This window comes from Moschus berezovskii, chromosome 3 (genome assembly GCF_049115385.1).
Source record: "Moschus berezovskii isolate FMDL1 chromosome 3, NW_MosBer_1.0, whole genome shotgun sequence".
In the NCBI taxonomy this organism is placed as follows: domain Eukaryota; kingdom Metazoa; phylum Chordata; class Mammalia; order Artiodactyla; family Moschidae; genus Moschus; species Moschus berezovskii.
Genome location: NC_142462.1, coordinates 70,095,528 through 70,239,706, shown reverse-complemented (window position 1 = coordinate 70,239,706; position 144,179 = coordinate 70,095,528). Strand labels below are relative to the sequence as shown.

At 37.6% G+C, this 144,179-nt stretch overlaps 1 protein-coding gene and 1 pseudogene across 2 annotated transcripts; one reads left to right on the top strand and one right to left on the bottom strand.

The window, feature by feature from the left end:
• Positions 1-58,495: 58,495 nt before the first annotated feature.
• On the bottom strand, positions 58,496-58,829 carry LOC148778347 (large ribosomal subunit protein eL33 pseudogene; annotated as a pseudogene).
• Positions 58,830-86,593: 27,764 nt separating this feature from the next.
• On the top strand, positions 86,594-143,977 carry SEPTIN7 (septin 7). 2 transcript variants are annotated; one of them, XM_055420883.2, is made up of 13 exons: positions 86,594-86,612; positions 88,244-88,346; positions 100,879-100,985; positions 113,224-113,324; positions 114,137-114,271; positions 122,684-122,801; positions 126,093-126,185; positions 127,207-127,303; positions 128,543-128,594; positions 132,894-133,019; positions 137,490-137,625; positions 141,775-141,914; positions 142,912-143,977. In XM_055420883.2, exons 2-13 carry the CDS (start codon positions 88,337-88,339, stop codon positions 142,949-142,951), a joined length of 1,155 nt encoding a protein of 384 aa, XP_055276858.1. In that variant the 5' UTR covers positions 86,594-86,612; positions 88,244-88,336; the 3' UTR covers positions 142,952-143,977. The 2 variants fall into 2 exon arrangements, with proteins under 2 accessions (XP_055276858.1, XP_055276857.1); XM_055420882.1 differs by lacking the exon at positions 86,594-86,612 and adding an exon at positions 87,142-87,180.
• Positions 143,978-144,179: the final 202 nt, after the last annotated feature.

The following is a 144,179-nucleotide window of genomic DNA, read 5'->3' as shown; positions in this document are numbered from 1 at the left end:
CATTTTGGCATTCTGAGATTGGCATGGGTCTTATAGTCAATGGCATGTCATTTTTTAAATTTCTTAATACTATGTAAAATAATATTGTTTCTTAAAATCAATGGCATGTTACATTTAATAAGACAGAATTATCCAGTTCTTCGTGGTTCAAAGTATTTTCATCCTATTCAATTCTTACAACATCATATTTTGGTGAGATGAGTAGTTATCCCTATTCCAAATATAGACATTGAAATTCAGAGCATTTAAATGACTTCTCTAAGGTCCTCTGCTAGTTGTAATAAAGCCATAACACTAATCTGAATTCTCTAAATTTGAAATGTCCTGCTTTCTCCCAATATTACACAAAATATTTAGAGAATGAAATCTCCATGGAAACAGGAATTTTGTTTTATTCGCTACTTTAGCACCAGAGCAGAGAACATTACTTGGCACATAGCAGATAGTCAAATGTTTATTTAATGAATTAGTATTACAGAAGGGAATGAGAGGTCAGAACGGAAAGAACCTGTGGACTGTGGTGAGCTGGGAAGTTTCCACAGAGGGTAGCTATCCTGCCATTTTTTCTCTGCTTTGATGAACTTATCATTCATCACGCAAATAGCACCTACTTCATGGTGCCTTCCACAGGTTAGGTTAAATATATTCATTCCCTAATAACTGGAGAGGCAACCTAGTACATAGTGCAAAGCATCCTGATTTTTGCATGAGTAGATTTTTGCATGATTTTAAATTCCTTCTGATTTTAACTACCTATTAGCAAAAAACTTTGGGAGAAATTACTTAGTTTCAGTTTTCTTACCCACAAAATTAGAAATAATAGAACCTACCGGATTGCATCATTGTGAAACTTAAATGAGACCAGAATGTGAATGTACCTGAAACATAGTAGGAGCTCAATAATAATACTGTAATTCTTTTCTCTTTCTTGCATGTACATGCTCCTCTTGAACTTGATAAATACTTCCATTTTTTAACTTCACATTTTTCCCCGTGACTGTGTGTTTCTAAAAGAACTGCACCTCTCCAGAACCCAGGAGAGTGCCAGACTCATTCTAAATGCTCTTAAGTATTTTCAGAGTTTATTCATTCACTTATTTAATTCATAAATATTTATCATATTCCTATTATGTGCCAGGTTCTTTTCTAGTTGCTGACACTCCACCAATGGACAGAACTAATGAAAATCTTTGTCCCCTTGGAGGCAGATAAACAATATAGGAATAAATAACATGGTGATAAGTCCTGTGGAGAAAAATAAATAAAGCAGAAAGGATAGGGATAGGAAGTGTGGGAGATGGTCAGGGGTGAGTTTTTGTAATATTAATATTAGTATTAAAGAGTGTTAAAGAAAAGCCTTACTCATGTGGTGACATTTGAGCAGAGACTTCAAGGAAATGAGGGGAATGCTATGCAGTAATCTGGGTTAAATTAGAAGAGCAACATGAATATTTGTAGAAAAAAATAAATAGAAAAGAATAGAACATTCCAGAATGTGAGAACATTTGACCAAAAACCTGATAGACTTAAGTAGATGGCTTGCTTGAGCAATATAAAATGAACCAGTCCAACTGGAGTATCAGGACTTTGAATACCAGGAAAAGAATCTGTATTTTATCTTATAGACAATAGTGAACCACTGGAGCCTTTTATCCTAGAGGATGTGACAGAAACCAAATAGTACTCTAGGAAGCTTAACCTGGTAGAGCAACCCCTGCTGAAACATTAAAGGGAAAGGATAGCAGCTCCCCTAGGGACATCTTGAGTTTGACGCCACCGTGGGTTTTCTAGAAGATCATGCTCAGAAACCAGTCGGAAATGCAGGCCTGGAGGTAAGAGAGAGAGTTGAGGGCTTGAGATTTGAGGGGCTGTAGATTTGAGGGGCTGTAGCCCATCTAAGCCAGAAGAAGGCAATGGCAACCCACTCCAGTACTCTTGCCTGGAAAACCCCATGGACGGAGGAGCCTGGTAGGCTGTAGTCCATGGGGTCGCGAAGAATCGGACACGACTGAGCTACTTCACTTTCACTTTTCACTTTCATGCACTGGAGAAGGAAATGGCAACCTACTCCAGTATTCTTGCCTGGAGAATCCCAGGGATGGCGGAGCCTAGTGGGCTGCCGTCTATGGGGTCGCACAGAGTCGGACACGACTGAAGTAACTTAGCAGCAGCAGCAGCAGTAGCAGCCCATCTAAATCCTGACAGCTGATTGTAATCATCTTCCAAGAGTCACCGACTCTGTGTCTCTTGTTAGAATTCTACTTCTGGCCTAATAACTGGTAGGACATTACTCTTTGGAATTTTCCAAACTTATGCCAAGACTACAGATTCGAAGTCAGCAGTAATGAGAATGATATGCAGGACCTGACAGGGAGACATGCCAGAAAATTAAGTAGGAGAAAAACCTGAAAGGTGGGGCACAATGTGCCTTGGGAAGCTCAGACTCTTAAAATCTGGAAGAACATATATCATGCCAGATGCTTCAGCCTTATGGGAGGGCTTTTGTTCAAAAGTGTGCTATATGGAATGATTTAGACACCCTTCAAAAAGCAGCATGCCAGTGATTCATCCTGTCTTAAAAAACATACAGCGCCTCACATTTGACTTTTCAATCTCACCACTGATTGGAAATAACAAAAGTGATCTCTTTGCTATTTGGAGTAATTTCTCTTTCACCCACCAACAAGCAGGATGGGGAAAGGGGTGTCTCTGAAAACTGAGGAGTGGGGTTTATACAGTTTGGGGAGAAAAGTTGCAAGAGGCAATTGTACCCTTATGTAAGATCCTTGTATAAAGACCACTCTTGTGCCTGTGGCTATGTGACAGTGGAATCTGTCACTATGGTTTTTAAATTGAGAAAAAAAAGGGGGAAAATTACTTTATTGAAGTAAACTTGATTCCTATCCACAAAAGCAAAGGGCTGCCATTAGTCTGGAATCCTAATCAGGTGTCTTGTGTGCCTATGATTAGCCACTGGCTCCTAGAAAGGAAAAAAAGCAGGGCCTCCTTTACTTGAAGTGTATTTTCTTAGCCCAGGAATCCTTAAATATGTTGCTTACATAACCCCCAAAAGAATTTTTAAGACTATGTAACTCCTTACATATTTTAAGTTGTCATTGAAAATTTTTCATCAGAGGATAAGATGATGATAAATTGTAATTAAGATAAATATTTCATGACACTATTTGGTAAAATAGGTTATAACTTTCCAAAGAATAAAATACCTCAAATCTTAAGGAGGTCATGTAAAAATTTTATAAACCAGTTCTATCCAAATCCAAAAAACTTGCTTGTCTTGCAAGACATTCCAGTTAACTTTAAGAGAATCAGCATCACTTACACTGTTCAGCTGTTCCAAATCTAGAGCTTCCCCACAGAGGTTCCCCAGTTATTCTACTTCTAATGCCAACTTCACTCATAACAGAAATACTAGTAAGACAGGCAAAGGAGGGAGGCTCCGTGCATGTAAGGAAGCTTGATTAACAACAAACAAACATGTCATTACAAACCAATATTTGTTTCTTGATTTTTATTTCTATATGTATCTACAAAAAATGAATGTTTTCCTACACAGCCAAAATAGCACTGTAGCACTTAACAAAAATAGCCTGTCCATGTTAAAATTTCTCACATGTCCCCCAAATGCCCTTTATGGGATGGTTTATACAATCCAGGATTCAATCCTGGATGTGTATTGCATCTGGTTGCTATATCCCTTAAGTCTCTTTTAATCTAGAACATACATTCTACACAGGGGTGATGTTGTCCACAAGGGGGTGAACACTGGTTCTTAAGAGATGAAAAAACTGTTACTCTTTTTATGTAGAAAGCACAGTACATATAGTCATAAACATATACACAGTATGACTGTAATATTGGATGGTGGGGAGATAGGAAAAAATGTCTAAAAAGGCCTTAGGGGGTAAAGGGATGAACAATAATGAAAAAAAGGTTGAGAAATACTGATCTAGAATGATCCCTCTTTCATGATACCAATGGATTGATGAATTGGTATCTAAATCAGTATTTCAGTGTATTCCCTCCTTGGTCCTAAAAGGTTTTCATAGCCCAGGGCAATACCCTATTGTAAGATTTGGATTGAGTAAAGTGGCAGACATGGAAATGTGCTGCTCAGATATCCCTCCAAGAAAAAACTTGCTGCCCAACTGGGGGGAATGTGTCTAGCTGAGATTCCTCAGTTTCTCAGTGGAGGTCATACTCTCTGGGGATGACCCCCATCAATGAGCGAGGCTGCTGCACAGGGGCCTGGCTATTTCCACCCTACAGGAATACTTCGAAGGGGCAGTCTTGTCTCTGGAGCTCCCCACTTACCTGGCAGAGATGTTGTGGGATCCTTATTATAGTCTGGCGACTCCAGCTGCCCAATCCTGCTTTCTCCTTTTTTTCTTTCATGAGTGCTACTTCCCTGTAGAACATTTGCACTCTGAACTCTCAGCATCTTCTTCCTGGAGAACCAAACTAGCTTATTCTTAGCAGATCATATTTATGAAAGAATTAGGAGGTTGACGATTTGGAAATTGATTCCCTTAAAACTGTATCCTCGAATTCTTCCCCTATCCCAGATGTAAGGAACTAATCAAGGTTCAATTAGAAAAGCAGAACATTAGGAAATATATATATTTAATATGGGATTTATTATAGGGATGTAATATCACACAACTGGGGGACCTGGTTACACAGCTTATGTGAGCCTTTTGGTCCTGTGTTTGGTGCTGAAGCCTGAAATCCTCAGAGAAAGCATTTGGGAAAGAAAACTGTGAAGTGAGGAAAGCAAGGGCCTCTGAACCACCAGTTTTCATAATGTGGTAATCTCTAGGAGAAGCTGGTGTCCTTCATCAGGGAGCTAAACATGTATCTGATCCAGGAGTTGGGGAGGCTGGAGAAGCTGGAGGCCTGGCCTCTCTTCCATCCCGACACAAGCCAGAAGGTCAGCCACATGAATCAACGACAACAGCACCTGTGCCTACAGCAGCCTTCCATGTGCAAAACAAATCAAGCTGCTGCTCCACTGCGTCACATCCCAGTTCATGTAACATGTCTCTTAAAGCCCATGCTAACCTGGGGCTATGTAGGCGAGAGAGTGCTGGGTGCCCTAGTTATAGTTTAGCTGAGTTGGTACAAAAGTTCACCCAGTAGGGGGTCTCCAAATCCAGTTTGAGGACCGCTGAGTAAACCAATGGCAAAGTGTCAGAGAGCCTTTCTAAAAGTTGTGCTTGGGAGTTTAGGATTAAATTTCTAGCTTTGTTGTGTATCCCAAAAGTGAATGTGCTAAACCTAAAACTCTATCAGCAAGGGAAGCTATTAGTCATTTACTCTGGGACTAGAGTATGTGGAGGGGTAAGGGGAAGTTTTCAGTCTTACAGGCCTGGGTGTGGCACTGTTAACTGTTAGCTTCTTTGAATTTCAGTTTCTTCCTCCATTAAAGGGGCTAATAATCCCTACTTTCGGAGAAGGCAATGGCAAACCACTCCAGTACTCTTGCCTAGAAAATCCCATGGATGGAGGAACCTGGTAGGCTGCAGTCCGTGGGGTTGCTAAGGGTCGGACACGACTTAGCGACTTCACTTTCACTTTTCACTTTCACACATTGGAGAAGGAAATGGCAACCCACTCCAGTGTTCTTGCCTGGAGAATCCCAGGGACGGGGGAGCCTGGTGGGCTTCCGTCTATGGGGTCACATAGAGTCGGACACGACTGAAGTGACTTAGCAGTAGCAGCAGCAATCCCTACTTTGATGGATTCGATGAGGATTACATTACAGTAGCCTACAGGAAACCCAAGTGTACATTGACTGCATATAGTAAATGCTTAGTAAATGTCAACTATTCTTTCAAGTATGTCAAACCTTCCAGATTAATAAAAGCATGTTGAGATCTTAGATCTGCTAACTCTCTAGAGGATCACACAAGTCAAAGTCTGCTTAAGTCATGGTTAGAACTCACAGAACCATCAGTTTGTGCCCCATAAAACCAGAGTTCTCGATGTCCCTGAGTTTCAAGAGCAGGAAGGAAAACTCAGAGGGTCCGATTGGTTAGCTTTCTACTGATGAAGGCCATCAGTAGCTGCAGGCAAAGACAGCAGTCAATAGGAAACCAGGCTTCATGCTGCTATTGCAGTTCAATATTTCCTGAAGGCAGGGGCCTCCTTCATGCCTCAGAGAGTTGAAATTGACCTGAGAATAATGGAGGCAAATAAAGTTATGAAGGATGAAAGAAGGTTGTGCCTGTCCTCTCATAATTCAATTCTCTTCACCCCCTGCTCTCTTATACCAATATACAACTAAGGGCCACAAACATCCTTCATGGTCAGAATGCACTTGATCCTGAATTAGTCAACAGTCTGGTTGCAAGAAACAGAAACCCAGGCTTCCCTGGTGACTCAGTGGTAAAGAATCTGCCTGCCAGTCCAGGAGACACTGGTTTGATCCCTGATCCAGGAAGATCCCACATGCCATGGAGCAACTAAATCTGGGCGCCACAACTACTGAGCCTGTGCTCTAGAACCTGGGTGGGGCCCGCATGCCCTAAACCCAGGGCTCCCCAGCAAGAGAGACCACCACAATGAGAAACCTGCAAGAGCTGGAGAGTAGTCCTCACTCTCTGCAGCTAGAGAGAGCCCACGCAGTAAAACAAGACCCAGCACAGCCAAAAAGAAAGAAAGAAAGAAAGAAAAAAATTTTTTTTTAAAGTAACAGAAACCCAAGTCAAACCAGCTATAAACAAACAAGTAAGTAAACAGGATGAAAGGAAAAAGGAAAGATGGAAGGAAGGAGTAAGACTGCCATTTATCAGTTTATTTTTATTTGGTTCATACGATGGGAAGTCCAGGAGGAGTGGACCTCAGAGGATTACAGAGACTTAGCAACGCAGTTATGTCTCTGTCTGTGCTCCTCTCTCTTTCTCTGTCCACTCACTTCACCTCTCTGTTCTATTTACGTTATCTCTTTCTGCAGATGGGCTTGCCCTACCTTGCTGTGGGGAAGAAGAGGAGCATGATTCAGACCATTACTGGTTGTATCATCTCGGTCTAGTGATAACAACCTCCTTTCCCCAAGCCTGATATAAAGTCCCAGGGAAAGACCCTAACTGGCTCGGCTTGATGTACAAACACATTTCTAGCCAATCCATGTGGCCAAGTAGATGGAACTATGTTGGTCAAGTCTGGATCTCAGGTTCACCAGGCTGAAGACTGGTTTGGCAACACATTAAAGCTACAAGAAGGGGTGGATCATTTCTTCCAAATGAAATAATATATAGTACTGGAAGAAGATAGGGGAGGAGATGCTGAATAGACACAATTGACGGGTATCCATTAAAGATCCTTTGTGTTTCAAGGTTTTGTTTTCAAATAAGTATTTCTTTTACAGACAGAGACTTTTACAGTTGCAAAGAAAAAAACTCTTTGTTGGTAGAAAGAGGAGAAAATGTGCAGGAGGGAGGAGCTAGGGGAATAAGGTTGTTATTAAAACTCTTTGGGAAAGTATATCATCTCTTTGACTTCAGGTATTTATCTGTGGGAGTATGACTCTCATATTTTCTTCTAGAGCCTTTAATCCCAGTATCTAAGCCTCAGGGGATAAGAGTAGCACCTACCTTATAGTCCTTCTATGAGAAATAGATGAATGAATGCAAGTAAAATATGTAGTGTAATACCTAATACACGGAAAGCTATTTTTACAAAGAGAAGTATAATTTCTGTTTATGTAGCACCGATTTCCCCACTACACACTGATGGTTCTTGGTTGCAAATAGTTGCAACTCTCTGCTTAGGATTCTTTTGCTGGCCCAAAGAGACTCATTTGGAGAGCGATCAACTCTCAACTGACAGGAGTTAGCGGATAAATACTCTAGCTTCCTCATTCCTCAGTAAAACAACTCTGAGTTCCCCAGCATGACTGCACTCCAACTGATTCATCTGAGAACATACCCCTTTTTTGGCTTCTTTTCCTTCCGTCTTACTGCTTTCACTCCCCTAATGGTGTTTTCTGGAATCACCTCCTAAATAAACTACTTGCACTTGAATTCTAATATCAGGATCTGCCTCTGGGGAATCTAAACTTTGAAAAAAAAAAGTTTTTGAAAGAAAATGCACCACAATGTTCTGCATCATTATTCTGTGACTAGTGGGATTATAAAATATAAATTATAAATCCTTTTGTCATCTATATCTAAAACATTTTTTCACAAATATGAACATGGATAGCAACTAAGTGATTATTGAAACAGTCTAAAACATTACATTTACTTTTAATTTCTTCAGAACCTGAACACCTTTTCCTTCTGTTAATAATTCTAATTCTATTTAACTAATAAATATTTTTTTACACTCACTTTTTACACTAAGTCCATGCCCAACCCTATGCCTTTACTCATACTTTATCTAGCTTTTTCTATTACCTCTTCAACAAGCCCCCACTCCCAATTCATTCCAGCCCATAAGTCATTTTGTGTCCATTTATGCTACGTATTACTTAATTGACGTTATTAGTTCTTCCCTTACTTTGCATCATTTTAAAGAGATACATGTAAAATACTGCTTTGCCATAAGCCTCTCAACTTTCTAGAATATTTGGATCAGCAATAGAACTACTTTCAACACAAAAATGGTGTTAGACCAATTTGAGATAAAATACTCCCTCCCCAATTATTTACGATAATATCTGAGCTGCATCTGCTGTTTCAGTCTTTAACAAAGGAGCTGTTTTACAGAACCACAGCAATGGGGGAAGAGAAGGAAAGAACAGAAGCTGGCTCTGATGCACTCATTCCACCATCCATAAATGATCTTTTCATGAGGACACAGCCGATAAGGAGAGAAAGAAAGACAAAAAGCATTCTTGACTGTGGAATGGAATAGCAGCTCCCCCTCTGTGTCTGATTCAGTTGCTCAGAATGGCTTTCTTATGGCTGCGCCTCTTGTGAATTATGAGTCTCTCTCCCTTTCTCTTCCCCCCAGGCTTCATATTAAAGACAAGACGCAGCTGCCAGGGCCTCCAGAGATTTCCCAGCAGTCTACTATGGTGAAATAAAATACCATGTTATGCTGGAAAGCTAGCCAGTCCTTTTTTCACATGGGCTGTGCTATCTCATGGCCTGGATAAAGGATTCCAGGCCTGGACACTTATTACTTTTTCTGAGATTTGTGGGATGACCTTCTAGATGACAATACTCAATCTTTTTGTGTTTCAGCTTCCTAGCGTGATATTTATAATTACCTCCTAAAGAAACTATATACATTTGTATACCGTTGGAGCAACTATTTTACTTCCAAGGAGGGAGAGGTTCTGTGGCCCTGTTGCCACAGATGATCTGGGACTTTGATAGGCTTGCGATCTTCTTTATTTGCATCTTTTGTGTCATTACTACCAGAAGGATTGCATTATATAAATGGGCTGAGGTTTATACATAATGATTGGTTGAACTGCTTCTGATATTTCAATCTTAACTTTATCTGCCCAGAGGAAAATGGATCCAGCTAAAATAGCCTTGTAACCTTACATGGAGATTTGGCGGAGAAGGCAATGGTACCCCATCCAGTACTCTTGCCTGGAAAATCCCATGGGTGGAGGAGCCTGGTAGGCTGCAGTCCATGGGATCGCTAAGAGTCAGACACGACTGAGCGAATTCACTTTCACTTTTCACTTTCATGCATTGGAGAAGGAAATGGCCACCCACTCCAGTGTTCTTGCCTGGAGAATCCCAGGGACGGGGGAGCCTGGTGGGCTGCCATCTATGGGGTTGCACAGAGTTGGACACAACTGAAGCAACTTAGCAGCAGCAGCAGCAGTGAGATGTTGGAGTATGCTGGTAAAATCAAACTGGAGACTATCTTTAGTTAAACAGTTAAAACCCTATCACAGACTGAGGCTGAAAGTAAACATGATGCCCCATGTTTTTCTCATATCCTGATTTCAATCTTTAAATAATAGAATAGACTTCAAATCCCAGCGAAGGCTGGGGTAAGCCTATAGACAAGGAGAAGGAAGAATGTGAGAAGTTACTGAGTTGTTGTTGATGACTGCTGCTGCTAAGTCACTTCAGTCGTGTCCGACTCTGTGTGACCCCATAGACGGCAGTCCACCAGGCTCCCCCGTCCCTGGGATTCTCCAGGCAAGAACACTGGAGTGGGTTGCCATTTCCTTCTCCAATGTGTGAAAGTGAAAAGTGAAAGTGAAGTCGCTCAGTCGTGTCCGACCCTTAGCGACCCCACGGACTGCAGCCTACCAGGCTCCTCCGTCCATGGGATTTTCTAGGCAAGAGTACTGGAGTGGCTTGCCATTGCCTTCTCCAGTTGTTGATGACAGTAGCTCTCCAAGTGTGGACCGACAGTCCTCCATGCACATTCCTTTCTCCCTCTTCTGTTTCACCCTGCTTATTAGATAGCAAACAGAATCAATAAACACCCTTCCTCTTGTATATACTTTGTTTTCAGAAGGCTTTAATAGATTAAAATCATCAGGTGCTAAGTACTGAATTTGTTTCTAACCTCTTTGTGGGGTGCACATGGAAGAATAGGTAAGGATGCAATTAGTCATACGAAGGTTAATTTTCAATATGCAATTGGATAAATAGGTCCCTTTGGGAGTACCCAAGTAAAATCAGAAAGTAGTTCAATTTACCAACTGAGGGGCAAAGATGGAATCTTAATTATTTTTCTATCTTTTTGTAATGCATGTTTGGTCCCTTTAGTCCTGTCCGACTCTGCAACCACACGGATTGTAGTCCACCAGTCTACTCTGTCCATGAAATTTTCCTGGCAAGAGTACTGGAGTGGGTTGCCATTTTCTTCTCCAGGGGATCTTCCTGACTCAGGGATTTTGTAATTAGCGTTCAATAAATATAGTTGGGTTGAATTTTTTTAGTTTTTAAAAAGTATTTGTTCCCCTGTGCTCAGGTCTTTTAGTTGTGCCATATGAGAACTAGTTTCCTGACCAGGGATTCAACCTGGGCCCCTAGCATTGGGAGTGCAGAGTCTTAGCCACTAGATCGCCAAGGAAGTCCCTGGGTTGAATTATTAAATTGAAATTATCCATGCCTATCTTGAAGAACATCATCTGCAAGGAAATATTTTATTAAATGCAATGAATATATAAACTATACCTTGAACTTTTCTCCTTTTCAGTTGTGAGGTTAAAATGCTTTCCAAGTATAACTTATTAACTTTTCAAGTTGTAACTATCTCTAAGGAAGGAAATTAACATCATTCCATTTTACAGATGTGAGAACTGAAGTGTAAGGTGCTCTGGCCAGCATGAGTCAGTGAGTCAGAGTCAGAATAGAATGATGTGAAAATGGGAACAGAGGGAGCTGAAATGATCCTATCATCTACTTTGAGGTTCCTTTCTCTCTCTTTCCCCTCTGACTGTATAACAACTTGGGAAGGCCTAGCATTGCCTTCTGGTATAATGGGAGAAACTCTCCTGCCCATCAGAGGGGTAGGGCAAGGAGGAAAATCTTTGGACTCAGTCAGGACAGAGCCTTTGTTTAGTTCCCCACTATAGACCCCCATCCACCCCATACATTCTGAGGCCTACCTAACTTGACACTTGACTTGGCCCTAGTGAACCCTGGTCGAGTGAAAGAATGCATGAATAGAAGCCTTGTGACTCCAATTTAGGCATTTGAACCGTTGAATCCGTATTTTAAAAAATGGCACAGTCATCCCCTTTAAAAGCCCCCTAGCATCATTTATTTTCAACTGTCCCTGCAAAAACAGCAATGAGAATCTCTCCAGATGTTATATAGGACCATATACATTAGATTCTAGTGATACCCATTTTTAATAAACAGATACCTAAGTAAATAAATAAACACAAATACCATATATGAGGAAGAGTCTTCAACACAGTATGAAGTTAGAAAGTTTCAAAGCAGTCCATTCACTGGGCTACATGCTTTTAAATGCATTATCTCATTTGATCCTCACAAAAATCTGAGATGGGTGTTCTTTTTTTGCTCCTTTTTATAGAGACAGAAACTAAGACGGTAAAGTTAAGTAGCTTGCCCAGAATCACACAGCTTGAAAATGAAGATTTAAAACCAAATCTGTTTGAATCTAGAGCCTGGCATCTTACTGCCTCTCTCTGGTTCTTACCCCCATGCTGGCTTTTTGAATCCTCTCTTCCTTCTCTTCTGTCCCTTTTTTCTCAATTTCTGTATCTGTCTGTTTGTTCTCTCTCTTTCCTCTCTCTTTTCTCTCCTGCCACATATGATAAATAGCTTTCTTCACATTCTCCAAAGGGTCCATGATTTAGAAAAGTTTCATTGCTAGAGAGTGTTGCCAGGTCCAGATTCACAGGCCCGGCAGGGTGTCTACAATTCCAGCCATCAGGTCATTGTCTCAGGTCACTGCCCAGCTGCTGAGCACACCCCAGACTCACAGAGGCTGCCTGGGCTGGAGCTGTTCATGCATTTTGCCACTGGGATTTGAAAATGGCAATTATTAACTTTAGAAGCAGTGTTTAGAAATGGCTGCCACTTAGATTTTGTCAACTAGTTTGTATGAACATGGGTTATCAATATAAATAATTTGCATCAGAGATTTGCTTGGGTTCTCCTGTAGAGACCCTCTTCATGCTCCAGAAATTATGAACATCAAAAGATTATCCGAGCAGCAGTGGCATATCTTGAAGAGAACTCTGCAATACAGGTATGCCTTGGGTCACATCCTCGTGTCTCAACCCTTCTGCTCTCAGTGGCAGGGTCTAGACTGTCCTTGACAGAGATGAAAACAGCCCAGCATGAAACTTGGAACCCAGTAGCAAAGATTTTTTAAATGTTCACAAGGATAACAATAAAGGATAGAAAGCAACCTAATATTACCCTCTCAGGGCAATGGATAAGGAGTAGTAATGATTTCTTCAAAGAGAGAAAATCATTAAGTTGTGTGTGATGTTCTATTTTTTTTATAAGAGGTTGGAGGAAAGAGGAAACCATAGAGCATACTCTGAGATGGGCAGCCTTCCAAACATCACAATTACTTCTGTGGAAAAGCAGAGCTAAGACTGAGAGGGTAAAAGTCCAGAAAGTCAGTGACCAGGCTGGATTTGAAACTTGTTTTGTGCATCTGGAGATAAAGAAGTCAAGGGGCCAAGGAAAGAATAGAGTTAATGACCCACATGGTAGTGAACGAGTGGTACTGGAGGGGTGGCTGCTACTGTGGGAAGAGTACAGAGGCTGAGAATTGGAGAATTAACCACCAACACTAATGGGTCCTTGGACTGAGACCTTTCCATGGTTTATTTTGTTTTACTGTAAATCATTTACTTACTACATTGTAGTTCTTAGGATAGTACACTCTGTATTAATTTATGGCCATTATAGAGTTGAAAGAGAAAACACAGAGTTTGTATATGAAAGAAAATATGTCTCAAATTGTTTTTTTTAGATCCAGGACTGAATGTAGGAAATCAATGCCAAGACTCATTATTTAAGGGTTGCCTAAAATTCTAAAGGAGATCAATCCTGGGTGTTCATTGGAAGGACTGATGCTAAAGCTGAAACTCCAATACTTTGGCCACCTCATGCGATGAGTTGACTCACTGGAAAAGAGTCTGATGCTAGGAAGGATTGGGGGTGGGAGGAGATGGGGACGACAGAGAATGAGATGGCTGGATGGCATCACCGACTCAAAGGACATGAATTTGAGTGAACTCCGGGAGTTGGTGATGGACAGGGAGGCCTGGCATGCTGCGATTCATGGGGTCTCAGAGTTGGACACGACTGAGTGACTGAACTGAACTGAACTGAAACTCTAACAGTTTTTGAATGATCTTAAACCCCAGTCAAATTGGCAATGGAGTAGTTTGCCCCCCTCAATAAAAACCATCCTACTTTTTGTAAATGTCTATCCATTCTAACATCGAAATATTCTCAAATGTTTTGGAAGAACACAGAGCTAGGGAGTTCAGTAGCTTGGTGAGAGAGTTGTAAGAACTTGACCCTCTTCAATACATGTTTATCAAAAACTCAGTTTTTTCAGTAGAACATTTATTCAGAGAACATTTATTCTTCTAATTCATTTTCTACTTGCAATCTTATCTCTTAGATGGGATGTTTCAAGGAATGATTAAAAAAAAAAAAGAAGAAAGCTATAATGCAACCATTTCTCTGAAAAAGAAGTTTGTACTACATTTGCCCTTTATCTGATTGCAATTATCTTTCTCCAAAAAAATCTTGCTAGAACTTGCAAAGTTCTACAGAAATTCGTATGGAGCAGTCAGGCAATGGCAAGTACAAGAGTGAAAGAAAACAGCAAGTTCTGACTTCGAAAAGTATTTACATACATTCCAGTGCATTCCAAACACATAAAGAATAAACTTAGTAGGGAAAGGCATTCCATGCCCAAAGCTGAATCTTTGAAACTGGGATCTGAGAAAAAGAAACACTTCATGTTACTGCTAAGCACAGAGAAACAGAGCAGAAATTATAGACCCAATGAAGTGTTCCTGGAAGATTCGTGAGAGAAAAGGGCAAACATCCACCAAGTAGATACTTCTCATAAGGACATGCTTTGCAATTGGAGCATTTTTGAACTTGCAATGGAATTTTAAAGCCATCCAGAAACAACAGATGTTTGAAAGCAAATGATCCAATGTCTTGATGCCAAAATTAGGGCTCTGATGAGGAACGATAGAATTGTAACATATGAAGAACTACTTCAGGAACTCTTCTCCAAGGGAACAGTTGAAAGAGATTTATTCTGTGACTTGCTGACCCATCCTTAATCTGTGCCCATTTATACTCTAAGTGATAAGCATTTCTGTCAAATGGAAACAAATTAAAATGCAAGTCTCCAGAGAGATGGGATGGGGAGGGAGGTGGGAGGGGGGTTCAAGATGGGAAACACAAGTTCCCCCAGGGCAGATTCATGTCAATGCATGGCAAAACCAATACAATAATGTAAAGTAAAAAAAAAAAAAAAAAAAGCTAGATTATCTTTATCTTAAATATTAATAAAATAACAATGTTTAAAATTTTTTAAAAAATTCAAATCTCTTTTCTAGGTCTAACTTCAATCTCCTCTCTCTCCCCTTTGAGCACCCAATCTCTAAAGTGAATTATTAAACTAAGAGGAGGACTCGTCTAAACTTTTACATATGAAGACCAATAATAGGATATGGTTGAACATACACAGCACAGAATTATCTAGCTAATTTAGTAGTTGTAAGCAGCAAGTCAGATATTTCAAACAAGCCAACAAAAACTGGTCAATATCAACTCCCACCAACAATAAATAAGCAGACTTCACTTTGCAAGGTACTTTTTTCTCCCAGATTAACTAAGTAACAGATAAATGCCAAATCTCTGCTTTTATTTAGTTTTAAGGATATATTGAGGTTTTTGTATAATTCTAAAGCAAAATAGTTGTTTTCTCATTAGCTTGTCAGATCAACTTTTCCCCCACCTCTCTCTGTTAAACAAGTAAATGCAACTTAGACATCAAATCCCCTTATTCAATTTTCAAAGAAACTTTTTATGCATCTCACTTATCAACTCAACTTCCCAACAAGGTAGCAAGATTTATTGGTTTCCAGAAGGATGTTAGCATATTTCTTATTTCAGCCACATACATACTCTAAAATAGCTCCTGTGAGGAGAAAGTGGCGGTATGGTCATGGTTCTAAAAGGGAGCCAAGAGCTCAAAATGAAACTGCATTTTAAAAATAGCATAACAGCTATGATTATAATTTAGCTCCACAGCATGTAAGCGTGGTATGAACAGGAAACAGGAATACATCTTCTGAGCCTGATAAGATTCTCTAATGTAAGACATATGCTCTGCTTCTTAGCCGGAGAACTAGACCTAGCCAGAAAGAAGAAAAACATGTATGTTTATCTTTAACACAAAGATTAAACCTATCAACCTTGAAAAACTTTTTGAATTACTGTTGAATTAAGATATGAAGTCAAGAATTGTGCAGCATAGATTTCAAATGCAAAAAAGAAAAAAAAATCTTACTAGAAAATTGAAGATTTGAAGTAACTTCCAGAGGAAAATTAATTAAGTGAGCTATGCGTCCCAAGACTGTGTTATCTCAGTGTAGCCTCCACAGGGCAGAGACACTCCTTAGAGAAATTAGTGCTAATCAAGGGGACACTCCTGACAAAAGAATCTCTATTGTTTATAAAAGGCCGAAGTTGAATTCACTAAGGAGCGCGTGTTTTAAAAACATTCTACAATATCAATTATTCCTAATTCTACTTATGACAAATAGAACCATGACAAAATGCCCTTGAGATTGCTCTTCCATTCTAGGAAGGAACTGATGGTTTCAACATATATTTCCAGGTTAGCATTGTAGAGAAAATATAAGATAAAGAAAGCAACATTACTCAGCAGTTGATACATGACAGTACATCAAAGTATATATGGACTTACTATATCACCCAAGCTTATAGTCAACATTAGGAACAGTGAAAAGGAGCTGACACCAATGTCTATCATCAAAATACACATTTTGATTTATTACCCTTTGATGCAAATTGTAGTAAAGAAAACCTATAACAGCTGGGAAAGAAACAAACAAAAAAGTAGTTTCTAGGCTCTATTACTTTACGAACAGAAGGCTAGGGAGATTTGTCTGGTTATTCAGAATAAGTATGAATTTGCTCATTCAACAAAAATTTATCAAGTGCTTCCTTTGCATGAGGCACTGTTGTAGTTGCCAGGGATCTAGCAGTAAGAAAGATAGAGAAGGAGCTTACATTCCAGTAGAAGTCATTCAATAAATATATAAACAAGAGACTGTGAAGGCTAATGAGTGCTGTTAAGGGAATGAAAGGGTGATGTGTAGAGAAAAGCTAAATAGGTGGGGACTATTTTAAGTAGGATGGTCAAACAAAGATTTGCTTGAGCGGAGACTTGAATAAAGAGAAGCCAAATGGGTAAATATACAGAATGTTCTAAGGGTAGAGGCAAAGCTAGTGCCAAAGGTCCTGAGGTCAGAACAAAGTTTGACTTCTTCAAGGAAACATATTTAGTGAGGTCAAAATGTGGTGCTTGATAGGGAGATGGGAAGAGAGGTGGTTGGGAAGGCAGTAAGGGGCCAGATTGTACAGGATCTGTTGTTGTACCTTGGTAAGAGGTTAGAATTTCATTTAAAGAACAGTGAAAAGTCATTGGAGAATTTTATGTGACCTTGATTTATTTTTAATTATAAAATATTTCAGGTTTCCGAGAATGTATGGTAACAAGAGAATGCATATCTCAAGAAATTAGACTCTGGTGAAATCCACCCCCTTTTGAACCTAATCCCCTCTCTCTTTAAAGGTAACTGCTATTCTGAATTTTATGTTTACAATTCTCATGCATGTTTTTTGCTTTTACCACACACACACACTCATACATATCCATAGACAATATGTATAACACTGCCTTGGTTTTTAAAAAACTTAATGTGTAATTGGCTTTGCATGTTTTCAAACTTTATGTGAATGGTACCATACTGTATCAATTCTATGACTTGCTCTTTTTCCCCCTGTTATATTTTTCTGAGATTTGCTCATTCACATAGAGTTCTTCTTATTCGTTTATTTTTAACAATTGTTTAGTATTCTCTTATACTAAAATACTGCAATTTATTCATCCTTTGGCTGATGGGCATTTATGTTGTCTTTAATGTTTCTATTCATATCTCCCTGAGCAGCTAATGGAATATAGCTGCTCAGGAAACACGTAAACCAGTTGAAAGACTCTTCAGAGGGCAGCAGAAAGTCAGCGGTGGCTGCAGTTAAGGTAACAGCAACTGAAATGGAGAGACATGGAGAAATTTGGTATATATTTTGGAAATGCAGCTGATTGGACTTTTGCATAGATTTATTAGGAAGGTGGAGTTGCAGAGAGAAGGTAAGAAATCAAGGAATAATCCCAACTTTTGGTCTTAAGCTATTTTTGAGGCATCTAAAGACCCAAGTCTTAGAACTTCATACGGTAACATGTGATGTGATACCTTCCTTCTCTAGAGCCTTGAAAGGTACACAATTTTGTTGAATGAATAAATAATGGAGTTTATAATTGGTTCTCTATGGTACATTGAGATTATATTGAGATTTACTTACACGGCAATCTAGAATATTTTCAGGTAAAATGAAATGAATTGGGGTTTTGTTAAAATAATCAAAGGGGGGCTATTTGTGTTTGAGGGTTTTTAGTAAAACAAGATTGACTCTATACTAAACTTTTTTTTAAGCTGAGTGATGGGTATATAGGAGTTACGCTTTTGTAAATGTTTGAAAATTATCATGATAAAATGTTTAAGAACAGGTAAGAAAAAAATTCTGTTTTCTCATCAAGATGAGAGTTGTCTCAATATGGCTCTTCAAATAAACATCCAAATACATAATAACCACTCTTCTTAAGAATGTTGTCCAAGAATTCAGGAAGTCAAGGCAAAGTTCGTAACCTTTTGGTATTTATGAACTCCTTAGAGAATTTGATAAAATATGTGAACACTTTTCCCAGGGAAAAAAACCACAGATATACAATTTTGCATAAATATATCAGGTTGTTCTTTAATTTTTTTTTAAAGCTCTTGTCATAAACCAGGTTAAGAAATCCAAATAGATTCAGGAAAAAACCTCACTAAACTTCTGACTTTAGGACTACAAGTTCTCAGGTAATTTGTTAATGTGGAATTTTGTCCTATTAGTTTTTCTAATGTTCTACTTTCCACACTTGGTGCTTACATTCCTACCTAGGGTTTGCGGTTGGATGATTGAAGTTTGAGTCTTGTCTTTGTCACTTTCAAGCTACATGATCCTGGAAAAATCACTTAACCTTTCTAAGTTTCAGCTTCTCTGAAATACACCAAGTATTATTGGTGATAAAAATGAGCTAATATAATTGAAAGTCCTTTGCAAGATTTAAAGAGCACTATAAATTGGTGGTAAAAATTTATGCTTCTTGTGTGTCAAGAACTCTTCTAAACATTTTAAGTACCATTATTTACCTCATTTTTACACATGAAGAAACTGAGACACACAGAAATTAAGTAACATGCTTCATGTCATATGGCTCGTCAGGGATTGCGTTAAAATTTGAGCCCAGCCAATCTGACTCCAGAGTGTACATTCTTAATCTTTAAACTGTGGATTTTAGTATTGCTCACCCTGCATATAACACCCCTCCATTGCTCCATGATATTATATTGTGCTCATCAGATGAATACTATCAACCTAGGACTGAGAGAGAAACTATAATTCAAGTAGCAGCCAAATTCCAAGGGGAAAAAATGCCATCTTGTCTTATTTTTTAATTTAAAAAAATTAAAGTTTTTAGTTAAAATTAAATTTTTATGTTTTTAATTTTCTTCTGTTTAATATTTATACTGTAAGATTTGATTTAAGTTATTTTTCTGGAGAAGTTGTTAACTCCAGAGTTGGGGCAGAGAAAATAAAAGGTGAGTCTGGAGCATCTTGTGATGACAAAAACAGTAAGAAAGTACTCAAAACCCAGTGGCAGCATATAAAAAAGACATAGGGTCCAACCAGAAAGGACTCCCAATAACTAAAGATGAAACAATCTGAGCAAGAAATAAAATAGCAATAGAATTGGATTATGAGCCACAGAATAAAATATTCATGAATCTTACTAATATTAACAAATGAATTTTAAAATAAGTGGGGGTGAAAAGACTGTCTATCTTACAAAAAAAAAAATAAAAGGAAAATAGAAGTGAGGAAATGGAAAACTGAACAGAGAATGTCACAGTAATATTTGTTTCAGGCAAGGTCCTTCAATGGATACTAAAATCAGTGGAATAGAAACAGGATATTTTCATAATCTCAAAGTGTCTCCCCCAAATATTTATTAATTATAAAGGTAAAACTAGTAATTTTATAGTGGAGAAACTTGGCAAATAGCTCCTTAATCAAGTGATGGGACTTAACATCACTGGCATAAGATACCAACTTTGTGAAGTCCTGGATTATGATGTCCTGAGAAGGGTACATCACTTCAGTGAACGCTGATAAAAAATGCATGAAACTCAATTTAATCAAGAGAAAATAGCAAACGTAGCAAATTGTACAAAAAACTGACCATATTCTTCAAAAGTGTCAAAGTCAGGAAAGACAAGGAGAGGCTGAGGAATGTCCACATAGGTGGAGACTAAGCAGAGGTGACAAATGCAAGGCATTTGGGAAAGGCATCATGGGAAAGGACCATTGGGTAAGCAGGGTATCCCAAAGGAAGTCTGCAGATTCGTTATTTGTTATTATTATGTATGATAACAATGCTAATTTCTTAATTTTGATTATTATGCTAGGGGGTCACATAAACTGTTGAACTCTTATGGGAAACTGGATCAAAGGTACATAGGAACTCTGTTCTATGTTTGTAACTTTTCTATAAGTCAAATTGTTTCAAAACAAGAAGTTACAAACAAAACATAAGCCCTGATCTTGCATTGTTTTAAACAGTTGTTTGAACTGTCTATTCCAGTTTCTCCAGATTCAGTCATTTGAGTACCAATCTCAGGATTCTTACCAATATCCCCAACATTTAATGATTTCTCACAGTATTTTACAGGGGGAGGAAACTGAGGCACAGTGAAGTGACTCAGCATCACAGAACAAACAGCTCATTGATCAGGATTCACTTTTAAGTAGCTTAACACAGTCTATGTTAACTTCTTTGGACTACCTTCCAATACTGCTATCACCTCTGTCATTATTTACTTGGTAGCTTCTTTGGAACTGACCCAGTTTATTTCAAACTTTAAAAACAATAATTAAACAAAATGGTAAGCTATGTTATAAGGTCCTCAGGATAGAAAATTTTGTTTTCTCCACTGATGTACCACAAGTTCATTGAATAGTGCTTGGCACATTAAAGATACTCAATAAAAATGAATGAATGGATTAAAACTTTATATCAGAACTGTAAATGGAAAGTCAGCATCATTTTACAGAAATAGAAAGTAATCTTCAAAATAAAGATTCAAAATACAATGAGAATAATACAGTGTTATTAAATGCTGTTGCTTCCTGATTGCTCTGGACCTGAGGCTTGGTATTTCTATCAAAAAATGGGCCAAAGAACTAAACAGACATTTCTCCAAAGAAGACATACAGATGGCTAACAAACACATGAAAAAATGCTCAAATCCCTCATAATCAGAGAAATGCAAATCAAAACCACAATGAGATACCAATTCACACCAGTCAGAATGGCTGCTATCCAAAAGTCTACATGCAATAAATGCTGGAGAGGGTGTGGAGAAAAGGGAACCCTCTTACACTGTTGGTGGGAATGCAAACTAGTACAGCCACTATGGAGAACAGTGTGGAGACTCCTCAAAAAACTGGAAATAGAACAGCCATATGATCCAGCAATCGCACTCCTGGGCATACACACCGAGGAAACCAGAATTGAAAGAGACACATGTATGCCAATGTTCATTGCAGCACTGTTTATAATAGCCAGGACATGGAAGCAACCTAGATGTCTATCTGCAGACGAATGGATAAGAAAGCTTTGGTACATATACACAATGGAGTATTTTTCAGCCGTCGAAAAGAATGCATTTGAATCAGTTTTAATGAGGCGGATGAAACTGGAGCCTATTATACAGAGTGAAGTCAGCCAGAAAGAGAAACATCAATACAGTATACTAACGCATATATATGGAATTTAGAAAGATGGTAATCTTAACCCTGTATACGAGACAGCAAAAGAGACATAGGTGTATAGAACAGTCTTTGGGACTCTGTGGGAGAGGGTGAAGGTGGGATGATGTGGGAGAATGGCATTGAAGCATGTATATCATCATATGTGAAACGAATCACCAGTCCAGGTTCGACGCATGATACAGGATGCTCGGGGCTGGTGCACTGGGATGACCTGGAGGGAGGATTTGGGGAGGAGGGAGGTGGGAGGGGGGGTTCAAGAAGGGGAACACATGTGCACCTGGGGCAGATTCATGTCAATGTATGGCAAAACCAACCAATATATTATTGTAAAGTAATTAGCCTCCAATAAAAAAAAAAGAAAGAAAGAAAAAAAATGTTTTTAATTAAAAAAAATAAAAAAATAAATAAATAAAAAGTAGTGCAAGGGAGGGCTTCCCTGATGGTTCAGTAGTAAAGAATCTGCCCGCCAATGCAGGAGACACGGGTTCTACCCCTGATCTGGGAAGATTTCACAGGCCTCAGAGCAGCTAAGCCAGTGTGCCACAGCTACTGAGCCTGTCCTCTAGAGCTCAGGAGCCACAACTACTGAGCCCACGCACCATAACTACCTTTGTGCCCTAGTGCCTGCACTTCACAACAAGAGAAGCCACCACAATGAGAAGCCCACACTCTGCAACTAGAGAGTAGCCCCTGCTCCCCACAACTGGAGAAAAGACCACACGGCAACGAAGACCCAGCACAGTCAATAAATAAATAAATATATAAAAACTTTATATGATAACTGTAAATGGAAAGGCAGCATCACTTTCTAGAAACAGAGAGTAATCTTCAAAATAAATACAATGAGAATAATACAGTGTTATTAAATGTCGCTGCTTCCTGATTGCTCTGGACTTGAGGCCCAATATTTCTATATTTAAAAAGTAATGCAAAGGGGAAAAAAAGTAACTCAAATATTAGTGTTAGTGTTAGTCACTCAGTCCTGACCAACCCCTTGCGACCCCATGGACTGTAGCTTACCAGGCTCTATTCAGTTCAGTTCAGTCGCTCAGTCGTGTCCAGCTCTTTGCGACCCCATGAATCGCAGCACGCCAGTCTTTCCTGTCCATCACCAACTCTCAGAGTTTACCCAAACTCATGTCCATCGAGTTAGAAGGTATTAATTAGGATACCAGTTATAGACTTCCTCCTTGATTTAATCAGAAAGTTTCAATGAGAATGACAAAGAGAATACTTTTCTGAGTAAATTGGCTTTGGAAATGGCAACCCACTCCAGTGTTCTTGCCTGGAGAATCCCAGGGACGGGGGAGACTGGTGGGCTGCCGTGTATGGGGTCGCACAGAGTCGGACACGATTGAAGCGACTTAGCAGCAGCAGCAGCAAAGTTGTATCAATTTGCACACGACCAACGTTAAGGGACCATTCTTTTGGGAAGATTGTTCTGTTCTAAAGGGACCAATCGAGTGAGGGTTCAGTGTGAGATTAGACAACTCAGTCTCTCTTGACCATCTTCATGCCTTAAATGTCACCTCTTCTCTTCTGTAGTCTCCTTCTATCTCTAAACCCCTATAGAATTATTTTTAGTTCTTTTAACACTCCTTAGTGCATACTTCTTTAATAGCATTTAAAATATAAATTCATCATTATTTTTTCCAAGTCTATCAACTTCACTTAAATTATAATTATGTAGGACATCAGGGAGTGTGTAATATTTACATCTACAGAGCTCTTACCAGTATCTAACAAGATAGTAGACCCACAACAACTTGTTGAATTATTAAATTAAGAAAATCACAGAAATTAGAGGGGAAGAAAAGAACTGTGTGATTTTCTGTCATCCTTGAAGCTGTGATTTTGTCCTCACTTGTGTTTGAAAAGCTTGTTATTTGGATCTTTTATAACATCTTCCCAGATGCACACACGGGTCCTTCATGAAAAGTAAATAGCAATCGTTTCCTTCAAAACCAAAGGTGGTATTCTTGCCACCTCTTCTTAGAATTAATTTGCTTCCTTGAACAATTATAATATATCACTGTTCCTTTGCAGAATATTTGCTAAAACCTGATGGATGCCTCCCTTGTAGACATTACTGATGTATTTTTGTCACTGACAGGAAGGCAAGAGTAGGCTCTTCAAAAGTTTGGAGCTCAGAGCCATGGTCTTCTCATCCTAGTCTAAGGATGATGCTACTTAGTAATCAGTCATCAGACAAGGGGATAGAGAGTAAAGTTTTCATTCTTCTGGGTCTTTTTGAATATCGTTTAGCAATGGAGCTTTTTGATGGTTTGATTTTGTTTGATTTTGATTACTATTTAGTGCAGTTTTTACACAGTGTGTGATTTCAAAGGTAATGTCTAGAGAGGAGGGTGGGAAGGTAAGGAGAAAGGAGGAGACTTTTACCCTTCAGTTAGTACCATTCTTAAATGTTGGATTTTAAATGTTTATTTATTTTAAAAGTCTTTATTGAATTTGTTACAATACTGCTTCTGTTTTGTTTTGGTCCTTTGGCTACAAGGCATGTGGGATCTTAGGTCTCCATCAGGGATCAAACCTACACTCCCTGCATTGGAAGATGAAATCGTAACCACTGGACTGCCAGGGAAGTCCCTGTTGGATTTTTTATTTTTAACATGTAGATATATTGCATTTACATTAAAACAACAACAAAAAGATTTAAAGATCTTCTAATAGTCCCTGAAACAAATTTAGAAGTTTGAGTGCTAAATTTAATTATCATCTATACTTTTTTTGGTTTCCAGATGAAGCATTGCCAACACAACATATTAGGTAATGTGATAAATACAGAAGTTCTATTTTTTCTTAATGGCAACATTCACATTTGAAGCAAGCTGTCAGTAGCAAACAGCTTTGCTTGAGTAGCTTGGTTTAGCAGATGTCTTTGTTAAGAATGTGACAATTATCACCATTATTTATTTCACTGAATATCAAGTGATGCAGAGGGAAGCCAAGTCTTCATCAATAGTGCACGTGGTTAATTACATCATTCTGTCTCCTCACATGTCTTAATCTTTGTTACTTGCTCTCAAAATAATCATAAAAGGACATATCTTACTGACTTAAAACCAAATGCAAATTTACTATCAACTGTCACACAAAACTATGTAGACTACATGGAGAAAAGGAAATTATTTTTTTCCAGCCACTTATTACTTGGTATTTAATAGTATTAGGTAACATTTACTGAGTGCTTAGTCTATACCAGAGAATGAGTAAGCATTTTACATGCATTATCTTTTTTAATTATAGTCAATCTCCCCTAACATTTACATATATTCCTTCACCTACACTGTGCTATCCTTTTAACATGTTATTATTGGTTACACTAGTCCATGACTAGTTTTGATATTATGAATATAATGAATTTTTAATCCATTAAATATTTCCAGCTATAGAAGTTCTATTATGAATGGAAATTTTATATTACAATAAAAACCAAATCAATGAATAACAAAACAAAAATCTTCTTCATCAAAATAAGCTAAATTTTATTCTGTAAATTAAGTCAAAGCACTCTTGCTATAGAATTCAACAATTCAAAAAATAATAAAACACCCACTGTAGGAGCACTTTGTATTCATTATGTTGGATACAGAAATGAATTAGTCTGTCCCTTTCTAAGTGCATAGTCTAACGGAGAAGAGAAATAAACAACTGGATACTAAAACTGACTGTAGTAAATCCTGTGTTCCAAATAAAACCAAGTACTTAATAATGTGAGATGAGTGCAACTGTGCGGTAGTTTGAGCATTCTTTGGCATTGCCTTTCTTTGGGATTGGAATGAAAACTGACCTTTTCCAGTCCTGTGGCCACTGCTGAGTTTTCCAAATTTGCTGGCATATTGAGTGCAGCACTTTCACAGCATCGTCTTTCAGGATTAGAAATAGATCAACTAAAATTCCATCACCTCCTCTAGCTTTGTTCGTAGTGATGCTTCCTAAGGACCACTTGACTTCACATTCCAGGATGTCTGGCTCTAGGTGAGTGATCACACCATCATGATTATCTGGGTTATGAAGATCTTTTTTGTCTAGTTCTTCTGTGTATTCTTGCCACCTCTTCTTAATATCTTCTGTTTCTGTTAGGTCCATACCATTTCTGTCCTTTATTGAGCCCATCTTTGCATGAAATGTTCCCTTGGTATCTCTAATTTTCTTGAAGAGATCTCTGGTCTTTCCCATTCTATTGTTTTCCTCTATTTCTTTTCATTGATCGTTGAGGAAGGCTTTCTTATCATGTCTCCTTGTTATTCTTTTGGACTCTGCATTCAAATGGGTATATCTTTCCTTTTCTCCTTTGCTTTTCTCTTCCCTTCTTTTCACAGCTATTTGTAAGGCCTCCTCAGACAGCCATTTTGCTTTTTCGCATTTCTTTTTCTTGGGGATGGCCTTGATTCCTGTCTCCTGTACAATGTCACGTACCTCCATCCACAGTTCATCAGGCACTCTGTCAATCAGATCTAGTCCCTTAAATCTATTTCTCACTTCCACTGTATAGTCATAAAGGATTTGATTTAGGTCATACCTGAATGATCTAGTGGTTTTCTCCACTTTCTTCAATTTTAGTCTGAATTTGGCAATAAGGAGTTCATGATCTGAGCCACAGTCAGCTCCCAGTCTTGTTTTTGCTAACTGTATAGAGCTTCTCCATCTTTGGCTGCGAAGAATATAATCAATCTGATTTTGTTGTTGACCATCTGGTGATGTCCATCTGTAGAGTCTTCTCTTGTGTTGTTGGAAGAGGGTGTTTGCTATGACCAGTGCGTTCTCTTGGCAGAACTCTATTAGCCTTTGCCCTGCTTCATTCTGTACTGCAAGGCCAAATTTGCCTGTTACTCCAGGTGTTTCTTGACTTCCTACTTTTGCATTCCAGTCCCCTATAATGAAAAGGACATCTTTTTTGGGTGTTAGTTCTAGAATGTCTTGTAGGTCTTCATAGAACTGTTCAACTTCAGCTTCTTCAGCGTTACTGGTCTGGGTATAGACTTGGATTACTGTGATATTGAATGGTTTGCCTTGAAAACAAACAAGAGATCATCCTGTTGTTTTTGAGATTGCATTCAAGTACTGCATTTCGGACTCTTTTGTTGACTATGACGGCTACTCCATTTCTTCTAAGGGATTCTTGCCCGCAGTAGTAGGCCAAAGAATGCTCAAACTACTGCACAATTGCACTCATCTCACATGCTAGTAAAGTAATGCTTAAAATTCTCCAAGCGAGGCTTCAGCAATACATGCACCGTGAACTTCCAGATATTCAAGCAGGTTTTAGAAAAGGCAGAGGATTCAGAGATCAAATTGCCAACATCCACTTGATCATGGAAAAAGCAAGAAAGTTCCAGAAAAACATCTATTTCTGCTTTATTGACTATGCCAAAGCCTTTGACTGTGTGGACCACAATAAACTGTGGAAAATTCTGGAAGAGATGGGAATACCAGACCACCTGACCTGCCTCTTGAGAAACCTGTATGCAGGTCAGGAAACAACAGTTAGAACTGGACATGGAACAACAGACTGGTTCCAAAGAGAAAAAGGAGTACGTCAAGGCTGTATATTGTCACCCTGCTTATTTAACTTATATGCAGAGTACATCATGAGAAACGCTGGGCTGGTGGAAGCACAAGCTGGAATCTAAGATTGCTGGTAGAAATATCAATAACCTCAGATATGCAGATAACATCACCCTTATGGCAGAAAGTGAAGAAGAACTAAAGAACCTCTTGATGAAAGTGAAAGAGGAGATTGAAAAAGTTGGCTTAAAGCTCAACATTCAGAAAACAAAGATCATGGCATCTGGTCCCATCACTTCATGGCAAATAGATGGGGAAACAGTGGAAATAGTGGCTGACTTTATTTTCTTGGGCTCTAAAATCACTGCAGATGGTGATTGCGGTCATGAAATTAAAAGACGCTTACTCCTTGGAAGGAAAGTTATGACCAACCTAGATAGCATATTAAAAAGCAGAGACATTACTTTGTCAATAAAGGTCTGTCTAGTCAAGGCTATCAGAGAAGACAATGGCAAGCCACTCCAGTACTCTTGCCTAGAAAATCGCATGGACAGAGGAGCCTGGTGGGCTGCAGTCCATGGGGTCTCTACTAGTCGGACACGACTGAGCGACTTCACTTTCACTTTTCACTTTCACACATTGGAGAAGGAAATAGCAACCCACTCCAGTGTTCTTGCCTGGAGAGTCCCAGGGACGGCGGAGCCTGGTCGGCTGCCGTCTATGGGGTTGCACAGAGTCGGACACGACTGAAGTGACTTAGCAGCAGCAGCAGCAGCAGTCAAGGCTATGGTTTTTCCAGTGGTCATGTATGGATGTGAGAGTTGGACTATAAAGAAAGCTGAGCACCAAAGAATTGATGCTTTTGAACTGTGGCGTTGGAGAAGACTCTTGAGAGTCCCTTGGACTGCAAGGAGATCCAACCAGCCCATCCTAAAGGAGATCAGGCCTGGGTGTTCATTGGAAGGACTGATGTTGAAGCTGCAACTCCAATACTTCGGCCACCTGATGAGAAGAGCTAACTCATTTGAAAAGTCCATGATGCTGGGAAAGAATGAGGGCAGGAGGAGAAGGGGACAACAGAGGATGAAATGGTTGGATGACATCACCAACTTGTTGGACATGGGTTTAGATAGACTCCAGGAGTTGGTGATGGACAGGGAGGCCTGGCGTGCTGCAGTTCATGGGGTCGCAAAGAGTCAGACATGACTGAGCAACTGAAGTGAACTGAACTGAATAATGTGGGAAGGCTCTTGTTTTGATTTTGGTGTTGGGGAAGGAGCGTTTTGGAGGAGAATGATGTGAATTAGGCTTTGACAGCCAGGTGAACTTGCAAAAGTTTATTTGGAAGGAAGAGCAAGTGACAAAGGCAATAATTTTGTAAAAGGCAACTGAGCACAGGGCCTGTTTCGCAGGCGGGGCCGAGGTGGGGTGTTGATACATACGACTTGTCACACACCAGGGACAAGAGTTGTGTGGGATTTAAGGTTAGAGTGATGGATTTGGACCGAATCACAGAGAACTTTGACTACAGAAGGCAGTGGGCAGGAAAGGAAAATCTTTGAGCCCAAAGTGACCCACCTAAATCTGAAGATTTGGAAGATGAGTCCAACAGTGATCAGAAAAGCTAACATTTAGGGTATGAGCAGGGGGAGAATTAAATGAGTCAAAGAAAGAGTTTTTGTTATTGTTGTTTTGTTTTTGTGTTGTTTTTAATGCAAAAGTACTTGACCTGAATAGCAAAATTGATTTGCTATGGTGGCTCAGAGGTTAAAGCGTCTGCCTCCAATGCGGGAGACCCGGGTTCGATCCCTGGGTTGGGAAGATCCCCTGGAGAAGGAAATGGTAACCCACTCCAGTATTCTTGCCTGGAGAATCCCATGGACGGAGATGCCTGGTAGGCTACAGTCCATGGGGTCGCAAAGAGTTGGACACGACTGAGCAACTGAACGGAAAGGAACGGATTATTCCACTAAATGAAAGAAAAACAAACTGAAAGTAAGAAAACTATTTAAGAGGCTGGCTATGCAATGGTCCAGACAAGAAAAATGAGTTTCTGAAAGAAGGTAGTAAACAGAGAAGACTGATTTGAAAGATATTGGTGGAAAGAGACTTCATTGGATTAATTAGAAGATAAAAACCCAGGAATGAAAAGTGATGAGTTTAATTTAGATCATACTTTAAGATGCCTGTAATACATCAATGTGTATTATACATTGATCATATATACATCAGCATATAGTTAGGAACAGAGTCTGATTAAGGGAGGACAGATGAGGGCTAAAGTTACAGAGCTGAGAGTCAGTCCTATAAAGAGGGTAGCTGCTGCTGCTGCTGCTGCTGCTAAGTCGCTTCAGTTGCGTCTGACTCCGTGTGACCCCATAGACAGCAGCCCACCAGGCTCCTCGGTCCCTGGGATTCTCCAGGCAAGAACACTGGAGTGGCCATTTCCTTCTCCAATGCATGAAAGTGAAAAGTGAAAGTGAAGTCGCTCAGTCGTGTCTGACTCTTAGCGACCCCATGGACTGCAGCCTACCAGGCTCCTCCATCCATGGTATTTTCCAGGCAAGAGTACTAGAGTGGGCTGCCATTGCCTTCTCTGATGAGATTGCCTAGGGACTGTCAAGACTTAAGAGGATTGAACACTAAATCTTCGGAAAGTTTATATTTAAAGGACTTGTTTTAAGGTAGGGAAGGGGTGGGGCAGGTTAGGAATTTTGGAAAAAAGTTAAACAGAAACAGTCCTTGAGACAGAAGGACCAAAGCAATATAATGTGGGCTCCAGTGGAGATGACAGTTCTAGTAAGAAGGTGGTGGTGAATATTGTCAAATTCTGCTAAAAACAGAATTTGAGCAGAAGGTCTTAAGAGTTTTTGGCTTCAAGACTTTCCATAGGCTGATGATGCTGAGGATCAAGAGGGAGAAGAAACCAAGGTAGAAATTAGAATCAAGGGAGAGGATTAACCCAGTAGAGAAGGGTTCATAGGTGTCAGGGAAGGCACAGAAATGGAAGGGGAGTAGATGAAGAGGAGAAGATGGAAGGGGATCAAAGTCAAGAAAGACCTAGGGAGGGAGGAGAGGATAGGAGAGATGGAAACACTAGCCTTAGAAGCAAATTAGGAAAAGTCTTCAGAGGTTGGAAAGAAGACAAAAGGCATGGGTGATAATTTGAACAGAATGAAATTTATGTAGCGTTCATATCAGATGATCTCCGGCTTCCCAAGTTAGCAAAAAAAAGGTGGAGGTAGGTGCAGAAATTTAAAGAAAGTGCAAAAGATTGGAACAACAACTATGTTTATTTTGTTTGTTTGGTGTGGGGGGGAGAATGTGCCCTACAGCATTTGGGATCTTAGTTCCCTGACCCAGGATTGAACCTGGTGCATTGACAGTGCAGGATCTTAACCACTGGACTGCCAGAGAAGTCCAACAGCCACATGTATTTTAAGGGTGAATTGATGAGAGGTAAGAAACAGAATTCCCAGGGTTATTGGATTTCCAGGTAAATTGGAAAAATACATGTTAGAGAATCCAATCAACCCAGTTATGTCCATTTTCTCCAGAATTGTTCAGCTGCCTAGAAAAGGAACAAGAAGCAGATGGCTGTCCTAACCAGGGCTGAAGATTGGCAGGACAATTTTGACCCAGGATGAGTGACGTTAAGTCACTGGGATGCAGGTGCAGCGAGCACAGTGGAAAAACTGTCCCTGAGAAAAGCTGTCCTAAAGTAGGTGCCTTGGGACATCCTGAGAGGCCAGGAAGGCTGACAAAAGGAAAAAGAGCAAAGGGACTGGGCCTGAAAATTTGAAGAGGGGAGAGGGTCAGAAGAAGTGAGGTAATAGAAGAGATAAATAGATAGAGGTCAGACTTCAAATTTGGAAGTCTCAGATGTGGAAAGGTTATGGATGGTGGTAAAAACTAAGGTGTGGTGACACTAAGGAGTATCTGAGGTGGAGTGAGATGGAGTCACAGAGCTCAAGGTAAAGGAACTAATAGTCCAGAGAGAAAGGTTATCAACATGGAATTTGAATCCCAAAGGAAAACACACTGGAGATAGGTAATATTTTTTGTATGACTGAAACACATTAATGTGATATTAAGACACATGAGCAGCTAGAAAAATACTTGGAAGGCAGATATGTATTTTTGAACAGCAACTCAATCTTGTTTTTTCAACAAATACATATTGATCTGTGTGCGTAGCATGAAGCCATATGTAATAAGCATGATATGGTAGATTCCTTCCAAACAATGGTTTCACTAAGATTCAGCCTCCACTTTCCACTGCCAAAGAGTACAACGTAACACTCAAAGACTTTGTACTAAAAATTGAAAATACAGACTGGTTACTTGGAAAAAGAAATGGTAGAAAAGCTAAACCTTGACACACTACCATATACTTAAAATAAATGGTTGAATCAAGTAATAGTGATTCCCAGGAAATTACTTGTATTCAACATGAAACTACTCATCTTAATATTTTTGCCTTAGAGTATAAACTTTCACACTCAGAGACTGTCTTCAGTCGATGAACCCAGACCTCCAGCCTGTCTTGCTCTGGACTGTCATAATACTAGCTTGGTGGTGGAATATCTGTAGCCACAAATGTGGGAACCACAGTAAAGTAGGCTCACTGGTTCTTTGTAACCCAGATGGGGAAACATGCTCACAATTCTCTAAAGTTCTAAAAATAAATAAGTTGTTTTCTTAGAGACAAGTACTCTATTATATACACTCATCAGGAGATTGTGCAGAGTTTGGGATGCTGTAATCATCCAACTCAAAGCTGAATTGTTAGCCAGATGTTGAAAAATATATGTAAATGGGCTCTGGGAGTACATGTTATCTCTGAATCTTCCCAAAGAATGTTGACCTAGTCCTAAAGCACTTATTTGCACATTCTTTTCAAACGGTCTTCAAACTCAGAAACTTTATTTTGCATCACATAGCTTGGTCCAATATAGACAAAGTGTTGATAATTGTTGAAGCTGCGTGATGAAGATTTACGATACTCTTCTCTCTACTTTAGATATGTTTGAAATTCTCCACACTAACAAAAATTTTTTAAAAGGAAAAAAAGGAATTAGGTCCTTTTATTGTGCTTGTATAGCAATGAGACCCCTTTCTTGCTTTTCCCCTTCCTGCTGACATACACTGTAACCTATCAGAAAGTGCTTGCTCCAGTTCCCTTTTTCTAGAACAAATTAGAAATTACTACCCAACCCTAAGCTTTGAATGGTATAACATCATTATTATTTCAAATATTCCTTCATGCTTCATAAAACTCTTCCATACACTGTCATTTCATTGACTTTCATGGAACTTCTGTACTCACAGGCATTCTCCCATATAGTTGCCTTCCCAAAATACATCCCAAAAGAAAACAGGCTTTAATCATTCAGAAACCAATCTTCATTGCACATATAGTATGTGCCATTATTTTAAAATTCCATGGCTAAATATCTTCGTAAGGAAAAAAATAACATCCAACAGCAAACCTTCATTTCTTCTATGAACATGTATTAAGTACCCACTATCTGCAAGGTAGATACTTTAGCATTGGTTTCACATCATGCTGACAACTTCTGCATGGAATCAAGAATCGGTGAAGATTACTGAGATGGCCCTTCCAGTGAGGGAAGAGGAGCTTTTTTAAAAATGCATATTCTCTGGATATACATACAGTGAAGTTTTAGGTCTGGGTGGTTCCAGGAAGTGTTGAGAACACTTGGTTTAAATCACCAAGTCTGAAGGGGACCAGAGCATCCTCCAGTCTGACTGAAACTGGTACTGCCATCCATGGAGTGTAGTTGGTAGATACAAAGCAGGTAAGATACGTACCTGAAGCTTCATCCTGTTACTGGAAAGTATAAGAAAAGAGGGTGCAAGCTTAGATAAAAATTCAGCAGGATTTGGGCAAGCAGTTAGGACTCAAAGCTGACTAGGCTTAGGTTCAAGGCTGGGCTTTTGTCCTGGTGTGATTCTCAGCAGAGACCCAGAAAGAACTGATTGTGTATTCGATCCCTTTTGTGAAACAGGCACTGTACTTACAAAATTGCATTACATCCTCCTGACTGCCGTGTGAGACTGGTTAACTTGCCCAAGGTCAAATGGCCAATAAGTGGAGGAGTTGTATTTGAACCTAAATCTGTTCTGAATGCAAAGCCTATACTCTTTCTGTCTATCCATGGTATGCACAGAGACTGGGGCAAAGGCTTGCTAGGCTCACTCAGGGGTGATAGCTAGGAGGATCATTTGACTATAAAGGACTCTGCTAACATGAGGCATTAGGCATCTATTTCCTACTCACTTTATTCACTAGTGGTTAAAATAAATTCCCCATGACTCCTGACCAACAGGGTTCTCTTTATCCCCAGATTATGTCCTAGGCAACATAGTGAAATTGGAAAATTTGTCTTTGTGTTCCAAGCCTCCCCGATTTTACCTGTTTCTTCCCTAGTCCTTGAGGAGGGGACTATTGTTTTCATAGTCTTCACCTCCATTCACATCAAGTAGTACATGTCTGATAACTGGTGAAAGCCTTGTGCTTTGGCGACCTACTGCTTTTGAAGAGCAGGCACTTAGAGGAAATGATGTTAATATCAGAGGAAGGAGCTGGGAAGGATTTGGAAGATATGCGGAATTCTCTGAAATCATGCTTGTAGGCAGGTGGTAACACATTTAAATTGATCCCATTGCTATCTGAAGAGAAAGGATAACATTTCAGGGGATACGATGATCAAGAGTCCTGCTGCTCCAGAGATTCTCTTGAAACACTTTCCATCGCACTGTACAGCCTATCTGCACAAAGTCTTCATTTTACAGGGAACAATACATATGTGTGTGTTTCTCACAGAGATTGTAATCGGGGGGCACAATCCATCAAAGCCTCCTTCTTTTGATAGCTGAAGATATAGACCCAGACTCTGCTTTATTAGTATTCTGAATACCAGTACTGCCCTACCCTACAATAAACAGAGTAAAAAAAGTGGCTCTCCTGGTACTACCCTACCACCTCTTGATCATTGTTAAGGAGAGCCCAAAATTATGGAATTTTTCCCTCTACTTATCAAAATCACTTGTAAGTGCAAAAATGTTCTGGCAAATATTTCTGATTCGTGACTATCAGATATGGAGAAATGGATGGATGGGTGGATGGATGGATAGATAGAGTATATTGAAAGGTGGTAGTTTACTGAAAGAATATAATAATGACCTGTGAATGTGATAAGATGACATTAAGCTGGAAGATAATTTTCTGTATCCTGAATATGTAACAGAGCCTTGATTTCTGCCATGATAAAATCAAAATTGTAAAACTTGCCTCAAAAATTTTTTTTTGAGGACTGGATGTAATACATGTTAGTCTCTAACAATGCCTAGGATTTCAAAGATCTTTGGATGTTTGTGAACAATTTGTTTTTTGATGTATCTCATTCTGGTATGGCACTAACAGGAAGACGTTATTATAAGGTATTTTCCTGTTGAATTATCTTCCATTTTCATTATGTGAACCATGAAACAAAAAAAAATTTTTTTTTCCACTTAATTTCTCTCAGATTTCTTCCACTGATTGATGGGAATAAATAGCTCACCTTTGCAGAGTATTTTAAGTTCATTAGATAAATCTTTAGATTAAGATAATTAAATCACCCTATATTAGCCTAGAGGCTATGCTGAGTTCACACATTTCTTGAGACTGTATCTTAACACATTCCCTCTGCCTGACCATCCCCTCCCCCTCAGCCTTCATTATATTTGATGTGTGTGCTTCTCAGAGAAAAAGTAGGGAGGAAACTTGAAATTACCCGAGGATCCACATTCTCCTCTGCAGCCAACTTCAGTAACTTTTGCATATTTGACATAGTTTCAATTTCCTGAAGAAGAGTGACTCACCCAGAGTTACACAGCCACAGTAGTTGGAATAATTGGTCTCTAGGTCTCCTAATATTTCTTTCTTCCTTCAGCAATTCCTTTTACTTATAAAGTAAGAGATTGCTTCGCTCGAGACTGCTGCATATTAGACACAAAAGGAAAGGACAAGGGAGAGTACCTGCCTGTGATGGAAAAAGAGGCTTTTACTTCTGTGATCTCTTCATTCTTTTCTTTTTTTTCCCCAGAGTACATGTTGGTTGCTTATACACCACACTGAACCATAGGTTTGGGGAGCTTGAGCTTACTTTTCTTCAGGTTAGTATATCGTAGAAAGCAAAGAGTCAGGCCTGCCTCTATTCAGAGCTGATCAAGACTGAGAGAGAAGTAAAGGTGGACCTCTTTCTCTCTGCTCAACCTTACCAATAGCAGAGTCAGCTAAGCATTTCATTTGAATGTCAGGAAGATGCCAAAAGAAAACAGACAAACCCAGAAATCTCATGGTAAGGCTAAAAAAAAAACCTAGAAAAATCTTGACCATGTTAAATCTGGGAGGAGGGGGGAATTGTGTAGGAAAGGGTTTTTTGGTTTTGTTTTTTGCATGACTTTTTCCTCAGTGTGTTTGTATGTGTGTGTAATGGAAGTTGAGGATAAAGACCAAACATGAGGATGAGACAGTAATCTCTTCCTATTTATAATACTTTCAAGTTTCTTTTTTTTTGACCCTTTTTTGGTGTTGCTTTTTCTACTCTATTCAGTTTCCTAAGACACATATGAATCCTAAAAACATATGCAATTATTTCCAAAACATTTTGGTATTTTCAAAAAATTTGGGGTGTCTACTATCTGCAAGCCATGAAATTAAAAGATGCTTACTCCTTGGAAGAAAAGTTATGACCAACCTAGACAGTATATTAAAAAGCAGAGACATTACTTTGCCAACAAAGGTCTGTCTAGTCAAGGCTATGGTTTTTCCAGTGGTCATGTATGGATGTGAGAGTTGGACTGTGAAGAAAGCTGATCGCCGAAGAATTGATGCTTTTGAACTGTGGTGTTGGAGAAGACTCTTGAGAGTCCCTTGGACTGCAAGGAGATCCAACCAGTCCATTCTAAAGGAGATCAATCCTGGGTGTTCACTGGAAGGACTGATGCTAAGGCTGAAGCTTCAATACTTTGGCCACCTCATGTGAAAAGTTGACTCATTGGAAAAGACTGATGCTGGGAAGGATTGGGGGCGGGAGGAGAAGGGGACAAGAGAGGATGAGGTGGCTGGATGGCATCACTGACTCGATGGACATGAGTTTGATTGAACTTTGGGAGTTGGTGATGGACAGGGAGGCCTGGCGTGCTGTGATTCATGGGGTCGCAGAGTCGGACACGACTGAGCAACTAAACTGAACTGAACTATCTGCAAGGCATTATGCTAGGTTTGCATAAGATGAAAAGATAGCTAAGTTTTAGTCTATCTTCAGGGTCTGCAGTCTTATAGCAAAAGTAATTCATGGTCGTGTTTGCTCACAGATTTGTAAAAGCAGCTACATACAGTTTACAAGATAAAACATTTTAATTGTCTGATGCTCACTGACAGCATTTAAATGTCATGGACACTGAGCTCAAACCAAAAGCATATTTTGAAGTAATAAACAATTAAATGAATGCTTTTATCAGAAAGAAGGATTTCAAAAGAGTTTACTCATTTGTCTATTATAAATTTTAAAAGGAAAAGAGTTATACTCATGCCATATGTGAACTATAGGCTGTAAAAAAATATAATATCATCTGCAATACATCTGCTTCATTTAAATGCAGATTCTAACATTTATAGTTTCAGTAGTTGGTGTTGTGGCCTTATATATAACATGAAAAAATAATACTTGAAGAAGTTCCTGAATTTGTAGGTGGCTGAGACGGCTGGATGGCATCACCGACTCTGTGGACATGAGTTTGAGTGAACTCCGGGAGTTGGTGATGGACAGGGAGGCCTAACGCGCTGTGATTCATGGGGTCGCGGAGAGTCGGACACGACTGAGCTACTGAACTGAACTGAACTGATGTAGTTAGGGTTCTTCCAGTTCTTAAGATACTAGATTTTATTAAGGCACAAATGTAGCCTTTTTAAAAAGAACTCTTGGGGGAAATACCTATAATTAAGCATTAGTGTTTACTGCTGTGTTGCTACTATTTTGAATGCTAATAATGGCCATTATTTTTGTTTCATGAAATCTGTTTATCTGTTTTTAGCGGTTGCCTGGCAAGATCTATCATTTATTGCCAAATTTCTAGAAGCAAATCAAAGAAAAAAGAGTATCAACTAAAACCTATAAATAAATCTCAATCATAATTCCTTCCATGAGTTGAATGATACCTGTGGGTAAAAATCACAAACATTATCATTTGATCTTTTTTTTTTATCAGATGCATATCTAAAATAGGATCCAATGAACATCAAATGATTAGTACAAGAAAGAGTCTTTTGGTTGTTGGAAACCTCATAAAGGAAGTAATGACAGACTGTTTTAACTAAGCAATTTGTCCTACACCAGTAAATCTCCATGGTAATCCAATGAGATTGCTTCACATAAAGCAAGCACATTAGTCTGGCACAGGCATTTGCTTCCTCTCTGAATTTCCTGTTTTCCTGGATGTGAGATCTCAGAGGTGCACCTTCAGGAAATAGTCAGTCACTCAGAGGTCTACTAGGAAAAGTGATTTTGAGAGGGTAAGTTCCTACTGCTTAAAGTGATAGCCTTGTTCTAATGTAACACATTCCATCTTCACAAACTTACTTAAGTACTATTCAGTTCACTTTCACAAACCTCTTATATAGCAGGAGGCATTCAATCATTGCCAAAGTCAATATATTAAGTCTGGTTGTTGAAGGCAGCTGGTTTCCCATAAAACCATGTGTTCCTATTTCCTATTTCAGTCAGTTTATGATTCAGTAGTAGGAAATGCCAAAGGGAGTTGGCAACAATGGTATTTTCCACTTATAATAGATTTTTTTTAATGTACTTTGGATTTTTCTCCAATATTGTGCTCAGTGGTATTCCTACCGTGTAATCAGATTGGATGGTTCACAACAAGGTGATGACTGGCAAGAAAACCTCAAGGTAAATGGCTTCCTTTTTTCCCTCAGTCCCAGGGGCAACCGTGCTGCAGATCTATTATCAGGAACATGGAGTCCTAAGAGGAAAGTGGGACTCTCATCAACATTAGAAGTAAATTTCCAGGTGAGCCCCGGGATTTGAAAATTCTCTGAGGCTCCAGTGATAAGTTGAGATAAATCAGGCCTCCTGGGGCAGTCTGGATTCAGACATCCTATTTCTGTGCTGCTTTCCCCCAACTCCCTCCTTGGCTGGTGGGAAAAAGAAAAACTCCTCCTTCTAAGGTAAAGAATTTAAGAATGAGAGCTGTTTGCTGTTTTTTAAATCTCTGGTCTTCAAGTTACATGATTCTCTCATTCTATTTTGTCTTATTTTCGTTTTGTTATCACTGCTATGTCTTTTGGCTCCTCTTCCTCTGAGGGGTGAAGTTTGATCTTTACAAAGTAAGAGGAAGTATGAGGCTTTATTTTTTTCTAACTTCTGTTCATTCCTTGTATAACCTTGCAAGTGTCACTTGACTTCCTGTACTGTGTAGATTCTTAATCTATAAAAGAGCATGTCAATATCTATTCTGCTTCATTTGCAAAACATTAACAGTCAGTCATTTCAGTTACATTATTTGACCTCAACAGAACTTTCCTCTAATAACTATGCTTTTTAATCATGAATTTAACACTAGAATGCACTATTGTTTTTCAAATATTTAAAATTTAAATACAAAAATGTTTAAACCATAATCACCTTGATTCCCTGTGTTTGTATTTCATTACACTTAAAAGAGATTTTGTAGGTAGTAGAATATTCCTTTTGAGAAATACCTTGAATTATGAGGCTTCATATTCAAAATTTGACTTGAACAAAATATATTCGCATATTCATTAACAATATGAAACTAAACTAGCTTCAGCCGTTGTAAGTTATGTCTTTAATTTTCACAAGAAAAAAGTTTTAGTCAGTTAATGACTTTATTTTACATATCATTTCTCAGTTCACTTCAGTCGTTCAGTCATGTCTGACTCTTTGCGACCCCAGACTCTGGACTGTAGCATGCCAGGCTTATCATTTCTCAGTGCTCTTCCACTTTTCTTCAAAGGAGGAAAGAAAAGTACTCAAGGGATTTTTGTTTATTTGGACATTACTGTTAACAAACAAATATTGCAGAGTGCCTGATCCACTTCATAAAATACACGTCTGAAATTTCAAGCTACACTTCTACAACCCAGCCTGACTATGTCTGCTAAGTTTTGGCAATGTAGTAAACAGGACAAACTTGTTCTATAAGAAGTGCCATCTCATAATGTCACTTTCTTTTTTTAAATAATTTTTAAAATTTATTTACTTTTGGCTGTACTGGGTCTTTGTTGCTACACAGGCTTTTCTCTTGTTGGAGTGAGCGGGGGCTACTCTTCATTGCATTGTACAGGTTCCTTATTGCAGTGGTTTCTTCTGTAGCAGAGAACAGGCTCAAGCATGTGGGGTCTTCTTGGATCAGGAATTGAACTTGACTCTCCTGCATTGGTGGGTGGATTTTTTACCACTGAGCCACCAGGGAAGCCCCATACTGTCACTTTTGAGTTGGTCCTTAAGGAAAATCTTTGGATAGACCTAATATCATTTATATGTCTTTCTTCTTGCATTGAAGGTAGAAGTACCTGAAAATTATAAAAAAAACAAGCAAATGAAATGCCTTCTTACCCTTTCACCAGACCAAATGTCTAACAAATGAGAATAGGATTCAGGACAACAGAGGAACAAGTCTCTTCATATGAGGTCTTGTGTATTGGAAAGCCATGAAGTATTTGAAAGTTGTCTCAGGCTCTTACAAATTCTGAGACCTTGAGTAAATCACTTTACTTCTCTGAACATTGGTTTCCTCATTTAAAAAATAAGGGTAATATCTATTTCACACTGTTTTATTGATTAAGCTTGATTGATGTGAAATGACCAGCTATAAAAATTCTTATCTTCAAGTCAACTATCAGATTGTGATAGGTAGTCCTGGTTCTATTACCAAAGCTAGAAGGTTGGTCCATATTTATCACAGATAATTACCAAAACAATTACATTCATATAACATTCCATAGTTTACAAAGCACATTCACCTAAAAATTATATTCACTTATGTATATTCAGATAATTAGCCTGGGTACTTTTTTTTGCCCAGCTGGGCTATTTAAAATACTGAAAAATGATGCTGTTAAAGTGTTGCACACAATGTGTTGACAAATTTGGAAAACTCAGAAGCAGCCTCATGGAACTGGAAAAAGTCAGTTTTCATTTCAATCCCAAAGAAGCACAATGCCAAAGAATGTTCAAACTACCATAAAATTGCACTCATTTCACATGTTAGCAAGGTTATGCTCAAAATCCTTCAAGCTAGACTTCAGCAGTACATGAACCAAGAACTTCTAGATGTACAAAGTGGGTTTCAAAGAGGCTGAGGCACCAGAGATCAAATTGTCAACACTCATTGGATCATGGAGCAAGCAAGGAAGTTCCAGAAAAACATCTACTTTATTGAGTATGCTAAAGCTTTTGACTGTGTGGATCACAGTCAAACAAACTGGAAATTCTTAAAGAGACGAGAGTACCAGACCAAACCTGTTTGCCTCTTGAGAAAGCTGTATTTGGGTCAAGAAGCAACAGTTAGAACTGGGCTGGGAACAACAGATTGGTTCAAAATTGGGAAAGGAGTACAACAAGGTTGTATATTATCACCCTGTTTATTTAACTTCTATATATGCCAAATGCCAGGCTGGGTGAATCACAAGCTGGAATCAATATGGCCAGGAGAAATATCAATAATCTCAGATATTCAGATGATACTACCCTAATGGCAGAAAGTGAAGAGGAACTAAAGAGCCTCTTGATGAAGGTGAAAGACGAGGGTGAAAAAGCTGTCTTAAAACTCAACATTCAAAAAATGAAAATCATGGCATCTGGTTCCATTACTTCATGGCAAATAGATGGGGAAAAAATGGAAACAGTGATAGACTTTATTTTCTTGGGCTCCAAAATCACTTCGGACAATGACTACAGTCATGAAATTAAAAGACTTTTGCTCGTTGGAAGAAAAGCTATGACCAACCTAGACAGCATATTAAAAAGCTGACATCACTTTGCTGACAAAAGTCCATATAGTCAGAGCTATGGTTTTTCCACTAGACATGTATGGATGTAAGAGTTTGACCATAAAGAAAGCTGAGGACTGAAAAATTGATGCTTTCAAACTGTAGTACTGGAGAAGACACTTCAGTGTCCCTTGGACAGTAAGAAGATCAAACCAGTCAATCCGAAAGAAAATCAACCCTGAATATTCGTTGGAAGGACTGTTGCTGAAGCTCCAATACTTTGGCCACCTGATGCAAAGAGACAACTCATTGGAAAAGACCCTAATGCTGGGAAGGATTGGGGGCAGGAGTAGAAGGGGACAACAGAGGATGAGATGGCTGGATGGCATCAACGACTTGATGGACATGGGTTTGGGTGGACGCCGGGAGTTGGTGATGGAGAGAGAGGCCTGGCGTGCTGATTCATGGGGTCACAGAGTCAGACACGACTGAGCGACTGAAATGAAAGAAAGTCATGGTAGTTTGGCCATTAATAAGAAAATGTATCATGTAAGTTTCCTGAAGGATAATTTGAAGATTTCAAACAGGGGACTGCCATAGTTAAAGTTTAGAAAGGTCACACTGGGTACAATATGAAGAATAAATTGGAGTAGAACAGGGTAACAGGCAGACAAGACTATTGCAGGAGGTATTGGTCAAGCTGGAATAATAGTCCTGATGGTGTGTGTGTGTGTCCGTATGCTCAGTTGTGTTCAAACTGTGTGGGTATGTTGGTGTCACTCTTTTGACACCATGGACTGTAGCCTTCCAGGCTCCTCTGTCCATGGAATTTTCCAAGCAAGAATACTGGAGCAGGTTGCCATGTCCTACACGAGGAGGTCTTCCCCACCCAAGGATTGAATCTGCATCTCTTACATCTCCTGCACTGGCAGGCAGATTCTTTATCGCTATACCGGTAGTGGTGGAGATGGAGAGAAATGGAGAAATCAGAGATATATGAGAAAGGAAAACTGCCAGGACTTTGTGATAGCTGTAGGAGGTGAGAGAGAGAGGGAGAAGTTGAGTATAATACCCACATTTCTAGTTTAGGCAGTTAGTTTGATGATGGTATCACTTAGAGACTGGGAACATAAAAGCACATATAATGAAAATGAAGGGTTTAATTTCAGATATACTGTTTTGAGATATCTTGGAACATCAGGACATATATTTTGAGCGGTCAGGTGTGCAGAATTGTAGTAAGGAGAGAGAACTGGACTAGAAATATATTCTTAAGAGTTACCAGCATATACATGGTCACTGAACCGTGGAAGTGAATGAGCTCACTGAAGGAGAGTATAAAAAGTGAGATAGGAGTAAATTGACTAGGATATAACTCTGAGGCATATGGACAAATAAGTGACAGGCAGAAGATGAAGACCCTAGAACGTAAAATAGAGAAGCCAGAGATCTAGGATGAAAGCTAGGAATGTGTGGTTTCACAAATCAAGAGTTGTAAATACAGCTAGCCATAGGCAATAGTGTCAAATGTTCAAGTAAAAATTCTTTAGAAACGGTCCACTTGGTTGAATGAAAAGGTTGTTCATGACCTTGTTGAGAATTTCAGTGGAGTAATAGGGACAGAACCCATAAGTTTATTGAGTAAATAAATAATCCATTGAGTGAAGTTTCTGGGAAGGTAGGAAGAGACAATCCAAAGAATAAGCTAAAGAGATGGAATACAGGGAATAAGTAGAAATATGTGCCTCAGGTGCAGAGGGGAACCTGATCCATTGTGATATCTGAAAGGTGGATGTAGACACACGTAGTCTTATAAATGATGGGGCAGGAGGTTCTTGGAGTTCCTCTCTTATGGGTTCTATTTTTTGCTGAGAGTAAATGAGGGAGATGGTTTGAAAACAATGGAGCAAATCTGAAGCAGCTGCTGTGGAAAGAGTGCTAACTAGGGAAACAAGCATTGCTTGGCAAAGATGAGACTGGACATTGTAAATATGCAGTGAAAACAATTTACATAGTCTATCCAGATGAGTTTTTCTTTTTTTTTAAATTGGCAAATCTATAGTTTTGCTTTTTTCTTGGTTATGCTGGGTCTTCATTGCTGTTCACAGGCTTTCTCTAATTGTGGTAAGCAGAAGTTACTCTTTGTTGAAGTACATGGCTTCTCATTGGGGTGGCTTCTCTTGTTGCAAGCACAGGCTCCACACGAAGGGGCTTCAGTGGTTGCATCATGTGGGCTCAGCAGTTGTGGTGCATGGGCTTTAGTTGCTCTGCAGCATGAGGAATCTTCTTGGCAGGGAACGAATCTTTGTCCCCTGCATTGGCAGGTGGATTCCTGTCCTCTATATCACCAGGAAGTTCCAGTTCTTTGTTTTTAAAAAACTATTTCTGAATCAGAAGGTTAAGGTCTAGATTAAATTTTCTTTACAAATATAATATTGTAGACAGTGCAGTAGAGATCATGAAACGAATACTATAATTTTCTGTCTCTCCATTCCCTCCTTCCCCATATAATTTATAATCCACAGGTGCATGCACACATACATACACATTATATTTACTATTAGAACTCCTCAGGTCAGGGAGGAAGTTCCAAAAGATGTCATCATCTCACTGCCTATAATCTTCCCTTTAATTTTCAGTGGAAAGTGGTAAGGAAATTATTGTGTGTGGTGGAATTTGTAGGAGAGTATGAACAAACCCAGGCAAAGAATGTATTAATATTATTTATATTAATAATTTATCCATTTTCACAGAGCAAAATAACAAAATTCACCTCTTTCACATCCATTAAGGGATTTGCCTCAAAGAAACAAATCAGTAGAGATGGGAGACTTTCTTCCTTATAAAGTATAAGATTTTATTAAACAATAACAGTATTCAGCATAATTTTATATTTTAAAATAATCCATTTGTAGGTAATTTATTAAGCATATACTATACTATGGACTGAGCACATCTAACTCACAAAAACTCAATTAGACAAGGATTATTCCCATTTATAGGTGAGGAAATTGGATCACAGAAAGGTTAAGCAACTTGCCCTCAGGCATTTGGCTAGTAAATGTAGAGATGGGATGTGAACCCAAGCAGTTTGACTCCAGAAGTCACACATTTAAATTACCTGCTGCACTGCCTTCTCCATAGAATAAATTTAACAAAATTTTCCAAGGAAAGCACTCCTGTGAAGTTTCAGAAATTCAACACGATTGGTTAAGCACGCAAGTTGTAACACACTTTATATATATAAGCAATTTAGTATAAATGGAGACTTAAGAAACAGTATCAAGATACAAAATGAGCTGTTTTCTTAGATGAAATTTTTATTAAGTTACCTGGAAACATTTCAAGTATAGAAAAGAGTGCAGAAAATAATTACAATTTAACATTCAAGTATCCTCCGCCTACCTTTAAGGTTTTGCCACATTTTCTGCAAATTATTTTTGGTAGAAAATAAAACATTCTATGAAGTGAAACCTATCACATTCTCTTCTCCTCCTCTCTGGAACTAATCGCTATTCTGAATTTGGTATCTATAATTTCCTTATATGATCTTCATAGTTCCTTATTGTTAAATTGTTTATTTATGATATACCGTATACATCTTTCTGTAAGTTACTTTCCTCAATATTATATTAATGAACTCTAAATTAATACTAGTAGCTTTAGTTCATTAATTTCCGTTTTTTAGCATTCTGTGTATTTCAGTTTGTCCAATAACATCACATGTTCATCCATTCTCCCGTAAGTGAATATTTAAAATTGTTCTACTAATATAAGTAATGCTATGAACATTCTTGTGTGAGCTCATGATAATTACATACGCATACAATTCCATAACATGCAGTTTAACAGAAAACATAATACGTGTGCATGAACTATACAACGAAGACAGCGATTAATTTTTATGAAAGGTACAAAAGATCACGTGTTGTTCTGAGCAAAAGGAGGCTGCTGCTGCTGCTGCTGCTAAGTCACTTCAGTCGTGTCCGACTCTGTGTGACCCCACAGACGGAAGCCCACCAGGACTACTTTCACTAGAAAATAGCTGGGGAAGGCGCCAATGACCGAGCAACATTCACTGCTAATTAACAGTAGGAGACCACACACTTTAACCCTTACTTTTTAACTGATACCCAATAGTTTCACGTGTGTCCATTCATTTCCTCAACTACGGTGAGAGCACCACGAGGACAAATCCGGGCCCCAACAGGCTGAGCCAATACGAGTGTGATCGTGAAGAGTCCGCAGTGGAAGCTGCAGCAGCCTAGCTCTTCGCTGTGCCAGGCCACTGGAAAGTGACAGCGCGAGGGCAATGTCGGGGTAACCAGGGCCTAATCTCACTCTTCATTCCGAACGTGAAGGAAACTGAGGAACCGGGGACGGATGGGGGTATAGACACCCGCCTCGAAGTAGCTCTCACCTTGCATTCACATTACTGCCAGGTCAGTAACGTGGAGCCAAGGCATACAGGCGACCCCTACCCAAAGAGTTGCCTCGCAGTCTGGCCTCTTTTAGTGGCGCCTCTTTGCCTTACGCCAATTTCGTAAGTAAAGGCTGAGACCAACCCAGGGGCTCCTCCAGCTCCGAAACCTGACGTGAAAACGCGCGGGGCTGCACAGACGGCAGCCATCTTTGATTCGGGCAAAACCACACCCTCGCACCCCACGGGCCACTCCCTCTCAGCGTCCCCAGGCTTTTCACCCACAAACGTAAGGCGTTAACCTTAGCGACGGTGTTGAAGAAACACGCACAGAAGCCTGACTATCCATGATCCTGGAGGTGCCAGATCCCGCCAATGTTAACATGGCGGCTAAACCCGAGCAGCAAAAGAGCGCTGACGCCAATGAAGTCATGCTCGAAAAACGAGCAAGTCGGCGGGGCAACGATGAAGTAATCTCGCGAGATCGAAGCCAGCCTCCGCTCGGCCCGGAAGCCTCGTCTGAGGGGGCGGAGGGGCGGAGGAGGGAGCGGGAGTCCGGCGAGAACCAGTGGAGGAGTCCGCCCGCTGTTGCCTGCGTAAGCGCAGCAGCGACTCCGGGCGGCTACGCCGCGGAATCGGCGTAGGCGGCTTTGGAGAATCGGCGGGCTGCGCTGCGTCCGGGCTGGTCGCGGAGGGGGGAGGGGATGTCGGTCAGTGCGAGATCCGCTGCTGCTGAGGAGAGGAGCGTCAACAGCAGCACCATGGGTGAGTCTCAGCTTTGGGCCGTCGCGACTCGGATAGGCGGCTCGGGACGCTGGGGGGCTCTGTGGCCCCCCGATCGGGTGGTGGTGGGGGAAACGCCCTGAGGCGAGGCGCGGCGCTGGGGCAAAAGCAGGTGAGGTGAGGGGCGACGGCGGGCCCGGGGCGCGGCGGCGGCGGCGGACCCTGGGGGAGGGGAGACGGCGGCAGTGACAGTTTGAATTGAAAGTGCGGAGAACCGAGGCGGCGGCATTTCCTGTGCCGCGGCGGGCCGCGGGCGGCGGGCAGGCCGGGGGAGCGGAGAGACGTGAGCCGCGGCCTCCGCTGCCGGACCCCGAGCAGGGTCTCCTTTGCCGGGCCTCCGGCTCCGCGGCCCTGCTTCGTCGCGGCGGCGGCGGCGGCGGCGCTCCCCTCGTGGGGGAGTGGGCCTGGCGAGGAGGGTGGGAATGTGTGCGCGCGTCCGACTGAGGGTGCTGTGTGGGCCGGCCCCGGGAGGGCGGCGGCGGGAGGGAGGAAGAGGGATGCACCGGGCTGAAGCTGCGGTGCAGGCGGCGGCGGCGGCTGCTGCAGCAGCTCCAGCGACTGTCGCCTCCTCGCTCCCCCTCCCCGCCTCTGGGGCTTCCTTTCCCCAGGCGCGGCCCCGGAGGCCGGTGGATGGCGGGCAGAGATTGAATAAGGAGGAGAAGGAGCCTGGTTTGGGCTTAATTTTTAAGAAAAAGGGAAAAGAGAACGTTTAGGAAGGGCGCCCTCCGGAGGAGCCGAAGGGCTGGGAAGAGTCTTTGGAAAAGGGAGGGAGTTGGAGATACGGACTGGAAATTCAGTTTTGAAAATATTTAAGTATTCTTATTTATTCTCTTAAGAAGCCCTTTCATCTCCTTTTCTCCTTCACGTATTGGAAAAAGAACGAGGCCATTTCATTCACATTTTCCACTCCCGAGTTCCATTTCATATTGTGTATAAGTGGGAAATAGCAACTGAAATTTTTCTAACACATTTCCATTGGCTGAGTTACATTTTGAGAGTAGTACACTGTTTCATGTCTGGGTTGTGAGGTCCAGGTGTTTGTTTAGGTACTGAATTAGTTTATTCTTGGCGACTTTATTGTTCTAGTTCAACTTTATGATTTTTCTTGGTGTTACTTTGATGAAATAGAAGAATATTTTTCTGAGTACCCTTGGTAATCGAAATCAACAGGTAATCTAGATTCTAAAGCATTTTACATTTTATTAAGGTGATGAGTAAAGTCAGTTCCCTACCCTTTATAAAAACTTGTTTATAAGCAAGTTTAGGAGGGGAGTTTTTTGGCTTAGGTGCACAGATAGAGATGAAGTTTATGAAATCCTGATAGACTGAAGGATACTGCCTTAGCAGTGTATAAACAATTACGAATCTAGTTAATGCTTCTTGGATCTCTTATTCCTCCAAATAGCAGGGGAAGGAGCAGGGAGGAGGGGGGAATGGGGGCAGGAAACAATCTTTCATCCCACCCAGCTGTTCAGTGGGTGGGGCTAGAGGAGATTGGGTTGAGTGGAACTATGAAATAAATGTGGAAGCTCCGTACATGGTTGTTTGGTAGCATGTGTCCTGTGTTTGGACAGCATGATGGAGCCAGGTCTTCTCAATACAGTTATTAAAAATATAACGTGCTGTTAGGCTCACAGAATTGAAGCTCATAACTGAAAAATTTATTTTGTGTTTATGGCAAGTAGATTTTAATTTGCAGAAACTATTATAATTGTGTAGAGTAAAAGTGTCTGGTTTCTGATTTTGATTTCGAGATATTCGATACATAACTACAGAAAAGGTAATTTATGTATCAGATACATATCGGTTACCGATAGCTTTTTTCAAAACTTCGTAATAAAATTGATTCTTTGGATTTGCGTATTTTCCCACAGAAATAATCTTAAACAGCTACATGTCAGGATTTTTGAGCTGTTCTGAGACAAGATAGGACCCCTGAAAGACCTTAGAGCAGTTGCTGCTACTGCTAAGTCACTTCAGTCGTGTCCGACTCTGTGTGACCCCATAGAAGGAAGCCCACCAGACTCCCCCATCCCTGGGATCCTCCAGGCAAGAACACCGGAGTGGGTTGCCAGTTCCTTCTCCAATGTGTGAAAGGGAAAATTGAAAGTGAAGTCGCTCAGTCGTGTCCGACCCCTAGCGTCCCCACGGACTGCAGCCTACCAGGCTCCTCCATCCATGGGATTTTCTAGGCAAGAGTACTGGAGTGGCTTGCCATTGCCTTCTCCGTAGAGGAGTTGTAGAGGGTTAAAAATGACAACTCAGGTGATAAAGAATCCTCCTGAGATACAGAAGAGGAGGGTTCGATCCCTGGGTCAGGAATATCATGGCAACCCACTCCAGTATTCGTGCCTGGGAAGTCCCATGGACAGAGGAGCCTGGTGGGCTACAGTCCATGGGGTTGCAAAAGAGGTGGACACGGGTTAGTGACTAAACAGCAACAAAAATGATGAGGAAGAGTTAGATTTCCAAGATCTCAATAATGGGGAGTGGTCAGGTGAGTAGACCAGTTGGTGTGAAGATAGTGGGTTGAGCAAGTTGGTTTCAGACCGGTTATAAATTGATGGGGTATGTATTCACTATAGACTCTATTCTTGTATTATTATCTAATTATCAGCTGAGAACATGTTTCACATTTTAAGCTAATAAACTATCTTCAGTTGTTGATTAGAAGTAGAAACTTAATTTAACATTTATACATTTTACTAAATTTTGAGACAAAACTTTTTTATTTTTCTATACAAAGTTTGGACTCTAAATGACAAGATCTATTGCACAATGAAACTGATGTAGAAAAAAATGTGTTTTTGAGGAGTAGAATTTTAAGGTAGTGTGATTATAGATTAGATTTGCCAGATGAGAGTGCACTGTTAAATGTAGACCTACATTTGGTCTCTGTAGCAGTGTTTTGCAGACTGTGAGTTGAGACAAGTGGATGTTGAAATCAGTTTTGTGGATTTCTACCAATACTTTACAAAGTAGGAAAGAAATAAAAAATAGCAGTGCATTGTAAAAATTTGGAGTGGTAACTTTTGTTGTGTAAGTATTGTGTATTGTGTTGATATAACTTTTTTTTTAAATTGAGAATTGTGATCAAAAAAGTTTGTAAAAACACTTAGGGGGATGTGCAGTATGGATTGGTGAAGTTGAAGATCTTTAAACTTTATGATAGAGGTCTTAGTGTGAGAACGTAAGACTAAATGAAATTGTCTTATTTTTGATTCATTTGTTGTGTACTTTATGTAGCTGGTGTGGTTAGAAAGATCTGGGATCTGCTTTCCCTTGAGAGGAGGTCATCTCCCACAGTTATATAGAAAGCAGGGTGGGTCGCAAAAGAAGATAGTATTATATCATTAAATGTCTCTGCTCTTTGAGGAGAAAAAAAATGCTTTTGGTCTTGTCCTTTTGCATTATGGAAGATGTGGAGAGCCAGGCTTTGAGCATGAGCTTGGGTAAAAGGGACCAAAAAGGCAGCTTGGTTAGCATTCAGCGTTGAAGGCCTTAGGCGAGACACACAAAAGGTCCGTGTAATTCATACTTGGTGCAGTGTAACTCTACAGAGATAGGGATTACAGATAGGGATTTGAGTTCAAAGTATTAATAATAACAGAAATATAGTATAAGCACTAACAAAAAAGACTTTGGTGTCAGACGGACATGTAGTCAAATCCTGGCTTTGCCACTTACAGATGTATCAGTCAATGATAGGTTTAGGTTAATGCTTCTCAAACTGATGAAGGGTGTTTTTTAATTTTATTTTATTTTTAAATTTCCAATTCTCTGTTTTCTGACACAATTGTAAAGTACAAGTTATATTTACTAACTTGCATTATTTTTACTAATGCAGATGAAATTTAAAAAGGCAAAAATACAAGCCCCAATTTGTAAAGATCCAATAAACAAAGTTATTTTGGTATAAAAATTTTCGTTTCTGTGTTCTACATTTGTATTTCTCTGGTGTAAACCATTGAACAATCAGACTGGTCCCTCCATAGACTGTACTTCGAATAGTTCTGGGTAAACCATGGTGCAGTAACAAATAGCCCTAAAAATCATAGTGGCAGTAGTTTAAAGATGAGGTCATGCCTGTCCTGAAATTCGTGTATTTTAAGAAATCGTTTTTAATTTCAGAAGTACTTTGAAGATTGAGGAGAGTACATAAGTATCCCCTGAGGTTGGGGAGTAAAGCCTAATCTTGCTTACATTATTCTGAAGTGTATCTTAGGTATTTATGTGACATTTATTTTAGATATTCATGTGACATTTGCATTTTATCTATATTTGTTTGACTTATATACAAGTGAAACTCGCTCAGATATGTCCAGTTCTTTTGTGACTCCGTGGACTGTTTCCCTCCAGGCTCCTCTGCCCGTGGGATTCTCCGTGCAGGAATACAGGAGTGGGTTGCCATTTTCCTTCTACAGGGGATCTTCCAAACCCAGAGATTGAACCTGGGTCTCCTGCATTGCAAGCGGACTCGTTACCATCTGAACCACCAGGGAAGACCCATATACAATATAAAAATAATCCTCCCTCCTTTTTCCTCACCAATGTGGGATTAAAAATTGACTTTCCTGAAGATACGTTAATTCTATTGTTTTGCTTACCTCTGGAGCCACAACTGAGTACTTTTGGTAGCTTCATTTGAGATGGGGCTCAGATCAGAGTTTCTCAAACTGAGCAAGAGTGCAGTTTGGCATTTTCAATTTGGAGGGGATGGGCTGTCTTGTGCATTGTACAGTGTTGACCAGCATCCCGGCCTCTACTAACTAGATAATAGTAGCAGTTCATCCTCCCCAGTGATGACAGTGAAAAAAAATGTCTTCAGACATTGCCAAATGTCACCTGGGAGGGCCAGTTTGAGAACCACCATACTAGGTGATGGAGAACCCTTGAAAGATTATAGCAGATGGAGAAGAAAAAAAGTCTTTGTTAAACATCTGGTTCATAATTCTTCCTCCTAGAACTCCTACCACTTGGTATTTCTCAAACTTAGAAATCAGAATCACCTAGGTAGCTAGTGCTCATTTCACATGCTAGCAAGGTGATGCTCAAAATCCTTCAAGCTAGTATTCAGCAGTTCCTGAACTGAGAAATTCCAGATGTACAGACTGGGTTTAGAAAAGGCAAAGGAATCAGAGATAAATTGCCAACATTCATTGGATCTTAGATAAGCAAAAGAATTCTGGAAAAACATCTGCTTTTGCTTCATTGACTATGCTGAATTCTTTGTGTGGATACTGGAAAATTCTTAAGAGATGGGAATAGCAGACCACCTTACCTGTCTCCCAAGAAACCTATTTGCAGGTTAATAAGCAACGGTTAGAACCAGTTACAGAATGACAGATTAGTTCAAAATTGGGAAATGGGTACATCAAGCTGTCAAGTCTGTATGTTGTCACCCTGCTTATTTAACTTACATGCAGAGTACATCATGCAAAATTCCTGGCTGGAATCAAGATTGCCAGGAGAGATATCAACAACCTCAGAAATGCAGATGATACCCCTCTAATGGCAGAAAGTGAAGAGGAACAAAAGAGCCTTTTGATGAAAGTGAAAGAGGAGAGTGAAAACCTGGCTTAAAACTCATAATTCAAAAAACTAAGATCATGACATCTGGTCCCATCACTTCATGGCGAATAAATAGATGGGGGAAAAGTGGAAACAGTGACAGATTTTATTTTCTTGGGCTCCAAAATCATTGTGGATGGTGACTGCAACCATGAAATTAAAAGACTCTTGCTCTTTGGAAGAAAAACTTTGACAAACCTAGACAGCATATTAAAAAGCAGAGACATCATTTTGCTGATCAAGGTCCGTATAGTCAAAGTTGTGGTTTTTCTAGTAGTCCTGTGTGTATGTGAGAGTTGGACCATAAGGAAGGCTGTGCACCAAAGAATTGATGCTTCCAAATTGTGGTGCTGGAGAATAGTCCTGTGTGGATGTGAGAGTTGGACCATAAGGAAGGCTGTGCACCAAAGAATTGATGCTTCCAAATTGTGGTGCTGGAGAAAACTCTTGAGAGTCCCTTGGATAGAGAGGAGTAGGTATCATTTCTTGAAATAGGTAATTTAAAACATGAAATTGAGAGGCCTGTGGGACAGCCAGGTGAGCTTAGTAGAGTCTCAATAATACTAGGAGAGACATCTAGGATGGAAAATAAGCTTTTTAAGGTTTTTGTAAATTTATTCATTTGTGCTTTGAATTTTTATGTTTAGTAATTGAATGTCTATATTGAAGAAAAGCTGTACTCTAGTTTGGTGAATAAATTTTTAGATATTTTTATAAGACTTGGTATTTTTAGTTTGGTGAGCAAACTTGAAAGAAATTGGAATAAAGTGATTTGAAACTTATGTATTCTTCACAGCTAGACTGAGGTTAATAATTTCTTAAATAGTACTAAAATTCTAGTTATTAAAAATTTTTACTGGTACTTTCAAAGCAGTAGCTGTTTCAAACTGTTTCCTGGTGTTTCTTTATATGAGTGACACTTTTTTTATCCTTATATGTTCAAATTGTTCATTAAGATTATAATCAGAGTTCTTCCTTTTTTGAGGAAGATTTTGGTATATATTGTCAATCAGTTTTCGAAAATACTGTAAATATTTTGAGTGAGGTAATTATTTGTGTAAGAGAAGGCAAAATCTTCATAGCAATCTTAGTGCTTTCTGGTTATTCTATTGTAATGACTAGGGTACTACCTCATTTGTTACAAGTTTTTGGGTCGATACAAGGAAAATTTTTTCAGTAACTAGTCTACCTTAAAGCATCAACATTTTAAACCATTTTTAATTTTAAAAAGTTTAATAGATATATTTAGTTCCTTTTGTGATTAAATACATTAACCAAGAGGGGGGGAAAGCCATTAAATTATTAATATTTCAATCACTGAAGTTTGATTTGTTTTCTTAATTACATACTTTTTTTCATGGTTGTGATTAGTGGTATATTAGTGGTTAGTGGTTCTCAACCCTGGTTAGGCATTGGAAACACTTTCAATTTTTAATGTACTTGGAGGCTTGTTAATTCACTGGGTGTGAGGTGGGTCTCAGAAATTTACATTTTTTAGTATTTTAGGTAGTTTTGATGAGCAACCAGGGTTGATAACTTCTGATGTGAATTACGTGAGGTAATAGATGTAAAAGTGCTCTGTAAACTCTTTAAAATTTATACAAAACCAAGGTATTATTCTCTTAATAATAATATTTTTGGTGTATTAATCTGTATATAGGTTAAGTATGTATATGGTTTTTCTAATATTGATATTCTAATTGTCTAGTCATTTTATTATTTCAAGATGTTCAGTTTTATTATTTTAGGACTATAAATAGTATAAAAAGAGTATCATTAAGTCTCTTCTGCCTTCCCCAATTATTTTCCTCGGGCATTTGTTAGTTTAGCAAACTTGTTTTTAATTTATATTTTTCATATTACTGGAGAGAGACATTTGTTATGTATAATCCAGTTAGCTTCCCTACTTTCATAAGAATATACTGAATTTTTTAAAATCACTGTCAGGGGTATCTCATTTTGTGCTGTGACTTATATATGGGACTATTAAATAATGCAATATGAGAGTCATTTTTGTTTTTAAATTATACATAGTTTTTCACATTTTTGTGCTTTCAGGAATGTACCTAACTTCTCCTGTCCTTGAAGTTTGTAGCTGTTCAGCTTGCTGTTAATAATCTTTGTATTTTAGCTGCTCAGTCATTATTTCCTGGTTCATTTCTTTATTGAAGTTTTGCTCTCTGTTAAGTATTGGGTTAGATTTCCATTTTAATTACCAGCTATATTTTTTTTGTTTTTTTAATTAAAAAAAAAATGAAAAACAACATGGCAGCACAGACATGGTGACTAACAGGTCAGGCATGACAGCAAGATGGAGAGCAGTGTCAGGTTTGGAAACACAATGCGATAGTTCCCTAGAGGCAGCTCTGAACCTACAGCTTGTATTTCATTTCTACATCAGGTAGTGCTTTTGTTGCAGGAAGGGAACCCCTTCCAGGGCCCAAGAGTAGGCTCTTGTCTAACATTTGGAAATGAATGGTCTGAGGACACACACGTACTGACAAAGCAAGAGACTTTACTGGGAAAGGGCGCCCAGGTGGACAGCAGTAGGGTAAGGGAACCCAGGAGAACTGCTCTGCTTCCGGTCTGTCAGTCTCAGGTTTTATGGTAATGGAATTAGTTTCCAGATTGTCTTTGGCCAATCATTCTGACTCAGGGGTCCTTCCTGGTGGCCCTCCCATTGCTCAGCCAGGATGGATGCCAGTTAGAAGTATTCTGGGAAGTTAATTCCCAGCTATATTCTGTACAATATATTCTGACAGCTGAGTGAAAAGGGATGAAATTTAAGTAGAAATGATTTTTGTTTTATGGATGTATAAAATAATTTGCAAATTGAAAACAACTAAGAAAACCAAAATACGTATTCATTGTATAATTTGCAAAACCAAATTTGCTCTGAGTACAACTTGTAGTCTGTTTTGTGATTGCTGAGAAGGGCAAATTGAGTAAACATGAGAACTTGGCATGAAAGAATGAAATTGTTGCCATTTCCTTCTCCAGGGGATCTTCCCTACCCAGGGGTCAAACCCGGGGCTCCTGCATTGCAGGCAGATTCTTTATTAACTGAGCCACCAGGGAAGCCCCAATCTTAGAACTGTAGTCAATCCTGTCATGTTTTGTATTAGAATATAAAAGTTGATCTAATACAGAAAAATAGGAGTTACTTAACCAGTTGCTTAATTCAGGTGTGAGCCTAAGATAACTAGAATAACTTGTCTGATAAGTTATTGTTTTTTAGTCTTTAAGTTTTGTCCAGCTCTGTGACCTCATGGACTGTGTAGCACACTAGGCTCCTCTGTCCTCTAACTATCTCCCAGAGTTTGCTCAAATTCACGTTCATTGAGTTGGTGGTGCTGTCTAACCATCTCATATTCTGCCGCCCCTTTCTCCTTTTGCCTTCAGTCTTTCCCAGTATCAGGGTCTTTTCCTAAGAGTAGGCTATTCACATCAAGTGGCCAAAGTATTGGAGCTTCAGCTTCAGCAACCGTCCTTCCAGTAAACACTCAAAATTGATTTCCTTTAGGATTCACTGGTTTGATCTCCTTGCAGTCCAGGGGACTCTCAAGAGTCTTCTCTAGCACCTCAGTTCAAAAGCATCGGTTCTTTGGTGCTCAGCCTTCCTTATGGTCCAACTCTCACATCCATACATGACTACTGGAAAAACCATAGCTTTGACTGTGTGGACCTTTGTTGGCAAAGTGATGTCTCTGCTTTTTAATATGCTGTCTAGGTTTGTCGTAGCATTCTTTCCAGCGAGCAAGGATCTTATTTTCATGGCTGCATTCACCATCCGCAGTGATTTTGGCGCCCACAAAATCAAATCTGTCCCTGCTTCCACTTTTCCCTCTTACATTTGTCATGGAGTAATGGGACCATATACCATGATCTTAGTTTTTTTTTAATCTATTTTTAATTGATAATTGCTTTACAGAATTTTGTTGTTTTCTGTCAAACATCAACATAAATTAGCCAGATCTTAGGTTTTTTTAAATGTTGAATTTCACAGCAGTGCTTTCATTCTCCTCTTTCACCCTCATCAGGAGACTAGTTCTTTTTCACTTTCTGCCATTAGAGTGATGTCATCGTTGTATCTGAGGTTGTTGATATTTCTCCCGGCAATTTGGCAAGTAGACCCACCAAAAATACTTGTTTGTGTTTGATCATCGTGCTGTGTTGTTAATAAGATAATTACACAGATGTATCATTTAATGAATCTGTAATACAGATTATTGTACTAAAATATTGTTTTCATAAAATAATTGACCTATTGTAGAACTTTAAATATCTATTTATTTATAATACAGGCTTAAGGTCCTTGTTTAAAAAAAGAAAAAAACTTATTGCCTAGGCCCTTCCAGCAACATTCTGATTCCCTACTTCTAGGCTTAGGACTCAGGTATTTGTTTTTATCAAGCTTCCCAGATGTTTCTGATTATAGCCAGGTTTGGAAATCATTTAGCTGCAAGATAAAAGTCCAGAGGCCTTGATAATAGTTGTTGTCTATTGCACAACCACTGTAACAACTGTCGTTTATTGTGCTTATTGTATCTGAAATGCCAAATATTTCAAGTATTTCATATATATCTTAAAATAACCTCATAAATACGTTGTCCCAGTCTAAGGCTCGGAAAGGTTATGAAGCTTACCCATCTGGAGTATAGCTCCAAGTTACAGCAGATACTAGATTTCAGATTTCTAGCTATATTTTTTGGAGAAGGCAATGGCAAGCCACTCCAGTACTCTTGCCTGGAAAATCCCGTGGATTGAGGAGCCTGGTGGGCTGCAGTCCATGGGGTCTCTAGGGCTCGGACATGACTGAAGTGACTTAGCAGCAGCAGCTATATTTTTACAGTGGTCCACAGCCTTATCTATGGAGGATATATTCCAAGGTCCCCAGTGGATGCTTGAAACCACAGATAGTAATACCGAACCCTATATGTACTGTTTTTTCCTATATATACATACTTATGATAAAGTTTAACTTATAAATTAGACACAGTAAGAGATGGACAACAATAGCTAATAATAAAGCAGAACAATTGTAACAATTATAAAAATGTGGTCTCTCTCTCAAGTTCAACTCTGCCAGAAATGTGGCAGTGGCTTCTTCACTGGCAGACTCAGCCTCTACAGTAATTTTTATATTTTTCAGTTGAAATCTATTCTTGAGTCTGTGTAACCATTTCGTATTTGAGTAAATGACTTGGTGTCACTTGTTTAGGGGATTCCTTGCTTGCTAAAGTTGTCATACAGGCTCCATGCTTTCTGGTGTGACCTGTTGCCATCATTTGTAACGTGTTTTATGTTCATGTCTTCCATCCATAGATTTAATGCCTTTTCCATCCTGACTTTTCCATTTATCTTGTACTGTGACTTTTCCTTTTCCATTTATCAGGCATTGTGGCTGTAACTTTGCAGTTTGAGGTGTATTAGCAAAGTAGCATAAATTTTTTTTGCTTTTTCTCAATTTTATGGATAGAAGATTCCTTCTTACAGTGAATCTTAGCAACCTAAGGTACAATTTCTTTCTCCTTATTAAATCAAGACCTTCACCTTTTCATTTATGGGAAGTACTTTATAGCTTCTCTTTCGTATATGCAAATTGCCAGAATTCCAACTCTTGTTCTTTGGGGCCATTATTAAGTAAAATTATGAAGTGAGGGTTACTTGAACACAAGCATTGCAATATCACAGCAGGTGATCTGATTATACTGAGAAGGCTAAGTGACCAATGGGCAGGATATACAGAACAGAGGGATGAATCACATCACAGGCTGGACAGAGCAGGACAGCACAGGAAGGTGTGAGATTTCATCATGCTGTTCAGAACAGCACACAATTTAAAACTGATGAATTGCTTATTTCTGGAATTTTCCATTTAATATTTTCAGACCACAGTTGACAGCTGGTAGCTGAAACCTTGGAAAGCAAAACTTGAGGTGAAGGGGGACCCTTACTGACGTATGATTATCTTATATAGTTTTTAATTAAAAACTTGGGTAGTCATTTTAGGGTCTCTTTGCTTGGCTTTTTCCTTCTGTTTGGATCAAATCATGTTTTGTATTCTTTCTTTGCTTATGCTGTTCTTCAGTTCAGTTCAGTTCAGTCTCTCAGTTGTGTCTTACCTATCTTGAAGTCACATCCATCCATTAAGGAAGGCCCAGCTCAAAACTACTCATTCTGGGAAGCTTTTCCCATCTTTGATCCTTTCCCTAACTTGAACTTCTTTAAGACTACTCTCCTAGTAGGTAACAGCATTGTCAATTTGTAAAAATATATTTTATTGTTTATGCTTAATATTATAAATTAAATATTGTGGGTGGCATAATTAGTTGCAGTACTGTCACGGGTAGCATGCTTTTTTTGAGCCCTTTACTGATCTCTGGCATTACTACGTATAGTACTGCTCTTGAATAGAATGTTGTTTGTGTGTGTGTGTGTTTAGCAAAAACGCAGGAGAGCAAATCCATACTTTTATTTATTTACTTTTCATTAAGTTTAAATCCTCAAAGGGTACAGCATCACACAGAGTCCGTGTCCAGTGGCCTTAGCAAGAAGGTTGCTTCGGGATTTGGCACAAACCATGCCGCTGTTTACATGAGCATGAGTTGTCTTTCCCCAGATTACTCTGGTTTTGTTAGGTTTTCTGCGAAGAGTTACCGTGTTGTTCTTTGCTTTGTACACATAAGTACGTCTCTTGCCTAGATGGAATTCAGTTTCATCTCAAGCATATACACCTTCGATTTTCAGAAGAGCTGTGTACTCCCTCTTGGTTCCATAGACCCCACTTATAGCCAGCAAAAATGGCCTTGGGCTGCAGCCTTCCAGACATATTTGTTGTTTTAGAAGTCCTGTTCCCAGCAGGCCTCCACAGGGTCCACGATGGCTGAAAGAGAGACCATTATTTTTATAATGGAATAAATTAACAGACCTTGGTTATGGAAAAAGTTAGAATTTTCTGTTTTGAGGTATCAAATTACTTTGACTGCTTCAGTAGCTCAACATGGCAGGCTTTTCAAATCTTCTGTTGTAGAGTAAATTTATAAACATACAGAAACATTTATCATAATAAATGAATAATTTCTGCAGTAATGTAATTTAGTTTGCAATACAATTTTTTTACTATTATTTTCTTAGAACTTTATTAGTCTGCTAGGACTGCAATTACAGAAAACCACAGATGAGGTGGCTTAAACAACAGACATTTGTTTTCTCACAGTTCTGGAGGCTGCAAGTCCAGTTTTAAGGTGCCAGCAGATTTGGTTTCTGGTGAAGGGTCTTCCTGAATTACATATGGCCACCTTCTGTCTGTGTCCTCACGTGGCCTTTGTGCAACCTGTGAAGGAGAAAGGGTTATCTCCAGTGTGCCTTCCTCTTCCTGTTAAGGATACCAGCTCCACATGATGGGCCCTACTCTTATGACCTCCTTTAACCTTAGTTACTCCCTTTAAGGCCCTGTCTCCCAGATACAATTATGTTGGGATTAGGGCTTCATCATAAGAATTTTGGGTGTATGCAGTTTGTCCTGTAACAGGAATTGAATTTCTGTTTTCCTGTGTATAGTGGTGTAATAGCTATAGAAAAAAAAATTTTTAATCAGATAATAAATACTTTGTTCCTACCTACCTTTTTATTAGGCAAGTAAATAGATGGAAAAACAGTGGAAACAGTGTCAGACTTTATATTTTGGGGCTCTAAAATCACTGCAGATGCTGATTGCAGCCAGGAAATTAAAAGACGCTTACTCCTTGGAAGGAAAGTTATGACCAACATTGATAGTATTTAAAAAAGCAGAGACATTACTTTGCCAATCAAGATCCGTCTAGTCAAGGCTATGGTTTTTCCCGTGGTCATGTATGGATGTGAGAGTTGGACTGTGAAGAAAGCTGATCGCCGAAGAATTGATGCTTTTGAACTGTGGTGTTGGAGAAGACTCTTGAGAATCCCTTTTACTGCAAGGAGATCCAACCAGTCCATTCTAAAGGAGATCAGTCCTGGGTGTTCACTGGAAGGACTGATGCTAAAGCTGAAACTGCAGTACTTTGGCCACCTCATGCGACGAGTTGACTCACTGGAAAAGACTCTGATGCTGGGAAAGGTTGGGGGCCGGAGGAGAAGGGGATGACAGAGAATGAGATGGCTGGATGGCATCTCCGACTCTCTGGACATGAGTTTGAGTGAACTCCGGGAGTTGGAAATGGACAGGGAGGCCTGGCGTGCTGTGATTCATGGGGTTGCGGAGAGTCGGACATGACTGAGCGACTGAACTGAACTGAATGTTAAGATGAATATCAGTTGAACATTTTATGAGTCATGGGATTCAATATTTTGCAGGAAATGGCTTTAATATCTTTTAGAAGCTGGCTTGAGAGGTATATGCTGGAAATAATTTGAACTCTTTGATAAAACTGCTGTGTTATGTACAGAATGCATATATATCATGAGTACACAAGGTATGGTAGTGATTGATTAAAATGGACTAAAGTTAATCCTTTAAAAATTTTGCCTTTGTTCTTAAAACTTGTTTTTTCATCCTTCTATTTTCACAAGATCTCATGATTGGAAGATGTATTGTCATTTAACCTAATCATGCAAATGGCACTCTTAATTCCCCCTGCAGCATGCCTGTGACTGTAACTCTGACTAGTATTGTAGCCACAAGCATATATGGCTGTTGAGCACTTGAAATATTGCTAGTCTGAATTGACATTTGGTATAAGTGTAAAATGCACAGAGGATTTTGCAAAGACTTAAAGAATATAAAATATCTAATTCATTTTTATATCGATTGCATGTTAAAATAATGTCCTAGATATATTGAGTTAAAGAAAATATATTATTACATTGGAGTTTTTGTTGTTGTTCAGTTGCTAAGTTGGGTCTGACTCTTGTGATATTGTGGACTGCAGCACACCAGGCTTCCATGTCCTTCACTATCTCCCGGAGTTTGCTCAGACTCATGTCCATTGAGTCAGTGATGTCATTGAGTCAATTGAGTTTACTTGTTTGTTTTTACTTTTTAAATGTGGCTTCTAGAAAATTTTAAATTATATATATGACTTGTGTTGTATTTCTAACAAATAGCTGATTTAGTCTGTTAAAAACTCAGCTGCCTTCTGAGATAACACATTTCATCTTTGAATAGATGTCACTATTAATTTTTTCTTCCTATTTTTATATGTATCTGTCTTTGATATTTGCATTCAGATATTCTCATTTACTCCCTAGGACCGAAAAGATAAGTCTGATTTCTCTTTTTAATATTATTGCTTAGTAGTTTGAAGACAACTATCATTTGTTGTGACAAATTTTAGTCTTTCCATTTCCCATAACAGCGTTTATATGGTAGGGAGTCATAACCCTCCAGCCATTTTTACTACCCTTTGAACTTCATTTGGTACATATCCCTCCTAATACCAGGAACTGAAATGAATATCTTGTGATCTTAAAATTTCAGATTGAATCTGTCTTTTGTGACCTGCTACGTGCTATATAAATCTGTTAATGAGGCGTAAAGTTAAGTTAACTATTCAGTCAGTTCAGTTCAGTCGCTCAGTCGTGTCCGACTCTTAGCGACCCCATGAACCACAACACGAAAGACCTCCCTGTCCATCACCAATTCCCGGAGTACACTCAAACTCATGTCCACAGAGTCGGTGATGCCATCCAGCCACCTCATTCTCTGTCGTCCCCGTCTCCTCCCACCCCCAATCGCTCCCAGCATCAGAGTCTTTTCCAGTGAGTCAACTCGTCGCATGAGGTGGCCAAAGTATTGCAGTTTCAGCTTTAGCATAAGTCCTTCCAATGAACACCCAGGATTGATCTCCTCTAGAATGGACTGGTTGGAACTCCTTGCAGTCCAAGGGACTCTCAAGAGTCTTCTCCAACACCACAGTTCAAAAGCATCAATTCTTCGGCGCTCAGTTTTCTTCCCAGTCCAACTCTCACATCCATACATGACCACTGGAAAAACCATAGCCTTGACTAGACGGATCTTGGTTGGCAGAGTAATGTCTCTGCTTTTTAATATGCTATCTAGTCTGGTCATAACTTTCCTTCCAAGGAGTAAGCGTCTTTTAATTTCCTGGCTGCAATCAGCATCTGCAGTGATTTTGGAGCCCCCAAAAATAAAGTCTGACACGGTTTCCACTGTTTCCCCATCTATTTCCCAAGAAGTTATGGGACCATATGCCATGATCTTCGTTTTCTGAATGTGGAGCTTCGAGTCAACCTTTTCACTCTCCTCTTTTACTTTCATCAAGAGGCCTTTGAGTTCCTCTTCACTTTCTGCCATAAGGGTGGTGTCATCTGCATATCTGAGGTTATTGATATTTCTCCCGGCAATCTTGATTCCAGCTTGTGCTTCTTCCAGCCCAGCGTTCCTCATGATGTACTCTGCATGTAAGTTAAATAAGCAGGGAGACAATATACAGCCTTGACATACTCCTTTTCCTCTTTGGAACCAGTCTGTTGTTCCATGTCAAGTTCTAACTGTTGCTTCCTGACCTGCATACAGGTTTCTCAAGAGGCAGGTCAGGTGGTCTGGTATTCCCATCTCTTTCAGAATGTTCCACAGTTTATTGTGATCCACACAGTCAAAGGCCTTGGCATAGTCAATGAAGCAGAAATAGATGTTTTTCTGGAACTCCCTTGCTTTCTCCATAATCCAGTGGATGTTGGCAATTTGATCTCTGGTGCCTCTGCCTTTTCTAAAACCTGCTTGAACATTTGGAAGTGCACGATTCACATATTGCTGAAGCCTAGCTTGGAGAATCTTGAGCATGACTTTACTAGTGTGTGAGATGAGTGCAATTGTGCGGTAGTTTGAGCATTCTTTGGCACTGCCTTTCTTTGGGATTGGAATGAAGACTGACCTTTTCCAGTCCTATGGCCATTGCTGAGTTTTCCAAATTTGCTGGCATATTGAGTACAGCACTTTCACAGCATAATCTTTCAGGATTTGAAATAGCTCAACTGGAATTCCATCACCTCCACTAGCTTTGTTCGTCGTGATGCTCTCTAAGGCCCACTTGACTTCACATTCCAAGATGTCTGGTTCCAGGTGAGTGATCATGCCATCGTGACTATCTTGGTCGTGAAGATCTTTTTTGTACAGTTCTTCTGTGTATTCTTGCCACCTCTTCTTAATATCTTCTGCTTCTGTTAGGTCCATACCATTTCTGTCCTTTATCGAGCCTATGTTTGCATGAAATGTTCCCTTGATATCTTTAATTTTCTTGAAAAGATCTCTTGTTTTTCCTGTTCTGTTGTTTTCCTCTATTTCTTTGCATTGATTGCTGAGGAAGCCTTTCTTATCTCTCCTTGCTATTCTTTGGAACTCTGCATTCAGATGCTTATATCTTTCCTTTTCTCCTTTGCTTTTCGCTTCTCTTCTTTTCACAGCTATTTGTAAGGCCTCCTCAGACAGCTGTTTTGCTTTTTTGCATTTCTTTTCCATGGGGATGATCTTGGTCCCTGTCTCCTGTACAATGTCACGAACCTCCGTCCAGAGTTCATCAGGCACTCTATCTATCAGATCTAGTCCCTTAAATCTATTTCTTACTTCCACTGTATAATCATAAGGGATTTGATTTAGGTCATATCTGAATGGTTTAGTGGTTTTCCCTACTTTCTTCAATTTAAGTCTGAATTTGGCAATAAGGAGTTCATGATCTGAGCCACAGTCAGCTCCCGGTCTTGTTTTTGCTAACTGTATAGAGCTTCTCCATCTTTGGCTGCAAAGAATATAATCAATCTGATATCGGTGTTGACCATCTGGTGATGTCCATGTGTAGAGTCTTCTCTTGTGTTGTTGGAAGAGGGTGTTTGCTATGACCAGCGCATTCTCTTGGCAAAACTCTATTAGCCTTTGCCCTGCTTCATTTCGTGCTCCAAGGCCAAATTTGCCTGTTACTCCAGGTGTTTCTTGACTTCCTACTTTCGCATTCCAGTTCCCTATAATGAAAAGGACATCTTTTTTGGGTGTTAGTTCTAAAAGGTCTTGTAGGTCTTCATAGAACTGTTCAACTTCGGCTTCTTCAGCATTACTGGTTGGGGCATAGACTTGGATTACTGTGATATTGAATGGTTTGCCTTGGAAACAAACAGAAATCATTCTGTCGTTTTTAAGATTGCATCCAAGTACTGCATTTCGGACTCTTGTTGACCATGATGGCTACTCCATTTCTTCTAAGAGATTCCTGCTCACAGTAGTAGATATAATGGTCATCTGAGTTAAATCCATCCATTCCAGTCCATTTTAGTTCACTGATTCCTAGAATATCGACGTTCACTCTTGCCATCTCCTGTTTGACCACTTCCAATTTTCCTTGATTCATGGACCTAACATTCCAGGTTCCTATGCAATATTGCTCTTTACAGCATCGGACCTTGCTTCTAGCATCAGTCACATCCACATCTGGGTATTTGTTTTGCTTTGGCTCCATCCCTTCATTCTTTCTGGAGTTATTTCTCCACTGATCTCCAGTAGCATACTGGGCACCTACCGACCTAGGGAATTCCTCATTCACTATCCTATCATTTTGCCTTATGATACTGTTCATGGGGTTCTCAAGGCATTAGGGAAACCTTAATTCTTATACTGACAGAGAGTATATCTTGCTTTTTCAGGACTGTGTTTTTTGTTTTTTTTTTTAATAATTAGACGTACTTGATTGAGTGGGTGAAATGTGTTCCTCCTCCTCATTTGTAGTCCCATTTTATAGTTGTGTCCTTAACTGAAACTTTATCTTTTAGATTGTGGTTTGAGGGTGGGAAAAAGGACACAATTTGGATCCATATATTTCCATAGCAGATTTCATTTGGGTTCTGAATGTGTCATATAAAGTATTTATTACCTTTTTCAGCTTTTATCATGTGTATGCTTAAAGTATATCTTTTGTTTTCATCACAATATTAAATTTTGTTCAGTTCAGTTCAGTTGCTCAGTCGAGTCCAACTCTCTGCGACTCCATGGCCTGCAGCACGCCAGGCTTCCCTGACCATCACCAACTCCTGGAATTTACTCAGACTCGTCTCCGTTGAGTCAGTGATGCCATCCAACCATGTCATCCTCTGTTGTCCCCTTCTTCCTCCTGCCTTCAATCTTTCCCAGCATCTGGGCTTAATTAAAGATGGATTCTTGTGGTGTGTAATTTTGCTAAAGTTGATATACAATTAATCAGCTATTAATCCATCTTATTTTATTAGTTCTCCAGTTTTTATTTCTCTGCCTTGCCCCTGTTCACATCATGATTGAAATCTTGTCTGAATTACCTCGTACAGTTTCTTCCTTTGCAGTCTAATGAATATATCAGAAATGGAAAATAAGATCTATTTTATAAAGAAGAAAACCCACACTGACTTGTGAATTGACTTCATTTTCTATCTGTGTGTTTTTTTTTTAATGTAAATGCTTCAGGTTTCTTAATAATAACTTTGGAATAGGAATAGTATAAAAATGAATTGCCCCCAAATCCAGTTAGCAAAATATAACCAATGTTAAAATTTGTATGTATCTTCTTTTTGGCTTTTGTCAGCTTAAAAAACTTTGATAGTGGTGCATGGTTACACTTCTCTTGGGTTAATAGTTAGCCTAAGTTATAGGTAGGTGTACATGTAACTTCTTAAGAAACTGCCAAACCATTTTGCAAGATAAATGTTAACATTTATGTTCCCATCAAGAGGGTGTAAAAATTTTTAGTAGTTTCACATATTAACTCCTGGGATGGCCGCTCTTACTAATTTTAGCCATTCTAGTGGAATAACTAGTGGATAAAACATTGTGATTATAATTGTCGTTTTACTAATGAGTAATGATGCAAGGAGATCCAGCCAGTCCATTCTAAAGGAGATCAGTCCTGGGTGTTCATTGGAAGGACTGATGCTAAAGCTGAAACTCCAATCCTTTGGCCACTTCATGCGACTAGTTGACTCACTGGAAAAGACTGATGCTGGGAGTGATTGGGGGGCGAGAGGAGATGGGGACGACAGAGAATGAGATGGCTGGATGGCATCACTGCCTCGATGGACATGAGTTTGAGTGAACTCTGGGAGTTGGTGATAGACAGGGAGGCCTGGCGTGCTGTGATTCATGGGGTTGCAAAGAGTTGGACACGACTGAGCAACTGAACAGAATGGAACAGAATGATGTTGAGGATCTTATCATGTGCTTTTTTGCCATCTATATGTCTTTGATGGTCTGTTGAAACATTTGGTCCATTTTTAAGTTGTATTGTCTAATTGAGTTGTATATTTTAGATACTAGTTCTTTGTTGAACTATGCAAATAATTTATTTCTCATCATTTCTTTATCTACTATCAATAATTCTTATCTGCCACAAATATTACTATACTGCTTGCCTTAGTAACGATTTTCTGGGTTTTTTGTTTTTTTTGGCTGCTCTGCATGGTTTGCAGGATCTTAGTTCCCTGACCAGGGATTGAACCCATCGAATTCTTTTATAAGAAATAATTGTTCTATCTCATAGATTCATTCATTCAGTTATTTATTAATACTGGTAGGACACATGAATATTAATTTTGTCATTGTTTATTGCTCAGATTATCCTGAATCTGACTATCGGGAGCTCTTTGCTATTAGCTTGTATTCATCTTGCAACATGCCTCATCATTTGTTTTGGAGCACTTCTTTATTTTCTGGTTTATCTTTTATTTTTCCTCCTCAGGCCTGGAATTGATCATTTTTCAAGGAGTTCGGGTTCTTTTTATCTCAGAATAGTGTTTAGAAACCAAGGTCTCAGCTCTAAAAGTTCTCGTTGCTCCTGCTTCTAGGTGTTTTGAACAAATAGATCTAAGAACTTTTATTTTTTGTGTACATTCACACATCTGTATTTCTATACCTATCTCTGTGTAAATATATTTGTTTATATATATTAAAAACCATGAAGTCATACTGATAAACCAGTTCTAATCTACTGACACCAGATTCAGTCTAACCTTTCTTTTTTCCTTATTTGTAACTCCTTTCTCCAACAGTGGAAAACTTGGCTCTCATCTAAAATTTATTTATTATTTGTTCAGTTCTGGTATATGTGTAAATGTAATTTCAGAATTACTATTATAAATATATTTACTTCCTAGAGTGTAGTATTGTGTACACCTCTTTTTGTTTTTAGTCTCATACTATATAAGCAACATACTATTTTCTAATGTTCTGTTCTGTTCTTACCCATTTTGTTCATTGCTGTTATGTTACTGCTTTGAAATGTAGTTTTGTTACTGTTTCTAGTCCATTTTGAGTTCCTCTCACATTCTGGCAGGTTTTTGTCCTTTTTTTCATTGGGATATTCGAATTGTTGTTCACTTGCTAGCTGATGTCTGAAATGAACAGTAGCTCACCAGGCTTCTCTGTCCTTCACTGTATTTGGGAGTTTGCTCAAATTCATGTCTTTTGAGTTGGTGAGCTATCTAATTATCTCATTCTTTGCTGCCCCCTTCTCCTTTTGCCTTTAGTCTTTCCCAGCATCAGGTCTTTTCCAGTGATCAGCTTTTCACATCAGGTGGCCAAAGTATTGGAGCTTCAACTTCAGCCTCAGTCCATCCAGTGAACATTCAAGGTTGATTTCCTTTAGAATTGACTAGTTTGGTCTCCTTGCTGTCCAAAGGACTCTCAAGAGTTTTCTCCAGCACCACAATTTGAAAGCATCAATTCTTAGATGCCCAGCCTTCTTTATGGTCCAGCACGTGGAAAAAAGCTATGGAAAAACCATAGCTTTGACTGTATGAACCTTGTTGGCCAAGTATTATGTCTTTGCTTTTCAATACACTGTCTAGGTTTGTGATAGCTTTACTTCCAAGGAGCAAGTGTTTTTTAATTTTATGGCTGCAGTCACTGTCTGCAGTGATTTTGGAGCCCAAGAAAATAAAGTCTGTCACTGTTACTCCACTTTTGCCCCATCTGTGGCTTCCCAGGAGGTGCTATTGGTAAAGAACTCGCCTGCCACTGCAGGAGACATAAATGACAAGGGTTCGATCCATGGGTCAGGAAGATACCCTGGAGAACGAAATGGTTACCCACTCCAGTATTCTTGCCTGGAGAATTCCACGGACAAAGGAGCCTGGAGGGGCTACTACCGTCCATGGGGTTGCGGAGAGTCAGACGTGACTGAAGTGACTTAGCACGCACACATTTGCCAAGAAGTGATAGGACCAGATGATCTTCACTTTTTGAATATTGAGTTTTAAGTTAGCATTTTCACTCTCCTCTTTCACCTTCATCAAGAGGCTCTTTAGTTCCTCTTTGGTTCCTATCATTAGAGTGGTATTATGTGCATATCTGAGGTTGTTGATATTTCTCCTGGCAATCTTGATTCCAGCTTGTGATTCACCCAGCCAGGCATTTTAGATGATGTACTCTGCATATAAGTTAAATAAGCAGGGTGACAATATACAGCCTTGATGTACTCCCTCCTACTGTCTGGCTGGGGCTTCTCCTTTGCCTTTGGATGTGGCGTGTCTTTTTTTGGTGGGATCCAGCATTCTTCTGTTGATGGTTGTTCAGTAGTGAGTTGTATTTGTAGTTCTTGCAATAGTTAGAACTGGACATAAAACAATAGAAATAGAGGAAAACAATAATATGGGAAAGACTACAGATCTCTTCAAGAAAATTAGAGATACCTAGGGAACATTTCATGCAAAGATAGGCACAATAAAGGACACAAATGGTATGGACCTAACAGAAGCAGAAGATATTAAGAAGAGGTGGCAGGAATACGCAGAAGAACTATACAGAAAAGATCTTCACGACCCAGGTAACCACGATGGTGTGATCACTCACCTTGGAGCCAGACATCCTGGAATGCAAAGTCAAGTGGCCCCTAAAGCATCACCATGAACAAAGCTAGTGGAGGTGATGGAATTCCAGTTGAGCTATTTCAAATCCTGAAAGACGATGCTGTGAAAGTGCTGCACTCAATATACCAGCAAATTTGGAAAAGTCAGCAGGGGACTCAGAACTGGAAAAGATCAGTTTTCATTCCAGTCCCAAAGAAAGGCAATGCCAAAGAATGCTCAAACTACCGCACAGTTGCACTCATCCCACACACTAGCAAAGTCATGCTCAAGATTCTCCAAGCTAGGCTTCAACAGTACGTGAACTGTGAAATTCCAGATGTTCAAGCTGGTTTTAGAAAAGGCAGAGGAACCAGAGATCAAATTGCCAACATCTGTTGGATCATCAAAAAAACAAGAGAGTTCCAGAACAACATCTAGAAACTGGAAAATTCTTAAGGAGATGGGCACACCAGACCATGTGACCTGCCTCCTGAGAAATTTGTATTCAGGTCAAGAAGCAACAGTTAGAACTGACATGGAATAACAGACTGGTTCCAAATAGGGAAAGGAGTACGTCAAGGCTGTATATTGTCACCCTGCTTTATTTAATTTATATGCAGAGTACATCATGAGAAATGCTGGGCTGGATGAAGCACAAGCCGGAATCTAGATTGCCAGGAGAAATATGAATAACCTCAGATACACAAATGACACCACACTTATGGCAAAAAGTGAAGAAAAACTAAAGAGCCTGTTGATGAAAGTGAAAGAGGAGTGTAAAAAAGTTGGCTTAAAGCTCAGCATTCCAGAAAACTAAGATCATGGCATCCGGTCCCATAACTTCATGGCAAGTAGATGGGGAAATAATGGAAACAGTGACTGACTTTATTTTTGGGGGGCTCCAAAATCACTACAGATGGTGATTGCAGCCATGAAATTAAAATATTCTTGCTCCTTGTAAGAAAAGCTATGACCAACCTAGACAGCATATTTAAAAGTAGAGATATTACTTTGCCAACAAAAGTCTGTCTAGTCAAAGCTATGGTTTTTCCAATAGTCATGTATGGATGTGAGTGTTGGACTGTAAAGAAAGCTGAGTGCCGAAGAATGTTTTGAACTGTGGTGTTGGAGAACACTCTTGAGAGTCCCTTGGACCTTAAGGAGATCCAACCAGTCCATCCTAAAGGAAATCAGTCCTGAATGTTCATTGGAAGGACTGATGCTGAAGCTCCGATACTTTGGTCACTTGATGTGAAGAACTAACTCGTGGTAAAGACCCTGATGCTGGGAACGATTGAAGGGAGGAGAAGAAGAGGATGACAGAAGATGAGACAGGCTTCCCTGGTGGCTCAGTGGTAAAGAATCTGCCTGCCAGTGTAGTATTCTTGCCCGAAGAATCCCATGGACAGAGGAGCTTGGCAGGCAACAGTCCATAGGGTGGCAGAGTCAAATGTGACTGAAGTGACTTAGCACACAGACTCTATGGACATGAGTTTGAGTAAGCTTGAGAAGCTGGTGATGAAAAGGGAAACCTGGTGTGCTGCAGTTCATGGAGTTGCAAAGAGTCGGACACAACTGAGTGACTGAACTGAACTGTACGGTAGTTAGAACATTCTTTGACACTGCCTTTCTTTAGGATTGAAGTGAAAACTGGCTTTGCCAGTCCTTTGGCCACTTCTGAGTTTTCCAAATTTGCTGACATATTGAGTGCAGCCCTTTAACAGCATCATCTTTTAGGATTTTAAATAGCTCTTTCGGAATTTTGTCACCTGCTCTAGCTTTGTTTGTAGTAATGTTCTTAAGGCCCACTTGACTTCACACTCCATGATGTCCAACTCTAGGTAAAACATTACTGTGGTATTAATCGTCAGTTCTGTAAAACAGTATGTCTGGAAGTGTCCCATCCATGTCTTATCTCTTTTACACTTTTACTCATCTCATTTTCCTTTACCATTTAACCACCCATCTGTTTAGGTGACCAATCTTAATAGTTGCTTGCTTAGTTTTTAATTTCTTCTTATCATCTTACACAGATGAGAAGATACGTGTAGGAAAGCAGATATAAAAATTATATTGAGTTGGCCAAAACGTTCTTTTGGGTTTTTCTGTAAGTTGTTATAGGAAAATGCAAATGAACTTTTTTGGCCAACCCAATATATGAAAAGTAATGTATTATAGACACTACATACTTGATTCTATGACAGCTTTATTAATATACAATTCACTTGCTGTAAAATTCACCCCTTTAAATTGAACAATTCTGTAATTTTTAGTATATTAACAGAGTTGTGCAACCATCACGTCTAATTTGACATTTTCATCAACCCCAAATGAAACCATGTATATTAACAATTACTCCTGTTCCCTCCTATTCCCAGGTCTTGACAATAGCTAATCTACTTTCCATCTCTATAGAATTTCCTATTCTGAGCATTTCATATAAATGAAATCATAAAATATTTTTTTAAATATTAGCTTCTTTCACTTACCATGATGTTTTAAGGTTCGACCATACTGTAGCATCCATCAGTACTTCATACCTTTTTATTATTAAATGATATTTTATTGCATAGGTGTGCATGTACATGTGTGCTCAGTCATGTCTGACTCTTTGAGACCCTAAGGACTGCAGCCTGCCAGGATGATCTGTCTATGGAATTTTCCAGGCACGAATACTGGAGTGGGTTGCCATTTCATCCTCCAGGGGATCTTCCAGCCCCAGGAATTGAACCAGTATCTCTTAAAATCTCTTTCCTTGGCAGGTGGGTTCTGTACCACTAGCACCACCTGGGAAGCCCCACTAGCCATTAGAGAATTGCAAGTGAAAACAACAATGATACTATCACTCCAACAGTGATGGTTTAAAGGGACAGACTAATAACAAGTATGAACATGGATGTGGAGAAACTGAAACCCTCTCACATTACTGTGAGAATGTTAAATGTCACAGTTGCTTCAGCAAACAGTTTGGCAGTTCCTCAGAAAGTTACCCTAAGATGCAGCAATTAACATCCCTACATATATATATCCAAAAGTGGAATCATAAGTCTCTGTGAAAACATTATGAATGGATAAACAAAATTATGTGTTATTTATACAATAAGGCTTCCCTGGTGGCTCAGTGGTAAAGAATCTGCCTGCCAGTGTAGTATTCTTGCCCGAAGAATCCCATGGACAGAGGAGCTTGGCAGGCAACAGTCCATAGGGTGGCAGAGTCAAATGTGACTGAAGTGACTTAGCACACAAGCACACAATGGCTAATGATGCCCAACATCTTTACATGTGCCTGTTGACAATTTGTAAATCTTCTGTGGAAAAGTCAAAGTGTTAGTTGCTCAGTCGTGTCTGACTGTGACTACATGGACTGTAGCCTGCCATGTTCCCCGTCCATGGGATTCTCTAAGCAAGAATACTGGAGTGGGTTCCCATTCCCTTCTCCATGAGATCTTCATGACCTGGGGATCAAACCCTGGTCTCCCAAATTGCAGGCAGATTCTTTACCATCTGAGCCACCAGGGAAGCCCATCTTCTGTGGGGCAGTGTTTATATTAAAGTGCTGTGCCCAATTTTTAGTTAGGTTATTTTTTCATTTATTGCCCTGGAGATTACCTTTAATAACTTACAACATTATAATTTGGGTATTACCAGCTTAGTTTCAGTAAAATAGAGTAGTTTTGCTCTTGTGTACTTCCATTTCCTATTACCTCCTTTGTGCTCCTGCTGCTGCTGCTAAGTCACTTTAGTCGTGTCCGACTCTGTGCGACCCCGTAGACGGCAGCCCACCAGGCTCCCCCTTCCCTGGGATTCTCCAGGCAAGAACACTGGAGTGGGTTGCCATTTCCTTCTCCAATGTGTGAAAGTGAAAAGTGAAAGTGAAGTTGCTCAGTCATGTCTGACTTGTAGCGACCCCATGGACTGCTGCTGCTGCTGCTGCTGCTAAGTTGCTTCAGTCGTGTCCGACTCTGTGCGACCCCATAGGCGGCAGCCCACCAGGCTCCCCCGTCCCTGGGATTCTCCGGGCAAGAACACTGGAGTGGGTTGCCATTACTGCTAGTGTCATACAAATTACTTCTTTCTAGTTTATAAATCCCAAAACAAAGTTTAATAATTATTGCTTTGTAATTTCAGTCACTCAGTTGTGTCCGACTCTTTGCAACCCCATGGACTACAGCACGCCAGGTTTCCCTGTCCCATTACCAACTCCAAGAGCTTGCTCAAACTCCTGTCCATCGAGTTGGTGATGCCGTCCAACCATCTCATCCTCTGTTGTCCCCTTCTCCTCCCGCCTTCACTCTTTCCCAGCATTGGGGTCTTTTCCAGTGAGTCTGTTCTTTGCATCAGGTGGTCAAAGTATTGGAGCTCCAGCTTCAGCATCAGTCTTTCTAATGACTGTTGAGGACTGATTTCCTTTAGGATTGACTGGTTTGATCTCCTTGCAGTCCAAGGGACTCTCAAGAGTCTTCTCCATAACCACAGTTAAAAGGCATCAATTCTTCAGCGCTCAGCTTTCTTTATGGTCCAACCCTCACATCCGTACATGCCTCCTGGAAAAACCATAGTTTGACTAGATGGACTTTTGTCGCCAAAGTGATGTCTGGGCTTTCTAATACACTGTCTAGCTTGGTCATAGCTTTTCTTCCAAGGCACAAGCATCTTTTAATTTCATGGTTGCAGTCACCATCTGCAGTGATTTTGGAGCCCCAAAAAATTAAAGTCTGTCACTGTTTCGATTGTTTCCCCATCTATTTGCCATGAAGTGATGGGACTTGATGCCATGATCTTAGTTTTCTGAATGTTTAGTTTAAAGCCAACTTTTTCACTCTCCCTCTTTCACTTTCATCAAGAGGCTTTTTAGTTCCTCTTCATTTTCTGCCATAAGGGTAATTGCTGTGTAAAGTGTGCCTTTAAATCAGGTAGAAGAGAGTTGAAAATAAAAATTATATTTGTGACATCTTTTGTGTTTACTTATTATGTAGTGTTTCTATCTGATTGTGAGGAATTTTCAGTTTTTGCTTATCAGAGATTGTCTTAAGTTCAGCTTTATTTTTGAAAGATGCCTTTGGTAGATACTGAATTCTTGGTAGACAGTCTTTTTGTTTTAACGTCTTCAATATGTCATCCATCTACTTTCTGGCCTGTGTGGTTTCTGATGAGATGTTAGTCATTATTCATATTGAGTCACCTATACATGGTCACTTAAGTCTCTTGCTGCTTTCCTGTTTTATTGTCTATTTTTTGACAATTTGATTGTGATGAGTCTAGCTATGTATGTCTGCTTTTTCTCTGAAGTTGCTGAGCTTTTATTGTGTTGACATGTTTTTCTTCAGATTTGGGATGTTGTCTGCCATTGTTTCTTCAAACATACTTTTTGACTCTTTCTTTCTTTCCTTGTCTCTTTCCCTCTGTCCTTTTTTCCAGTACTTCATGGACTCCCATTATGTGTATGTTGGTATGCTTGATTTTGTTCCACACTTTCTGGCTGTGTAGTTTTTTACTCCCTCTCTTATTATTTCTGTTCCTTAATCTGGTAAATGTTATTTGATGATCTTATTTTGCTAGCTCGTATCAGTTTTTGAACCTCTTTCTCTCTAGTGAAATTTCAGTTATTCTGTTTTTTTAAAATAATTTTCTTTATTTTTGCTTGTGCTGGGTCTTCGTTGATGTGAGCTTTTCTCTAGTTTTGGAGAGTAGGGGCTTTTCTCCCCCTGTGGTGTCCAGGTTTCTCATTGTGGTTGCTTCTCTTATTGTGGAGCATGGGCTCTAGTGTGCATTGGCTTCAGTAGTTGCCGCACATGGGCTCAGTAGTTGCAGTTCCCAGTCTCTGAAGCACAGACTGAGTAGTTCTGACACACCAGCTTATTTGCTTTGTGGCATGTGGGATGTTCCCAGACCAGGGATCCAACCTGTGTCCTCTGCATTGGCAGGCACATTCTTTACCACTGAGCCACCAAGGTAGCCCTCTACTTTTCAACTTGAGGATTTTTATTTGGTTCTTTTAAATAATTTCTTTCGGCTTATTAATCATCTCTATTTGGTGAATGTAGTTCTTATACTTTTAGTTTTTTAGAAATGATTTCCTTTAGTTATTTGAATGTATTCAAAATAGCAGACCTTGGACTGCAAGGAGATCCAACCAGTCCATTCTAAAGGAGATCAATCCTGGGTGTTCATTGGAAAGACTGATGCTAAAGCTGAACCGTCAATACTTTGGCCACCTCATGCGACGAGTTGACTCACTGGAAAAGACTCTGATGCTGGGAGGGATTGTGGGCAGGAGGAGAAGGGGACGACAGAGAATGAGATGGCTGGATGGCATCACTGACTCGATGGACATGAGTTTGAGTGAACTCCGGGAGTTGGTGATGGACAGGGAGGCCTGGCGTGCTGTGATTCATGGGGTCGCAAAGAGTTGGACACGACTGAGCGACTGAACTGAACTGAACGTCTTTGCCTAATGTCTGAGTTTTCTCAGGGTTAGCTTCTGTTGATTGCTTTTTTCCCCCCATGAATGTGGGTTATACTTTTATAGTTTTCTTGGGTTTTTTTTTTGCATCTCATAATTTTTTGTTGAAGACTGGGCATTGTAAGCAAAACAGTGTGGCAACTGTGGTCAAATTCTCCATCTCCCCTCTTTCCTCCACCCCAGGGTTTATTATTGTTTTTTGTTGTTTAGTGACTTTTGGGGAACTAATTCTGTAAAGTCTGTTTTCTTTGTCTTGTTTTGTCACTGAAGACTTTAGTTATCCTAGTGGTTGTTATTGGGATCTTGCAAGGAGTCAGACAGGTCAAATAATCTTTTTTTGGGAATGGAGCTTTGAAGGAGCCTGTTCTATTCCAGTTGCTGACTGGTTGCTGATTTTTGCTATAATTCCATGCTGTTGGTTTTCAAGCTTACTGTAAAACAGGTGAGGGAAGATACGAATGGGCAAGTTAAAATGCAACAAGAACTGCTGTTTTTACTGACATCAGGCCTTTTTCTTGAGTAAGTGTTCTTTTAATTGCTGTAATCCTTTTGTTCATTTCTAGAGTTCAGAAGAAATTGATTTTGACAATTTTGCCTCTTACTGCTTTTAATGAAGGAGAGAATTTTCTTAAGTCTTTACTGTGGTAATTTCTTTAATGTCACTCCACTGTATGTCCTTTTGTTTTCCAGTGTACACATAAGAGAATCTTTAAAAGTGAATATTACTGTGCCAGCTGTCTAATAATAGTTTTTCCATTCAGTATATTGCTGTCTGTCATGTCTGTTCTTCTAAAAGTTTTAATGGCTGCATGGTGTTTTAACACATGGGAGTAACACAGTATATTATTTGTTTCAGTTGTTTTTGAAACTTTGGTTTTTATGATTTTTCATTATCCTTAACAGTGCTTTGTTGAATGTCGTTTTATCTAAATCTTATAAATTTATAAGGTATAAATTTGTGGAAGTGGAATTTATTGAGTGTGAGAGCATGAAGACTTAAGTTTTCAATGCATATGGCCAAGTTGATCTTTAGGGAAGTGGTTTCATTTATATTCCACCAGTCATGTGTGAAAGTGCCTGTTTTCCCACATCCTTAGTCACTACTGGGTACTGCTGTTCATTTAATTTAGTGCTCTCCAGTAGATCTTTTGGTAATTATGAAAATGTTCTATATCTATGAAATTTCTATTTCTATATCTAGTAGGGTAATCACTACCAACATGTGGCTTTTGAGCACTTGAAATGTAGCTAGTCCTAAATAAGGTGTGCTATATTTCAAAGATTAGTACAAAGCAAAAGCATGTAGAAAAATTAATAATGTAAAGTGAGTCATAATAACTTTTTATATTGACTACATGTTGAGATGTTAATATTGCATATACATTGGGTGAAATAAAATAATGTTAATTTCACCTTTTTACTCTTGATGTTTCTACTGTAATATTTATTACATAGGTAATTCACCTTATATTTTTATCAGTGGTTGTCTAGACTGTAGACCATTCTTCCTTTAAAAAAAAGGCCCTGCTTCTTTAAAGCTTACGCTGTTTAATAACAGTATTTTCTCATCCTTCTTAAATTTGTCAGATACCTTATCCCTGTTTTCTCTTTATTTGTTAAAGATGGCAGCAAACAGTTTTTCTTTCTACTCCAAGCCCTGTTATCATTCTGGGGCACATTTAGTGACCATGTGTAAAATTTGTTCAGTAATTTACTTACACATTATCTGGAATTATTGTTGAGCCATCATTTTAATGGCTCCACGTGGTCATCGTCTGGAACTTCTGTTCCACCTCCGAAGACTTAAGTATATGGCTTTTTCTGTCTACAACTTCATATTCTTTTAGCTGTCTCATTTCCTTATTTCCTACCTTGGATCCTTGACCCTCTCCATTTTGTTCAGTGATTCACTTCAACCATACTTGTCAGCTCTCTTGATGCCTTGTAGTTTTTGTGTGCCCTTTCTGCAAAATAACAGCTTCAAATAACAGTCTCGGCTTGCATTCAATTCCAGATTGCTACTGGAGTAAAAGATCACATGGTTCAGTTCAGTCACTCAGCCATGTCCAATTCTTTGCGACCCCATGGACTGCAGCATGCCAGGCTTCCCTGTCCATCACAGATTTATCCTAAACTAGTGGGCAGAATTGCTTGGCTGCCTGCTGTGTATTCCTAGCCCTTCTTTTTGTTTTGATGGTTGCTGATTCAAGCCTTTTATCTCTTAAAATTCCCTGGTAAGTCCCTTTAGGATTAAGTAAGTGTTAGTCGCTCAGTCGTGCCCGACTCTTTGTGACCCCATGGACTGCAGCCCACCAGGCTCCTCTGTCCATGAGATTTTCCAGGCAAGGATACTGGAGTGGGTTGCCATTTCCTTCTCCAGGGGATCTTCCCAACCCAGGGATCGAACCCAGGTCTCCTGTGCTGCAGGCAGATTCTTTACCAACTGAGCTACAAGGGAAGCCCCCTTTTAGGATTAGCAAATGATTTTTCTTTCTGATGTTTAAAGAAAATCCTGTCTTTCACTCCGGAATGTTATCTGTATCCTAGTATACCTTCCTTTCTTTTGTCACTTGTATAGGTAATGCTTTTTTAAAATTTATTTTAAAAAATTTATTTGTTGAAGTATAGTAGATTTACAATGTTGTGTTAATTTCTGCTGTACAGCAAAGTGACTCATTTATATACACATATGCATTCTTTTTTATATTCCTTTCCATTGTGGTTTATCCCAGGGTATTGAACATAGTTATCTGTGCTATATACTAGGACTTTGTTTATCCATTTTGTATGTAATAACTTGCATCTACTGACCCCAAACTCCCAGCATTTAAGCATGCAACTATCCCCCTTTTTTTAAATTCCTAAAACCCTGCCTTAACCCTTTGTTGTTCTCTAAATGCTACTTTATTGCTCTTCTGTTCACAGATAAGCATTCAGAAAGAATTGACTTGTTTACGCTCACAGTCTGCAGTTGCTCACTGCTTATTTATTTCCATTATGCCTCCGTCTATCTTTCCCTTTTCTGTCCACTGCTCTGACAGTGGTTCCTGATAATGTTAAATAGATTCTTTTCTACCTCTGTATTTACCACTCCAGAGTGTTTGGTACGTTGACCACTTCTTGAAGGAGGCCACTACAGTTGACCTCCTTGAACTGCTTCTAAAATTATTTTCCTCATTCTTCTTTTTTTTTCACTTTTTCCTAGGTTGTGTAGGTGATAGTGGTGGGATTTTGTTGTTCGTTGTGGCCTGCTTCCTACTTTGAATGCTGTATTTGGATTCATAACCCATGGCCTTCATACCATTTAAATGTTGATGACTTAATATGTTAATATCTGCCTTAAAATGTTAGTATTTGCCTAACCTAGATGTTTCTAGAACTTCTAACTTATATATATATATAGCTGCCTACTAGATATTTGTTTTCCTAAAGCCTATTTTTTAGCACCTTAAACTCAAGTGAATTTTGCTTTTAGTGTCTGGAACCACCATTAATCCAGCTCAATCTAAATTCATAAATTTAGAATTTATGTCTTGCTGTTTCCCCCACAAGTTACAGAGATTTGTCACTTTAGCTCATTAATATCTAACCCAGCATTGTCCATTAGAAGTTAATGTAAGTCACATATGTACTTTAAGCTTTTCTGGTAGCCTAGGCTTCCCTAGTGACTCAGGTGGTAAAGAATCTGTCTGCAGTGCGGGAGATGTGGGTTCGATACCTGGGGCGGGAAGATCCCCTGGAGAAGTAAATGGCAAGCCACTGCAATATTCTTGCCTAGAGAATCCCGTACACAGAGGAGCCTGGCAGGCTGTAGTCCATAGGGTCACACAGAATTGGACATAACTGAAGTGACTTTGCACACAGGCATGTTAAAAAGTTGAAAAGAATGAATTTAATTTCAGTATCAGATTTTTATATAGCCCAGTATAGCTAAAATTTTATTTCAATATGTAATCAGTATAAAAATTGACATTTCATTCTTTTTTTTCATAATAAGTCTTTAAAACCTGATTTGTGGGACTTCCCTGCTGGTTCAGTGGCCAAGGCTTCATGTTCCCAGAGCAGGGGGCCTGGGGTTCAGTCCCTGGTGAGGAAACTAGATCCCACATGCTTCAACTAAGACCCGGCACAATCAAATAAATAAATAAATAAAAATAAGTATATATATAAAAAAACCTGGTTTGTATTTTATGCTTAGTATGTGTGTGAAAGTGGCTCAGTTGTGTCCGGCTCTTTGCAACTTTGTGAACTATACAGTCTATGGAATTCTCTAGGCCAGAATATCGGAGTAGGTAGCCATTCCCTTCCCCAGAGGATCTTCCCAACCCAGGGATCGAACCCAGGTCTCCCACATTGCAGGTGGATTCTTTACCAACGGAGCCAGAGCATATCCCAATTCAGACTTGCTAAATTTCAAGTGATTGATAGCCACATTGAACTAGTGGCTACCGTAATGAACGGTAGTGTTCTAACTTAATTTCTCTTAATCCTTGCTACTTCTGTCTTGGTTCAGGTCCTAATTTCTTCCCTAGGCTATACTGCAACAGATCTTGAAATTGCTATCAGTATCTCCTCAATATTCTTGTCAGTTGTAATTTTCTAAAATATGAACGTGACTTGGCTTGTGAATTAATGTGATAGTGCAGTTTTCTGCTTAAAATCCTTCAATACTCTTCATAAGTTTTCAAGATGATGCTTCATCTGAGTTCTTTACTGTGGCCTACAAAGTCCTTTGTGATCTGGATTTTGCTTGACTTCCTACTCTGTGTCTCTTGGACCTTGATTATGAGGTGTACTGAACTATTTTTAGTTACCATAAAGATCTGTACTTTCTTCTCTTGCTTTTGGGCCTTTACAGTTGTCAGTTTGCTTTCCCATATTGTGCAGCGCCTACTCAAATTTCTCATCAGACTAAGGCCTGCTAGTCCTTCAGAATCTGAAGATTCGGACAACAGGATGGGAGAAAGCACCCTTCCCTTTTGTTCTCATAGCTGTCTTCCTCTGCTTGCTTCCATTATAGTGTTTATCACTGTGTTAATAGAATTGCCTTCAAACTTCTCTGACCTCAGATTCTTAATTTCATAAGCAGGGACCTTGTTTTTATTAGCTTCTATATCCCTAACTGGTAATATATACATTATGTGAGTCCAGTAGCTGTGTTAAATAAATGAGTGTGGCCAGTAATTCTATAAGAGATTTAAATTCCAAGTTCAGAGCAAAGAAAAAATTTTATTTAAATTTTTAAGTTACCTCTTTTTTACATGTATTCATACAGACATTAAAATCTTTTAGGTAGAGTAACCAAGAATCCAGAATAAGATGAAGAAAGTAAAAGTTGGTTCTGTTTGTACACAGTTGTTCATCTCAGTAAAAAGGGAGGAGCTAGGGGCATGCAAACTAAGGTATGATCTTTAAAGAAAATTGTGGAGGGGACAATAAAGCTAATATTCAGGAAGCACTTATGTAACATCTTAGTAGTGTTGTTATATTAAATCTAGAATCTAGGTACTTTTGCACCATTATACTTAAGTATAAGTAATGAAGTTCTGTTAACTTTCCCCTTGAGTTATGTAAGAGATGGTAGAAATTTCAAGTGCTAGATAGTTTAGTCTTTGTGTATGATGTAAGGCTTCTGTTAGAGTTAATAAATAGACAAGTAAATGTATGTACCTTTGTCATTTGTAGTGAGTGGTTGTTTTTGTGTTTAGAATTACATAAACTTTAGGAGAAAGCTTGCAGTTTATCTGTTTTAAAATTCAAAGTGATACAGCTTGAATTTGAAATTATGTAGAAAAGACCAAATGTTACCTTTGAAATTTTAAGTCACTGATGTAAACCTTCTTTGAATCTTTATGGTGGGATTTTTTTTCCTTTTTTCTTTTTGTAGTTACTAAGTGGAGAAATAGAAGCCTGGTCATATTTATGTAATTTGGGGCTGAATATCTCTTTTGTAAATTTGGAGAGTTCAGTTCAGTAGCTCAGTCATGTCCGACTTTGTGACCCCATGGACTGCAGCATACCAGGCTTCCCTGTCCATCACCAGCTCCCGGGGCTTGCTCAGACTCATGTCCATGATGCCGTCCAACCATCTCATCCTCTGTCGCCCCCTTCTCCTCCTGCATTCAGTCTTTCCCAGCATCAGGATTTTTTCCAGTGAGTCAGTTCTTCGCATCAGGTAGCCAAAGTATTGGAGTTTCAGCTTCACCATCAGTGCTTCCAAAGAATATTCAGGACTGATTTCCTTTAGGATTGACTGGTTTGATTTCCTTGCAGGCCAAGGGACTCAAGAGTCTTCTCCAGCACCACAGTTCAAAAGCATCAATTCTTCGGTGCTCAGCTTTCTTTATGGTCCAATTCTCACATCCGTACATGTCCCCTGGAAAAACCATAGTTTGACTAGATGGACTTTTGTCGCCAAAGTGATGTCTCGGCTTTTTAATTTGCTGTCTAGCTTGGTCATAGCTTTTCTTCCAAGGCGCAAACGTCTTTTAATTTCATGGCTACAGTCACCATCTGCAGTGATTTTGGAGCCCAAGAAAATAAAGTCTGTCACTGTTTCCATTGTTTCCCATCTATTTGCCATGGAGTGATGGGACTGGATGCCATGATACTTAGTTTTTTAAATGTTTAGTTTTAGGCCAGCTTTCTCACTCTCCTTCTTCACTTTCATCAAGAGACTCTTTAGTTCCTTCCTCTTCACTTTCTGCCATAAGGGTGGTGTCATCTGTGTATCTGAGGTTATTGATATTTCTCCTGGAAATCTTGATTCCGGCTTGTGCTTCATCCAGCCCGAAATTTCGCATGACGTTCTCTGCATTTAAGGTAAATAAGCAGGATGACAGTATATAGCCTTGACGTACTCCTTCCCCAATTTGGAACCAGTCTGTTGTTCCATGTCTGGTTCTAACTGTTGCTTCTTGACCTGCATACAAATTTCTCAGGAGGCAGGTAAGGTGGTCTGGTATTCCCATCTCTTTAAGAATTTTCCACAGTTATTGTCTTCTACACAGTCAAAGGCTTTGGCGTAATCAATAAAGCAGATGTTTTTCTGGAATTCTCTTGCTTTTTCTATGATCCAACGGATGTTGGAATCTCTGGTTCCTCTGCCTTTTCTAAATCCAGCTTGAACATCTGAAAGTTCACAGTTCACATACTGTTGTAGCCTGGCTTGGAGAATTTTGAGCATTACTTTGCTGGTATGTGAGATGAGCAATTGTGTGGTAGTTTGAATATTCTTTGGTATTGCCCTTCCTTGGGATTGAAATGAAAATTGACCTTTTCCAGCTTTGTGGCCACTGCTGAGTTTTCCAAATTTGCTGTCATATTGAGTTCAGGACTTTCACAGCATCATCTTTTAGGATTTGAAATAGCTCAGCTGGAATTCCATCACCTCCACTAGCTTTGTTCGTAGTGACACTTGACTTTGCATTCCAGGATGTCTGGCTTTCCGTGAGTGATGGAGAGAGTTGAAGGTTTATAGTAGATCCTATAAAAATGTTTTAATTTTCCCTCAAATTCTCACTTTTATTGTTTCCAATCTATTACAACTCAGTTTTGTTGTTGTTCCCCAAAAGCATATTTAGCAGTTTTCAAAATAAGATGCTGTTTTTCTCCTTTGGAAGATATATGTTAATTTATAAATATTAATATTTGTCAGTATTAATATTCAGATTTTAAAAATGATAATGGGTTTTCAGATGCCAAGATTTTGATAACTTTGAAATAAGAACAAATGGTAGAGAATGTAAAGAATCTTAAAGAGTTCCAATAATCTGTTATTGAAACCTTTTTGAGGCATCTTGTTCTTTGAATATAATTGATTTCTAGAAGTAAGTTTAAGTAATCACTGCAATTGCTGGGTATTGTATTTGGTTTTTCCACAGGTAGTGAAATAGCAAGCAATGGAATTGTAGTCTGATTTTCTTAAATGTGAATTTGGCATAGAGATTTGGCATATCTTTTAGATAGTTACCGAAAGGTTTAACATGTGCTTTTAGAAAAGATGATTTGATAACTGTTTCTTCTTAACATAATTGATGATTGAAATCAAGTGATACTCTTAAGGTATTTTGAGTGAAGCCTGGGTGAATATACTTTTATCTACATTTGCATGCTTATAAGTGTCACAGTTACGTCACTTGGGTCTATAAATAATGTTTCTTTATCCAGAGATTATATTTCACACTGGCACTGTGAGCATTATATTTGTCCAGAAAAAGAATCAGTGGGAGGTTAAATCTTCTGAATTACAGACTGTGGTTGATTTTAGAACTTGGGAAGGCAAGATTCTTATGAAATGTGAAAAGTCTGTGTGTTTTAGTCAGCCAGTGTTACATTTTAGTATATTCCCTAAATCTGTCTTTTGTGTTTAGACAGTTTCTTTCTCAGGAGAAATTTTCCTGAAAGTGTATTTTTGTTTATTTTTTAAAACAACTCCTGTGTATCAGCACTCTGTTAGGAATGTAGAGATGCATATGACATGATTTTTCTTCCTCTGGGAAATCAGTCATATGGGGAAACTGACAAATGACATGCTTAATTTTAAAATAATTTAAAACATATAATTATTTAAAAAATTATATTAGTTAACAGAATTAGAGAATTATCTACTGTGAAACTAGTCAGTATTCTTCCTCACTGTGTTACTGACACTGCTTCTGTGTAGAATTACCAGTAATCTTATTTCCAAATTTTATGGGCACATCTCTGGTATATTTCATTTGACTTTTCAGTAGCATTTAACACAGTTGAGTAATCTTGAGCCAGTTCTAGTTTTCTTTCCTTCTCACTGACTGATCTTTCTTACTCTTTTTCTGCCTAACATTTCAGTGTTGGAGTGCTCCAGGAAACTGCCTGTGTGCTGTGCTATGCTTAGTCGCTCAGTCGTTTCTGACTCTTTGCGACCCCATGGGCTATATAGCCCACTAGGCTCCTCTTTCCATTGCTATTCTCCAGGCAAGAATACTGGAGTGGGTTGCCATGTCCTCCCCCAGGGGGATCTTCCCAGCCCAGGGATAAAACCCTCTAATCTCTTGCATTGCAGGTGTATTCTTAAGCCAGCAGGGAAGCCCCAGGAAACTGCTAAACCACTTCAGGCGTGTCTGACTCTGTGTGACCCCATAGATGGAAGCCCACCAGGCTCCCCTGTCCCTGGGATTCTCCAGGCAAGAACACTGGAGTGGGTTGCCATTTCCTCCTCCAATGTGTGAAAGTGAAAAGTGAAAGTGAAGTCGCTCAGTCGTGTCCGACCCTTAGCGACCCCAGGGACTGCAGCCTACCAGGTTCTCCATCAATGGGATTCTCCAGGCAAGAGTACTGGAGTGGCTTGCCATTGCCTTCTCTGAGGAAACTGCCTAGAACCCCTTTTATCTAATAATCTTTCTCTGAGAATATAATCCTCTCCCAGTACTATCTATATGCTTATGTTTCCTAAATCTGTATTTTCAGCAACAACCAACCGTGGAATTTCTGAATTCATATATTTAACTGTCTATGATCATTTCTTCTTGAATATGTAATAGAGTCTTCAACACATTCAAAGCTTTTTTTGACTTTGGTGATTTTGGTCCTCACCACTCACTCTTTTCCTCGTCTTTGTCCCCTCTTTCCATGGAGATATCACTAGCCATTGACTTTTTCAAGTCAAGTAGTGAGAGTTATCTTTTGTCTCTTTTACCCATCACGTGTAATGCACTAGAAGTGTCCTGACAATTCTTCCTTCAAAACGTGTTCTGAATCTTTCTCTCTCGTTACATCCACACCATCTAAATTCAGTATACCCTTTCTTTCTTAAACTATTGTAGTAGGCTTCTTAGCAGTTTTCTTATTTCCATTTCTTCTCTTAGCAGTAAGAACTATCTTTAAAACACAAATCAGGTCAGGTCACTTGCCTGTGTAAAACCCTCTAGTGGCTTCCCATCATGCCTAAAATAACACTCAAATTTCCTGCTTTGACTGGGTCCCATATTATTTGGCCCCTGCCTGCCACCCTGACCTATTTTCTGTCATTTGTCCCCTGGTCCACTACCTTACTTCTTTGAAGTTCATATACTTTGTTTTTGTTCCTGAAAGTACCAGGTTCACCCCACTGTAGGGCCCACCGCTTTGCCCTAGAATGCTTTTCCCTGTTTTCTTAATTCAGTCTCCCAGTTGTCCCTAAGACTGTTCTGTAAGCAATGAATAAGACATAGGGGTAGACTGAGGCATTTTTCTTACACCTTTGTATGGTGGGTTTCTTTGAACATAGAACCTAAAATATTTTCTCTGAAACTTCTTCAGTTCTCTCAGATGGTCAGATGGTCCTCTTTTTGATGTCACAACTTTCTATAATTCCTTTAGTCTGTACCTTGATGGAGTTTACTTTCTAGTTGGAGGTACAGTGGGTGGAGATCACCATAAACAAGATTTGTATGTATGTTAAATGGTGATAGGTGCTAAAGGGAAAAAAATAAAGCAATAAAGTGCTGAGATGAGGAGTAGGTTGTAGTTTTAGGTAGGGTATTCAGAGCAGTCCTCCCTATGGAGGTGACATTTGAATAATCACTGTCTTTTCTAGGTTGTGATATAACTCATAGATTTGTTCAATATAGAAAAAAAGACATATCCTTTTTATGGACATTTTGTCCAAAGATAGTCTTATTTTCTTCTCTGTGCTCTATTTGTTGCCTTTCGGTTTTTATAGGTCACATTTACTCATCTTTCCATTTGTTATTGCTTGCAGTCTTTAGCTTCCTTTCCTGTATCCCCAAGTTTGCATTTCTTCCAATTCTGAACTTTAGTTTAATTACGTGAAATATAGCAATACTGTATAAAGATCCTAGCTAAAATATTGGCATTTATCTGATCTGGTCTGTCTGAATCCAGTGACTGACAAAGCAAAATTGTATGAAATTTACATTTTCTTTTTCTTCTTGGAATTTAAAGTTGGTCCCTGTATATCTTCTTGAAATTTCATATTTTACACTTTTTTTCATCATTTCTTGTAAGACTTCAGGTGCAAGGCATAGTGATTGTCCTTTATGAAAAGATAGGAGGTCTTTGATTATATGTTTTATCAGGAAAGCTGCTAAAATGGACTCACTGGGCCTTATATCCAACAAAAAAATATTTCCTTGATGTGAGTAGAAAAAGGTTTACTTTCAGTATATTTGTAAGTTACCTCCAATTGAATTACACGTAAGTAACTTTCATTTTCCCCCCTCTTCATTTTATTATGTTCCAATGGATTTCTCTCCCCTGTTTGGACCGAATGTACCATGAATGATTCTTGGAATTCCTCGTTTACTGTTCCTCTGTGGATCTGTTCTGTTGGAATCTGGAACACTGGAATGATGGAAATATGTTCTTTACAAAGTAGCTGTGAGTATACTGCATAATTAATAGAGAGGCTTTTTTTCTGGTCTAAGTTAAATTTCAGTTACAGTGGATGAAATATGAATCAAGGAAGCTTTAAATTTAATACATAGTCTTAGCCCTGCACATAGTAGGCTTTCAAATAGTTGACTTTAAAATATTCTGATCAGTGTCCTAACTAGTATATTTAAAATTAGCCTCTAATTTAATTGGCTTACTTACCTGCTCAAGATTTGTCTTAAAATTAATTTATATGAATTTTTAAAAAGGGTAAAAGATTATGGATGGAATATTTATTTATATATGTGATACTAGTGAGGAATGCAGGGTGCTGTTTTTTGTTAAATCCAAATGTATTGAATTATTACTTTGATCCCATATGAGTGTTTTCGGATGAGAATTTAAATGTGGCAAAAACCTTTAAAAGAAATGTGTAACTCTTAGGAATATTATTTTTAAATGATGAATGGCATTATGTTTTAATGATGAATAAGACCTACCTCTAAGTAAATTAATCAGTAAGACTCTACTCACTCAGATGGTCTGAACTATGGACAGTATTTCTCACCAATGGGTAAGTTGAAAGTCACACTGATTTTCTATACCAGTTTAGAAGTAGGTTTGTATGAATTACTCATGAAATTATTGGTGAGGTCATCAAATAATCAAAAGCTATACAGAAAGTGGAATTAAAGTTTACTTTAAAACCAGGATAAATCTGATGTCCCGTAAAAACATTGAGGTGACATTACTGGACCTAGTATAAGAGTTTGAAAGATAATGTTTACTGATTGACATTGATCATGAGAGCTTTTAAGAGTATGAAAAATTTTAAACTCCACATTTTGATTTTATTTCATGAATAAGGTGAATTTCAAACTCCTGCCTGTGGTTTTAGTATGAGCAAAGGGAATGATTTAAAAGAGTCCTTAATATAATGTTATATAAGATTATATATATAATGTAACAGGGAATATATGTAATAAATATATAGCATAATATACTATGATATATTATTAATATAAAGTATATAATTAATTATGTAATATAATATGTAGTATAACAGGGAATCCTGGCATGCTGCAGTCCATGGGGTCACAGAGTTGAACACGACTGACTGAACTGAATATAATCTTAAGGGGATTTGAATTTTTTTATTGTGAAAAATCCTTTGTTGTTTATTAGTTGCTTGATTGAAATCTTTGCTCTGAGACAAGTTTTTTAAAAATTTTTACTTTATTTCCTTGGGTTTTTATCATTGACTCAGTTGAGTTCAGTTCAGTTGCTCAGTTATGTCTGACTCTTTGCAACCCCATGGACTGCAGCACGCCAGGCTTCCCTGTTCATCACCAACTCCCAGAGCTTGCTCAGACTCGTGTCCATCGAGTCAGTGATGTCATCTGACAGTCTCATTGACTTTTATAATTGACTACTGTTAATCAACTTGTGTTCGATTTATTTTGTCCATTTCTTCGATTAACTGATACTTTTATTGGTAATACTATAAAATCAGTTTGATTCACCATGAGTAAGAGTTTGTATGATTTTCTAAAAATAGGTTAATGAAGAGAATTTGAAATGTATGATAGAAGCATTTTGTTGACATGTTAATAATTGAGCCCCTTTTACTTTCTCAGCAACAGAAGAACCTTGAAGGCTATGTGGGATTTGCAAATCTCCCAAATCAAGTATACAGAAAATCAGTGAAGAGAGGTTTTGAATTCACACTTATGGTTGTGGGTAAGATAAGTTGAATTTTGATCCAAGTTTCAAACTATTTAATGACCTCTGACTGTTTTAAGAAAACAATAGCCCAAATAACTGCAGCAGTCGATGTTTTTTGTTGTTGTTGTTATGCAGATACACTTTAAGATTTAACTTGGTAGCATAGTGGGATTTAAGTATTTTCTTGCCTCTTTTCTTGTAGGTGGCGCAGTTGTAGGTGGTGCAGTTTTGGAAACTGTGGGGAAGGGAAGTAGAAGTTGAAAAGCAGTGGGAGGTGGGTAGTGGAACAGAAATCTGGAGAAGTTCTCTTCAGTTGATGCTACAAAAGGAAATAGCATCTGGTGGTTACTTATTGCTCCAGGATAGTTTTATTCTTTGGCTCGTGTAGTGCATTGAAGCCATATCATCCGAGTGTTAACTTAAACGTATGTTCTCTAAATCTGAAAAAGAAGGATGGGGTAGAGGATCATAATCATGCAGTGATTAACCTGGGAGTTCATTCATTGGGTGTAGGCCCTGGAATAAATGAAATATGACTCTTTTTGTTTAGTTCACTCTTAAATTTTTCTCCTGCGTGTGTTTCATCCTGTGAACACCTTTCCCTGCCTGTAATCGATTTTAAGAAATTGTCAGTGGTTATTTTAACTGTAGTTTAGTAACATCATCATATATGAAAAAATACTTTACCATGTGTAAGATTAGTTTTCTTAAATGACAGTCTTAATCTTAAATGACTTATAATATTTTCACCTCATATAGGCTGACTTTATAACCTGACTCCTCAGTTTGGTGCAATTTATTGTGTTTCTCTGTTTTAAGAAGATGGAAGGCAGAATTATTGGATTAACTATCCTTGACAAAGAAAATTGAGTTGATGCTGGATCTTTATGTATTGTGGATTAAATTTTGCTAATTATATTCCACACCTGGTCTTTTATTTTGGTGTTGAATTAGATTATTTAATTAGGTATGAAATACTCCTTCATTGAAGGGAAGAATATTTTATCAACTGACCAGAATATTTTGCCTGAGGGTCAGTTTGTGGCTGTTTGGAAGTATCTGCATTGTAATAGTTCATAGTTAAAACGTGATACAAAATCTGCAAACTTGATACTTGTCTGTCTCTGGCTGAATAAAAAGTGTGGTATACCTGGCTTGCAAATTGCTGCTGTAGAGCAGAGGTGTGGGTCTAGATAGGTGAATAAAATATGCAGGACACACCTCTTCATAGGTTGGTTATATAAATCGTTATACGTGAAGAAATCCTGCATCTTATATTTACATTTACTGTGTAATGTTAGTGATCTTAAATGACAAACTGTAAAAGATCATTTTTTAATTTGTTAAAAAACCTCCTGGGTCCATTAGGAGAACCATAACAATTTTCAAAACATTTTTATTATTAAAACTTAAAGAGTGACTTTTTGAGTGTCTAGTTAGTAATGTCTGGGAGTCAAGGCCAGATATTTGGTTTGAAATTGCTGTGACATTTTTCCCACTGAAAGGTATATAATAATCAGCTGATCTTGACTTTTAGAGGAAATATGGAATCTCTGAATGTAACTTACTATTTTTTTTTGTTGCTGTCACATTTAACACTTGAACATTTTATATTTAACACGTACATTTTATTTAATTAAATCAGCCATTGTACACGTTGCAGCTATGTATTGTTAGTTTTGTATTTTTTTTTCGTTAACTAATACATGCCCTCATTGATATATTCAGTCAGTGTTACCACCATGGGAACAAGATGCTGATTCTTACTAGTTTTTTTGGTTAGACCTTTTGTCAACTAGAACTTGCTTTTTCTCTTTGATAAGACTTAAATGAGAATAAAAGAGAATGGGTATAAATATTATTATTCTGTCCTCCCCCCATACCTTGAACATTACTTACTGTTTAATTAGCTGTCTTTGTGTAGACTTTTGAGTACAAGGTCTGAATCTTTTCATCTACATAGTTGCAATGTGTGACACAAAAAAGTCACTTTTTAAGTATTTTACACATTGTTTTTCAGACTGCAGGCCATATCTGACAGCACTGTGTGTAAATCATAGAAAGCTAAAGCTAACCGTGCTATAACATTCTTGACTTAGAGACTATAAGCTATTCCTTATAAACTGAGTCCTCATTTTTGTGATTTATGCTCAGAGCACCTTCGACTCTTAAAACAGTTTTTGGTTTGAGATTTATACGTTGATAGAAACTGAGAATCTATATTTAACAGTTGATTTCTTAATCTCTTCACCCTTTGTTGGGAAACCTTTATCCAGTAACCTTGCTTCATAAGCATTATTTATTGTTTACTTGAGGGACTTTTTGTATAAAAGAGGCATATTGGTATCCCTGTATTTTCTTGCGTAAAGGAGCTTATAATTTACATAATGATATAAAATATACATAAAAAGATAACGTTTTCAGGAAGTAAATACAAGTTAGTAGAGTCATACAGAAATTAAGAACAGATGTTTAAAGGTATAGGAGAGCTTATCCCTGGTTGGACATTATTACTGCCTTATTTGAGGAAGAGGTATTAGGACAGATTTTTGAAGAATAAAGTTGGGATAGACATTGACTGCGCAGTCCAGTTGGAAAAACAATAGCCAACAAAAATGAGCACCTACATAGCATTATGTATCATGCAATATTTCAAGTACATAAAGTATTGACATTTTATTTCTGTAACTCATACAGTCCTTAACAGTAACCTTATAATATAAGTATTATTGTTTTCTCCATTTTAAAGATGCAAGAACTGAGGCATGGAGATATTAGTTACTTGCCCATAGTCACACTGCTATCAGATGCCAGAACCAGACCCAGTCTATCTCTGTCTGGTGTGTTCTTAAGCACTGTGCAGATGCTCCTTTGGAAATACTGGATATAGTGCATCCATTATGTTTTGAACTTGTATGATTTCAACTTGATATTCTATTTTCCCTAAAAAAAAATTAAAGAGACAAGAGGGACAGACAGAAAAAGGAATGAAAATTATAGATAACTTAAATAGTGCAAGCAGTTTTTTTCTGCCATTCTGCTGGAATGAGTTTCTGTCCTAGGGTCAGCATGAAGTGGGAGAGGTGAATTTTCTATTCCCCTAGTCGTTTCAGCTTTCACATACTTTCATACTATGAGCATCTCACCTTGCTCAGTTAGTCTAGGTGCCTTAAATAAACGAGTTACTTCTTAAGTGCTCAAGAAAAAGGTATCTGTTTCAGTGCAGGAATATGTACTATATTGTCAGGTTATATGTAATTGTGCTTTATGGGTGATATGGGAAATTTAAGATTAATTGGCATTGTACATTGATTTTAGGGTCCTACCCTGAAGAGTTTACTTTGTAATAGTTGAAAATAAGGCTGGAAGGGTAGGCTAGCGTAGATTTTAAAGACCTTGATTGCCTTCAGGATGAAGAGATTGGAATTCTTGATTTTGAATCTTTATTTGAAAATTTAGTTTAAAATCCAGTGTCAGCAATGTTAAGTAATGAAGACAGTTAGGTCTTTAATGTAGCAAAGCGTCAAACCTGTTTGGGCTCAGAACTTAACAGTTCTTTGTGTGCTTCTTAAAATTAGACTTGCCTATGCTCTGAGATGGAAATGGCAACCCACTCCAGTATTCTTGGCTGGAAAATCCCATGGGTGAAAGAGCCTGGCATGTTGCAGTCCATGGGGTCGCAAAGAGTCTGACATGACTGAGCGATTTCACCTAAAATAAAGCGTGCTCTGAGAATAAAATGTTAATTGTAAATTCCTGATTTTACTAGAATCTTTCAAAGAGGTAGAACTAATGTAGATTGCTTTATCTGACCAGGATATATTTTGAAAAGAAAGTGGCATTAAATCTGTTACTTTGGGTTTTTTGAAGATAAAAATTCAGCTTAATCATTTTTATAATACTAAGCTTTGCAAAATTTTTGTAGCATTTTTTTTAATTGTCATAAGTTAGTTGACCTGTGTCAAATGTCTTTAGTAGCACTGGCCTGTTTTTTTTGGCAGAAGGAGCTTAGAACATGGTGGTTTAGCCATTGTAGGGATTCAGAGTTTATCATAATGTGTATTATGTATGACTTATTAGTAAAGTTTAGGAGGTATTTAATGAGTGACAGAATAAACAATGACTGTCATAGATAATTTCCCCCCACCTTCTTGTTGGTGTTTATATTAATGTAGTTGAAGAAATTGAAAAGTAGTATTGGCCATTTTTTATCTAGGCTATTGGGCATGTAGTGGAATTATGCTTAATTCTGACATTAAGATATATTGAATACTTGAGTACTTCAGAATTTTCTGCCCTGAGCTCTATTTTTATTTTGGTTTTAGTAATAAAAGTAATTTAACCAATGATGATTGCACAACATTGTGAATATAGAAAAACCACTGAGTTGTACACTTTAAAATAGTGCATTTTTGTTATATGAATTTTATTTCAAAGAACTAATTTAGCCAAAGCAGAGAAAGTTTAGGGGGAAAAAACTCACCTATTTAAATTTTTGTATTCCTTCTAGGGGTTTCAGCTACATATTTTAAAAAGTGCTTTTGTAATAAAGTTAATGTGTTTCATTGCAGAAATTGGAAAAAGCAGAAAAGCAAAGTGAAAATAAATATTACCATAATCTGTCATCCAGTGGTAACTCTTAAGCATAGAAACATACGGTGTTTTTGTTCGTATGTATCTGTATTGTCTGTGATTGTCTTATAAAATTTAGCAGTAAATTATGATCATCTTTTAATATTAGGTATTTTTTGATAATCTAGCTATGGTTGAATTGCAGATTTCACTGTCTTTTGTAGGTTGGGTATACCAAAATTTGCCTTGTTGTCCAGTATTAATATAGTTAGAGTAAACATGGTTGTAGTTATATCTGTCCTTGCATTTTTATTTACTTCTTTAGGATAAAGCTTTGTAAGTTTGAATTGGTATTTTTTTTTTTAAGGCTTATGAGTTGTTTTAAGGGTTTTAATACCAAAGTGACCTAAGATAGATTGTATACCATTTTGCACACTTAACCAGGTGTTGATACCATACTGCCATCAGTGGATATTATAGTGTTTCTTTGCCAATTTAATACCTAAAAATTGGTGTCTTATTTTCATTCTATATAGTATTATTGCTGGTTAACTTTTTAATTATTTCTGTTTATCTTTGCTTTTATAAATCATATATTCTAGTTTAATTTTAAAAGCTATATTCCTTTTTTTCCTGATATAGATGCTCTCAGGGTATTGTTGTGATTGTGGTTGCGTATTGACTCTGTTTGTCAGAATTTTTGTGTCATGTTATATATTAACCTGATTTTTATATTGTCCATATAGTCTTTTTTTCTTTTGGCTTGTGTCTTTGATACCTGCCTGCTTGATTCAGTCTTATCAAGGATTCCACTGTATATAAGTATATAGACTAACATTTACTTTTTTTATTTTGCAATTTAGATCCATGTGAATTTTTTTGATGTGAGACAGGAATTTGATGTTTATTTTGCCTTATTTTTTAAATGGTTAGTCTTCCTAAAACCATTTATTACAAGCTTGAATTTTAAAGATGTATGTGCTTGGTTGGTTCTCTTTCTCAACCTTTGGTTTAGTTCATTCTAGTTCTTCCTATATGAATATTGTATTACATTATTACAGTTATAAATTATAGTAATTATGTTGTTTCTTCTATGAGAAGATCACTGGAGTTTATGCTTATTTAGTGAGATAGACATATATGTAAACAATATGTAAAATAATTAGATTGTATTATTTTCTAGGAAGGAAGTAAGCGTGGTGGGATCTGTTTAGGGCCTCAGTAAGATGCACTTCTCAAAAAGGAAACTTTTCCATAATAATACTTCAGACTTGTGAAAATTAAGAAATACTGAAAAATGAAATGACTTACCAGCAAGAGATAATTATCCTTAACATTTTGCTATGTTTATCCTCAATGTTTTACTTTTGACCACTGCATAGTTCCAACTGTGGCTATATAAAATTTTAGACTCTCATTTGACTTGAATGATTTGTGTGTTTAATTTTGTAATAACACTGCAGTAAAAATTTTAGAGAATGGAAATTTTGGTCAACATTTTAACTGAGATGTTTAATGACTACATTGTATTCTAATTTGTGACTGATTATATGATAGTTTTTATAGCTTATTTCTCCATTAGTGGACTTTAAATTTGTTTTTACCCTTCTTACAAATGACAGGACAATGGAGATCTTTAAACACGTAGGACTTGTGTATATGTATTGGGAGCAGAGGGCAATATCACTATTTATAGTCCCTGAAGTTGGACTTTTGCAGCAAAGTGTTTGAATATTTTGTGGCTCTAGAAACATTAGCAAATTATTTTCTTAAAAGCTTGTGTTACTAAATATTTTTTTAAAGGGAAAATATATTCTTCCTGAATTTTAGGAGATTTATGGTATGTTGAGGATGTCCCATTCCATGTATGCTGTAACTGTTACAGATGCTTAACGGGAAGATGTAAAGATAGGTGAAAACACTGTAAGGGAATATAATAGAGAAGAACAGAAGTCAAAGTTAACTGCACTGCGAATCATTAAAGTGATATTATCCACCTTACCTGCCTCCTGAGAAACCTGTATGTTGGTTAAGAAGCAACAGTTAGAACCAGACATGGAACAACCAACTGGTTCCAAATTGGGAAAGGAGTATGTCAAGGTTGTATATTGTCATCTTGCTTATTTGACTTATATGCAAAGTACATCATAAGAAGTGCTGGGCTGCATGAAACTCAAGTTGGAATCAAGATTGCTGGGAGAAATATCAATAACCTCAGATATGCAGATGATATCACCCTAATGGCAGAAAGTGAAGAGGAGCTAAAGAGGCTCTTGATGAAGATGAAAGAGAGTGAAAAATCTGCTTAAAACTCAACATTCAGAAAACTAAGATCATGACCTCTGGTCCTGTCACATCACGGCAAATAGGGAAAAAATGGAAAAAGTTACAGACTTATTTTCTTGAGCTCCAAATTCACTGCAGATGGTGACTGCAGCCATGAAATTAAAAGACGGTTGCTCCTTGGAAGAAAAGCTATGACAGACCTAGACAGCATATATTAAAAAGCATAAATAACACTTTGCTGATAAAGGTCCATCTAGTCAAAACTATGGTTTTTCCAGTAGTCATGTGTGGATGTGAGAGTTGGACCATAAAAAATGCTGAGTGCCGAAGAATTGATGCTTTTGAACTGTGGTGTTGGAGAAGACTCTTGAGAGTCTCCTGGACTGCAAGGAGATCCAACCAGTCCATCCTAAAGGAAATCATTCCTGAATATTAACTGGAAGGACTGATGGTGACCTGAAACTCCAGTACTTTAGCCACCTGATGTGAAGAACTGACTCACGGGAAAAGACCCTGATGCTGGGAAAGATTAAGCACAGAAGGAGAAAGGGGAGACAGAGGGTGAGATAGTTGGGTGGCATCATTGACTGAATGGACATGCGTTTGAGCAAATTCCAGAAGATAGTGAAGGACAGGGACGCCTTGCATGCTGCAGACCATGGGTGACAAAGAGTTACTTAGCGACTCAACAACAACAAAGATACTAAAGATTATGGAGCTGGCTTTTTAAGGGGAAATTAGGGGGGACTAGGGCTTCCCCGGTGGCTCAGCAGTGAAGAATCCACCTGCAATGCAGGAGACACAGCAGGTGTGGGTTTGATTTCTGGGTCAGAAAGATCCCCTGGAGGAGGAAATAGCAATTCACTAGAGTATTCTTGGCTGGAGAATCCCATGGACAGAGGAGCCTGGTGGGCTACGGTCCATAGGGTCGAAAAGTGTCAGACACAGCTGAGCATGAGGGGGCTCTAAATGGGTTCACTGACTGAGCTTCCTGAAATACAATTGAGATTTTTATCATTTATTTTCTTGGGAGAGATTGTGTATTTGAATTTTCAGAGAGGTGGTTAATTCACCTAAAAATTAAGAACTATAGGTACAAAGTATTTTGCATAATTGGAAGTGTATGACACTAATTTATTGTGATTCTTGTGCTGTGATAATGTTTTAATTAATTTTGTAACATTTGTAAAAACAAAAATTAGAAGTACAGTACACAGGTTTTTGCCCTCTGTAACATTTGCAATGCACAATGCCTCATTGCCCCTTAAATACTTGTGTATTTCTCTTCTTCAAGGATCTACTGCATAGCCATTAATATACCATCAAAATCAGAAAATAGCAAATGTATGTTTGTATACATACATATATATAGAAAGTGAAAGTGTTAGTCTCTCATTTGTGTCCAGCTCTTTGCAACCCCATGGGCTATAGCCTGCCCCATGAATTCTCCAGGCAAGTATACTGGAGTGGATAGACATTCCTTTCTGCAGGGGATCTTCCCATCTCAGGGATTGAATTTGGTCTCCTGCATTGCAGTCAGATTCTTTACTGTCTGAGCCACCAGGAAAGCCCCACATATATATGGACACAAAAACATAAATACTTTTGTATCTGTAGTATATCTGCATCTATTATATTTGTTGAAAATCATCAAGTTTACACTGGTATTTCCAGTTTCAGTTCATTATCACAGCATATATTTACTTTTTAAAAAAATTGAATTATAGTTGCTGTACAATATTATGTAAGTTATAGGTATACAATATAGTGATTCATAATTTTTTAACTGTGCTTGCTTATTTGATCACTTTTCCTGTATGAAACTAATCTTCTATCCGGGCTTTTCTCTTCCTCCCTGTGGTGGAGTATTGCTAGTCACCCCTCTCAAGTGCTGAGACACCCCGTGGCAAGGACTCTTCATGCCTTCCTCATCGTTTTTGAGTTCAGGCCTTCTCCCAGACTCCTTTGGAAAGCTGTCTTCATCTTGTAGACGCCTATTAGCGTGCCCTGGGCCACTGTGCCTTTCCTTCCAGCATGTTCACCTGATGTCCTCAGCCTCAGATAATGATTTCTGGACTGAATTTTCAGGAAGAAAGTGGAAGAGAAAGAGCTGAAATAAGTTTGAAGGGTTTAAAAACTAATATTTAACTGTTATAGAGTTAACTGGCATATGAATAGGAGAAATTATTTTTTTATTCTTATGTAACACAGGTTAAAAAATTGATAAAATTGTAGTTTGGGGCTGCCGTAGGAAAAAAGTGACTAAAAGGAGATAAAAGTGTGGGAAAAATTTAGTTTGGAAATGAAATTTACTTGGAGAGGTGTATAGCGTTTCAGTGGTTACATTTACATATATTTTGGCAAACAGAGTTTGTAACAACTTTGAATGGCCTCCAAATTTATTAATGGTTGAAACTAATAGATTAATATTTAGAAGGGAGAAAGCTTTAGATTTTGGGGCTCTGTTCTTACACTGCCCAGAACTCTCAAGTAGGTGGATGATATGAAAATGTTTTCTTCATTAAGCCCAAATAATAACTTCCTTGACTCTTTACATGACACACTAAATGTATACTACTGAAATACTTGTTAAATTGTGATTAGTAGTGTGTATTATCCTAGAAATGCCTTTGAGAGTTGAAGTAGTCATTTTCATTTTTATATCATTCAGTTCAGTTCAGTTGCTCAGTCGTGTCCGACTCTTTGTGACTCCGTGAATCGCAGCATGCCAGGCTGTGACTTTACTAGCGTGTGAGATGAGTGCAATTGTGCGGTAGTTTGAGCAGTCTTTGGCACTGCCTTTCTTTGGGGTTGGGATGAAAACTGACCTTTTCCAGTCCTGTGGCCACTGCTGAGATTTCCAAATTTGCTGGCATATCGAGTGCAGCACTTTAACAGCATCATCTTTCAGGATTTGAAATAGCTCAACTGGAATTCCATCATCTCCACTAGCTTTGTTCATAGTGATGCTTTCTAAGGCCCAGTTGACTTCACATTCCAAGATGTCTGGCTCTAGGTGAGTGATCACACCATCGTGATTATCTTGGTCGTGAAGATCTTTTTTGTACAGTTCTTCTGTGTATTCTTGCCACCTCTTCCTAATATCTTCTGCTTCTGTTAGGTCCATACCATTTCTGTCCTTTATCAAGCCCATCTTTGCATGAAATGTTCCCTTGGTATCTCTAATTTTCTTGAAGCAATCTCTATTGTTTCCTATTCTGTTGTTTTCCTCTATTTCTTTGCATTGATCACTGAGGAAGGCTTTCTTATCTCTCCTTGCTATTCTTTGGAACTCTGCATTCAGATGCTTATATCTTTCCTTTTCTCCTTTTCTCTTCTCTTCTTTTCACAGCTATTTGTAAGGCCTCGTCAGACAGCCATTTTGCTTTTTTGCATTTATTTTCCATGGGGATGGTCTTGGTCCCTGTCTCCTGTACAGTGTCATGAATCCATCCATAGATCATCACACACTTTATCTATCAGATCTAGTCCCTTAAATCTGTTTCTCACTTCCACTGTATAATCATAAGGGATTTCATTTAGGTCATATCTGAATGTTCTAGTGGTTTTCCCTACTTTCTTCAATTTCAGTCTGAATTTGGCAATAAGGAGTTCATGATCTGAGCCACAGTCAGCTCCCGGTCTTGTTTTTGCTAACTGTATAGAGCTTCTCTATCTTTGGCTGCAGAATATAATATAATCAATATAATATAATTATAAGTATAAATTATATTATATTATTATAATTAATTAAATACATTTAATATATATTTAAATGTATTATGTTTAATAAATATAATAATTACATCATTATTATAATTAATATTATAATTATATTTAAATTATAAATATAAAGAATATAATCAATCTTATTTCAGTGTTGACCATCTGGTGATGTCCATGTGTAGAGTCTTCTCTTGTGTTGTTGAAAGAGGGTGTTTTCTATGACCAGTACGTTCTCTTGGCAAAACTCTATTAGCCTTTGCCCTGCTTCACCTGTTCCTCCAGGTGTTTCCTGACTTCCTACTTTTGCATTCCAGTCCCCTATAATGAAAAGGACATCTTTTTTGGGTGTTAGTTGTAAAAGGTCTTGTAGGTCTTCATAGAACTGTTCAACTTCAGTTTCTTTAGCGTTACTGGTTGGGGCATAGGCTTGGATTACTGTAATATGGAATGGTTTGCCTTGGAAATGAACAGAGATCATTCTGTCATTTTTGAGACTGCATCCAAGTACTGCATTTTGGACTCTTTTGTTGACCATGATGGCTACTCCATTTCTTCTAAGTGATTCCTGCCCACAGTAGCAGATGTAATGGTCATCTGAGTTAAATTCACCACTTAGCTTAGTCCATAACTCCTAGTACTTTACTGCTGTTCAGTGTGTGTCAGCTAAATTACTGATCATTCAATTAAAATCTGTTCTCAGGACTATGACAGAAATACTGTGAAAATCTCATTTTATGTTATCACTGTAAATGTTACCACCTATAACAAAATTAACAATTCACAGTCTTCTATCGTAAAAATTTGAGTTATTTAAGAATGAGCCACCAATCATGTTACACTTTTGATTCCTTGGTATCCAGTCTGATATTTTGACAAAATCCTTACTTTTTATGATTCACATATTTTAAAACTAGCTATTTCCCTCCAGATGAAAACTCTTTATTTTCTGTAGTGAATGCTAGCCACAGTTGAAAATTAGAGGGAAAAGTTTAATCCTTCCCTCACCATATGAAAGACTGATAGTATTCATAAAAAACTTATGATATCAGTTATATAGGAAAAAGATGCCTATTAAACTAACTGAACTACTAACAACTGGTGCCATGTTAATTGATAATTATTATATGATTTTTAATTTATTTTGACTTTGTATTACATGTATTCTAAAGTTGTTGATGTTTTACTAAAAATTAGCTGTACGTTTGGTATGGTCTGTTAGACTTGACATGAAGGGTTAGAGAAGAGTATGTGAATCTTAGTGGAAATCGTCTTACCTCCCTCCTTTCTCAGTTTAGACAGAAGCATTTTTATAAAAAGTATATAGAAGTATGAAAAGTATGACTTTTTAGAATCTAGTTTATAGAGTATACTTAAATTGATTGGTATATGGGTAAATTAGAAGTGGGTTTTTTTTTTTGTGGTTTGCTTTTAACATACATTGTGATTAATTTTTCTTCTCTTTTTGTCAGCAGACCTCTACTTTTTTGTACTTACCTGATTTCTTGCCTTGGTCATTCATTAATTGTCTATAATAAGCATTTATACTTCTTTTATGCTTTATTGCACTGAAACAGCAATATATAATCCAAGTGGGATGTTTCCTTCATGACTTTCATCTCTAGGAATATATCACTGTTTAAAAAAAACTGGTGACTATTGTATCAGATACATTACTTTTTTTTTTTTACATTACTTTTAAAAAACACAGATTGTAGAATTATGAAGCTAAAAATCCTTTCTAAATACGAGTCTGACTTGATAGGTAAGAAAATTGGGGCTAAGAACTTATTCTAATAGGGAGTCTTTATAGTATATTTTTTAATGTCACTTCCTTGTCCTCCCAAGAAGTAATTGGATGAAAGCAAGTTTGACACTTGTTGAATATTTAAGTTCAACACTGGTTGAATATTTAAGCTTGATAAGTTGACTGAGTTTAACAGATTTCCCCCTCTGTTTCTTTTAGGTGAATCTGGACTGGGAAAGTCAACATTAATCAACTCGTTATTCCTCACAGATTTGTATTCTCCAGAGTATCCAGGTCCTTCCCATAGAATAAAAAAGACTGTACAGGTATGTGTGTTGTTAACTGATGATAAGATGGGGTAATATTAACAGATACAGAACACATTCTATGAATTATTTTTTATAGATACCTTGTTACACAGTCCATCTCCTTTGTTACGGACTGAACGTGGTTAAGATCTCTATTAATATGTTCTCTGTGTTATTGTTTTTTTAGTCTCTTAAGTCACGTTCAGCTCTGGAGACCCCATAGATGGTAGCCTGCCAGGCTCCTCTGTCCATGGGATTTCCCAGGCAATAATACTGGAGTGGGTTGCCATTTCTTATGCCAAGGGATCTTCCTGACCTAGGGATCAAACCTGTGTCTCCTGCACGGGCAAGTCACCTGTACTTCCCCACAAAACATATTCTGTGACTTGTATTATATTTGTATGTAAGTAGATTTCAAATTTGACCTTAGCCAGTGTAAAGTGTTAGTAAACATGGTTGTTGTAGAAAAAGAGAGAGAGTGATTGATTGAGAAGTGCATGTAGTTAGAGGGACTTTCTTGATTTAGAACCTTATGAATTTGTCTTAAGGATCCTCCTAGAGATTATACTGTACAGTAAATGATAACATTCACAGTTATGCTGCAGTATGGTAACCACTTGCCATATGTAGCTATTTAAGTTTAAATGAGTTAAAAGCCATTGAAGCAAAAAATTTTGTTTCTCAGTTGCACTGGGTACATTTCAAGTAGTAATATGTGGCAAGTAGCTACATTTGGAGCAGTGCAGATTATTTCCACCATTGTAGAAAATTCTGTTGGACAGGGTACAGAAAACATGACTTGTGTCAAAGCCATTAGTATTTGTTTTAGTGAGTGACATGATACCACATGATAGTTAAATGGCAGTAACAATTAACAATGGCAGTTAATGCTTTAAGCTATGTGTGGTCTAATATAGTACTTCTCAATCTTTAATGTGCATTCAGATCATTTGAGGAGCTCGTTAAACTTAGTTCCTGTTCTAGTAAGTCTGAAGTGAGCTGAGATTAAATATTTCTAACCAAATCCAGGGTGATGCTAATGCTGCTAGGAAAGTGCTAGACTCTTTAGTTCTAGTGATATGTTGTCCAGGACGATAGCTAGTAGCCACATGTGATTGTTGAGGTCTTAAAATGTGAGATGTCTATGTTGAGATGCAAGTATAAAATATACCCCAGGTTTTGAAGTCTTTGTTTAAAAAAAGAAAAAAAGCATTATTTTGTTAATAAATTTTTCTGTTGATTACATTTTGTAATGATGATTAATTGGTTATATTGGGTTAAGTAAAATTCATTAATTTCATCTGTTGCTACTTTCTAAAGTGGCTATTGAAATTTTTTAAATTATTTATGTAGTTCACATTACATTTTTGTTAGGCAGCACTGCTCTAAACTATTGATTGAAAGATTTGTTGGTAGATTGATGCAGTAATACACAGCACATAACCAGAAAAGGAGTGAACAGTTCTAGCAGAAGCATATCTTATTGAGGCAGTGATGCTGAAGCTGGATATTTTGTTTCTTCTTTTTAAAGTTTTCTGTTTCAGGAATTTTTAAAATATCCTTTATGGAGCTTGAGATTTCAAATTACCTGCAAAAAAATGTGTTCTAAAAACTTGATACTATACTACATTGCTTATTTATTTTGTGATATATTGGATATTTTAACCCTAAGCAAGAAGATAAACTTTAAACTTTTTTAATTTAAGTATTTAAATCCAGAATTAGTAATTAGTTATATAGAAATGTTAAGGAAACCCCACAGTGTAGATTCCTAAGTTCAGGAATGTTTAGTGTAAAATGTCTGTTAAATATTAATGGTCATGTATCTACCAGTGGTGTTCTTGGCTGTTAGTGCTGGTGAGGAAATTTTCTGAGTCCTTTTTGTAGTTTTTAGCACCTGGCATAAGGCAAGGCCGACATTAATAATAAAACAATACTTAGTGAATCATTAACATCTTCCAGGTACTATTCTAAACACTTTAGATGCATTTATTTAACTCTTACAGTAACTTTTTCAGGTAAATGGTGTTATTATCCCTATTTTACAGATGTGGAAATTGGGGCACAGAGATGATGCTATGTCTGAGGATCACGTACTTAGCGTACCAGAACTAGAATACAAATATAAGCACTGTGGTTTAGTCTGTATTGTATAACACTATGCCATCTCTATACTGTAGAAACTTAATAAGTATTAATTTAATAGATTAACGAGTTCTTAATAAGTGGATTAGCTTTACTTTTTAATGATGTTTGGTCCAAAAAATTGTCATTTTTATTTCATTTATATTGCCTTTTCCTTGAAGAATCTTATGTATGGAGATAGATTTTCCAGTTAGGCAGTTTAGACAAACTGAATTGATCAGTGAGGTTATTTCTTCATAGTTATGTAATGTATGAGTTTAGTTTTCAGTTTAGTTCAGTTCAGTCGTTCAGTCGTGTCCAACTCTTTGCGACCCCATGAATCACAGCACTCCAGGCCTCCCTGTCCATCACCAACTCCCGGAGTTCACCCAAACTCATGTCCATCGAGTCGGTGATGCCATCCAGCCATCTCATTCTCTGTTGTCCCCTTCTCCTCCCGCCCCCAATCCCTCCCAGCATCAGAGTCTTTTCCAGTGAGTCAACTCATCGCATGAGGTGGCCAAAGTATTGGAGTTTCAGCTTTAGCATCAGTCCTTCCAATGAACACCCAGGATTGATCTCCTTTAGGATGGACTGGTTGGATCTCCTTGCAGTCCACAGGACTCTCAAGAGTCTTCTCCAGCACCACAGTTCAAAAGCATCAATTCTTCGGCGATCAGCCTTCTTCACAGTCTAACTCTCACATCCATACATGACCACTGGAAAAACCATAGCCTTGACTAGACGGACCTTGGTTGGCAAAGTAGGAGACATGGGTGTGATTCCTGCAGAAGGAAATGATGACCCACTCCAGTATTCTTACCTGGGAAATCCTGTGGACAGAGAAGCCTGGCGGGCTATAGTCCATGGAGTCGCAAAAAGTTGGACACGACTTAGTGACTAAACAACAGCAGCAATTCATATATCCAAGTAACGACTTCACAGATTAAGATACATTATTTTTCTAGGAACCTGGAAGGCTTCCTTGTGTCTCCTCTCAGTCAATATTACATCCACCCCACTTATAAACACCTTTCTGACATCTCCATAGATTAATTTTGTCTGTTCTTGAACTTCATTTAGATACATTCTTAATTCTGGTTTCTTTCACTGAGGATTATGTACGTGGTATTATTCATGTTGTATAGCTGTAGTTCTTTTCATTGTTTTATAATATTCTACTATATGACTATATCCCAGCCTGTCCTCTTCATTGTAGATAAGCATATGGGTTTTCAGTTTTTGACTGACATAAATGTTCTTGTGTTTATCTTTTGGTGGACATAAGTACTCATTTCTGTTGTGTGTGTATGTGCACCTGTGTGTATACATGAAGACATTTCATTTTTTCCCCTTTGATTTCTTACAAGATTGAACATGTCTTTTATACTCATAAATTGTTCAGATTTCATGAAGTGTGTTGACCATCTTAATATTTCCTATTTTTTCTTCCTTGAGATTTGCAAACGTTTCTTGTCAAGATAACAGTGCCTTACATTTCAGTTATAGCAGGTAGTTTCTCCTAGGCTGGTATCTGTTAAAAGATGGGAGAAGCTCTCAATTTGTCAGAATTCTATTTATATTGGTCTGTCTCCAGAATAATGCTGTCTTAAACTCACTTTCCTTCTTTTAAGGTAACACTTCAAAGGTGTACTCTTCTGTTGTAAATGTTTTCCCAGCTCTCCCTTTTTTGAAAACAAAGGCATAATTAGACTAAGGCTATCTCTAGTAACCTTTTTAAGACAAAGGCTTGTGTACCACTATTAAATCTACTGCTTTTACCAAAAGTGAGACCTTTAACATTTGAGAACTAGATTCATCCTTATTAAAATCCCAGAGGAGTCCTCTTTCCTGACATACCATGGAGGTATTCCTTGATATACTGGAAACAAGATGAAGGTCGTCTGAACTCTTTTCTCCACTTACCTAGAAGAGAACATGTTCCTAGTAATCCAATTGTTAGAGAATAGTATGTAATTTTCTTTTACAGTTGAGTGGTTTTTCACCAAGCTCAATAATCTAGCAGATGATCTGCTCCTGGGAGCTCTTAAATTCTCTCAGTGAAGAGTGATCAGAAGTGTTACATCTTATCCCAGACATATTAGACCAGGAAAAACATACAATCCTGAGTTTCAGAAAGCAAATGTCTGCAATTTCCCTGACCTGAAGGCTTTTTGGAACACTTCCAACTGTCAGAAAGAAGAAGAGAAGTAACATCCTGTGATGTGGCCAAATAGGGAGTGAAACTTCTTTAAAGACCACAATCTCATAATCTCTTCTCCGAGCATTATTTATTTACAAGAGGCTATATCTTAAAGAAGAAATTTCTTCACATTCACAGTCTTGGGAGAAAGGAGAAACTATCTACTCTGAGCAGACAAATGATTCTGAGTTTCCAGTGTATCAGTGGTTCTGATCTGAGTAAACTTTTCAGTAAATAGAAATCTTCTGAGATTAATTCCCAACATCCTATCTTTGGCCTTAGAAACCTAAGCTGTGCACTTCCGAATGTGAGCTGACATTCTGGTCCTGTAGTTCTTTATACCAGTCTTCTCAAAGTACACTGTGCTTCACAGTCACTTGGAAGCCTTGCTCAAACAGTCTGTCAAGTCCCCCTTCCCGTATTTGAGGCAGAGCCCAAAGAATTTGACATTCCTTCTAAGTTTCCAAGCTATTCAGCTGCCAGTCTGGGTACTATACTTTGTGGACCACTCCTTGTGTTTCTGGCCTGCTGCGGACTGATTTCATCCTGTCTCTGTGAAAGAAAGTAAGAGTGAACTGTTCTTCCTGAGTTCTTTCAGAATATTTCTAATTGAATGAAATGGCACCATGTTACTTTCACTTTCATTCATATATATATTTTCCCAATAGACTGATTAAAGTTATAGAAAAAATTTGAACACTTAAGCTCTACTTCATATTCTAATCTCAAACATAGATGCTTAGATTAACAATTTTCAAGAAAAATATTATTAATACATACAATGTTATTACATGGTAGCAAATTTTATGATCTTCTTATATTTGAAAATTTTTATATCATATTTCAGCTAAAGTTTGCCAGCTATCTCCTAGGGAAAGGAGATAGTTGGCAACCTTCCTAGGGAAAGACCATCCTTTATTCTGAGACTAAATCCATTTCAGTTTCTTTTGTGAAATGACAGTGCTAGATTTGTTTTTTCTTTCAGGTGTTTTTTTTTTTTTTTTTTATTTGGCTTAGCAAGGTCTTAGTTGGAGCGTGTGCGATCTAGTTCCCCAGCAAGGGATTGAACCCAGGCCTTTTACATTGGGAGTGTGGAGTCTTAGCCACTGGACCTCCACGGAAGTCCTTTTTATTTTATTTTTCCCAGATTTTTAGTTGGCAGCCTTATGTTGGTCATCTTTAAAACTTTTTTCTTGGTTTATGAAGTTCAATAAATCACTATTTTAGATTAGATGGGTACAAAAGTTTTCGAGGTGAGAAGAAAGTGAAAGCAATGGATCCTATCCCTAAGATAACTTCTTATGACTCCTTGAAACATCTTTATAGAGTCCAGTTAGGAAACTCCGCTGTTAATGTTTTGATAATTTTTTTTAAGCAGTCATATACAGAGCATGTATTTGAATACTTGTCTTTTACCAGGTTTGGGAGCTAAAAGGATGATGGACATAGAGTTCTCAAGATTGTCACAGTCATGTGAAGGATATAGCGAAGAGTCATGATACAGTGAAAAAGGTGCTGCTCTAGGGTGGTATAAAGGTGACTTTGGCAAGGTATATTTTAGTGAAATCATAGGAATAGAGGGCAGGATGACAGTGAGTTGGGAAGTGACTTTGTGAGTCAGTGAAGGTGGAAATAGCTATGAAGGAAGGGATGAGAGGGAATACCTCAAAGTCCAATGTAGGAGACAGAGACAGTGTTTGGTTTTTATTTCTTAAAAAGACCTGAAAATGTTTGCATCCTATGGAGAATCAGTTCGTAAGAGATGAGAGATTGAAGATACAGGGGAACTAGTCTAAATAGTTGTCAAGATGACTCTGAAATGGAAATTGGTCAAATCACCACCATAGATTGAGAAATTAGCCTCAGGGAAAAAAGAAATCTATTCCACTGAACAGAAGAGAACATTCAAAAAAGCTTCAGAAAAATTGGTGAGAACCCTCCTACACTGTTGGTGGGAATGTGAATTGGTGCAGCTGCTATGGAGAACACTATGGAGCTTCCTTAAAAAACTAAAAACAGAGGTACCGTATCACCCAGCAGTCCCATTCCTTAGCATATATCTGGAGAAAACTCAAATTCAAAAAGACAGATGCACCCCAGTGTTCATGGCAGCACTGTGTACAGTTATGACATGGAAACAACTTAAATGTCCACTGACATTTAAGATAAAGAAAGGGGGTGTGTGCGTGTGTGTGTGTGTAGCAACTTAAATGTCCACTGACAGATGGATAAAGAAGGGGTGTGTATGTGTGTGTGTGTGTGTTTGTGTGTGTAGCAACTTAAATGTCCACTGACAGATGGATAAAGAAGGTGTGTGTGTGTGTGTAATGGACTATTACTCAGCCACAAAAAAGAATGAAACAGTGCCATTTTCAGCAACAGATATTACACTAAGTGAAGTCAGGAGAACGACAAATACCATATGATGTCACTTAATATGTGAAATCTAAAAACATGATACAAATGAATTTTATTTATAAAACAGAAAAAGACTCATAGACAACAAACTTATGGTTACCAAAGGGGAAAGGAGAAGGGATTAATTAGGAATTTGGGATTAACAGATACATACCACATTATATAAAATAGATAAGTAACAGGGACCTACTATATAGCACAGGGAGCTATATTCAATATCTTGTAATAACTTATGATGGAAAAGGAACAGAAAAAGAATGTATATATCCATTTGAATGTAAATAAAAAGGATTGTATATTTACATACTTTGCCATGCACCTGAAACATTGTAAGTCAACTGTACTTCAGTTTAAAAAAATTAAAAAATAGCAACAACAAATTGGGGATGTTCTTGTCTTGCAGTGAAGATCAAGTACTTTGCTGAGCATGGTGGCAGGGATTGTAAGGTAAAGCTTGTGTGCATGTGTGCGTGCTCAGACACTTCAGTCATGTCTAGCTCTTTGTGACCCTGTGGACTGTAGCCCACCAGGCTCCTCTGTTCATGGGATTCTCCAGGCAAGAAGACTGGAGTGGGTTGCCAATCTCTTCCTCCAGGGGACCTTCCTGACCCAGGGACTGAACCCACAAAAGTCTCCTGCTTTGCAGGCAGGTTCTTTATTCACTGAGCCACCTGAGAAGCCCCAAGACAGAACTTGGGAAGAGTCATACTAGAAGAAACATGAGTTGAAGGAGCAAATAAAAAGATTATCAGATGACCTGGCAATTCCTGTCAAAGTTGAAGTTTATGAAATTTATGGAAAAGTATCTTAGCTGGAAAGGAAAAGAAAGGATTTGGGAGGGTTTGCTAATAGAAAATGAAAGGGACATGGGAATTAAGATTTCAGTGTAAGGAGACAGGGGAATGAGGTATATAGTGGTTCAGAGAGTAGAAGGCAGAATTAGTGTTGGGATCAAGTTTCTTCTCAGCTCATTCTCAGTCTTGGTGAGAAGGAAGTAGTCTTTAAGCATAACTATTTGTTGGTCATTGCCTCTCTAAGTATCTTGTTGAACATAATGAAGTATATATGATGATGTTTGTCTTTTGAGTTATTAAATAATCTAGAATAGATTTTGTGTTTGAGCCAAGTGGAATATCACAGATTGTTCAAGTTGCTACTAGTTGAGTCTGTAGAGCTTTGGCTGTAATGCCATCTCCTGAGCAAATATAGGTGGAAGTAAGCTCTTGACAGAAAATTTTAACCCTCTCCTCAAATGTTAATTTAGTTATAACACTTTATCTATAAAAAATGACTCAAACATTAAGTTAGAAAAGTGTAGTGTGTTTAATAGTCTTTCAGAAATGTAAGAAGTGAAGCTGTATGAACAGTGAAAGTTTGACATTTTCTCAGATTGAAAAAGTGTAAATATTAGAAAAAGTGTGAGTTTCTGGAATCTAGGAATCCAAAATAGCCCTTAATTATTATACATAAGTAATATAATAGGCTTTAATTTTCTTTTTCAGAGAAAAGCTCATTTGAAAGTGCCCTTGATTCATTCATTCCTTTGGTATTAAATTATGTGTTTAATCTTCGAGAACTCTGAGTGATGCCATAAAATATGCTGATGTGACCTTCTTAAATAAAGTGCATGGGAAAGTGGCCATTTGGAATAGATTTCTTAAGAAAAGTTTGAAATTCCTGGACTTGAACTGATTTGTTTTCCATGAATCCCATGAGGATACTTGCAGAACCAGATGATAGGATACAGTTGGATCCTGTGAATGGCACTAGTTTACAGTTATGTTTTCTGGATTTCTTCCATATGTTGCTGTCTTCTTTGTATTTGACCATGTATGGATACACAGAATTTCATAGGCCAAAGAAGAAAAGAAGCTTCTGTATAAAAAGCAGATCTTCATTTGTCTTATCACTCCAATAAACAACTAAGTTGTTGAACTAATTTTTTTTTAAACAAGGAACAAAAATCTTAAAATTTAAGCTGTTGTGGTGTGTGATTAGTATATAGCCTAGTACTGGAGGTAGAAATGTGCTTTGTTTGGTAATGAGAGAACCAGAAATGGTTTGGAGTAAAATCAGGAGATGATTCATGTAGAAGTTAGATTTTTACATCAGTTCTAATATGCGATACAGTGTCATTTAAATAATTTTTGAGAATTTTTAGGTGAAGGGATGGTTACTTTGGATATTTCTGCTTCGGTGACAGTTACCATAAATGGATAACTTATTTTTATGAAGGAGATGGAGGTGAATTAGATATATATTGAGATGTTAGATTTGAATAGATTCTTTTTTAAAAATTGAAATATAATTGACATATAACCAGATTATCCTTTTTAACTATAGACAACTACTAGATATATAGAATGTGAATTTCTAAACCACATGAAGTAATATCACTCAATTTTTTTCAGTTTTGATAATCTACACTGATGAGTCTGATTATTTCCACAGTTATTTTGCCTCCCTCATACTATTAGAGTAACTCAATATCAGACAGACTGTATTATCTTAGCTCTGTGGTATGAAACAGTATTCTCCCAAGCAGTGTGCAACCATTGTTGATATTGAAGGTGACCAGAAAATATTAGAGCCCATATCTATTGATGTTTAACTTTTTTAATTTACAGGGAAATTGACCCTTCCTGCTATTTAATGTTCAGATAACCAGTTTTATATGTTTGGTAGATAAATAAATGTACTTACATTTGGGATATCTAAAATTTTCAATGACAGTTTACATTAGGGTCAAAGCAGTTTAAAAACCATTGGTTTAAAAGATAAGAACTTTGTCTCTTATTTGTCTAAAAGACTGGAAGCCTTTCTATGAATATGCATGTCCAAATTTCAGTTTTAGCAAGTTTCTTTTTTGATAATGCTCTTTTAACAAAATAATTTCTGATTGCTATCGGTCTTCACCATTGAATTCAGTAGTCACTAAGCCACATGTATATTGGGAGGATCCCTGGAGAAGGAAATGGCAGTCCACTCCAGTATTCTTGCTTGGAAAATTCCATGGACAGAGCATCCTGGCAGGCTACAGTCCGTGGGGTCACCAAAGAGTCAGACATGACTTAGTGACTAAACAACAACAGCAAAGTGACGTGTAGCCGTTTCAGTTTAAGTTAAATAAAATTGAACATTCAGTTCCTCAGTTGCTCTAGTCAGATTTCAAAAACTTGTTAACCGCATGGGGAAGCAGCTAGTATGTATTGGATAGTGTAGATATAGAACCATTTCCATCATCTCAGAAAGTTCTGTTGAGCAATGCTGCTGTACACTTTTCTCTCAGCAGTCTTGGATTCAGCTCTTCAGTCTCTTCATCCATCAGCCATCATCTGTAAGAAAATGTCAGAGGGTAATGGAAAGACATCATCAATTTTTTTAATCTGTAAAGGTAAACCAAACTTTTCCTACCCAGAAATTAGTTGATTTTCCTTTCTGAACTCTGTTAATCAACATCAGTTCAGTTCAGTTCAGTCGCTCAGTCGTGTCTGACTCTTTGCGACCCCATGAATCTCAGCACGCCAGGCCTCCCTGTCCATCACCAACTCCCGGAGTTCACTCAGACTCATGTCCACAGAGTTGGTGATGCCATCCAGCCATCTCAGTCTCTGTCGTCCCCTTCTCCTCCTGCCCCCAATCCCTCCCAGCATCGGAGTCTTTTCCAGTGCGTCAACTCTTCACATGAGGTGGCCAAAGTATTGCAGTTTCAGCTTTAGCATCAGTCCTTTCAGTGAACACACAGGACTGATCTCCTTTAGAATGGACTGGTTGGATCTCCTTGCAGTCCAAGGGACTCTCAAGAGTCTTCTCCAACACCACAGTTCAAAAGCATCAATTCTTCGGCAGTCAGCTTTCTTCACAGTCCAACTCTCACATCCATACATGACCATGGGAAAAACCATAGCCTTGACTAGACAGACCTTGGTTGGCAAAGTAACGTCTCTGCTTTTTAATATGCTATCTAGGTTGGTCATAACTTTCCTTCCAAGGAGTAAGCGTCTTTTAATTTCATGGCTGCAGTCAGCATCCACAGTGATTTTAGAGCCCCCCAAAATAAAGTCTGACACTGTTTCCACTGTTTCCCCATCTATTTCCCATGAAGTGATGGGACCAGATGCCATGATCTTTGTTTTCTGAATGTTGAGCTTCAAGCCAACCTTTTCACTCTCCTCTTTCACTTTCATCAAGAGGCTTTTGAGTTCCTCTTCACTTTCTGCCATAAGGGTGGTGTCATCTGCATATATGAGGTTATTGATATTTCTCCCAGCAATCTTGATTCCAGTTTGTGCTTCTTCCAGCCCAGCGTTCCTCATGATGTACTGTGCATATAAGTTAAATAAGCAGGGTGACAGTATACAGCCTTGACATACTCCTTTTCCTATTTGGATCCAGTCTGTTGTTCCATGCCCAGTTCTAACTGTTGCTTCCTGACCTGCATATAGGTTTCTCAAGAGGCAGGTCAGGTGATCTGGTATTTCCATCTCTTTCAGAATTTTCCACAGTAATAATACTTAATTGGTACCATCCTATGGCATGTAACATTCAAAGTTTAATTCTTGCCTCTTAAGATAGCCTATCAGCATACTTGGAACCTCTAGTCTTACTAAACACTGTATATAAATTAAATGAAAGCCTATCTTTTTCTGGGAGAATGATTTTCCTTTTCTGTTTGAATGAGTGTTTGCTTTAAGTAGGAGCAGCATATGTCTAAGATGAATGATTTTTACATTCTAAAATGTAAAATTTTAGGTTACAGAATATCTTAAATTGTAGGAAGAACTGCTGTTATTGATTAAGTACAATTCCTTTTCTTAAATAGAACATTTTTACAAACTCTAAAGAGAACTGAAGATTTTAATCAGAGTTAGTAGGGTTTTACCTTACCAGAATATATATCTTTTTTAATGCCTGGATCTTTGCTGATTGCTTTGACCTGAATGGACAGTAACACATTCGAGAAGAAAGCTGGCTCTTAGTCATGATGTAAACACAAGTGTAAATAATTATAGCCATGCTGAGAAAGATTTGGGAATGGTAGTAAGTTCACTCGAGTAATTGGTTGGGACCAAAGTAGATGGAGATAATCCAGAAAATATTTACTGCAAATGGTAGATTACATGTACTTTCCGATAAATCATATTTGATCTCTGTGAATTACTTGATCATTCAAGCACATTGTTTATTTGTATTATTAGATGTGCATTTATGTTGTTTTAAGTTTTATATGGCTTTAGTAATTAATAATATTTTATCAGTTGCTATTTTCCTTCTCTATACCAACTTTGAGCCGTAAACCCATTATTTATATATGTACTTTTTTTTTAAAGTAACCTGGACACTGAACATCTACAGTAATTGATTCTAAAGAAAGTGGCTGGGTGGGTAGATTTACTTTACAAAAAACTTCCTATTTAGTTTTGATTAACACTTGTCTCCCTACATCTTACATTGTAGGAAACCACAGATATAATGTATGTTATTAATATTTGTACACAATGACTCTTACAGGTGGAACAATCCAAAGTTTTAATCAAAGAAGGTGGTGTTCAGTTGCTGCTCACAATAGTCGATACCCCAGGATTTGGAGATGCAGTGGATAATAGTAATTGGTAAGAAGGGTTTGTCCCTACTGCTTTTCATTGCATTTGGGAATAGGGCTGGTTAGATTTAACATTTTAAATCTTCTCACCTATGGTTACTGAAATTTAAGTAATATGGCTTGGGTTCGTATATCAACTTTGCCACTTACTTGTCATTCTTGCTTAACTTCTTAGAACTGATTTCCTTTTCTATAAAATGATGATAACACTTTTCTTTGGAATTATTTTGAAGATAGACTCTAAGACATAGATAATTATCATTATTATAAGAAATTTGAAACTTTATTCTCTGCTATTTGTCTGTTTTCTGTCACACCCTAATTTAAATATGATTTTAGACCATCAGTTTTTCTGTAAGTTGTAAGTGAAGAAAACATCCATGACTTTCTGTTTGGAAATAAGATATTAGGAGCTTATAAAAATATTTTAATTTTTCTTTGAATTCTGCATTATTTTTGAAGTAAATTTCTTCAACTTTTGAAATACCTAAGTAAATTCATCATGAGGCTTCTGTGTTGTTTAATCTTTTCATTTGAAATCTAAAACTCTTTGGATGTGATTTTTCATGTTGTAAAGTGTGTTTTTTGTTATTTAATCACCTAGTTATGTCTGACTCTTTAGTGACCCTATGGACAGTCTGCCAGGCTCCTCTGTCCATAGGATTTCCCAGGCAAGAATATTGGAATGGGTTGCCATTTTCTTCTCCAGGAGATCTTCCTGACCCAGGGATCTTGGTGGATTGTTTACCACTGAGCCATCTAGGAAGCACCATTCATATGTGGAATCTCAACTTAATTATTTTATTTATTTGCATTCTACAGCTGGCAGCCTGTTATCGACTACATTGATAGTAAGTTCGAGGACTACCTAAATGCAGAATCTAGAGTGAATAGACGTCAGATGCCTGATAACAGAGTGCAGTGTTGTTTATACTTCATTGCTCCTTCAGGACATGGGTAAGTACCTGAATACTTCTGATAACCCTTTTGTTGTTTTATTATTACTCATATTTGGGTGCATGTGTTAGTAATCCTCATCTCTGTGGAGTACGTTTAACTATACAACTTGTGAAGTTCCAAATTCCATATGAAAATGATTTATAAAAAACGTAAGTCCTAGCCACGCTAAAAATGATTTTACTTCTTAGTTTCTCATGTGTAAGACTCTGTGCTTCATGGAGAGGAATATTGTTCTCATCATGGTTTGCTGTCTCAATGTGGCTAATTTAGTTTTCTTGTTGACCAGTCTGCCACAGATTGAACAACCAAATAAGGAGAAACAGCCATAACAATTAACTTAGACACAGTCTAAGAAACTCCAAAGATATTATTTATTATACATCTGGTAGAAAGCATTGCCAAAACCTTAAATACCAAGGTTCTAATGTGCCGTTTCTTTCTTCACTAAATCTGTTTCACTTATCTTCTGTTTCACCTTAGCTGTCACAGTCAAATTATTTAAGTATCCTACTTAAATTACTTACATTATTTAAGTAACCTACTTATTAGGAGTTAAAATTAAGATCTGAGTATTTAGACATGTATCTTATCCGATTGTTCTGTTTGTTTGTATGGCCAGCCTGTATTCCTGTTTTGGTCGTTTGTATTTCTTTGTTATTTTGAGGAGATGATGTGTGTCATCAACAACTGCAGATGTTTGTACTCACTCTTCTTTAAAGTGAAAGTGAAGTCGCTCAGTCATGACTGACTCTTTGTGACCCCATGAACTGTCGCCTACCAGGCTCTTCCATCCATGGGATTTTCCAGGCAAGGGTACTGGAGTGGGCTACCATTTCCTTCTCCAGGGAATCTTCCTGACCCAGGGATTGAATCAGAGAATCCCACATTGTGGGCAGATGCTTTACCATCCAAGCCACCAGGGAAGCCCTCTTCTTTGGTCTTTGGTTAAATGACTCAGCATATCTCCGCTCCCTGAAGACTGTAACTCCACCATCTCTTCACCAGAAGGGACTGGACTGTTTCATAGCATTAGACTAAATAGCATTAAGTCATCTATCACCCAAATTACAGTAGTGTAAACTGCCCCAACCAGTAACTCTGAAGAAGCCAAAATTGAATGGTTCTATGAAGACCTACAAGACCTTTTAGAACTAACACCCAAAAAAGGTGTCCTTTTCATTATAGGGGACTGGAATGCAAAAGTAGGAAGTCAGGAAACACCTGGAGTAACAGGCATATTTGGCCTTGGAGTACAGAATGAAGCAGGGCAAAGGCCAAGGGAATGCACTGGTCATAGCACACACCCTCTTTCAACAACACAAGAGAAGACTCTACACGTGGACATCACCACATGGTCAACACAGAAAATCAGATTGATTCTATTCTTTGCAGCCAAAGATGGAGAAGCTCTATACAGTTAGCAAAAACAAGACCGGGAGCTGACTGTGGCTCAGATCATGAACTCCTTATTGCCAAATTCAGACTTAAATTGAAGAAAGTAGGGAAAACCACTAGACCATTCAGATATGACCTAAATGAAATCCCTTATGATTATACAGTGAAAATGAGAAATAGATTTAAGGGACTAGATCTGATAGATAAAGTGCGTGATGAACTATGGACGGAGGTTCGAGACATTGTACAAGAGACAGGGATCAAGACCATCCCCATGGAAAAGAAATGTAAAAAAGCAAAATGGCTGTCTGAGGAGGCCTTACAAATAGCTGTGCAAAGAAGAGAAGCGAAGAGCAAAGATATAAGCATCTGAATGCAGAGTTCCAAAGAATAGCAAGGAGAGATAAGAAAGCCTTCCTCAGTGATCAGTGCAGAGAAATAGAGGAAAACAACAGAATAGGAAAAACAAGAGATCTCTTCAAGAAAATGAGAGATTCCAAGGGAACATTTCATGCAAAGATGGGCTCCTTAAAGGACAGAAATGGTATGGACCTAACAGAAGCAGAAGATATTAAGAGGAGGCGGCGAGAATACACAGAAGAACTGTACAAAAAAGATCTTCACGACCAAGATAATCATGATGGTGTGATCACTCACCTAGAGCGAGACATCTTGGAATGTGAAGTCAAGTGGGCCTTAGAAAGCATCACTACAAACAAAGCTAATGGAGGTGATGGAATTCCAGTTGAGCTATTTCAAATCCTGAAAGATGATGCTGTGAAAGTGCTGCACTCGATATGCCAGCAAAGTTGGACAACTCAGCAGTGGCCGCAGGACTGGAAAAGGTCAGTTTTCATCCCAACCCCAAAGAAAGGCAGTGCCAAAGACTGCTCAAACTACCGCACAATTGCACTCATCTCACATACTAGTAAAGTCATGCTCAAAATTCTCCAAGGCAGGCTTCAGCAATATGTGAACTGTGAACTTCGAGATGTTCAAGCTGGTTTTAGAAAAGGCGGAGGAACCAGAGATCAAATTATCAACATCCGCTGGATCATGGAAAAAGCAAGAGAGTTCCAGAAAAACATCTATTTCTGCTTCATTGACTATGCCAAAGCCTTTGTGTGGATCACAATAAACTGTGGAAAATTCTGAAAGAGATGGGCATACCAGACCACCTGACCTGCCTCTTGAGAAACCTGTATGCAGGTCAGGAAGCAACTGTTAGAACTGGACATGGAACAACAGACTGGTTCCAAATAGGAAAAGGAGTACGTCAAGGCAGTATATTGTCACCCTGCTTATTTAACTTATATGCACAGTACATCATGAGGAACACTGGGCTGGAAGAAGCACAAGCTGGAATCAAGATTGCTGGGAGAAATATCAATAACCTCAGATATGCAGATGACACCACTGTTATGGCAGAAAGTGAAGAGGTGCAGCCATGAAATTAAAAGACGCTTACTCCTTGGAAGGAAAGTTATGACCAACCTTGATAGTATATTAAAAAGCAGAGACACTACTTTGCCAACAAACGTCCGTCTAGTCAAGGCTATGGTTTTTCCCGTGGTCATATGGATGTGAGAGTTGGACTGTGAAGAAAGCTGATTGCCGAAGAATTGATGCTTTTGAACTGTGGTGCTGGAGAAGACTCTTGAGAGTCCCTTGGACTGCAAGGAGATCCAACCAGTCCATTCTAAAGGAGATCAATCCTGGGTGTTCATTGGAAGGACTGATGCTAAAGCTGAAACTGCAATACTTTGGCCACCTCATGCGAAGAGTTGACTCACTGGAAAAGACTCTGATGCTGGGAGGGATTGGGGGCAGGAGGAGAAGGGGACGATAGAGAATGAGTTGGCTGGATGGTATCACCACCTTGATGGACATGAGTTTGAGTGAACTCCGGGAGTTGGTGATGGACAGGGAGGCCTGGCGTGCTGTGATTCATGGGGTGGCAAAGAGTTGGACATGACTGAGCGACAGAACTGAACTGAAATGAAACAGTTCCTTCAGGTGAAAGTGAAAGTTGCTCAGTTGTGTCTGACTGTTTCTGACCCCATGGATTATAGAGTCCATGGTATTTTCCAGGCCACAATACTGGAGTGGATACCTATTCCCTTTTCCAGGGGATCTTCCCAACCCAGGGATCTACCCCAGGTCTCCTGCATTGCGGGCAGGTTCTTTACCAGCTGAGCCACAAGGGAAGCCCAAGAGTACTGACGTGGATAGCTTATCCCTTCTCCAGCAGATCGCCCTGACCCAGGAATTGAACCAGGGTCTCATGCATTGCAGGCGGATTCTTTGCCAACTGAGCTATCAGGGAAGCCCACTTTCAAAAACATACCTTTCTCTTTTGTTTTCTGCTTTCTTCTTCACCTTTTGCCTAGATAGGCTAGTGCCCATTATCACCATCTTGGTTGAGCAGAAAGCTTTAATTTTATAATTTACCATTTTTGCACTGTCTGATGGTAGTGGTACAGCTGTTTCTTTTTCGTTTCTAATATTCTTCTATAGTATTCTCAGAAAATTATATATTTAAAGCCCAAAATTGACTTATCTACTTAAAAGGCTGAAAAAAAAAAAAAACTCAAAATACCATACTGTATAATTTTTTTCTGTGAACTTGTTAGTTTCTTCTTGAATTTTTATGCATATGTATATTTATCATTCTAATATAACTTGTTAGGGCTTTTTCCTGAAAGCCAGCAAAGTAAAATCTTAACCTGTAGTTAAGTCAATAGAAATTCGTCAGTTTATTTCCATTTTTTATTATTTTAGATCTTTTGGACTCTCTCCAACAGTTAGTAATTCTCATGAAATCACATTTCTCTTATCCCCTAAGGAAAATATATTTCTTAAAATTGCATGGGAAATACAATTTTTTTTAAAGAAAAAATTTTGATATTATGTGTAGTGGCTTGGGACCATTTCTTTTTTGTCACAAGGGATGAGAGTTCAAGATTTTAATTGCTTGTGCATAACAATGTGCTTTTGAGTAGTTTGTCAGCTTAACTATTTTTAGAAATGGAACAAAATTTTGCCCACTGGTATATGCTGCTGTGGATTAAGTGACATAATATGATATTGAATTTTCTGTAGAGAATTCCAAATTTCATGCTCACTAAAGAATGAAATTCCAGGCAGCATAGTAGAGGAGTTACGACCTTTCTACCTGGGTAGTCCCTGGATTCCCTCTTTAGAGGTTCTGTTTTTGGAGTAATTATATATTGTTCCAGCAGTGTATTTCCTGTGTCCCTTACCCCACCAAGTATCATCACTGAATAAAGGGTTAATTTGTGATTTCAGCTGTTGTTGCTTTATTTCCTTTGTTCAGTGGTTGGTAACTGATTTGGAACTTGAATATTTAAATGATGTTTTTACAAACCTTTTGAATTTTGGGTGCCACTTTGAAAAAACTGTCAGTTTTATATAGATTTTTTTTCTCTTAGAAATGTATATATATATATGTATTTTTAATAAATATTTGTCATTTGCCCTCTGTTCATTTTACTTATTTTGCTGTAGGCTTTGAGGTGTTAAATAGTTTTTTCCTCTTTATGTTTCATCGCTGAGTCGTGTTGGACTCTGCGACCCCATGGACTGTAGCTCCTCTGTCCCTGGGATTTCCCAGGCAAGAATATGGAGTGGGTTTCCATTTCCTTCTCCAGGGTATCTTCCTGACCTAGGGATCAAACCTGGGTCTCCTGCTTTGCAAATGGATTGTTCAGTGTCTGAGTCACCAGGGAAAGGTTTATCTTTTAGAAATTCTATACAGGAGTTTCCTTTGTGTTAAAAAAAAAAAAAATTAGATTTGTTAGAAAAGATGACCTGAAATAAAATTAAATGGATAGAGGAAAAATTTCCACCAGAATGTAATCTGTTGTGAAATAAGTGTTTTCTGTTGGCATTTTGTAAGCTTTTAAAATGTGTATTCTAGTTTAAAAGGGCAGAGGGTTTTATCAGGGCTTTTATAAAGGTTATATCTAAAGTTTAATTTTGTAAAAACTGATTTAATATTCTTCAGCCCTGTCATTTTATGTTTGAGAAGTTGACTTCCCTGATTTCCTTGTCATGGCTATTTTCGAGTATCTTTCTCTTGGAAAGTTGAAATAATAAATGTTCTGTAAATTGTTTTACTTTAAGTGTAAAATCTTGTTAACTTGGATTACAATTTAACATTTTATATTAAGATTCATTAAAATTATAGATTAACTGAATTCTTTTCTGTCACCAGTTTAATGAGGTGGTAGTGGTAGCAATTTAACTTTGTCCTGCATGTAATCTGGAAGGTAAACGGTAAAAATTTACAAATGTGAGATTTAAAAAAATATATAGTGGGAATAATTAAGTTTATTTATGTGCTCCATATTTCTCTCTTAAAATTTATTTATTTTTTGGTTCTGCTGGGTCTTCAGTGCTGCATGTGGGCTTTCTCTAGTTGTGGTGAACAGGGGTTACTCTAGTTGCAGTGCTTGGCCTTCTTATTGCAGTGCCTTCTCTTGCAGAGCATGGGCTTTAGGGCGTGCAGGCTTCGGTAGTTGTTACACATGGGCTAAGTAGTTTTGGCGCAGGGCCTTAGCTGCTCTACAGCATGTGGAGTCTTCCCAAACCAAGGATCAAACCTGTGTCCCCTGCATTGGCAGGCAGATTCTTAACCACTGAAACACCAGGGCAGTCCCAAATCTGAGACTGATTAACTGAGCCATGGCTTTTATATTTAGTGTTGTTATGTAATGATTGATGAAAAACAGGCAAAAACTTAAATATTTTCTCAAAATCAAAAGGTTTTTCAGTTACCATTAGTGAGATAAGGGTGCTGTTTATAGATAAATATAGTGTTATTCCAGCCACACACTCTTTCTGTAGTGCTCTCTGAATGCTAATATCAAAATTCAAAGGATTTAAGATGAGAATTAGAATTGAAGCTGTCTCATTTCTCCATATCTGCCTTCCTGCCTTCTTACCCTGTCTTTCTGCCAGTCAGCGCGTCACTACCACAAAGAAGTATAGTATTATTCATCAGTAAAAAAGGAGTACCTCATTAGTCTCTGGACTCCCCAATACACCCAACAGTATATATATTAAACTATAATACGCTAAGAGAACTCAAACAAGGGCTTTCTGTTTATTTTAAAATATTAGTCCATAAAACTTATAATGAAATTAGATCTTTATTCCATTTTCCTCATGTTTTATCAAAGCTAAGGAATACTGTATTTATATGCAAAATACTGCTGTTATCTTCATTTATTTTGTTAAATATTAATTTTTAGTCTAGTGTATTCTGCATGTGAGGAATAGCTGATTTTCATTACAGTTATTCAAAGATGTAAGGAAAATTACAGCAGCTTAGTTTTTTAGTCAGCACATATTTGAACAGCTTCTCAAGTGTTGGCACTGTACTAGATATTACGGAAGAGATGAATGAGACAAAGGCCTTTGCTCTTAAGGATCTTTTAGTGAGAAGATGGGAAGAACAAATACACAAGTAGGCAGTTACTATATGACAGTTTCAGTGTTGTGATTCCTTAGGCTTCTAGTTTTAGGTTGGAGAAGAATTCTCAGAGGATATGAGAACAGTAAGCTAGGTCCTAAAGGACAAATAGGAATTAGGCAAGCCAGCTAGAATGGGGATGGGAATGGAGTTGTTCCAGGCCAAGGCAATATGGCCAAAGTATGGTGATTTCAGGATATTGTGAGAAGTTCAAAAAGGCTGGCATATTGGAAATAGGAAGTAGCAAAAATGCTAAGGGATGCTGGGAGATGATGTCAGCTGAAGAGGTTATGTTTTCACAGGCTTTGTAGGCCACACTCACTTAAGGAATCTGGCTTTACTAAGGTTTTCAGTCTGGGAATGACTTGATCGGAATTGGATTTTAGAAACATCATACTGACTGCAGTGTGCGTGGTTTTGAGGGAAACTAGATAGATTCTTGTCATTATCAAAGTTTGGTGGCCTGAACTAAAGTAATGGAAAGGAGATAAATATATAAATATTTTTATTTGTTCAGCAGGTTCTGGTGAATTTTTGGAATGGATAAATAGAGAAAGTTTATCCAGTCTGAATCCTGGGTTTCAACTTTGAGTAACTGGATGGATTGATGTGTTACTTACTGAGATAGAAAGCATAGAAGGGGAGGGGTTATTTGGGGGTTCAGATGAACTTTTGATTTTGAGGTACCAAAATGGAATGTCCGAATAGTATATTTCCATCAGGTGAACACAAGCCTGCAACATAAGAATGAGATCTGGGCTAGGTGTAAAGACTTGGGAGTTATTGACCCATAAAGGATATTAGAAGTTGTTGTAGTTAATGATAAGCTCATAGAATGTAGAGAAGAAAAGACCTAATAGAGAATTCTGAGGCATGTACCTTTTAAGGGACTAGCTTACAAAGAGGATCCTGGAAATTACTTTAAGTGAACAGCTTGTGAGAGAGTAATGTTAGTGCTGCATAATTAAAAAATACCATTAAACACCACTATGTTTATGAGTTGGCTACTGCTAACTAATTATATTAGCAGCCTGAAAGTATTTGGTGACTTTAAAACTATAGTGGCGAAGTGGAGGCAATAGTTAGAGTGTAATGAATAAAAGGGATGATGAAGAAGATGTTCTTTTGAGTCCCTTCTCTGAGAAATATACTGGGTAACAAGAAGTAAAAGAGGATTGTAATTTTTCATTTAAAAACAAGACAGACTTCCCAAATTTGAGTGATAAGTAGAGTCTCTTGTAGGAAAGCTTATTAGGAGCCTTTCTGGATTTTCTGATTCTACTTTCGGGCCCACATGCTGTGACCAGGGTGTTAAAACACAGGAGTCAAAGCTTGCTTAGGCATTCCAGTGCTTCTTGAAATCCTGTTCTTCCTAACTGTTGCTGGCCCAATATACATCTTTAGAGAGTGTTTCTGATGAGTAAATGAAGTAGTTTCAGTGTATGTAATTTTAGCATTGGAATGTGAAAAATCTGTTCTCCCAAATTGGTCAATTTATTAAATATTGTGTATTTCAGACTTAAACCATTGGATATTGAGTTTATGAAGCGTTTGCATGAAAAAGTGAATATCATTCCACTTATTGCCAAAGCAGACACACTCACACCAGAGGAATGCCAACAGTTTAAGAAACAGGTAAGTAAAATGAGTTTGGGAATTCTTAGGATTCTAATACTATTCATGTAATTTGCAGTTTTTCATATTTTCATTATAATGTGTTATAGTGTGTTACTCCTGCTACTTTACTCTGTGTGTGTGGTTGTTTACATGTTGAAAATATTCTCCTGCTTTAGTTTTCTCCTAGGAGCTCACAAGTATTATCATAGTGCCCTTCAGTGTGTGTGCTCAGTTGTTTAGTTGTGTCCAACTGTTTGTGATCCCGTGGACTGTAGCCTGTCAGGCTCCTCGGTCCATGGAATTTTCCAGGCAAGAATTCTGGGTTGCTGTGCCCTCCTCCAGGGGATCTTCTGACCCAGGGATCAAATCTCTGTCTCTTGTGGTTCCTCTGTTGGCAGGTGGATTCTCTGCCACTGAGCCACCTGGGAAACCATAATGCCCTTATCCTTTGTCAATTTAAATAAGGTTATTTTAGATCTTTCTGTATAGCTTCCACCACCACTTGTGCCCACAGGCAGTCTCCCACGTTGCAGGCAGATTATTTACCAGCTAAGCCACAAGGGAAGCCCCATTTTAGATGTTTCTGTATAGCTTGTGCCACTGCCCCTCCCCACACCCTTTATAGAATTACTTTCCTAGACTGAATTCCTGGGGAGAGGATTACTTTTTAAGGGGTATAATTATTTTATTACCCCCTCCCCCATTTTGTCGTGGTACTTTCTCACTAAAACAGTCAAAATTCCTTTTATGACAGGTATGTTTGTTTCAGTGCCTTGCCAGCATTGTCCTTATTTTTTTTTTAAACTTTTTTGGATTAAGGTGGTACCTAATAATTTCTTTAACTTTCAATTTTCCAGAAAAGCTGAACATTTTAAAGCAGGGGTTTAGTGTTCCCTCAGTGTTGTATTTTTGATTGATTATACATTGTATTTTATGAAATGTAGGATCAGTTTCTGAAACTGCTTTCCTATTCTAGCAGCCAATTTTTAAATTTTAGGCCAGTGTTATGTCTTTTAAGAGCTTCCGTGGTGGCTTAGACAGTAAAGAATCTGCCTGCAGTGCAGGAGACCTGGGTTCGATCCCTGGGTCAGGAAGATCCCCTCGAGAAGGGAATGACTACCCACTCCAGAATTCTTGAGAATTCCATGGACAGAGGAGCCTGGCAGGCTACAGTCCATGGGGTTGCAAAGAGTTGGACACAACTGAGCATCTCGCACTGTGTGTCTTTTAAATTGAGGCTAAGTTGTATAATATTTTAAAATAGATTTTAGAGTTTATTATCTCTTACTGTCCTTCCAGTCTTTTGTAACAAAATACTTTGGTTCTTCATCTTTTTCAGTGTGAATTTTAGAATAACTTGAAAACTATTAGAAAAACAAAAACCTGTGGAAATGTGCTTTGAAATTGTGTTAAATCTGTATAAATTTTTAGAATGTTTTACTATATCATTTTTACTGTATCTGATATTTCTACCAGGAAATTTTTAATTTTACATTGATTAGCTCCATTTTTCTTTTGTAATTTGCTGTTTCTAAGTTCATATACTAATCATATAGTATTAGTAATATTTCTCTTTTAATTTGGAATTGTACTAAAAATGAAGAAATAAAAAAGGTGAATAAAAAGTGATCTCTGCTTCTAAATTGGTCACTTGCAGTGGTTGTCAGTTTACTTTTTCTTTATTTATTCTTTAAAAAAAAGCAGGGGAGTGGGTGTGGGTAGTGTTTAACCAGAGGTGTTTATCGGAGTCATGTAGAGAACTTTTTCAAAATGAGTTATTGGACCATAGCTCTACTAGTTGGTTTGTAGATTAAGATACAGCTTTGTATTTGTTATTGTGAAGATGCTCACTCAGGCTATTTTAATATACAGCCTCTGACTAAAAGCCATTCCTCTTAGAGCTAGCTACTAGTCTTTCTTTTTTCTTCTAATCGTGTCTCAGGTTGGCCAAAAAGTATGTTCAGAAAGCTTACCAAAAAAACCTGAATGAACTTTTTGGCCAACATTAGGTTGACATGTAATCTGACACCTCATCATTTATTCTTAGGTTTTTTTTTCTAAATAGATACATAACCCAGTTATAAAAGATATGTGGTCTTGTTTATTTCCATGGCAAGTCTGTCTGCTTGTAGCCATGTAGCACATTTTGTTTCAGGTCCCTTTACTGCTGCTGGGGACCCTGGTAGTGAGTGTAGCATTAAACTACCAGTACAGGCAGGGAGCTAGTTTCAGGTTTATTAGCCATCAGTTTGTTTGTTATAAGTTTGAATAGGGTAGGTATTCAACATTATTTGGATGTCTGTATTTTTATTTGAATTTAGAGTGATTTTGGACAAAATAAATTAATTTGAGGTCATTTCTGATGTTACTAGTAAGTTGTCTTTCTTTTTTTCTGTATTCTCATTGATTATTATTCATTAGCTTCTTAATTTCCAGGGCATGTTTTCTCCCTGTGTGCTTGCCTCATCTTTTATCTGTTGCTTCTTGATGTGCAAGGGTATTTTCTGATAAGTACACATTTTTTTCCCTAGAGCCAGTGCTATACTTAATTTCCTTTACTTTTGCTCAATTCTACTAAAAACTTTAGGTGAGTTTAAGCTCTGTTGATTCAACTGAATAAAATAGTTGGTAAGAATTTTTCTAAAGGTATCTCAGTCATTATAAATAAATGACCCAAAACCACTAGAGTAGAAATCAACTAGTGAAGCCGTTTCTGGAATCTTACCTCATTTTTAGAACTCTTTGGGTATTGTAACCTTATAAGTTTAACATTTCTGAAGCAATTGAATTTAGAGAATGGTTCAGTTCAGTTCAGTCGCTCAGTCATGTCCGACTCTCTGCGACCCCATGAATCACAGCACACCAGGCCTCCCTTTCTATCACCAACTTCCAGAGTTCACTCAAACTCATGTCCATTGAGTTGGTGATGCCATCCATCCATCTCATTCTCTGTCGTCACCGTCTCCTCCCGCCCCCAATCCCTCCAAGCGTCAGAGTCCTTTCCAGTGAGTCAGCTCGTCACATGAGGTATTGGAGTTTCAGTTTTAGCATCAGTCCTTCCAATGAACGCCTAGGATTGATCTCCTCTAGAATGGACTGGTTGGATCTCCTTGACTTATATATAAACTTTATAGAAAAAAAAAAAAAACCAGCATACTATTTTGGTTTTAAATTACATTTTGCATTGTTGAAAAACAGTAAAGGAACTAGACCTAAAGACTCAGGAATTTAAGAAGAATATAATAAAAATAAAGCTAATGTCTAAAATTATATGTGGTGCTTTTTTACTAATTTCCTCTTTCATCTTAGATAATGAAAGAAATCCAAGAACATAAAATTAAAATATATGAATTCCCAGAGACAGATGATGAAGAAGAAAATAAGCTTGTTAAAAAGATAAAGGTAGGTTCATTCCCATACTTATACTAACATGTTTTGGGGCCTTAGCAACACTATAATAGCTGCTGTAAAGACCAGAAATAGTAGTGTTTATAGGGACTTCCTGGTGGTCCAGTGGTTAAGACTCTGTACTTCCACTGCAGGGGGCCCAAGTTCAATCTTTGGTCAGGGAACTAAGAATCCCACATGCCATGTGGCATATATATATATAAATGTTTTTAAACAGTTGACTTAACAAAGTGAGATTATTGACTATTTAGTTCACCTTTATGATTAACTTTGTTGTTTGACTGTTATGTATAATAAAGCATTATATGAAATAGAGAGATAAGTAACAATTCTTGTTTTCAGATGGTTTTCAATGAACTGATTTCATATTTTATAATTTTCCCCCTTAGAAACAAACAGGTAATGGGAATGAAAGGAGAAGCATAATGAGAATACAAAGGATTTGCTCTTAAGCACTATTATGCTTATTCTTTAAGAACCAAAAATATATTTTATTTTGTTCTTTTATAAAAATCAATCAAAAATCTATTCCGACATAATTTTCTATATTTTTAACTTATAGTGGTTTCCTAAGTACCCTGGATCTAAAAATGATATATTGATTAATAACATTCTCTGCTTCTAGAGCTATTAAGGTTGATTTATGATCAAGTAGGCAAACTAGCCACAAGTATCATTTTTTTCCTTCTAGATGCCAATATATTTTTTACCCTTTTAAATTTTCCAGTATGAAACAGTTCTTTTTGGAATGATGCTTTAACAAATAATCTGATCAGTATATGCCTTAGTATTCTTAAATTTTAGTGAAAGTATAATTTTGTTTATTGTTTACATTGGTAACAATGCCATACAATGGCAATTTACTAAATAGTAATTGAAAGACCTGTAAAAGTGAATGCAAAAACTGTTGGGGTAATAATGTTTTTTGCTTACCTGTTGAGTAATGTAACATCTTTATTCTTGAATTTGTGAGGACTGCAGAGATGTATTTGAACAAGAATACTTTGTTTTATAGGACCGTTTACCTCTTGCTGTGGTAGGTAGTAATACTATCATTGAAGTTAATGGCAAAAGGGTCAGAGGAAGGCAGTATCCTTGGGGTGTTGCAGAAGGTAAGGTTTTCTTCAGTGAATGGCTTTTTATAAGATCTCACAAATGTTATAAAAAATTTGTAATTAGTAAGTAGTATAGTATGCATACTGCATTGATATAGTCTAGATTTTCAAAGATCTGAATTCAGTTTCGTTGAGCCTCTTCTCCTTATTAAATACATTCACGTTTCTCAGACCTTTCGTCCTGCTGTCTATCAGGAATCTTAATGTTGTAGTACTTTAGAAGACACTTGTCAGTATTCATCCTCTCACCTCTGCCCCACCATTAAGCCTATTCCTGTTTTCTTGTTTGAAAACACACTTACAATGCAGGGGTTCTTTATCTGGGGCCCAAAAATTGCTCCCAAGGGATCTAATAAACCTTCTGAAATTGAAAACAATTTTGGAGAAAAGGCCTATCATTTTTATCTGAGCCTTAATTGGGTCTGGGACCCTAAAGAATGAGAAAAACTGTCAGAAGCCCAATTAAAACGTTTGCGTTTTGCTTTCTTCAGGGCAGAAGTCAACTTCTTGGCATCACATCTTTAGAGCAAGAAAGTTTGCTATTAAGAGATCCTCTATACTAATTTTTTTAAGGAGTTCTAAACAGCAATATAATCTTAGTTATATAACTGAGTCAATTCTTGGAAGCCTTCTTGGCATTAGATATGTTTCCCGAAATTTGTGTTCATTATACTGGTTTATACTAATATTTAATCTCTAGTGTTATAGTAATTTGGAATGAAATTGAGTCATGATTATAATTTGTTGATATTACTTTGAAAACATATGTAATTTTTAGGATATTTTCCAAGTTAATGTTCTTACGAGTGACTTTCCCAACTAGAGATACTCTGCTCACTCTCAGCTCTTTTCATCACCATGTAACCTTCAGTTTCTGAGCTGAGACTTTAAAACTAGTATAGACCTTAGAAATCTGCACAGAGGGAATTACTTTGTATCTTTAGTTTTATGTTATCCCCCTCCAAGAGTATTCTTTTATTGATACATTAAAAAAAGAACATTAAAGTTTCTTGGCTTAGGTTTTCATTTTGGTTAACTTGAGGTTTTTCTAAAGTGATTCCTCACCCACCCTTGACCCCCAACATTAAAGTACTATTTTACAGTGTTAAAATCTTAATGAAACATTGATCTAAGGTATTTAATACTTTGTGTATTCTCTCATTGTTAACACCCAGTTTCCTTTGAAAAGAATGGGTTTAGTGGAAGTAATATATATGATCTGTTTTTTTTTTGTAGTTGAAAACGGTGAACATTGTGATTTTACAATTCTAAGAAATATGTTGATAAGGTAAGTATAAGCAATGATGAAAATAACACAGATTTTTCTTTCCTTAAATGTAATTAGTCTCAGATTTAGTTTTTTGTCTTCTATAAATTTAGCTAATTTAAATTGTTATCTTCATTCTAGCACTGAAGCAAGCACTGCCTAGAGACAAATTTGGATTATTTTGCCAGGGTTTTAAACTCTAGAGGAAAAATACAAAATAGGCTGTGTGGCTAGGGATATATAGGAAAGTGCGTCTTTCAATCATTGTACTTTGTGTTGTGGTTTAATACTGAAAGAAATATGAAAGTAGAAAGGAACAGGCTTTTGCTCCTCTTTAATGTGAAAAGCTTGTGGAAACTGGAAGAGAAGGCTTAAGTTTTAGGTTAGAAGCTGGACTTCAAATATTTAAAAGATAGATACACAGCCTAGTAGCTGGTGAGTGGAGCATTTTGTTACTGAAACACTGAAAAACTGATCTTCCTTCCAGGAGGGAAAGACATTAATCCTAAATTGTACTTTGTACATCTGATGAAAGAGAAGGAAAGCATGTGAAAACAGGACATTGAGTTAATTCTGATTAGAGGAACCAGGACCTGAATTAGAAAGTTAATAGCAGAGAGGAAATTCTGCAGAAAAAGTTGAAAAGACCCAGAGACCGGGAACAAAAAGAGGATCAAAACGAACCTCATTGTTTTCATGGAGAGATAAATTCCTTCCTCATGCTATTTCATACCCTTTTGCTCTTTTTTTTCTTCTCTCATCATGCTTGCTTCTCCAGACCCTCAATACATACTACTCTTTTCAGCCTCCAGTTTTAGATGTCCATCTTAAGTTGATGTCCCTTCATTTTCTACTTTCTACTTTCCCAGTATACAAGAATTTCTTTAGCTATGTAGAAGTGGCAGGAATATTAATGATAATTGGAAATCATGGAACAAGATCATTCTTAAAAGTGAGGGGGAAAATTTGAGTCAAACTGCTACCTCAAGAAATATACAAGAGATGGGAGTGAGTTTTGAAATTGAGATTGTCATGTAATTGATTTTTCTCAGAAGAACTCATGACTAGATGTCTTGATGAAAAGTAGATGATGGTGTTAATTCAGCCACAGCGGTTGCCAGGCCTCACACAGTGGGAGAAGAGCAAATGCACATGAAAGGATGTTCATCTCCCTTGGTTTTGAGAAAATAATGCTTCAGGTTCTATTACGATCTCTTTGCCTTCTCTTCCATTTTGAAAATGTGACTTCAGAAGAACTAATAATCTCTGATGATTTTATATATGTAAAGAATGTTTCATAAATATTAATTGCCAGTGTATTCCCTCTAATTTTATTATTTTCCTCAATTTTAAATCTATGCTACTTAACCTAATGCTTGAAGCAATGATAATCTTTAACTTTGTTTTACGTGTTTTTATATTTGCAATCAATATTTCCCTATGTACCTAAAATACTATAGAAAGTAAGACTAGTTACTAGCCAGACTTTGAACATTTGAAGGTATGCAGCTTCCTCTCTGATGAGTGGGACTCAGTAGTATACAAGCATTACAAGCAAATGAACCATTCCTACAGGAAAGCAACAAGACAGTCATACATGTGTGGAAATATTAAAAATTCTAAAATTATGTAATATTACATAATTTATATATATAATATATATAAGTAGATATGTCTATGATGATAACATTTACATGTATTCAAGAAATTCAGAGTAAGTATTAAGTGGTATATTTTCACGGAGCAGAACCAGATAGAGAAGGATTTATGAAAATAGTTGCCTTAAGATGGATTAAGACAAATAGAGTCATCAGATATTTATTTGTGGGAGTGATCCTACTTAACATTTTGATCAAGTAGAATGAAGATATTGTCTTCAACTTCTTGAGGTAGATGGTTATGCAATTTTGCTTAATAAAAATTTCATTTATTTGTTAAATTTGTTTTAGCACACTTGTTTTTTCTTTGCTAAGGCATAAATGTTCACTTACACTTCTGCTAGATGTTTACTTTGCCTCTTAACATAATTTTTCATTTGTAGTCTTTGAAATGTGTAAAATATCCTTGATAAATATACTTGGAAAATAAATTTAGGAATATTTTACTTTATTACTTTTCCTTCTAAGTTCAGAGGAGAGGTAAGGTATATGTTATGTAGCTCACGTCTTTATGATGAAGTCACCTAGTAGATATTTAATAAATACTTGAAGGAAATATCAATGCCAATATTCCATATGTCTATGAGTTCCAAGTAAGCAAAATCCTGCAGGTTAAAGTCAGGAGTAGTGGTTGCTTCTAAGAAAGACCCAAGTTCAAAGCTATGTCATTTTGCTAATTTAGAGAACTGACTGTTGCAGGCAAAGCAAGGAAGACAGTGGAAAAGAGGAAAACTTGATAAAAATAATTTCAGGATGTGGCAGTAGACACTGCCAAAATCAAATGGAGGAGGAAAACAAAAGGAATGAAGAGAGTGGTATAGTATCAGCAATCAGAAATGGAAAAGATAAATAAAATCAGGAAACTGTGGAGAAAACTATATTACTAATTATTTTAAGTATGGAAGAATGAGTTGATTTTTAAAAGAGTAAAGTAAAATGTGTTTAATTAAGTGGAAATAGAGACTTTTATAACCTGAAAAATACCAGAACCAAGTAATCATACAGAAAGGTAATTTTAGTGAAAGGGAAAAATCTTTCATTATCTAAAGTGTTCAATGACATTAACGAAAATAGTTTAACAGCTAATTAATAAGTCCACCTTATTTTATATATCTTGTATTTCAGCTACTAAGTACCTCAGGTCCTTTAATGATTTTTTAATGATGCATTGATGTGGTAATATATGATATTTAAAATTACAAAAAGATTGTCTAATACCGGTACAGTTATTTTTTTTTTTATTATTCTCTACTTAGAGAAATTGAAAAAAGTAATGTGTCCTAGAAAATCAACAATGTTTATCACATCTCAGCTCCAAATCAGTTTTTTGCAGGACCCTTTATATGCTCTGTGGCAAGAGTGCAAAAGGTGATGGCACGTTTTTTGTAAAAGGGGATGTTTACAGTATAGTTGAAGAGGTTATATGCTGTCACCTATCACATATACTGGTACATAGAAAAGACTGGCAGCCATGGAGAAGGTTATCTTGGGTTAGAGTGGCTTGACTTCACGACTGCCAGGAGTGCTCCCAAAGCAGAATGGAAGAACTCTGAAGTTCAAAAGTCAGTGACAAATTCACTCCCAATCATTGGATATGCTCGGAGTAAGAAACTGTCTGACTTGACAGAAGTAGAGAGGGATAGAGCTTTAGATAACTCCAGTGGCCAAAGAAACTGTATATTCATCGAGGGGCAAGTATAAAGGACAATGAGGCTTGTGGAAAACCACTCTTAGAAATAGGAGGAGTAAATTATCAGAGAACTGCACAAAAATGTCCAGTAGAGGATGAATCATAGTAATTGGCCGTCATAAAAGGGAAAAGTAATAGTAAATGTTTCTTGGCTATCAGGGAGAATAAAAACAGAGTAACACCTTTATGTTTGTCTCTCATAAGGGAGTTTTGGTAAAGCGGTAGAGATGAAAGATAGGGGATGGATGATGGCAAAAAGGAAGATAAAATGATACAGAGTACTGCCACACCATGTATATCCAAGAACATTGCATTGGGAAAGGATACAGTAGAGCAGCTCACAGGAGTCTTTTAGCATCTTGAAACACTGGGAAATGGTAAAGTTGTCTCATGTATAGGTATCTCCTATATATTGATTTCATGTATCATAGATAATGTCTGCTATGAGCAGACATTCATTTAACCAAAATACCACATTTACCGGACAATTGGAAAAAACAGGAATCTATTCAAAATTAAAAGTTCCCAGTTTGAATCCAACTTGATATGTAATCTATGTATTCCTATATATTAACCTGAATAAAAACTCAAATATTAGTAATATTAAGGAAATATTAAGGAAAGCAATTTCTTTTAGGTTTGTGAACTTCAATAGGAACTAATCTGCCTTTCCTTCTCTAGTAAAATAAAATATATACTATAAAGGTAAATGCTCTTCTCTAGCAATGTCATTCTTTAGTAAGTGCTTTGGGAGAATTAATGGCTTTTAAACTTTAATTTGGAACTTAAATTTCCATTAATGTAAAGTTAGCTCATTGTATCTTGCTCTCCCTTACATGTAAGTGAAGACAGGTAAATGCTGTCTTCCTTGAAAAGTTTCAAGTCTGAATTTTTTGTCTGCTAAAATTTTGAATTTACACCAAAGCTTTTTTAATAGAAGCAAATTCTTTATGTGTCTTTTATTTATGACAGAACACATATGCAGGACTTGAAAGATGTCACTAATAATGTACACTATGAGAACTACCGCAGCAGAAAACTGGCAGCTGTGACTTACAATGGAGTTGATAATAACAAGAACAAAGGGCAGCTTACTAAGTAAGTGTACATCGATTCCTCCAGGATGGTATTAATTATTTAGTAAAAAATCATATTATTTCATTGCCATCAAATTCCTCTTGGCTACTCAGTAGAAAATTGGAATAGTGTTCTTTATGGGCTTCCCTAGTGGCTCAGATGGTAAAGAATCTGCCTGCAATGCAGGAGTCTTGGGTTTGATCCCTGTGTTGGGAAGGTCCCCTGGAGAAGAGAATGGCTACCCACTCTGGTATTGTTGCCTGGAGACTTCCACAGAGGAGCCTGCTGGGCTACAGTCCATGAGTCACAAAGAGTCGGATACAACCGAGTGACTGACACTTTTACTTTTTCATACATTGTTTTTTTTTAGACATAATGCTATTGCAAATCTAATAAAGTATAGTATAAACATAACTTACATGCCCTGGGAAGCCAAAAAGCTTGTGTGATTCACTCTATTTCTATATTTGTTTTGCTTTATTTTGATGGTTAAGTTGTGGTTACCTTTTTCCCACATGTTAATTTTAGTTTTCTATAGCCTTCTCCATCTTTATCAATAACTGAATTCATAGAAATGACTGAAAATACAGGTTTCCAAAGGGTAATGCTCATATCTCTTTTGGTACATGACAAAGTTTTCATTGATCTAAAGATACATAAAGACAGTTTTCTGAAATCCCCCCCTCGTTTTTTAAAATTACATCTTTTACTCTTATTCATGCATCCTTTCATGAAAATATGATAATGGTATTTTATTTATGTTTAGTTTTATCACTTGGCAAAATAAAATGTTGGTAACTGTTGACCAAAATGTTTGGAAAATTTTGTTGCTGTTTGAAATCCTTAATTTAACTGAAATTCTTCTGGAAAATGCTATATGAAAATTACCACATGTTCGTATACATAGTGACCTACCAAACCACCAAACTAAGAAGCAAAAGCATGTAAATGGACTTGCTTAATGAGTTCTTCAGGAAAGACCACATATAATTTAAATGAAATTTGATTGTCTTTTCGTTACGGTCAAAATGTGATACATTTGAGCATTTATACATTTATACAACCAAAATGTAGGTCATATAACACAACCACAGTAGGGGCTTAGGTCAGCCTTAAATGTGGTCTTTGCTGTGTTTCTGTTATTGGTCACATGAAAAGGGTAAGTCATTTTTCAGGATCCCCTTGAAAAGATCCCTAAAAGAAGCTAAATTGCATCTTTGAGGATTTAATTTGATGTTCAGGTTATGTTGGCCTGTTTTTTAAAAAATCTTTTACCAGGTCTTTTTATTTTTTTGATTGAGTTACATTGAATTTCTCTGACAAGTTTAAGTTTATAAGCTTTAGCTTGTTTATGTGTGTCAACAAGCGTTTTCATTACAAAGTGGGCAGACAATGAAATAATTCAAATGGTTTTTCTAGCTATCTAATAAAGTTTCACTTGAAAAAATGTGATGACAAAAAGTTATCTTTTTTCCTGTTTTCTACATTATAAACACATTTTTGTATTATAGTTTTCTAAATAGCACTTTAATAAAGATGAATAGAATTGAAATGCTAATTAACAATTAGATTTGCAAAATCATTTTGACTGGTAAGAGTCTTCAAAAAATTAATTTTTTATATGTGTGACCATTTTCTTATAATACTGGAATATCACTCTTGGTTAGGAGGCAAGTATTTTTACAAGGCTGAAAGACAGAGCACCTCAAGTGTGAAATATTGAACATCTCTTTGAAAGTATGCATGTGTAAATAGATTTAGAAATTTGAGCAGACTGTCAGAAGATAGTTGCATAGCATATTTACTTTCATAATGATTTGGTATAGGGATTACTAACGGAATTTGGAAAAGAAATTAACTATCTTAAACAAATTTGGCCATAAACTTTTGTTTTTGGAACGTGAAAGTTGCTCAGTTGTGTCCGACTCTTTGGAATCCCACAGACTATACAGTGCATGGAATTCTCCAGGCCACAGTACTGGAGTGGGTAACCTTTCCCTTCTCTGGGGGATCATCCCAAACCAGGGAATGAACCCAGGTCTCCCACATTGCAGGTGGTTTCTTTACCAGCTGAGCCCCTTTATTATAAAATCTGTGGATTTGCTTTTAATTGCTACTTTCATTAGGGTTTACTGTAAGTGTGCTTTGTTGTTGTTCAGTCACTAAGTTATGTCCCACTTGTGTGACAGCATGGACTGTAGCCCTCCAGGCTCTTCTGTCCATGAGATTTCCCAGTCACGAATACTGGAGAAGGTTACCTTTTTCTTCTCCATTTATGTGTGCTAAGTCTCTGTATTTTTTGTTCTTTTAGATATGGCACACTTGAAGACATTTCATTTGTTTTTCCAAAGACATAACCAGTTTTAGTATATAAAGATTTTTAATATTTAAAAACAAATTTTAAAACATCAAAGCTCTACAATATTCTGTTTTCCTCCAAGAGTTATTTAAATGATAATTTAGGTGACAGTGTTCCACTTGTAGTAAGGTGATAGGTAGCCTTTTCATGTGCAGAGTGTACTAGAAATTCTTTACATTTATATGGATTGGCTTATTCCTCCCAAGGATGAAATTAAAGAGTTTTTTATAGATAGGTTATTATTAGTGGGAATATATATTTAACTTTAAAATCACAATTCCATCTGAATTTTAATTTATTTTTTAAATTCTAGTGTTTACTTATAATTTATTTAATGTTTACAATATATTTTCAAGTTGCAGCAGTGTTGTCGGATAGTCTTAAGTTGCTTAACATATTCAGTTATTTAAGATGGCCAATTCAAAAATCGTTTTTAAGAGTATTTTTTTCCTAGAGCCTAAAAATGTTTTGGAGAATGGCAGAAGTGAGTTTTATAGAAATCAAACAAAAGCTTTGAACCCGTACTAGAAAAAATGCTTGTAAAAACACACACGTTTGTTGTGTGATTTCAGGACATTCATTGACACTCTGCCCAAGAGATTTGAGGCCCCTATATTAAAAATACTTGCCATAAATATATCAGCTTTTAGTGAAATAATGATATTTACATTTTAAAATTTATTCCAGCTTATCTAGCTTTTTGAATGTTGATTTTCTGGACATGAGTTTGAGTGTACTCCGGGAGTTGGTGATGGACAGGGAGGCCTGGCGTGCTGTGATTCATGGGGTTGCGGAGAGTCGGACACGACTGAGCGACTGAACTGAACTGAACTGAACTGAATGTTTGGTTTATTTTCATTTTCAAAACTTCTGATTAATTGTTTAATTATTAAAACATACTGCAGGTTTGTTCTTTTGATGAAGAAATATCCTTCAGTTAAGTAACATTTTGTTCTAATTTACACTGGGTGCAAAAACAGATCCTCTTGGTCACAGTGGTACATCACATTTTTGTCTTTCCTTTTTGCTAAGAAAAATCAGTAAGCAGTGTTCTTTCTGTCTGTTGTTCATTTAATATATTCCATCTGTCTCTTGTTCTCCTCCTTGATAGGGAAGAATAGTGCTATGATGGTCAGAAATATTGAGCCTCATAAAGAGAGAAGTCACCATAATCAGAGTGTGTCAAATCAAGATTAAAGTGACTAGCCTTGAAGTTATAGATGAAATACAAAGCCTGATTTTGTTTTTAAGACATAATTTAATTTTTTTAACCACTTTATTCATTTAGGTTTGCAATTAAATAGTCAAAGCTTGTTTTTGTGGAAGCACAATATACATGTTTTATCAACAAAGTCAGAAAAGGGCCTGCCTATCTTTTAAGCTGTCCCAGTGTATTTGAATAGGTTTTTAGAGATTCTGAAGGCCACAGAGCCCACATTCCTTTCTTCTCTGGGACTGTGGTAGGTTACTGATACTTTGCCATTCTCTTTTCTCTATAAGTATACTAACTTTCACATAAAGCATATTTGTAGTATTTTTCAACATAAAATTTTGGAAAACAGTGTGCAGAGATTTGAGTCTGTGGACTAATAGAGTGAACTACTTTTTAATGTCTGTCTCCTGGCATTTCAGAAATGTTAGGATATTCATTTGCTTCTGATTCTCTCTTTTTCTGCCTCCCTCCCTGCTCCACCTTCATTAACTCAATACCATTTTTCATATTACAATTTTGTTTAGAAATTAATTTTGTTCTAGTTTTTCTTTTTGAGAATATATTTAGAGAATGTGTCTTTTCTATTTTCCGTCTATAGTCTGTTTTTCTTTAGATTTGATATGCATTAGGTTTAGGGAGACTTCAAGTTAAGCTTCATGGAAAGAAGTTCTAGATTGTGAATATTTAGAAATTTTAAAAGTTTCTGAAGAATTTTTTCATATGTTCATACATAAAACTTCAAATCTGTGTTTTGTGTTATTTAACATGGTGTCAGAATAATTAAAAGCTTATTTTGAAGCTTGTTTTAAAAAAACAGAAAGCAGAGAATTTAGTAATGGCATACAGCAGCTGTTTCAGAGTTTTGTATTACACTTTTCATTTTTAGACATTTAATGATTATCTTTAATGTTCATAACAGGAGCCCTCTTGCACAAATGGAAGAAGAAAGAAGGGAACATGTAGCTAAAATGAAGAAGATGGAGATGGAGATGGAACAGGTGTTTGAGATGAAGGTCAAAGAAAAAGTTCAAAAACTGAAGGACTCTGAAGCTGAGGTAATTAACCATATATTTTCGCCTTTGACAAAATACTCCTTTTCAAAATTATGTCTTAAATAAAATTCATAGATAATGTAACCATTCTATAGATTTTTTTCACGTGTAATATGCAAATTTAATGTGTCTGTGTGTGTTCAGTAGCCTGCCAGGCTCCTCTGTCCATGGGGTTTCCCAGACGAGAATGTTGGACTGGGTTGCCATTTCCCCCTCCAAGGGAGCTTCCCAACCCAGGGATTGAACCCTCATCTCCTTGTCTTCTGCATTGGCAGGCAGAGTCTTTACCTCTGAGCCACCTGGGAAGTCAATATGCTAATATAATTTAAATGGAGAAATGAATGCAAGCATTAGCATTATGTTTACAATAATATATTTTTTAATAATGTGTTTAGATACAAGTATACTTGGTAGGAAGACATAGTAGAATACCTAAAGTAAATTTTATTAGCTATAGTTAACAAATTATGAGAAATGAAATTTTAAGCCTTTCCATATATTCGGTATAAGAAAGTAACAGAGTTTTGGGTAGATACAAGAATAAAAAGTAGCTTTAGGATAGTTAATAATCGACCAAACTTACTTGCATATGAATGGAGAAAGAAAGAACCTTAATTAAACTATGGTCATGTTGTGATAAATTACAGATAAAGAGGACGAAATGAAGGAATGTGATTTTTGTAGATGAGTTGGGCCTTATGTAACCCTAGTGTCAGTGTAATTCCATTGTTGAAAAAATCAAGTAGGGTAGTGACAAAGCATTCCTGCAAACCGTTCTACTACCTTAGAATCCCTCTACATGTTGAAGCATATATTTAGTTTCTATTAAAAAGATCATGAAGACATAACCGTCTATAAGTGATAAGAAATAAAAGATGGAGAAAAAAAGCACTTAACACAAGAATCTATAGAGTAAGTATTTGGCTTAATGTCCAAGAACAGTAGAAGAAACTATAGGTAAACACAAATCAGCAATTTCAGTATGATGTTTTCTCAGCATAGATTGATTATCATTGTGCTGAAAATTACTTTTAAATATGTAGGATGACATTAATATGAAATACTTTTAAAAATGTTTTCATTGGAAGATAATTGCTTTACAGTATTATCATACATCAACAGGAATCAGTCATACATATGAAATACTTTAAAAATTACTTTAAATAAAATTCTTTGGTTAAATGTGGATCCACTAATATAATAATATTTGTATTTAAACATATTAAGAAGAGATTCAGATTCAGTTTGTTACATCCTTACAGTTGATCTCTTTGCTTTTGTAATTAATTACTGCATAAAATACATAAGCTTTCTTTGACTAAATATATGTTTAGTCATAATCTAATAGTATGACAAAAGTAATCCATTGAGTAGACAGAATGCAGAGTATTCAGTAGTTTTGAGGAAGTGTTTTTATTCCACATTAGATTTCTCTTAAATTACTGAGCTTTTCATATAATCTCTTATCACAAAAAAAGTTACTTCCACTACTGTTAGATTTATAGTATATGTTTAATTCAGTGGGGATATAGAATAGCTCCTCCAGGTTTAAGATTGCTAGCTCCGCAGAAGTAGTATCTTGGGCAACTGTTATTAAAATGACATTTAGGAGATTAAGGTTTTTTTATTAATTAGGTTTTTATTAAATCTATCCATTTGAGTCTCTGCCCCTTCACCAATTAATAAGTAATCTGGAAAATCCCTATCAGAAGGTAAATAAAAACAGGAATAATCAAGAGTTTGCATTATCTCCACATTTAGGTTTCGATGAAAATCTAAAAGGAGTTGAATTTACATTTGGAATAGACATATTTTAGGGTCTCCTCCTAAGAGTAAATGTCATAAGCAATTATGATACTTTAGTTATAGAAACTTTGAGAGCTTTTATGATTACTGTGAATGGTGAAAACAGAGTTTTGTAACACTTAACTACTTCTTGAAGAATAGTTTTTATTAGCATTGAAAGAAACTGTAAAGTGATGTGGGCCAAGTTTCCCCTGATTCTGTAAACCATATAAGTATATAAATATGAAGTCTATTTGCTGCTGCTGCTGGTAAGTCGCTTCAGTCGTGTCCGACTCTGTGTGACCCCATAGACAGCAGCCGACCAGGCTCCGCCATCCCTGGGATTCTCCAGGCAAGAACACTGGAGTGGGTTGCCATTTCCTTCTCCGAAGTCTATTTAACCTTGTATAATACTGTTTTCTCAAGTGCTAGATATATTTGTTTGGGGCATAGCTGCTAATATCCTGCAGCACAGTGTATTAGGCACAGTACTAAGCATCTTTCATAGATTATGTTATTTAGTCCACACCACAGCCCTACAAGGTGGATATTATTGTCCCATTTCCATTTTTTTACATGAGAGGAAAGATAAATTAACTTGGTCAGTGCTGCTTAGCTGTAAGTCATTATTTTAATGCACTTAACGGTGCTCTTAATCCTGGACAAGTCTGCAGTCATGTATCCACAATTTCCAATCTTTAAAAGCTCTGAAAACTGCAAAGCCAGAAACAGAACTAACAGTTGTACCCCTATTTGATGTGAATATTTATATACTTCGCTGCAAAAATCAAGAATGTGTTTGATTATAGATGCTACCTTAGATAGCCCAGGTGTTGTTTTGTAAGTATAGTAAATAGACCTTTCTGAGTAGAATTGGCTTTCAGAAATCTGAAAAATTCTCGACTATGTAATACATCTAACCTTAAGAATTTCTAGAAAGTGAAGGATTGTGACCTGTACTTTTAACCTACATGCAGTTGACACACAAGAAAATGTGTATGTGATAGAAAGGTACAGATAAAAGAGTGATGAACTCTTGTAAACCTACAGTCCAGTTTAAAAAATAAGGCATCATCAGTTCATTTGAGGCAGCTCTGTGTCTCTCCCCTATTGTATCCCTCTCTCTCCTTCTCAGAAGTAACTGTGCTGGACTGTGTGTATATAATTCCCTTCCATTTTCTCTTTTTAATAACTAAAGGCATTTCCCTGTGTTTCTATTTTCTGATATTTTCTTAGTAATGTGTTTGCTATCATCAGGAAGATGTTACTTCAAATTTGATTCATGTTTGCTTAAATATATCTTAGATGGTTTCGTTTTGTAGGAACTGTATGAAATATTTGGAATAGAAATGAATATGAAGTCACTTTGTGGGTTTATGAAGTAACGAAGAAAACATTGTATGCAGATTATCCAAATTCAAGATGTTAACTCATTGATGTAATACAGTCTTTAACGAACATAATTCCTGGACATCTGAAAGTTTTTAATGAATAGTTGTTAGTTATTTGATGTAGTTAGATAGTTAGATTTATTTGTTTATTTTTTGCTGTGATTGTTTTCCACAGAAATGGATTGACTAGTGCCTAAATGGTCCACTAGATAAGCTCTTTAGTTCTGCAGTTATTTTGCATGTGTTTTTTATCTTTCAGCCAGAATTCTTTGCAGCATTAATTCTCAATATAGAAAGAACCATCTGTTTCAGAATCATGGGAGCTTGTTGAAAACGTGGATTTCTAGACTTAAAAACCCAGAAATTCTAATTCAATATGTCTGGTTAGGTCCAGGATTCTATATTTTTAACAAGCGTTTAGGGGGTTCATACGAAGACTGACATTTGAGAACCACCGCTTTATAAGAATCCAGGGACCTTATCTCCTCATCTTTTAACACTTATATTCTTAGCTATTTGCTTTCTTTTCACTTGTCTTTTTTTCTTAAACTTGGAATTATGAGACAGGTTCAGATCCTGGTTCTGCCACTTTTGGCTAATGACTTTGGACAAGTGACATAAACTCTGCAGCTGCAACTGTTCGCTCATCTAGGAGTGGGAACAGTGGTGTCTCTTCTGCCCAACTTCCTACATGTTTGTGAGTAAGGAAAAATGAGATGATAAAGTGCTACACAACTGTAGCTTATTGTACTTTTTTTTTTAACCCCTTGTTTCCCAAGGTTATTTTCTTTGGTCACTGGCATTTTGGGTGGTAAGTCCTATAGAAAGAGGATTTTTAGACAGTGCTTTCCACATGGTACTCTGAATTTATAGCATACGAACTGAATGCTCAGCTTTTTTAACATTAGTCTGCCTGGATGAAATGTATTTCTGATTTCTCAAACAGTTTTATTTTATGTATTATGCTCTGAACTAGCTCCAGCGGCGCCATGAGCAAATGAAAAAGAATTTGGAAGCACAGCACAAAGAATTAGAGGAAAAACGTCGTCAGTTTGAAGATGAGAAAGCAAACTGGGAAGCCCAACAACGTATTTTAGAACAACAGAACTCTTCAAGGTATCTAATATCAGATTCCCAAGAAATATGTGTATTAGCTTTAAATAATTATTTTCCTATTTATTTTAAAAAATTAATATTTTAAGACATTGTCATACATCCCAAGCACAAATTATTTTCCCAGATGAATATTTTATATAGATTGATGCACTCTATTATAACAGTATTTTTTCCACTGTAAACATTTTCGTGACAATAATCTTCATAATTATTATTTAGTACCTTCATAACATTCTCTTCAGTTGACTCACCATAATTAGTTGTTGACCTTTTCCTGTCAAATATTGGACATAATGGTTGTGTGTAATTTTTGGCAAACATAGAAAGCATTGCTGCAATGTTCTCTTTTATACATTTAGAGGTATATTTTTATTGTGTTGGATTATTTCATTAAGATTAAGTTTTAGGTACCTAGTTTCTAATGTGGCTAGTTACTCTTAATTTACTCAAAAATCGGGTAGTCTTTGTACTTTGGTCTTCTTCTTTTCCTTATTAGTCCCATTTAAAACTGAAAAGTTGCATCCCTGTAAGGATTCTGCAGTTTACCCTCACTGCTAAACATTTTCAAGTTTAGACATTTGTTCGGTAACACTATGCTTCTATTAACTTTCCCCCTAAGAAAGACGAAAATTTATTTGTGAAAAAAAAGCATTTCAGAATGCAGATGGCTGTAGGAGAAAAGGATACCTTACTTGATGTCAGTTGACCTATTTTGATTTGTACTGTTTCATTTAGGAAAAATTGTTTTTGTATAAAAAATGGGTTTTTGTCATATTTTTTACTGTTTGTCTTGGAATTTTGTCAGATATTTGTCTAAGAAGATATTATAGATTAGCATTGTCCTTATTGTTAACTTCTAAATTTTCTAATTTTAAAATAAAAATATAATACAGTTGAAAATCCAACACAGTTGTAGTTGGTTTAGCTATTGCTATCATATGTTATCTATGTTTATAAAGTAGTTACTCATTTCGATTGTTTTCATTCACTCATTTAGAACCTTGGAAAAGAATAAGAAGAAAGGGAAGATCTTTTAAACCCTCTATTGACCACCAGTTACGTATTAGTTGCCAATATGCCAGCTTGGACATCAGTGTTTGTTGGATCCGTTTGACCAATTTGCACCGGTTTTATCCTTAATGATGGATTTAACAGCATGACAAAAATTATTATTATTATTTTTTTGTTCTTGATGGAGATTAAGATGCCTTGAATTGTCTAGGGTTGTTGTGTACTTAGAAACTAACAGCTCTAAGTACCTTTCCTACATTTTCTTTTCTTTTTTTATTAAACAGATGTCTTCAATTTAATGCAAGAAAACATTTTACTGTTGTACAATCATGTTCTGATGGTTTGATTGTTTACAGGATATTCCAAAATAAAAGGACTCTGAAAGGTTTCATTGAGGATAAATTGCCATAATATGATGCAAACTATGCTTCTTTATGATAATTATAATACAGAGGTTCCATTCAATGCAGCATATACAATAATGTAATTTAGTCTAACACAGTTGACCCTATTTTTTGACACTTCCATTGTTTAAAAATACACATGGAAAAAAAAACCTATATGCTTACAATGCACCTAGAGCTTTTTTATAACAACCTTTTTTTTGTTTGTTTGTTTGTTTTGAATTCTTTAAATATATATTATTCTCATTTAGTACCCTCTTTAGCCAGAATCTCATTACTGCTTCATTTTTGTAATAACATTTAATTTAGGTATTTTCCATATATTGGCCCTGCTAAAAAATAGAATATAGCATCTTTCATATGATAGGAACCAACAAGGAAACTTTCCTTTAATTCCCTTTTTACACTTTATGGTAAGTAGCAGGGGGGAAAATGCATTTATAGATCATTTCTAGGCAAAATTGTGAAGCTAACAACCAACCTATTTCTACCTATGTGCAGTCTCTTATTTTACTAGAAATGGGAATCATGGCCTCTTGAAAAGAAAAAAAGTCACCATTCTGCATTTAGCTGTATTCATATATTGCATTTCTGTATTTTTTGTTTGTATTGTAAAAAATTCACATAATAAACAATGTTGTGATGTAATTGAGTGTGGGGTCTTAAATATTCTACAGTTGATAGAAAAGACTATAGAGTATGTTTGGGAAGAAACTTTTCAATTTGAATTTGCGTTCTCCATGATTGTAACTCTTTTCTTTTGTTTGTTTCATTTAGAATGCATTTGTGCTGATTTTCTTATTTATGGAATATAGTATCTATCTACTTATTACTGTCTCCTATTAACACA

Coding starts and splice junctions, on each gene's coding strand:
- SEPTIN7 (XM_055420882.1), top strand. CDS start 87,157: ATGGACAGTATTTCTCACCAATGG. Junction 133,020..137,489: donor AACAAAGGGCAGCTTACTAA/GTAAGTGTACAT, acceptor TGTTCATAACAG/GAGCCCTCTTGCACAAATGG. Junction 141,915..142,911: donor GAACAACAGAACTCTTCAAG/GTATCTAATATC, acceptor TCACTCATTTAG/AACCTTGGAAAAGAATAAGA.